Source organism: Capra hircus, chromosome 12 (genome assembly GCF_001704415.2).
Source record: "Capra hircus breed San Clemente chromosome 12, ASM170441v1, whole genome shotgun sequence".
Classification (NCBI taxonomy): Eukaryota; Metazoa; Chordata; class Mammalia; order Artiodactyla; family Bovidae; genus Capra; species Capra hircus.
The window spans coordinates 69,665,294-69,809,472 of record NC_030819.1 but is presented as its reverse complement, the minus strand read 5'-3'; the positions used below and the strand labels follow the sequence as shown (position 1 = coordinate 69,809,472).

The following is a 144,179-nucleotide window of genomic DNA, read 5'->3' as shown; positions in this document are numbered from 1 at the left end:
AGTTAAGAAATGAGCCCCCCTGAAATATCTGGCTTTGAAAACCACGAGACCCAGAAGGCTGTGCGAGCTGAGAAGCAACCTCCAAAGGGCTGGCATGTTTGGGCTAACCCGCTCTGGGGCTCAGGGCAGAAGCACCCGGTGGTTGAAAAGTTCTCAAGACTTTATGTGAAAGAGATTAATTTGCTAATCTTAAAATATTGCAGGTTGGTTTGCGAGGAGTGGGGAGGGCAGGGCCTGTCGAGATGCCCTCCTGGGCAGGGGTGCTGGCAGGGGCCATTTTCACGCTGTCCCTCTGTCTTGCTAAAGCTGGTGGGTACCATTTTTATTTTATTTTTAAACTTTGGACTTCTTTGTTTTCTGGAGGGTGTGGAGGCCACTATCTTCCAGCTCTTCCTGACACACTCCACAGTGGCAATATCTCCCAGAAGGGAGCTTCTACACACATCTAGAACCCTAGGTTTTGCAGCTGCAGCCCAGGGCATGCCCACTGGCCACTTGTCTCTGGAGGTCAGAGCAGCAGACGCCACCCCAGGGCCCTGCTCACACAGACTGAAGCATAGCCCCAGTCTTTCTCAGAAAGAGGCCGATTTGCGTGTCTTGGAGCTTTGCCTTAAGGGGCAGGCTATATTTCTGTTTTCCTCTCTTCCTAACTATCTCAACATCCCCAAATTGATACCACGTTCATTTTACTTGTCTTTCACTGATTTCAAAGGTTTCATAAAGTAAAAAGTACATATTTCCACTTTCATGATTTCATTTCTTTTCATCCCAATGTTTAATACATTTTAATTACATTAATATATACAGTATTAATTATGTTAATAATACAAGAATATATTTGAAAAGAGCACTTACAAATATAAAAATAAATAAAAATAAAATCACCAATAATCCTACTGTTTAAGAGAGAATTTCATTCAATTTTTCTGCTAGGTCATCTGGTCATTTAGAGTTTGAAAACACTTGCCTGCAAAGCTTTTGTGCCTGATGAATTTTTGGAAGCAATAGTGAAACCTTTTTCACTTTCTAACATGATTGTTTAGATTTTAAAATTCCTTTCAGGTAAATTTTGATAATTTATGTTTTCCAAGAAGTTAATCTCTTTTATCCAGATTTTATATTTTTTATAGTATTTTCTTTTTAAAAATAAAAATCTCCACACCTGTGTTTATCATACTTTCCCCCTTGTTAGCACTGTTTGTGTTCATTCTCATTTAGCTTTGTTTTTTCATTCAGAGATGATTCTTTTTAGGTGGTCTATGCAAAGAACAATACTTAGATCTGTGTATGAATTTTTAAATGGAAATTTAAAATCTATTCCTACAAGAGGGATTATTGAGTCAACTAAATAAATATTAAGTCAATTAAATAAATCTTAAGATTTTTAGTATTCTTGAGATACACTACAAAATTGGTTTCTAGAAAGCTCATAAGATTTATGTGCAGTGTTTATTTCTCCCTTTCACAGATTGGTCATAGTAACCAATTATACCTCAATAAAATTGGAAAAAAATAAATAAAAAACAGATTAGGTCATATCATATGATTGTTCTAGAATTACTTCATTTTTTCTTTTTAACAGCAGTATAGTGCTTCATGGGAGAAGGAAATGGCAACCCACTTCAGTATTCTTGCCTGGAGAATCCCGTGGACAGAGGAGCCTGGTGGGCTGGTGCCCATGGGGTCTCACAGAGTCTGACATGACCTAAGCGACTTAGCAGCAGCAGCAGCAGCATAGTGCTTCATTCTGTGGATATACCATACTTTATTCAACTGGTGCCTTTTTGCTCTGGTTATCAATACTGCATAAACATGACTCTAACACTTAGTCATGTGAAATACCATTTTTCTGCAATCTCTCTGTGGGTTAGGAATTCAGACAGAACACAGTGGGGATGTCTTGTCTCTGATGCATGATGTCTGGGACCTCAGCTGGGGAGAACCAAGAATTGAGGTGACTCAGTAACTGGGGAGTAAAATCATCAGTAGACATTTTTACTTACACGCCTGTTGGTGGATGCTGGCTCTATACAAAGCACCTACCTCTGCATGTGGTCTGACTTCCTTACAGTATGACAACGAGAGTGTAGTTGGACTTTTCACATGGTATCTGAGGGCTCTAACGCTGAGAGTCCCAAGAGAATCAGGCAGAAGCTGCACAGCCTTTTCTGTTGAATAGTAGTCACAAGCCTTCCTTGATTTCAGGGGAGGGGAATCTAGACCCACCTCTTGATGGGAGAAGAGTCAAAGGATTTGTGTGTGTGTTTTAAAACCACCACACCTGTTACGAACATGTAGACTGTCTATGGTTTTGTTCATCACAACAACACAACAATGAAGATGTGCATACGTGTATCTGTGTGCACACAGCAAGGATTCCTGCAGAGTGTTTCCCACAAATAGGGCATGCACACTTAGAATTTTGATAAATGTACTTCATAACACTCCTCTAAGAGTTTACCAAACGTGTGCAGCCTTCAGCGCAGGAAAGAAACTATTTCCTTATCCCTTTTCTAACACTAACTTATATTTGAACATATTTCCAAGAAAAAAATATTTTTCTATGAAGGAGTTTTTAATGGATGACTAATTTTCCATATAATGCATTTTACCACTCTCATTGCATGTTTAGATTGTCCTTGATTTTTCATTACTATAAAGAACTTGATGATGTATATTTTGGAAGAAGTTTGCCTACTTTTAAAAAATGAAACTTATTTATTTGGCAGTGCTGGGTCTTAGCTGTGGCATGTGGAATCTAGTTCTCTCAAACCCGGGCCCCCTGAATTGGGAGCAGAGTTTTAGCCACGGCAGCACCAGAGGAGTCCCTGGGACTTTCTTGTTTCCTAAGGACAGAATCTTGGAAATGGAATCTCTAAGTCGAAATTTATTCTCCTTTTTAAGCCTCCTGATGTGAAGTGAAAGTGAAAGTGTTAGTTGCTCAGTCGTGTCTGACCCTTTGCAACCCCGAGGACTGTAGCCTGCCAGGCTGCTCTGTCCATAGGGATTCTCCAGGCAAGAATACTGGAGTGGGTTGCCATTTCCTACTCCAGGGGATCTTCACACCCAGGGATCAAACCTGGGTCTCCCACATTGCAGGCAGATTCTTTACCGTCTGAGCCACCAGGGAAGCCCTCAGCCTCCTGATATGTGTTGCCAAAATATCAAACATTTATGCCATTTTACATTCCCATCAATATGTTCCATCTCTTTATGCTCTTTTCGTTAGGCAATGTTCTTCACCAGAGGGGCACTTTGCATTTTACAGTGTGTAACCTGAAGCACATTTCATTACAAATTCCCAGTGTGAATTCAGAAATCGCATAGAATAACTGTCTAGTTGTAATTCTGTATGAATGAGATGTTTTGATGAACGCAGTATCTCTTTGATGAGTACCATGTGTTTAAAAAATTAGAAAACTCAATACCTAGACTACACTACTATAGTTACATTTCAGAATGATGTTTGGCATTATTTTCTTAGACAGATAGCTGAAATGAAAACATGTAACATTTGAGATGGCTTTATATAATATTTATAAAGCACAGTCTCTACACAGTCTCCTAAAAGTGTTTCTCTTAGCACTAGGGGTCTGAATAAACATTTGCTTTCCCCGGTAAACTACTCTACTTCTGTCCATCAGTAAGTGCTATGTATTATATTTCCTTCTTTGTCCTGTTTTTTAGGATGTTCATAACTATGTTTTACCAAACTACTATCGCATTCTTTAATCAATATTTTTATAAATACAAATTTTGTTTTCTTCTACTTAATTTTTATTTTTGTCTCTTTTTTGGAATGTTTGGCTCTAGCTACAACTAATATACCCTCAATAACTTTTAGATGATGGAGAGGGAAGTTCAAGTTTTAAATCAGTTGATAAGAATTACATCTTTAATCATATAGATGATTTGGAGGTGGGGCTCGTTTTGTATTAATTTTTGTATTAGTATGACCTCAGAGCAATTTACAAGTTAGAGTGTGAGTTATTTTGCTCTTCACCTTTCTGTGCCTAGCAAAAGAATATAGATATCTGGAAGTAATCAAAGTCTTTATTTTAGGCTTAATCTAATTTTGATTTCATAAACTGTATTTAATAAGACAGCCAATGGATTTTTTACAACACAGAACTAGTGTAGAAGAGTTTTAAAGACAATTTTATTGGAATATAATTGCTTTACAATGTTGTGTTAGTTTCTGCTTTACAATATAGTGGATCAACCATATGCATACATATGTCCCCTCCCTCTTGAATCTCCCTCCCACCCTACCCCCATCCCACCCCTCTAGGTCATCCCAGAGCACAGAGCTAAGCTTCCTGCACTATACAGAAGATTCCCACTAGCTCTGTCTTCTACACATGGTAGAGTATGCACGTCAATCACAACTGCACATTTTAATATTTTGCATTTATCACGGTGATAGATCTAGCATCCTTAAATTGACATTCTGAAATAATCTGTCTCCAATTCTGTATTTTTGAAACATTATTGTGTTTAGAATTTTATCTTTCTAGTACTATGTGTTAGCTTGAAGCAGACCAGGGTCTTCAAGAAAGGCAACATCAGTCCCACAGAATGAAATCCAGAGTTTAAATGACTGTTGCTTTCAGCCTAGACTAGCTCAGCTGGATTTAAGAAGACATAGCTAGTATCTCTTGATTCTTTTAAATTCTGATTTTTTCCAGTCTCCCTCAAACTAAATCAACCTAGAACATGGAAGTCAGAAATGTTATGCAAACATTATAGAAACTTTACCTTGTGAGTAGGGGGGTAATGTGCCGATTCTAAAAATGTTTTTGTTGGAATCAACAAGTGAAGCAGAGCATTGTTTTAAAAACTCTGAGAAAAGGAGTGAGTGGAGAATAAGAATAATAAAAGAATAAAATATGTGAATAGGAGAGATTTTTATAGAGTGAAACTTGATTCAAAATGAAAGAATTGAAGAAAAGCCAGGAGCATTTTGAACTTATTAGAAATGGTCATAAAACAGTGATAATTTTATTGTTATATTTGGATAACCTGATATACAAAAGACTGTTCTTGCAAAGCTGACAATGTTTTGGAATTTTCATCAACTAGTTATATAAAATCATAGGCTAGGATGTTTCAGGAATATACTTAGGTGAAATCAGAGCTTAACATAACAATTTTTATCTCACTTTAAATTTTATCATCACTTGACAAAGCTTGATTAATGAATAGACTTTCTTTATAAATCTGGTCCCACATTTCTCAAAATCACACTGGGAAATTCTAACTCCTTAGAATTTTATTTAGATTCATGTTTCTAGGATTAAATATGAGAATGCTAGGCTAAATGAAGGACTTCATTGAATCTTTAAGGTACTACAGATTTAAGGAATCTTTAAGGTATGAATTATGAAACTCCCCCTTGGTGATACAATACTGTTTTTGTCTTAGAGCATTCTGATAGATTTGTGTTGTCTGGAACGTAATTTGGGAAATATCGATCGTTTCCTATTGGTCATGTTCCTATTGAATTAGACCCCATTATAGTCTTTCCATACTTGTAATTCTCCTTTCCATCTTCTCTCTCTATTGTCATTGGTTTCCACTTTAATTCCCTTGTAGTCAGAGACCGTACTGTGAAAGACTTCAATCTTTTGAAATTTATTGAGATACTTTTATGATCCAGCATAGTGTCTATCTTCATAAATGTTCCATCTGCACTTGAAAATGATATGTATCATGTGGTTGTCGATTATACGGATTCTAAATATTCATGCAGTCAAGTTAGTGGATAAAGTTGCTCAGATATTACACATCTTTACTAATTTTTGTCTAGTCTTTAATGTGTCCTATTAATTATTCAGGAAAAAGTGTTAAAGTACATATCCATGATTGTGGAATTGTCTGTTTTTTCCTTTAATTCCATCAGTTTTAGCTTCATGTATTTTGAAACCCTGGTATTAATCATGGAAACCTTTATTATTATATCTTTTCAGTATTATTATTATAATTTATCATTATAAAGTAACTGGGATGTTTAGTCTATTTATATTTAATATATGTATTGATATTATTGGATTTTGGTCTTTAGCTATTCATTTTCTATTTGTCTTGTTTTTTTATTTTTCTAATTCTTCTTTATAGATTTTTTTGGATTTGTTAAATATTTTTCAGTATTCCATTTTCAGTGTTTGGTCAATGTTTCTCTATTGGCTCTTCAGTTTTACCCTTTTATTTTTTTAAGTGGCTTCTCTAGGAATCACAATATATATTCTCAATTTATCACAATCTACTTGATTTAATATTATGCCACTTCATGAAAAAAAAGTGAGAATTTTGTAACCAGGATTGTTCCATCTTCCCACTCCTCTTCCTTTTAACTCATTATTATTAATATTTTATCTACCGTACGTACACTAGAAACCCCATGATATGACTACAAATGTGTGAAATATTATATATCCATACTAGTTGCAGCATTGTTTATAACACCGAAACAAAAGAAACAACTGAAATCTCCATCAGTTAAGGACTGATTAAGTATACTTTGGTACAGCACAAAATGGGATACTATGCAGCCTGCTATCAGACAAAGTTCTTTTTGTACAAATGTAAAATGACCTCTAGTCCAAAGAAAAAACAAGCATAGATCAATGATCAATGAATGTAGTATGCTAGCTTTTGTATTAAAGTGAAAAATTACAAATAGGCATTTGTATGTGTATAAAGTAATACTAGGAGAATGCACAATCTACTAGAGTGTACTATGTAAATAAATTGTAGAGGATATGAGGGAACAGGAAGCAGTGAGATTCCTAATTATATTCATTTGATTTTTGAAATACCTGAATATGTTTACTGTAAAATTAATTTTAAAGCACAATGAAAACATTTAGATTCTGTGTTTAGCTATAAAGCACATACATCATTTGTTTAAAAGCTCTGCTCATTTGTAGTTGAATCAAGGACTGTGACTAAAGATGACTTTGTGCTGCTTAAAGTATGTGCCATGTAGCTCTCCACTTGCGTTTCTATTTTAGATGAAAATGAACATGTTCTCACATGCCCTCTCTTTTATCTTTGCTTTTAAATAACCCACCTATATATCCCAGATTTTTACTCTCTCTCAAAAGAAAATAAATGGTTGATCCAGGAAATGAATACTACCGATTATTGAAGAAGGACATAGGTTTACTTAGGGTTATGAAATTTTGTCAATTGCCATGTCTTTTACTCCCTTGACTCTTTAACTTGTTTTGAATAAATTGTTCTTTTGTATATTAGGTTAGCAAAAGAGTCAATAATTACTGAGAAAGATGTCTTTTCTTGTGAATAACTTAAATGGACTGTTGAGAAGAATGCTAGTTTGTACATAGTCTTTCCCTCTGATCTCAGCCCTGCACCTGGCACTATGAGCTCAGCTTATAATGGAGTCTTGGATAAGAGAAACATACAAGATGAGCCAAGTCTCCGTTAAAGAAGAAAAAAAAGATGAAAGATCTGGGCCACCAATTAGAAACATAAGATGGTGGTGGCTGGGGGAAAGATATTCACATCACATTAAAATACCTAAGAATATGTTTAATCATACATTGGCAAATTTCCACTTCCATGCAACTGGAAAATACAAAATGCTAAACACAAAACGTTACTGAGAGTATTTCCTGGAAAAGAAAACCAGATAATTAAACATGTAAATTCCTTTCAAATTTATTGACAAGTTTTGTGTAATGCCTATCAATATTCCAAGAGTATTCTTGTGGAACTTGGAAAATGATTCAAGATTCATCTGGAAGAATAAATCTATCACATCTTTTAAAATTCCCAAAATACAAGATGGATTAATAGGAATGATTAATGCAGGAATGATTAGATAGGGATAAAGCAAACATGCTGACATGTAAATTATAGAATCCACACGATGCATGGAGGGTGTTTAGCATATAGCTCTTTGAACTGGTTTTGATGTTTGAAAATTTTCCAGATAAAATGAGAAAAAATCTGGCACTGCTCCCTATTCTTATCACGTCAAGCCCAAATGCCTGTGTCTAGCTTTTCCAACTTCATTTTCTCCTGCTTTGTATTAAGCCCTGTTCTGTAGCCAAACTGACTGTTTCACTGTCCCTCATTTCTGTTGTGATCATTTTCTTTTTCACACTTCTGTTTCTCCTGCCTACGATGTCCTATTATCCCCTCTTCACGAACCCCAATCTTGCCAGACCTTCCACCCAGGTCCTGCTGAATTCAGCCTACCACTGGTCCACAGACCTTTATCTCTCGTTATCCTTATGATTTAATGCAAACTCTTCAATGCCTCACGTTGTTCGCTCATTAAGTTCTGGTCTATTAGTCTGGTCTATTAGCACTACAAGAGTGTGCTAACTGTGAACAAATTATAGGGAGTGGATATGTGCTTAGCTGTGAAACAGATATATCATTTATTTAAAAGATCTGTTCATTCATAGTTGAATCCAGGGCTATGACTACAGGGAAAGATGTCCTTGTACTGCTGAGAGTATGTACCATATAACTCTCCACTTGTTTTCTATTTTAGGTGAAAATGACATTTTCTCACATTCCCTCATCTCAAACTCATCTGGATGTTTCTTTGTGTTACTTAGCATCTAGCATAATACTGAGATGATCGATCAAGAATTGCTAGCTGACTGATGAGTGGTCAAGCATCACAGCCATGAATTCAGTCATTAATGAATCAGTTTCCTTCATACCTTTGCACCTTTTCCTCCTTTTCCTTGTCTTTGTACCTTTCCTTTTATTAAATATATAATAAAAGGAAAGTTATATATGAAAAACAACTGAATTCTGCCTTTGAACTACTTGAGCATAGGAAAGGGTGGGGAGGGTGAGATGACTTACCAAACTATTAATATTATCAATGGCAAGAAGTAGGAGAGCCTCATTTGGAAAGGAACCTTTCCATTTGGCTGTGTGTGTGGCTATGAATTTGAATGTTTTACAACAACAATATAGCCTTAAGTTACTTGCTTAAGGGTTTTAAAGGTTATGGGTAAGACAACATGGCTTCCCAGGTGGCTCAGCAGTAAAGAATCCATCTACTAATGCGGGTTTGATCCCTGGATCGGAAAAAGAAATACCCACTCCAGTATTGTTGCCTGGAGAATTTCACGGACAGAGGAGCCTGGCAATCTACAGTCCAAATGGAGTTGCAAAGGGTCAGACAGGACTCAGTCACTAAAAAACAACCAACAATGTCATTTTAACAAGAGCTTTGCAGAGATGCCCGTTAATCAAGAGAAATAGTTGGCATCTACAGTTAGCAAGGGCACTGCACAGTGCCATGGAACCATTTGATAAATAAAGCATTAGAAAGGGCAATGTAATCAGGAATGGAACAGTTAAATTTGTTATTGCCTCAAGACGTTGATTGGGCTTCCCTGGTGACTCAGACAGTAAAGAATCTGCCTGCAATGCAGGAGACCCGGGTTCAATCCCCTGGAGAAGGGAATGGCTACCCAATCCAGTATTCTTGCCTGAAGAATTCCATGGACAGAGGAGCTTAGTAGGCTACAGTCCAGGGGGTTGCAAAGAGTCATACACGACTGAGCAACTAACACTTTTCGCTTTCACTCAGGAGACTGAAATGTAAGTACAATTGGGGGTAACAGATATATGATTATAGATTGTGGTGCATTATTTTTAGAAGGGAGAAAAGTTTATTGATTGAAAAGAAAATAGTGGTCAAAGCATACTGTTCAAATGCTTGAAGGGAGAGGACTGTAGGCTGCCCCCTACCTTCTTTTAACAGCAGTCCCATAGTGCTGTATTATTTGATTAATTCGGTATAGATTTCCACATTTTTCACATTGATACGGAAGTACAACTAATTAGAATGCATATGGCTCTGTGGACTCTTTTCCCTAGAATATTAAGCTTTTCTCTGCACAGAGGCTTTTCTGGTATTGAGTATATTTTTTGAAGCATAACATATGTAAAAATAAACGGAAAGATTTTTTTTGAAATTAAGGTTTGGCTAAATGTGAGCACATGCATACAAAAATGCATTGCGGTTCAGAGGATGCAGTGCGATAATTATAGGAAATTGCTTGATAAGCTCTAAAGCACTACAGTGATTTGAAGGCATGGCGTTTGTTCTCGCTTAACTGCTTTGGAAGAGGTTTTAGATATTCCAGACACGTAGATTTCTAGATATGTATAATGGTGCCTTTAAACACTGTTATAAAAAATGAATAATTTGAATTGGAAAATTCTTAAACTCCTATAGAACATTCCTTAACTTGGGGGGCTCCTTCTTTGTCATTCTGGATAGTGATAATCTTTATTGTCCTAAACCCAAACCCAAAATGAGTTTTTTCTTTTTCTCTCTCCACTATATTCATAGATACCTCTTTGGGTGTCTTCTCTCTGCTGCTAGTATTCATGAATTTAGACTGTTTTGGTTTTGGAAAGGTGATCCGAACCCAATACATTCCATAACATACATCTCCAACAGGTTCTAGATGAGCTCTCAGGAATCACATACTTTAAATTTCTGCAATGAAACATATGAATAGTCACACCAAGCAGATAACTAAAAATTATGCCGCCTCATTTCAACTCAGGGTAGATTTTGCCACAAAAGACTTTAGGTCAGGTCAGGTATTGCTACCAAATCTGTTATTAAGAATTATTTTTTAATGTCCAGAACTTTAGGGCGTTAGAATTGAGGATAAAGAATTTTGGAATTCAGGTTAAAAGGTGGTGAGCCTGTTATATAATGGTTTCCTGAGGGCTTGGAGCTACAGTTCTCCCATATCTGCTTCATCCCTTATATTAGCAAACAAGTTCCACATTTTGTCCTTCTTCACCTCTGCTACCACTGCTTTCAATAAAGCCCTGGGCTGTATAGTTGCAACCATCAGAGCCTCCACCTTCAACACTACTGGGTCTCCCACTGGCGCCTGAGCGATCAGAGTTGCAAATTTGATTACCTTTTATCTCACTAATTCATCAATAGCTCCCCACTGCCCACTGGAGAGATTCCCAAAGTACAAGTTTCCAGTTCAGGGTGTCCCTGATAGCTCAGCTGGTAAAGAATCTGCCTGCAATGCAGGAGAACCTGGTTTGATTCCTAGGTCAGGAAGATCCCCCCGGAGAAGGGATAGGCTACCCACTCCAGTATTCTTGGGCTTCCCTTGTGGCTCAGCTGGTAAGGAATCCACCTGCAATGTGGGAGACCTGGGTTCAGTCCCTGGGTTGGGATGATCCCCTGGAGAAGGGAAAGGCTACCCACTCCAGTATTCCTGAATTTCATAGACTGTAGAGTCCAGGGGGTCACAAAGAGTCGGACACGACTGAACCACTCTCACTTCCCTTCACTTCACTTGGGTGTCTTTGGCCCAGCCCCCATCTGTACATTTGCACTCAGCCCCCATCTGTACAGTTGCACTCAGCCTCTGTTGCTTCTCTCTCCCCTTCACTCTCAGTGTGAGACTTACAGGTCACTGAACTTCTTACTTTCCCACCTTTGGGCTCATCTAATATTTAAGTGCCCCTCCTTGAGGTCAGCTTGGTGAATTCATCCGTACTGTTTACGATGCAGATGCAACAGGTCATCAGTGAAAGTTTCTCAGCCCTGCTGAGTTACAGTCCATCACTCCTTTCTTCACATCACTAGCGTGGCCGATGCTATGCTAGATAGATGCTTGCGTAGCTCTGATGAAACTCGTGCGGATTTTATCTGTCTGTGTTTGTAAGCGGGCTCTGGTCTTCCTGAGGGCAGGGACCGTGCCTCCATCATCTCTGTATTCTCAGCATCCAACTCAGTACGTCAGTGTGCTTTTAACAGTTATAACTGTCGTGCAGTCATACTTTCATGTATTTTCTGGAAAGTATCTCAAGGACTAATTGTTGAAGAAACAAGTTCTTGTACAAACTTTAAATTCCTGGGTCCAATCCTGCATGCATGCTAAATTGCTTCAGTAGTGTCTGACTCTTTGCGACCCAATGATCTATAGCCCGCCAGGCTCCTCTGTCCATGGGATTCTCCAGGCGAGAATACTGGAGTGGGTTGCCATGCCCTCCTCCAGGGGATCCTCCCGACTCAGGGATGGAACCTGTGTCTCTTAGGTCTCCTGCATTGGCAGGCAGGTTCTTTACCACTAGCGCCACCTGGGAAGGCCCTATACAATTGAAGAAAAAAAAAAATCACCTATTTTTCAGAATAAAAAGAAGTCTGTGCCCGATTTCCCCTGTCAGAGGCTGGTGAAAGTCCAGTTTTGCCACTGATGCCAGGGAACAAGAATCCTCTTACTTTAGAAGAATCCAGAGGTCATAATTCAGAAACCGCAAGATGCTCGTGTCTGCGCTGTGCAGTGAGGCCGGCTGGGAGGTTCTCTCTCTCCATGTCAGCATCAGGCCTGCTGTTCTTTCATCAAGGTGCCTGGTTTTCTGTTCTCTGCCCTTCGGCAGCAGCCTGACAGAGGCCTTCCTTACTTCTTCTTGCTTGTATGAGCGCTCATCCCTTTAATTCCCCGAGTCTCAGGGAAACCTTGGCACAGGCTGTCACTCCCAACTGCAGTTTAAAGTGTTGGCTCCCAGCCTCTCTGCATCTGATGTGACATGCCTCAGTGGATTAAACAGCCCTGTGGACCAGACCCCTCTGGAAAGGAGCCTCAGACCTTTAGAGACAGATGCAGGTAAGAAAAGGAGATGCCTTCTTTTTAAGTCCACATTGTTGAAAGAACCCCAAATTACAGTAGGTTAGTTTTCTTTTCCTTGATAACTCACCCTATTACATGAACATCAAGGGAAAACCAACAAGGGGATAGATTTGTTTGACAGGCTGTCAGACATCACGTGGAAATTTTGCCTATGGTTTTTAAACATATTTTTATTTGGCTGCACCGGATCTTAGCTGCAGCACGTGGGATCTAAATCCCTGAGCAGGGGGGAATCAAACCCGGGCCCCCTGCATTGGGAGCATGGAGTCTTAGCCCCTGGACCTCCAGGGAAGTCCCATAGTTTGTTAGCTCTAGAGGTACCTTCAGCTTCATTTCTGCTCCTCTTTCTGTGGGATATAGTCAGGTAGGTCTTCCTAACAAGCAGTTACCTCTTTGCTCTTTAGCTAGTAACGTTCATGTCATCGCATGTTCTGTAATAGGCAAAATCCTGTTCATGGCTCTGCCTCTAATTCTTACAGTGCCACAAGACATTATCATCTCCATTGAACAGATGAGGCTTACAGAGGTTAAGTGATTCTTTTTTTCTTTTTCATTTTTCCAGTGTATTCACTGCAGAGGCAGACTTGGATGCAATATCTATGTAACTCTCAAGCCTATGAAATTCAAGCACTCTCCTAAATCATTTGGCATTCAGTTTAAAATATAACCTTCCCTTCTTCAGTCCCTGGTGGCTCAGATGGTAAAGCGTCTGCCTGCAGTGCGGGAGACCCTGGTTTGATCCCTGGGTCAGAAAGATCCCCTGGAGATCTGAATACTGAACCCACTCCAGTATTCTTGCCTAGAAAATTCCATGGATGGAGGAGCCTGGTAGGCTACAGTCCATGGGGTTGCAAAGAGTCAGACATGACTGAGGGACTTCACTTTCACTTTTCCCTTAATAGCCTTCCCATGCACTTTAAATCATTGCAAAATTCACTAACACAAGATTCCCAAGCTCTGTTATGTAAATTCTTGTTTTTGTGACCCTAAGGAGTTCTTAATTCTCAGCCTCAAACAATTCTTGCATGGCAGGGGGAAATATTTTATTAGCTTGTTTTCACTAACGTCCTATAGTTAATTCATTTTTTTCTCAGAGTTTTGGTTTTTAGATAATCACATCCATGCTCTTCTCTACTCACAGGTATAAATTTGGCATCTGGCTGAGGGCTGCAGTTCTGTGTATCATTTTGTGCCTTTCCTCTCCTAGGTAATTCTTCAAAACATCAGGAGACTAGATGGTTGAAGGACTATGTCAGCCCAATGACATGAATGTTTCTAATTCAGATACTAAATGACTTTCTCCTTCCTGAGGCTTGGCAGATTTTTCCTCCTGAATTGCCTAATTTTCTTCAGATTGTAACATGGCTATTTTAATCACAATGCACTATGATTGCTTGTTGAGGTCATCAAATCATGATTCCCAGGGCAAGTGTTGGAGATGCATCATTGAGCTTAGTTTATCTCCTGTCCATTGCATTTCCTGAACTTCACATTTCAGCTTCTGTATATTTTTAGCAATACCTCTTTTGCAGATTGTGCCATTAAAGAAAACTTGGCTGGCTCACTTTTTGGTGACTTTCTTTAAAGTGTGAATGTTCTGTTGTTATAGATTAGGTGACAGAGGATGAGATGGTTGGATGGCATCACTGACTCAATGTACATGAGTTTGAGTAAACTCCGGGAGTTGGTGAAGGACAGGGAAGCCTGGCGTGCTGCAATCCATGGGGCTGAAAAGAGTTGGACATGACTGGGTGACTAAACAATGACAACAGATTGGAAATTGAAAATAGTTGTCCTGGAAGGTAACAAAAAGTGAAGTAAGAAATGGGAGTGCTGTTTGAAAGAGACAACAACCCTTAGCAGACTCAATAGGTTCTCTTTTTTTTTGGAGAAGGTTTTGACCCGACACAGTACTGACATTTCTTAGATCCTTGTGTGAAAACTTTTCTTCTGTCCAGGGATCCAGCAGGGAAACACTCTACTCCACCAACCACAGCTGGTTGGATTGGGGCATCTGGCCAAACTCTGGTGAGAAGGCTATAAGAGAGGCTCAGAACAAAATCTCTGCCCCGACAGGGAGACCCTCAACCAACCCGGCCACCCTCTCTTAGAAATCTGAACACAGGAGTATGGAAAAGACCAAGTGATGAGTGGCAGGTGTGGAAGACAAATGCAGTCACAGTAGATCATGAGTGAGGCTGCGAAAAGGAAGGAGGAAATGGAGGGAGTCAGCGCAGGAGCTGGAGAAGCAAGAGGGGCACAGAGAGGAGCGGCCTGGGAGAGAGCAGCTGACTCCCATGGAGGTGCCCTGTGCAACCTCAGGCTGCCCTGGGTTTCGTACAGAGCTGGCTGTACTTTTCTTTCTGGGCTTCCGCGGGGCCTCTTAGACGTCAGTGATTCCTGCTTGCTCGTTTCTGTGTGCAGCCTGACCATTAACTCCTTTACTGATGGAGGAACCTGATGGAGATTTTGCAACAAATTAGCAGGTCTAACCTTCATTTTAAATAGGATCTTCCCCCTTCAGGTTTTATTTGTTAATGCAAGAAATAGAATGGATATACAAGAAAGTTATTTTGGGGCTTAATTTTACTGAATGAAAGGCATAGGGTTTATTTGTTTTCCCCTTTAAGAGGAACTGAATGTTATATTCTGTGGGCATGAAGGTGAACCAAGAGAACAAACAACAATCCACCTATCACAATGGTATCGTGTAAGACCAAGAACCATCATTTATAGAGAGAACTAATCTTGTTGATGGTCAACTGTCCTTATGGGTTAAAATTATGTTTATTCAGCAAAGTCTAATTTAACCTGTATTGTAAGTTAGGTACTTGGGGAAAAACTGTGCCTTCACAAGGTTCAGTTCAGTTTAGTTCAGTTACTCAGTCATGTCTGACTCTTTGCAACTCCATGGATTGCAGCATGCCAGGCTTCCCTGTCCATCGCCAACTCCCGGAGCTTGCTTAAAGTCTCAAGATTAGAGTTCTGTTAAGCTTCATTTTTCAGTTTAACTTAAGCCAGGCAGACTCAGGCCTCATGGTGCTGTGCTCCTGCATTTTTTTTTAAAAGTTTTTATGTTACTTTATTTTTCTGGCTGCGCTGTGTGGCATGTGAGATCTTAGTTCCTCAACCAGGGACTGAACCCATGCTCCCTGCAGTGAAAGCACAGAGCCCTAACCACTGGACAACCAGGGAATTCCCACTCTTGCATTCTTGAATTAGGGAAGAAATAGAACAAATAACTGAGAATATGAATATTGATTCAAAATCTGACTCTGTTAGTTACTATGTATGAGCTGGGGCATGTCACTTAATCTCCAGTTTCCTTACACACAAAATGCAGATGATGGTGGTATTAAGCACATAGCTTTGATCTTATGAGAATTAAATAAAATGATATATTAAAGACCTGACGCAATACTTGGCTTTCAATTAGGGCTCAAATACACAGTTATGAAGTTTGTAGTCTGTATTGCTGTTGTCGTTAATTTGCTAAGTCATGTCGAACTCTTGCAACCCCGTGAACTATAGCCAGGCTTCTCTGTCCACAGGATTTCCCAGGCAAGAATCTGGAGTGAATTGCCATTTTCTTCTCCAGGGGATCTTCCTGACTCAGGGATTGACCCCACGTCTCCTGCCTAGGCAGGTGGATTCTTTATCATTGAGCCAGCATGAAAGCCCATAGTATTAGATGTAATCGCTTTTATTGTTCTTGAATGGTGTAATTCAGAGATTGGCTAACCATGGCCAGTGGGATTTGTCTGGACCACGCCCTGTTTCTGTAAATACAGTCTTTCTGGAAGACGGCCTCATCCTCTCATTTGCTTATTGTCTGTGGCTGCTTTCACATTACAACAGCAGAGTTGAACGGCCAGGACAGTTTATAGGGCATACACAACCTAAAATATATGCTATTTGAAAAGAAGAAAGGGAAAACCAAAGGAGAAAAGGAAAGATATAAGCATCTGAATGCAGAGTTCCAAAGAATGGCAAGGAGAGATAAGAAAGCCTTCCTCAGTGATCAATGCAAAGAAATAGAGGAAAACAACAGAATGGGAAAGACTAGAGATCTCTTCAAGAAAATTAGAGATACCAAGGGAACATTTCATGCAAAGATGGGCTTGATAAAGGACAGAAATGGTATGGACCTAACAGAAGCAGAAGATATTAAGAAGAGGTGGCAAGAATACACAGAAGAACTGTACAAAAAAGATCTTTATGACCTGGATAATCACAATGGTGTGCTCACTCACCTAGAGCCAGACATCTTGGAATGTGAAGTCAAGTGGCCCTTAGAAAGTATCACTACGAACAAAGCTAGTGGAGGTGATGGAATTCCAGCTGAGCTATTTCAAATCCTGGAAGATGATGCTGTGAAAATACTGCACTCAATATGCCAGCAAATTTGGAAAACTCAGCAGTGGCCACAGGACTGGGAAAGGCCAGTTTTCATTCCAGTTCCAAAGAAAGGCAATGCCAAAGAATGCTCCAACTACCGCACAATCGCACTCATCTCACACGCTAGTAAAGTAATGCTCAAAATTCTCCAAGCCAGACTTCAACAATATGTGAACTGTGAACTTCCAGATGTTCAAGCTGGTTTTAGAAAAGGCAGAGGAACCAGAGATCAAATTGCTGACATCCACTGGATCACAGAAAAAGCAAGAGAGTTCCAGAAAAACATCTATTTCTGCTTTGACTATGCCAAAGCCTTTGACTGTGTGGATCACAATAAACTGCGGAAAATTCTGAGAGAGATGGGAATACCAGACCACCTAACCTGCCTCTTGAGAAATCTGTACGCAGGTCAGGAAGCAACAGCTGGAACTGGACATGGAACAACAGACTGGTTCCAAATAGGAAAAGGAGTACGTCAAGGCTGTATATTGTCACCCTGCTTATTGAACTTCTATGCAGAGTACATTATGAGAAATGCTGGGCTGGAAGAAACACAAGCTGGAATCAAGATTGCTGGGAGAAATACCAATAACCTCAGATATGCAGATGACACCATCCTTATGGCAGAAAGTGAAGAGGAACTAAAAAGCCTCTTGATGAAAGTGAAAGAGGAGAGTGAAAACGTTGGCTTAAAGCTCAACATTCAGAAAACAAAGTGGAAACAGTGTCAGACTTTATTTTTGGGGGCTCCAAAATCACTGCAGATGGTGACTGCAGCCATGAAATTAAAAGATGCTTACTCCTTGGAAGGAAAGTTATGAGCAACCTAGATAGCATATTCAAAAGCAGAGATATTACTTTGCCAACAAAGGTCCGTCTAGCCAAGGCTATGGTTTTTCCAGTAGTCACGTATGGATATGAAAGTTGGATTGTGAAGAAAGCCAAGTGGCGAAGAATTGATGCTCTTGAACTGTGGTGTTGGAGAAGACTCTTGCGAGTCCCTTGGGCTGCAAGGAGATCCAACCAGTCCATTCTAAAGGAGATCAGCCCTGGGTGTTCTTTGGAAGGACTGATGCTGAGGCTGAAACTCCAATACTTTGGCCACCTCATGTGAAGAGTTGACTCATTGGAAAAGACTCTGATGCTGGGAGGGATTGGGGGCAGGAGAAGGGGATGACAGAGAATGAGATGGCTGGATGGTATCACCGACTTGATGGACATGAGTTTGAATGAACTTCAGGAGTTGGTGGTGGACAGGGAGGCCTGACGTGCTGCAGTTCATGGGGTTGCAAAGAGTCGGACACAAGTGAGCGGCTGAACTGAACTGACTGACTCTTTACTGAAAATGTTTTCTGATCTTCGGCATAGTAGAAATAGGAAACAGTACAAACTTAAGTCATACAGATCTGCTCTTGAATTCTGCTCCTTAGTTTGGTGAAATTGAGCTAATTTCCCTCTCAGATTCAGTTTCCTCATTGGTTATGATGAGATAAATAGTTGTTGGAATGTAAATAAGTATTTACATCTGTATCTTCTTTCTGCTTTTCTCTCCTATAGTAAGGAAGGTTGGCTGAAGGTTCTGGGTTTAATTTCATTGTTTTTCCCCCAAATGTCAAAACATTGCTAATTTATCATTTATAGACACACCTACCTATCTACCTATAAGTGGGTAGTTGTACTTTATTTGAATTCTTAGAACCAAGTATGACTGCTCAAAGCCATGAGCAATAGAAGCTGTTACTAAATTTAAATAAAAAGTATTCTTCTCCAAGGGGAAAATAGTTTGTCTCTCAAAGTCATTAAAACAAATTCTTAAAGAAAATTAGATAAGTACACCCATAGCTTCAATATTTTATTTATATACTTAATATAAATCGAAGTAACTTGCTATTTGCATCATGATTACGATTTGAACTCCTTTTGAGTGGTCTTAATGGATTTCTGGACTCGGTCTGATGTATCTGGTGAATGGGTAGAGGACCAACTGTGAGTAATAGCTTCCACTTTCTACTTCAGACAATTGCAGGGATGAATTAACCATAGTTGAGTCCTCTGGTGATTATATTTGAAGGCTAAGTATAACATACAGTTTCATGCAAATCACTCTTCTTTCCCTTCAGTCTTGAAAATGTCGTTTTCCTAAATGTGTCATACTCAAATAATTCATGAATAACTATTTTCTGTTTTCCTGCTAATTTAGAAAAAAACCGTCATCTCATTTTTAGAGATTATACACTTGTAGATACGTCTCATTTTAGAGGTCAAAGAGGCAAATTCAAAGTATTACATGTGTGCATGCTGAGCAAATTAGTTTTAATTTTTATCATTGTTTTAAATTTTTTTCCTTTTATTTAAAAAGAAATTCTTCTTCATTTGCTTTTCTATGTTGACTCGATTCCCATCTTTGGGATAGTCTTTTTTTATATACTCTACTGTGAACCATGAATCTTCTAATATAGATTTTAGTAGTGGAAACTGAAGATGGTGATATTGAACATTTTATCTAATTTTAATTTTTTCCCCTTTAAAACTAATTTCCAAATGCTGTTCTTAACACTTTTGCCAATGGTGGTGGCATTGCTTCAGGGGACCTCTGTCAAACGCAGTCTCACGAGAGGCATCCCTGGGTAGCTGTGTGAAGTTATCCACAAGTTATTTAGGCCAATTTTTGACAAAGTAAGTTCCACAAAATCAACATAAATTTTATAAAGAAGACAGGATAATTCCTCTTGAAACATCTTATTTCTATTATTTTTTTTAAAAAAGAATTCCATTCCTACTCTTATGCTTAGTGATGCCTTAGTTATACTTGGGTATAACATGCACATAGTAGACCTCACTAATAAACCTGTTGAGAGAGTAAGTGAGGTTGCAACACTGGTATCTGAACTTGATTTAAGTATATATTTAGTGGTATCACCAAATAAGGCACATAGTCCATAAATCAATGGACCCTTCTTAGATCTATTGTTCATATAAGGAGAAAAGTAGAGATTGGGAGGCCTGAATCCCATAGCTGACTTGCATGCTACTAGGTCAGGTGACCTTGGATAATTTATTTAAATTTTCTGACTCTTCATCACCACTTCTGCTAATAAATAGCCTAAACTGCATGGTGTCTAGGCTCCTCTAGCTCTTAAATATATTGACTATGTTACTTTCTGTTCTTTCCATTTCAATACTTTAGATTGATCACTTAGGCTAAATAAATAGAACTCATACAAAAAAATTGGGCTAAACAAATGGAACTTATACAAAGAATTTCTCTTTTGCATATCCAGACTGTAGAGTACTTTTTTTTTTTTAGGTCTTCTACAGCTCCTGTAGGAATGATAATGACTGTCCATAACTGTCTTGGCAGAGTTGAAAAGAATTATCTGCAGCGTGGTTCTGAGACCGATTCTGTATGAAACATGCATGCTGGTTGGAGGGTCTCAGGAATAAATTTAGATGTGATCATGTAGTATGAAGATATCTTTCTTTAAAAATTGTTATTGACTATAATGATACCATTTTCTATTGAGGAAGCATAATGAATTTTGAAAGTGAAAGTTGCTCAGTCGTATCTGACCCTTTGCGACCCCATGGACTATATAGTCCAAGGAATACTCCAGGCCAGAACACTAGAGTGGGTAGCCTTTCCCTTATCCAGGGGATCTTCCCAACCCAGGGCTCGAACCCAGGTCTCCTGCATTATAGGCGGATTCTTTACCAGCTGAGCCACCAAGAAAGCTGACCATGATTAATTACCAACTGAATGAAACACTTAAGTAAGATCTTGACCAGGTGTCTTTGGCTCGCCTTTGATCTCAGTTGCCTGCATTGCAGAGTTCGAAGTTGTCTCCTACTGCTGGCGGAACTGGGTCCTAATTGTCTATAGTTTCCTTGATACCAAACCCTTCATTAGACTTTTACATCTTCCTTATTTCTTTCTGCTTCCTGGCATCATTTCCCACATACACAACTTGCATCCCAGTCCTCGTCTCAGCTCTGCACTTTGGGTCACCTCAACTAAGACAAGATCATCTGAATAATAGCATATTATTACCTTTCAATATCTGAAATCAATGTAAGATAGGAAGTACAAATCGTACTCTTCTCTAGAAGCCAGAATAAGCACATTTTTAAGACCTCATAATCTTAATTATAAATAAAAACTTAAATGACCTTGGATCATTTTCAACAAAAATCTAGCTTTTAAAAAAGAGAGCTTTCTCTGCATTGTGCATTCTACACCTGTTTGGGCTTTGAAATTTTAACCCTTCAAGGACTCGAATAGTGGGAACATTTGTTCTTCAGGGAGCCTGGGAGCTGTTTAAAAGAGCAACTTGATGGGGGCTGACTTTGAGAAAAATGCCACAGCAGAAATCCTTCCTATTGATATCAGACTCTTGGTCTCATTTCTTAGAAACTCCTGAAATCATTGACAACTTGATTTTTCTCAGAAGATCCCCAAATAAAAGTTAAAGCTGTCTTTTATTTGAAATTAATCTAAAGAATTTAAGAAAATGTGTGAATTGTGGGTTCCAGAATATTCCTTGCACAGGAAGTTATGCCTTGGTTCATCAAAGCCTTGACTGGACTCCCTAGCACTCAGAGAAGCGTAGCCTTAGACTCTGCAAAGATCATTGATTCCAAGTATTCATTATACACTTGAGGGAAAAGAGGCTTCAGCTAAGACCAAGGTCAGACGTTAGCAGCAGATGGAGGTTTTCTGTCTCAGTCTTCTGCTCCAGTGGAATCACAGCAAATCCTGAGGCTCCAACTGGATGTGAAAACTCCCAGTAACATTGTTGGCTCAGGTGGGCATCTGGTGTTAAATATCAAACACAAAAGACAGAACCAAGACTGATGGGAATGCCACTAAGGGAAAATGGGGAAGCTATTTGTTTTTGCAAACTGCCTGCAAAATGATAAAACTTACCATTTAAAAAATGATAAAAATTGACAAAGAAGTTCTGTTCTACTGCATATTTGCTGTGAGAAAAGGAGTCTTTCCTGCCATGTCAATAAACAAGGGTGTCATCCTCATCTGTGATTGCAGCCTTCCACCGTGCACTGGTGAGCCCTGAGGAAACTCAGGAAGGAAAGAATACAAGCCATCTAGCAGCCATCAGGCTGCAGCCACTCCCTATGTTGAGCCCTGAGCAAATTTCAGCCGTGAAAACACAGGATACTGGCCCCAGAGAGCTGAGGTGTGTACCAAAGGAAGGATTTCAGTAAGCCCAGACTCTTGCATCTTCCAGTACATAGAAAAGCGCTAAATTCCTTAACTTGACATATCTGCTTTCTTTATTTAACGTAATTTTTTGATGTTCCTGGTTACCTGCCCTTTGTTGCAAAACGCCTCTTCATCCTAACTCTTCCGCTCACCTCCTTGGAGCAGTTTCTCACGTCTGTCTGAAATGCAATACCCTGGGCTGCAGTCCTCATTTTGCCTCAAGTAAAACTTAACAGACTACTCTCACATTGTGCCAATTGTTTTCAACAACTGGGGAAAAGAGCCATTAAGAGAAAGCTTAGTAATATTACACTGTCCTCAGTTTAGAATGACATCGTTAAAGTCACAGATGTTTCTTTCAAAATCATCGTTGTTACTGTGGATTAAAGCTCAGCATTAAGTTATAAAACTTTATATGTTATGAAGTGTCTGAAGGCACCTATTTTTCTGTGGATCATTTGAGTGATACCGGGAGGATATTTCTTGCCCTCAGATTTCTTCCTGCCTCATCTCTCTGGTGTTTAGAAATTGTTGCCTTTGGTTTCTCCTCGTGGTGGGCAGCTGGAGGGATCTGTGAGAGACAGTGAGTTATCAGCTTGAGTTGCTTATTTGTTGTTTGCAACCCCATGGACTGTAGCCCACCAGGCTCCTCTGTCTAAGGGATTTCCCAGGCAAGAAAACTGGAGTGGGTTGCCATTTTCTCCTCCAGGGGATCTTCCTGACCCAGGGATCAAACCCGCATCTCCTGCATTGGCAGGTGGATTCCTTAACCACCAAGCCACCTGCGAAGCCTGAATTACTTGTTAGAATTATTTACTAGCGCTCCAGAAAAGGGAAGAAACTAGAGGGAATGGTGCATAACATAAATAAGTTTTGATGTAAATAGAAGAAAACCAGTGAAGGGAATTCTACACTGTGGTAAGAACAAAATAGAAACAAATAGTTGTCAAAAAATGAGAAGCATTCAGAGAAAGGCTAGTAGAAGCTGTTGAATAATAATGTTGCTTAGCCCCTAGTTTTGTCTAGAATTTGCTCTGTTGGCTAATAATGTATAGAGGCTTTTTTTTCTTTTTAATAACAACACATCTGCAACATTTATATAGCGTTTCATAGGTTATCAAGCACAGCCATAGCCATGACCTCATTTAAGCAATGTGGTTAGTTAGCCAAGACAAGTACTAGTAGTTCCATTTTAGAGACAGTGAAATCAAGGCACAGGGAATGACCCGTCCAGGTTCAAATAATCAGTGCACAGGGAGCTAAGATGGGAACTCGCATCTTTTGGTTCTAAGTCCAGTGTTCTTTCTCCTACACCAAATTGAGCAGGGACAGAGTTTCTGCTTCAGAGTCAGATGACCCAGGCTTGCACTCATCACTTTTGTTGCCAACTGTGTGACCTCAAGGCATGTTACTAACCTCTCTGAAGCTCAGTTTCTCCATCTGTGAAAAAGACGGAATAACAATGCATACCTGTAGGCTTGTGATGATTCCATCAGGTGAAGCAGGCAAAGCAACAACTTACTGCCTGACACAAGACAGGTTCTCAATACATGGAGCTGGAAATACCTGGAAAAGATCCTTGTTATCCCTACTCCCCTTTCCCCTACATTCAGAGGTGAAATGATGAATCAGAGCAACTTTCCTGTTTATTCAATGATATTGCATCTTGACTTTAAATAATTCTTGAAACTAGCTTGTGTGAAAATGTGTGTGTGTGTATGTGTGTAAGTACCAATGAATGTCTTTGGGTACACCTGTATATGTGTACTCACAGGCAGGTGTACCCACAGGTGGGACCAGATATGGTGATGAAACATGGAGCATTTGTCTGCTACAGATAACTAGAAACTGGACCGTCACCATAAATCTAAATCAACCGGGAGGGTCCTAGCTCTTGTGACTAAGCTCCAGAAGCACAGGCTTTGTACTCTCAAAATACCTGGATGGTACCTGGAGCTCCCAGCCTGATCACTTGGGAGGTTTCAGGCAACTCTCTTTAGCAGACACAGCGATAGACTCACAAAACTGCCTTTATTTTTGAGTATACTTTATTTACAATTATTTATTCTTTCTCAAAATCAGTTTAGCCTTGATTAAAATCATAACATAAAATAATCTTCACTCTATGTGTTCCATATGGCACAGAATAATTTAGCACTTTATAAATATGTTTCATTGATGCACAAGTGGAGAAAGCACCCTTTGCAAAAGCAGTTACAATAACTTAGTTCAATTTTTCTATGGTAGCACTTTAAAAAATGACCATGAGATGGTGCTGTGCCCAAGTAGATTAAGCATGTTTTAAACAGATTTCTCTAACTATGACACTTAATTCTTTTCTTTAAATGTGGAACAATTTACCTTTCAACTTACAGTAAAATAAGATTGGTCACTCTACTTTAATATTGACTAGGAATGAGTCTTTTAATCACAGATCCATAAATAAGTCAAGGACTGTTTCACTGGAGTAAGAGGTATGTTAAAAAGCCTTAGTGGGAATTGTCTGGTGGTCCAATGGTTAGGATTCCTGTGCTTTTGCTGCCAAGGGCGTGGGTCCAATTCCTGTTCTGGGAGCTAAGATCCTGCAAGCTGTGTGATGCCCCCCACCCCCAAAATTAAAAAAAACCCAAACACCCACAAAACTTAGTAATCTGAAAGTCCCCAGACTTAACAAAGAACCCAAAATTACCATTTTATTTAGGCTCAATCAAGTATGTAAAAGGAACATTGCTTTCATCACTCTCATAGAATTGTGTTAGTCTTCCCACAAAATTAGGTCAACTTCCAGTTTATTTAAAGAGCTGACACCTCTGTGACATTTTAATCTGCTTTGACAGCAATGGAAGATCATAGAAACATTAGAACATGAAATTCACATTTAAATTGACATCACACAAACATGCACACATGTGTATATCCTAAATGTTTTCAGTAATGACTCTTGCTTTCCTCCATATAAATATATAAATATTGATTAAAGTGCATGGGAACATGTCTGTACAAGTATACAGATACATGTTTGTCTATATACACGTGAAGAGATAATTATGGAGAGAAAAACAGACACATTTGTAATATATATGTAGTCAAAAGACATATCAGGCAGTATTTATGTTCATTCTGACCAAGATTGAGTATATGGGTGTAGAATCTGTAGTCTTTACTATATAATGAGATGGGCAGAGTTATAAACTAAGGCAAAATACATTAGAGCAGAGACTTTTTAACCTTTGTATCAGTTAGTATGGTATAATCATTAAAATAGTTCAGTTCAAATGGAGCCTAGATATTAGCAGCTTACCATAAGTTCTAGCTTTGAAAAAGATACCTTTCAATGTCCTTAAAAGGACATGATTATTAATAGGACAGCCCTAAATACATTTCCAAATTACACAATGATATTTCCCACATTCTTTAGGTTTCAAACAGTTTTTTTTTCAAATGTCATAGAGCAGGAAACTAGTTTTAACTCATACAGAGGCTTCAGTATGGTAATAACATATCTAACATCTATTCCAATAAGAAAGTACAGTTTAACTTAGAGTAATGTAACAGCAAGGTGAATTAACTGCTGTTCATCTCTGTCTCTTTAGCAAACTTTCCTACAAAATATTACATTACCATTTTTTTAGGGGTAGAGAGTCCAGCGTCAGTGAGTAATAAATGAGCTTGTTTTTAGGAAAGTGGAACAAAAATTTCTCTCAGTATTTGGTAGTCAGAGTTGGGGTCAAGGTTGAAGTGCGTATTCCTGAATTAATTTGCAGATTTTGACCTTCAGTGGTATTTTCTCCCTCCTTATTTGGTGGGTATTCATGGGCAAATGGTCAGGAAACTGACAAGATGACCCTCAGAGTGGAAACAAACCTCATCTGAGCCAGATGAGAAGGAAATAAATTGAACTGGTTCTCTAAATGTCTGTTAATTACTATTTTTGATAAGAACCATTGTAATTAGGTTATTTTTCTTTAAAGGCAAAGATCTTGTTTTAATTATTTTTTAACTTTATACCTAGGGCATTTTTTCACACGTAGTGTACACTCAATCACCCACTGTGAATCCAAAACTGAGCAGTGTTAGTAAATAACATACATTGATCTGAAAGCATTGGATGCCAACAGGAGGGTCACTGCATTTTACAGAGTTGTCCCAAGGCTCCATGGACTGGCATGCTGCAGTCCATGGAGTCACAGAGTAGGACATGACTGGGCAACTGAACAAGACCCTACTGCAGTCAGTAGCCAAACAACCTGAGTTTGTTCCTCAATCCTGACAGTTACATCAATACTGCTTTACTGCTCAGAGGAGCGCATGCGCAATGCAATCATTAAAGGGCAAGATACCAAACACTTCTACTGTGCTGTTTAAGAGAAGCAATTTCTAGAAATGTATCTGGTAATGTTTGATTATCCTTTTGATAGGTTTACCTAGTAGAGCAACCACTAAACAAGACCACATTGGAAATTCAGAATAAAGCCCAAGTAGTAGAAGAGAAAGCAGCAATAGTTATTAAATAACATTTAAAATCTTGTTCACTTCTGAGAAGAATTAACTTGAATGCAGCAAATGCCAGCAGCTCTGTGAATATTTCAAAATGGCATCTATGATAAAGCAGGAATGAAAAAGTTGTCAAGTGTTTCTTTTAAGTATCATAGCAATACAGATTTCATAACACTGTCCTTAGTGTCTTTTTGTCATTGTCATCAAAATAGGTATCATGGCAAGTTTTATAGAGAATTTTTCTTTATGTAAGAGGCCATTATATGTAACCAATATTTCACTGTTTAGAGCTATTTTTATTTACAGCAAAAGGTACCCAACTCATGCCATCAACTGACATCATAGCAGCGAGGTTTCCACTTGAAAATAGAAGATAATTTAGATTTATTTATGGCCTCATTGTAATTATACAATAAAAGCTAATTACTTTAAAGACACATCATTTACAATGTTAAAAATAATATCGTAAAGCTCACAGCTGAAATGCTGTCAGAATATTTTTGAAGTGCACGTTTTGTGGCATTGAACCCTGCTTTTCATTGACAGAATAAAATGAGGCGTATAGATATTACTGTTGGTTCCACGAGACTGGCCTAATTTTCTCCAGTCTCCCAGTGTTTTTCCCCTCCCAGAGAGGGAAAACGGACTCCGGGTTGCCCTCCACGGTTGCTAAGGCAACCAGCCCATCAGACACAGCTAACCTTTTCATTCACTGTGTTGCTACTGTCTGCAGGAGCATCTTCAGAATGCCCTTTTCCTAGAGCAACCATAGTGCAGTCATTATCTGTCGTCTTGCCATCTTTCTTTGAATTCGTTTTCGGTCCCATTTGGAGTTGACTGGACTTGTAGGCCAAGGCCGGGATAGTGTTCACTAAAATTAACTGCAATGGTTTTTTATTTTCCTTGTATTGACACTGAATATACCTGGAAAAGGCCGACCTATAGGTCTTATTGAACAGTGTATACACCAGCGGGTTGACTGCTGAGGAGAGGTAACCGATCCAAACGAACACGTTGAGCAGGGCTTCGATGACATCCCTGTTGCAGGACTCTTTGCAGATGACAGCCATTATGTTGGTGATGAAGAAGGGGCACCACATCACCACAAACAGGAAGAAGACAATGCCCAGCACCTTGCAAGCCTTCTGCTCGTTGCTGATGGACTGCATAGTTCTCCGGCCGTGGGAGCATGGCTCCCTGTGGATGGACCTCTGGAAGAGCTTTTCCGAAGACAGGGAGCTCTGAGGCAGGAAGCTGAAAGAAGCTAATTTGGTCCGTGTTCCAGGATCACTCACACACAAAGTGGCTTCTTTCTGGAGTGACTTGATGGTGAGAAAGTAGGTGATCACCATGATGGTTAAGGGAATGAAAAAGGCCACGAAAGAGCCAATCAGGACAAAGTTCTCATCCGCCAGTAAGCAACTCCCTTTCTTAAAGACTTTGGAATCGTCCTGGAGCCCAAAGACTGGTATTGGCATGGATATACCTGGAGATGGACGGAAAATGAGCCACGATTATTAAGGAAGTGAGTATATGAAACAAGAGCATTACCACATAACGGTGGCTGTTAGAACAATTTTATATCAGCGTTGTTTAAAAGCTTAACATATACTTTCAAGAGAATTGAAATTCCCTTGGACTTAATTATCTGTTCATTAAGTATACATTATATAGTTCCTTATATTGTCCTACATAGACAATCCTTTACTTATAAAGAAATAGCAATAAATTAATTTTTCTTATGCTATGTTTTTCTGATTATAACATTATACTTATTGACTGAGACAAAGATATTTACTGAAGAAGAAACAGACCAAGAAAAAAAAAAAGACCAGTGATGCCACCACTCAGAGATAATCATCGTTAACAAATTGATGATGTTTATTTTAGATACACATACACAACACTGTGCACACACATTTAAAAACAAACTCAGATTCTACTTCATGTGCAATTCTATAACTCTGTTTTTCACTTTATGCATCATGAGCATGAGTTATACAAATAACTTCATAAAATTAAAAACAATGTATTTCTTTCTAGAAAATTAGGAAAATGAAAAAAAAAAGCAACAAGGTATGAATAATAACATGTATTCTCGCCAGTCAGGGGCACCCATAATTTGCTTTTTCCATAGTTTTAGTCTTCCATTTACACGCGTATGTAAATATATATATGCAGGCAATATTTTATGTATAGCTTTAAATCTCATTTAATGTTAAATCATAAAACTGCATCTATTTTTAATCATTTTTGAAAAATATGATTTTATAATGTGAATTTAAAGTAACTTTAACCTGTTTTGATTCTTTTTTTCAAAAAAAGATTTTTATTATGGAGAACTTCTGACATATACAAACACCACAACACAAAATCCAGCCTATCACCCGGTTTCAACAATGATCAGTTGGAGGCCAATCTTGTTTCACTCATATCCCCACCTGCTGCAACCCTCCCATGTTATTTTGAAACAAATCCAAGACATCCTATCATTCAATCTGTAAATATTTTAGTGTGTGTTTATAAAAGCCATGCACTCTTAAAAATCCTGATATTATCATGATACCATTCCCATTCCTACATAGAAATGTAAATATTTCTCTCTAATATTATTAAATACAGAGTTGGTATCCACATTCCTAATGTCCCATGAAAGTTATTATATATTTTTTATAATAATTTTGTAAGTAAAGCATTCAGAAGGGTGGATTACAAACAAATTAGCAGCCACAGGCTTTTCTTATTGACACATATAAGTTTTGGGGACAGGATGAGCCAAGTATATGGGAATTTGAGTCCACGGTCAAGTTGCCTTTTCACTCAAATTTGGGGAGCTTTTAGAGTTGTTAGGCTCAGGCAGAGGAAGGCGCAGAGGGAATAAAGGCAACAGCTGGCCTCTAATCCAACTAGGTCCGTCTAGCCAAGGCTACGGTTTTCCCAGTGGTCATGTATGGATGTGAGAGTTAGACTGTAAAGAAAGCTGAGCGCCGAAGAACTGATGCTTTTGAACTGTGGTGTTGGAGAAGACTCTTGAGAGTCCCTTGGACTGCAAGGAGATCCAACCAGTCCATCCGAAAGGAGATCAGTCCTGAATATTCATTGGTAGGACTGATTTTGAAGCTGAAACTCCAATACTTTGGCCACCTGATGTGAAGTGTTGACTCATTTGAAAAGACCTGGATGCTGGGAAAGATTGAGGGCAGGGGGAGAAGGGGATGACAGAGGATGAGCTGGTTGGATGGCATCACCGACTCAATGGAACTGGGTTTGGGTGGACTCTGGGAGTTGATGATGGACAGGGAGGGCTGGCGTGCTGCAGTTCATGGGGTCAGTAAGAGTCGGACACGACTGAGTGACTGAACTGAACTGAAAGTGGTCACAAACCAGCCAACAACAGTTTCATTCCCATGCCAGGAGCTACTGCTTGCTTGACTCTTGCTATCCGCGGAAAACTTCCGTTGAGCTCATCTCCATCCAACCAGGGATCGGACTGTCCTAACCTCATGTCACCTCACACTGGCCATCCTTGCAAGGAGGGTACATCAGCTTGAGTTATTGTAATGCTGGACGCAAATCTTCCTTGGTGACATTGGCCATTATGGTCACAGGCTGAACGGGCAGTATCTGTCACTTGTCTGTGCAAGGCCATCCCAGGATTCTTGGAAGGTGGAGATAAATGACATCAGAACTACTCTTAAGGACACTCGGTGTGCTTGATGACTCTTCATTTCCTTCATTCCTCTCTGTCCCTGGCCTGTTTCTGGGAACATGCTGTGGGCCAAGAAGAGATGAAAGAAATGTGGTTCCAACAGGAACATCCTCTGAGATTTTGGATACATACCAGTTTTAATTATCCTTCAACAGACTTTTTTAGAAAAAAATACTTATTTTTAATTGGAGGATAACTGCTTTACAATATTGTCTTGGTCTCTGCCATATATCAGCGTATATCAGCCATAGGTATACATATGTCCCCTCCCTCCTGAACCTCCGTCCCCCCTCCCACCCCATCGTACCCCTCCAGATCGCTACAGCACCGGCTTGAGCTCTCTGTGTCATACAGCAAATCCCCACTGGCAGCCTATTTTACGCGTGGCAATGTATGTGTTTCCACGCTACTCTCTCGGTTCGTGCCACCCTCTTTCCCTCACTGTGCCCACAAGTCTGTTCTCTAGGTCTGTGTCTCCATTGCTCCCCTGCAAGTTGAGATGTGGTTTCTAAGAAGAGTGTTTTGTTTTTCTAGGTGTTCGCACTAACTGTAGAAGGTGTTTCCTGTGTTAATCTACATGACCTTTGTTAGTGTGGTTGTTCACTACTTAGAATGGAGGCAACCAACATGCTTCCATGGATGTGGTGAGGATAAAATGAACCAAAGATGTAGAGTACCTAGGGCAGTGTTCAGTGCAGAGCAGATGTTCTGCCAATGGGATGTAAACACAACAGCAGCCTTTTCCCAGGATTATTCAGATTAAATACATTCACTTGATTTTTCCCTACTTTTGTCATATTTTGCTTTGCTTGTATATTCTGGACATTAATGTATGAAAAAGTGAAAGCTGCTCAGTAGTGTCCGACTCTTTGTGACCTGTTGGACTATACAGTCCATGGAGTTCTCCAGGCTAGAATACTGGAGTGGGTAGCCTTTCCCTTCTCCAGGGGATCTCCCCAACCCAGGGGTTGAACCCAGGTCTCCAGCGTTGCAGGCAGATTCTTTCCCAGCTGAGCCACCAGGGAAGCCCAAGACTATTGGAGAGGGTAACCTATCCATTTTCCAGCAGATCTTCCCGACCCAGGAATCGAACCAGGGTCTTCTGCATTGTAGGTGGATTCTTTAGCAACTGAGCTACCAGGGAAGCCCACTTTAATGTATAATAGATCTTAAATCAAAAGAAATTAAAAAGACTTTTGGCTATTGGCTCTATAGTTAATAAATAATGATGTAATTATTATCTTCTGCCAGGGTGACGAAGGGGCTCAATCAATTTTAATTTTGTCCAGCTAGAACTGTTGATTGCTTCTCTAATGTGATGAATTACAGCCATTACGATTTGTCGTGATACACAGAAACAAAATACCAACCATCCAAAAAACGTGTATGATTTTGTTATTCAACTCTTGGCTGTGCATTTTCCTGATTAATACAGAGGAAGTTACCACCTTGAGAGCCTCTTGCCCTATTTGTTTGTGACCTGGTAATTTATATAAGTGGCAGTTCTCAATTAACCAGAATATAGGATTGCTTAAGAGACCAAATTCATCAATCATTTTCAATCATTTGGAATTCAAATGTGTGTCCTTGTTTGGGGAGAAGACATTTTCTCTCTCTCTTCTCTCTCATACACACACCCTTCCAGAATGGCCCAACTTTTGTGGTCAGGGAGGGAGAGGAATGATCATGGAAGCCGAGAGTCCTCCATTAGGTCTGGGGTGAAGAGTTTCTGTAAAGTGGGTGGGGCAAGAGGCACAAGAAGGTCCTCGACTTGGGGGACGTTGGTTAGGAGGGACAGAATGGAGTGCTTGGGTCTTTAATGGCCGTTCCTCTTTGAATGCAACAAAACCACCTTGAATGCTCTCATATACCGTTCTTTTCAGTGCCTCACTCAGAGTAGATGGTAAACAGGGGTTTAGGAAGAGGCTAACTATACAGTGAAAGTAATAGTCTGTAAAAGAGGGGGAGGAATTTTACGTCAAAGAAGCAGAACACTCAGAGGGACTTTGTGGACACAATAAGCAATTCAAAAATGGTCCTACCAGGAGAGACAGAGATGCTGGCAGACAGCCGAGACTGTGGTCGGAGCCATCTACAGCGCTTTAATTTTCTGGTTGCTTTGTTTGATAATAGCTGCTTTTGAAGACCTGAGATCTCCTCTCACTCGAAATTTCTGCACATAAAGCATTTTCCTTTATGAACAGACAGACAGTAGTGCGAGCTACTCTGCATCTTAATATATTTTTCTGAGGAGTGGAAAACAGCAAACGAAATTCAGTATCAGTATCAGATCCTCCTTGCACATTGCGTCTTTCTTTTTATTAAGACTAAGACAATGAAGTGAGTAAGAACCTTAGACACCCAGGAACATGAAGGCTTCGGTTGGTGATCTTTCTTTTAGGGTAGCCCTGTTTAGAATTTGCCTATAAAGTTTGCCCCTCTGGTTAACATCTTACCACAGTCAGGGTGAATGGCCTTAACTCTGCAGCACTGACTGTGAAAAGCAAACTTTATTCTCACTCCTAGATTTTTACACTTTAATATCTTGGGACTGAAGGTATTTCTGAGACAGTGTTTCTTTGTGAAAGAAGAAGCAGAGATTCTCTGATAGGGAGCCAGTGGGAATCCCCAGGACCTCAAAGACCAAATTTTGCTTCATAGGTTTCTTCCTCCTAAAACTACTACTCTTCCTTTGCATTTTAATACATGAGTGTTTTTTTCTTTTTTAAGTAATAGGAATGGATTTATTAGCAGTTTGACAGAAAGCACCATGCATGGTAACTGCAGGCTACTCATCATACTGTAGGGAGAGATAGGTTGAATATATAGGCCAACTGGGGCTGGGACTTACCATCCTTCTAGTACAGAGCTTCTAATATAGCTGAGTCTGCCCAAGAGTTGCTGAATTCCTTATAAATCGGTGGTCTGCTAACAAGGCAGATGTACATAACAGGGAAAGCCAGATATGCATGTCAGTTACCCAGGAAATTGTATGTTTCTTCTTAGATAAATTCTGAATTTCTCTGTTTTTCCCTAAATAATCTTATTTATTTAATTATTTTTGGCTGTGCTTGGTCTTAACTGCTGCTTGGGCTTTCTCTAGTTGCAATGTGCAGGGGCTGCTCTCTAGTCGCAGTACGAGAGTGCATTGCGGTCGCTTCTCTTGCCATCGGTGGAGCGCAGGCTCTGAGGCTCCCGGGCTTCCGTAGTTGCAGCACGTGGACTTAGTAACTGTGGCTCCTGGGCTCTAGAGCACAGGTTCAATGGTTGGGGCACGTGGGCTTAGTTGCTCCACAGCACATAGGATCCTCACAGGTCAGGGATCGAACCCATGTCTCCTGCGCTGGCAGGCAGATTCCTTGCCATTGAGCCACCAGAGAAAGTGAAAGTGAAGTCACTCAGTCGTCTCCGACTATGCGACCCCATGGACTGTAGCCTACCAGGCTCCTCTGTCCATGGGGTTTTCTAGGCAATAGTACTGGAATGGGTTGCCATTTCCTTCGCCAGGGGATCTTCCCGACCCAGGGATCGAACCCCGGCCTCCTGCATTGTAGACAGACGCTTTACTGTCTGAGCCACCAGGGAAGTCCTGAGCCAGCAGGGAAGCCCCCTGCATATCTCTATTAATAAACTGTAGCTTTTCAAAGTAGTTTTACAGTTATTCATTTACTCTGAATTGATTTTATTTTTACAAAATTGTAAAAATGTTATCCACACTGCCCTATAGGCAGATAAACATTTCACTTTATAGAGAAACTGAGGTTTAGCAAGCTTAGGTCATTTGTTTAGAATCACACAGCAATTTAGGGGCAAAATCAAGACCCGTCTTAGGTTTTTCAGTTCTTATGGTTGATTTTTTTTTACCTGCTTATTTGTTCCTTTTATGGTAGTTATAACAGTCTATGACTTTATCAGAGGTCCTTAACATTGGTTGTAGGAACACGGTGATATCCCTAAAATTTGCAAAATTTATGTATATGTACATTGTTTTAGAGAAGATAGAGCCTTCATCAGATTATCAGAAACGTTCTTGCTCCCAAGGCTGTTAATAACCCCTGAATTATATCAGTGCCCTACCTACAGAATACACACACACACGATCCCCAATGATCCTCTGTACCTTGATGCTTTCTTTTTCATTCTTTACTCTCAAAGTCGAAACTTTCTCTAGTGAGACATTATCTTTGAGGCCAGACATTTTAAAACTGACATCCTTGTAATCAACACCTAGTTTCTTTTTTATATTGCAGTTATTCTCAACCTTGCGTGCATATTAATATTACCCAGGGAGCTTTTGAAAATTTCATCGCCTGGGCTCCATTCCCAGAAGTTCTGACGTTAGCACTTTGAACAATACTAATGCTCAGGTCCTGCCGGGATATTATTATTAAAACAAAAGAACACCTAGCTGATCTTAATCTACAACCGGTGTCAAGAACCCATGATGTATAGGATTAAAAGTGCAGTAAAAAGTGTGGATTGTGAAATAAAACCAAATCAAGTACAATTGAACAATTCTGCCCTTTGCCTTCATTAAATAAATCTATTAATTTTCCAACCGACTCAGGCCAACTTCCTGCTGCAAACAGCAAGGCAACGTAGAGAATTGATGGAGAGTAGTAGTTAATTGGGGGAGAAAAGTGTTGAGTGAGGTTATTATGTGAAGCCCCAAATCTTTGTTGCAATTCTTTAACTATTATGACTAAATGTCCGAAAAGCCTTTCAAGCTTGTATTCTGCCCCAGTCCATATACGATTCTTGGAAGGAATGCTCCAAGTCTGTCTGCGGTCCATGCAGCTGTGCACTCACCGCCCAAGCTGGTGCCCTTGGTTCCCTGTCTTTGCTTCCTAGAAAGGTGACCTCCTGCTCTTCTGACCCTCATTCCTTTTCCGTTGTGTTTGTAGCCCAGAAGTTGTGCTTTTTTAAATTTAATTTTTATTTTATGTTGGTGTACAGTTGATTCAGGGCTTCCCAGGTGGTTCAGTGGTCAAGTATCTTCCTGCCAATGCAAGAGACGCGGGTTTGATCCCTGGGTTGAGAAGATCCCCTGGAGCTGGAAATGGCAACCCACTGCAGTATTCTTACCTGGGAAGAAATCCCATGGACAGAGGAGCCTGGTGGGCTACAGTTCATCTGGTTGCAAAGAGTCAGACACAACTGGGCAACTAAACAGCCCCAACATAGTAACTAAGTACACAGCTAAAGGGCTTTGGTTCTGCATATTCATATATCCATTCATTTTCAGATTCTCTTCCTGTATAGGTTACTGCAGAGTATGGAGTAGGGTCCCTGTGCTGTACAGTGGGTCCTTACTGATTATCTGTTCTATATAATAGTGTATATATAGTAGTGTATATATGTTAATCCCAAACTCTTGATTTACCCCCCACCCTCATCAGTTGTGCTTTTAATGTGACCATCTTGCACTGAAAGGTCGAGAGACTGCATTCTGACTTGTTGAAAGGTGTGTTTTCAGCCATGGACAGGACACCTGGAAGTCCATCCAGGTGCCTCATTCCAGGCGGATCAGTGTCTATCCACCACTTTCATCACCTGACCATATGTCATGAAGCCCAGATAGAATCTGAATGATATGATGGAATTAAAAAAAAATGATCAGAGTCTCATTTTCTTGTTGGAATACAACAGAGAAGCTTTTCAAATTCTTTCATTCAACTTGTCATCTGTATTGATAATAAGTGGACAACACACTATCCATCAATGGAAAAATGTCCTTTTCTAGACCATATATTTAGCCATGTGCTCAAGAGCAAAGGTTTATTTACAAAATTTCATCTCTGCCCAACATACATTTTCGAAGAACTATATCTTTTCTTCCATGTGTTTAAAAAGGGATAGAGTTTTGGGGTGATTCCTTCTGAAAGCCTGAAGAATGAATTTCACATGTGACAACTCATTTCAGGGCCTCTGGGCTTAGAAGGCGTGTGCAGAAACAGTGTCCCTAATGCTTGAGTCCACGCTATAAGATCTCTGTGATCTGGTCTTAATGTCATTATTCACCTTTCTCGATTCTGACACAGCCATGTGGTGTTCTCTGTCTTCTTTATGTCATATCTTGAACTATTCAGCAAGAGAGTTCCAGAAGAACATCTATTTCTACTTTATTGACTATGCCAAAGCTTTTGACTGTGTGGATCACAATAAACTGTGGAAAATTCTGAAAGACATGGGAATACCAGACCGCCTGACCAGCCTCCTGAGAAACCTGTATGCAGGTCAGGAAGCAACAATTAGAACTGGGCGTGGGACAACAGACTGGTTCCAAATAGGAAAAGGAGTACGTCAAGGCTGTATATTGTCACCCTGCTTATTTAACTTATATGCAGAGAACATCATGAGAAACGCTGGGCTGGAAGAAACACAAGCTGGAATCAAGATTGCTGGGGGAAATATCAATAACCTCACATATGCAGATGACACAACCCTTATGGCAGAAACTGAAGAGGAACTAAACAGTCTCTTGATGGAAGTGAAAGAGGAGAGTGAAAAAGTTGGCTTAAAGCTCAACATTCAAAAAACTAAGATCATGGCATCTGGTCCCATCACTTGATGGGAAATAGATGGGGAAACAATGGAAACAGTGTCAGACTTTATATTTTGGGGCTCCAAAATCACTGCAGATGGTGACTGCAGCCATGAAATTAAAAGATGCTTACTCCTCGGAAGAAAAGTTATGACCAACCTAGATAGCATATTAAAAAGCAGAGATATTACTTTGCCAACGAAGGTCCGTCTAGTCAAGGCTATGGTTTTTCCAGTAGTCATGTATGGATGTGAGGGTTGGACTGTGAAGAAAGCTGAGCACTGAAGAATTAATGCTTTTGAACTCTGGTGCTGGAGAAGACTCTTGCGAGTCCTTGGACTGCAAAGAGATCCAACCAGTCCATTCTAAAGGAGACCAGTCCTGGGTATTCATTGGAAGGAATGATGCTGAAGCTGAAACTCCAATACTGTGGCTGCCTCATGCAAAGAGTTGACTCATTGGAAAAGACCCTGATGCTGGGAGGGATTGGGGGCAGGAGGAGAAGGGGACGACAGAGGATGAGATGGCTGGATGGCATCACCCACTCAATGCACATGAGTTTGGGTGAACTCTGGGAGTTGGTGATGGACAGGGAGGCCTGGCGTGCTGCGATTCGTGGGGTTGCAAAGAGTCAGACACGACTGAGCGACTGAACTGAACTGACTCTTCAGCTGGTGGACCTGCCTGCTCCCAGCTGTGTCTTCTTCCAGTGGTGTACTTGGGGCATGGAAGTGTCCTGCTGCTGGAGCAAGGGTCCCATTCTGTGTACCTGCAGCACCTCGGAGGGTTACCTATTAATCCAAGCTCAACTTGTGGAAACACAGAAGTGCATAGCAGGAGAGACTCCTGAGGGCACAGGCCTTGGAAAGAAGCACATTGTAGGAGAGAAATACTGAGAATATCTGGGGATGCAGGGCAGAGAGGAATGTGGTATCTAATGCACGTTGGTTTGTTCGTCAAAGCCTTGAGCACCTCAGGGGAAGGAAGATGCTCTGTACGCAGAATCTGGAAGGTACAGTCTCTCTTCTCCATTTTGCCCCAGATCAGTTCCAATGCCACTCTCTCCCCTGAAATGCTCTGCCAGCTCCTGGGGGGCTGCAGAATTTCTCTGTAGCAAGGACCTGGGGTGGCAGCTGGCTGGGTGTGTGGAGCAAGGCAACTTGTCTTGTGGCTACATTTGTTTTCACTTTGACTGTATGATGATTTGGGGGTGATCTGGGGGCTATAGACGGAGATCATGTTCCCAGACCATAGTCTACATTTCTTTTAAGACATATCTCATGACATCACTTAAGACACCCCTGGTATGAAGCCTTCCCCTAATTGTTTTTCTCTAAAATAAGAGCCTTTTTCCTTTATAGACCTTTATGTGAGTGTGCATGCTCAGTTGCTTCAGCTGCGTCTGAATCTTTGCTATTCCATGGACTGTAGCCCACCAGGCTACTCTGTCCATGGGATTCTCCAGGCAAGAACACTGGAGTGGGCTGCTGTGCCCTCCTCCAGGGGATCTTCCCATCCCAGGGATCGGACCCAGGTCTCTGCATCTCCTGCATTGCTATAGACCTTCATCACCTCCATAAATCATTTATATTGAGCTCACCCACCCTTCTAATGCCTTAGAATTTTTCTCTAGAATTGCCATTTCAACCATGAGATGATAATCTCATTATGATAATCGGTTATGTGACATCGATTATTTCACTCATTGCAGGTTCCTCCAGCAGCTAATGCAGCGCTCCTCATCCTTGCGTCTGGGCAAATGCTTGTGGGGCTGATTGAATGAATGAGTGGAAAGAGGAGAAAAGATGAGGAATTACAAAGGTAAATTATAATAATAATTCTTATAGACATAACTTGAATTTACTGGATTATTTCATAATGTTATCCTTCATTTTTGCCAGAAAAACACAATAAATGAGCTTACCAGTTAGCCACCTAGGGCAGAGAGAGGGAAATCAGATAATTATGGGGTCGTTAACTTGTATACCTGCTGAGAAAACTATGTAGAGGATTAACCAGCACATGAGCTGACCATCTGAACAGCTATGATCACAGGGAAAAGACACTGTGAAACGCAGTGTCCGAGGGAGAATCAGGAGACCTGGGTTTCTTCCTGTCTGTTCTGATTCATTACCTAGATCTAGGGCTATTGTTTTTATCAAAGTTCTCCTTCAGGTAAATTACACAGGTACATATGAGGAAACCAGAGCACAAGACGGTGCGGAAAACACAGAACAAGGCGTCACAAGACACAGGTTTGCATCCCGACTGTCAGTCACTAGCTGGGTGACCTCAGACTGCTTAATTGTGACGCCCCTCTCTGTAAGGTGGAGATAAGAAAAAGAGGCCTTCCCTAACTTACCTATAGGGCCTTGGTGAGAAAACAAGGTCCTGTGTCTGAATTATCTTGTAAACTTTTAAGATAGCAGTTATTATAATGTCCTTGACATTATGCTTGAGTATGCCAAGCTTGACTCATTATACTCTGAGTGTACCACAGAACACTTTTGAGAACCTTTGTGAAGCCTAAGATCTTGCGGGGAAAACAAAATAGACACAGGTGATTTAGAAAGACAGCAGTGCAATATTTAAAATGGATAACCCACAAAGTCCTACTGTATAGCACACGGAACTCTACTCAGTGTTATGTGGCAGCCTGGATGGGAGAAACCTTTCCCTTCTCCAGGGGATCTTCCCAACCCAGGGATCAAACCCAGGTCTCCCTCATTGCAGGTGGATTCTTTACCAACTGAGCCACAGGGGAAGCCCAAGAATACTGGGGTGGGTGACCAATCCTTTCTCCAGCGGATCTTCCTGACTCAGGAATTGAACTGGGGTCTCCTGCATTGCAAGCGGATTCTTTGCCAACTGAGCTATCCGGGAAGCCTTTAGAAAGACAGCAGTGCAATATTTAAAACGGATAACCCACAAAGTCCTACAGTATAGCACACTGAACTCTACTCAATGGTATGTGGCAGCCTGGATGGGAGGGGCGTTCGGGTGAGAATGGATACATGTATCTGTATGACTGAGTTCCTTTGCTATCCACTTGAAACTATCATAATATTGTTATTTGGCTATGTGTATGCACTCAGCCGTGTCCAACTCTACAACTCCACGAACCGTAGCCTGCCAGGCTCCTCTGTCCATGGAATTTTCCAGGCAAGAATACTTGAGGTTATTTGGGTATAATCCAATTAAAATAAAAAGTTTTAAAAAAAATTAAATAAATAAATAAGAAGATAGCAGTGTAGGATGGAATGAGACCAAGAGGAGAAGCAGGTGATGTGGAGAAACACTCCTCCGCAATGTCAGAATGTGAGGGTCATTGTAGATTAGTGTCTCTGGGAAAGAGTTGTGTAGGAGACTATGTGGTTAAGCTGGGTTTTGTGGGTGAACAGACTCTGCACAGGGGTCAAGTCCAAAGGTAGAGGGGCAGGTATCCTATTGCTGAACACATAGGGCTGTAGTACACCTGCCAGGGAGCACTGGCCAGGGCTGAGTTCAGTTGTGTTTGGCATGCAACTGTGAACTCAGGAGCAAGGGCACGTGCCTGTCAGCGACAAGAAGCAGCTCCTCTCTCTGTGATAGCAACCTATTTTAGTCATTCATCCAGTGATCAAATATTAATTGAACATACAGAGAATTAGGTACTTTAGGAACTGACAGGAAGAAGGTGCTTACGTCTATAATCACTACAATTCAAGACTTTTGCCTGTCATTCACGAACTCATCCATCCAAATCAAGACTAGGGAGGAAGAGCATACAGAGGATAAGCAGAAAATCTAGGTTTAGCCCTGGCATCAAATTGTTAAAATGCAGTTAAGGTAAATCTTGATATTTTTTTAAGGCAGGTATAATGCAGGATGGAGGGCTTCCCAGGTAGATCAGTGGTAAAGAATCCGCCTGCCAACACAGGAAATGCAGGTTTGATCCCTGGGTCGGGAAGATTCCCTGGAGAAGGAAATGGCAACCCCCTCCAATATTATTGCCTGGAAAATCCCATGGACAGAGGAGTCTGGTGGGCTATAGCCCATGGGGTCACAAAAGAGTCAGACACCACTTTGCTACTTAACAACAACAATGCAGGATGGCAGTTCGCAAGTATTTCGGTCTCAAGACTCTTTCACGCATTGAAAAATTATCAGGGACTCCAAAGAGTTTTTGTTTCTGTGGGTTATATCTATAAATACTTGTTGTGTTAGAAAAGAAAGCTGAGAACACTTACAATAATAATTTACCAATCCATTTAAAAACAAAACTAATAACCCATTACGTATTAACATAAATAACATTTTTATGAAAAATAATTATGTTTTCCAGAATGCAACAGTGAGAAGAATGGCTCTGTTTTGCAGTTTTGGAAATTTCTTTTATGCCTGACTTAATGGACGACAGCTGGATTCTCACACATGCTTCTTCTTCAGCCTGTTACATCACATGCCACGTATCCTCTGGAAAATTCCACTGCACCCTCATAAAACAATGAAATGGAAAAGAGAAAATGACACCTTATTTCCCCCAACTTTATCAAGATATATGACATATACCACTGTGTAAGTTTAAGGTATATAATATGATGGTTTGATACACATACACTTTGTAAAATGTTTGCCGCAATAAGGTTGGTTAACATATCCTTTATCTCATAAAATTACCATTCTGTTGTTGGTACAGTGAGAACACTAAAGCGCTGTGCTCTTAGTAACTTTCAAATATACAATATGGTATTGTTAGCTACAGTCACCATGCTGTACCTTAGATCCCCAGAACTCATTCATCTTATAACTGGAAGTTTGAATTCTCATTTCCCCCAACCCTCAATCCCTGGCAACCATCATTCTGATCTGTTTGTAAAAGTTCAATTTTTAAGATTCTACATACAAGTGGGATCATACAGTATTTGTCTTTCTCTGCCAGACATTCACTTAGCATAATGCCTTCAAGGTCCATCCATGTTGTCACAGAAGGCAGGATTTCATCCTTTTTAATGGCTGAGCGATATTCCCTCTATATCTATACACACCGCATTTTCTTATCCATTCATCAGTGGACCCTTAGGTGTTTCCATATCTTGGCTATTGTGAATAATGCTGCAGACAACGTTGGGGAGGTGGTATAGACATCTCTTCAGGACAGTGATCTCATTTCCTTTGGATATGATGATAACAATGTTGATGACGATGATGATGTTGGTGATGATAATAGTATTAGCTTGCTAGACTTCCTGAAAGTGTCCCAGACATCCCTGGAATCCACACTGAAAACCACTGATGGAGAAGAAAAAGCCACCAGCTTCGACTCAGAAAACTCAAGTTTGGATCCCCTGTGACCTTAAGCAAACCACTTAATCCATCTGAGCTTTTTCTCCCATAAAATGGGGGATTGTTTAATAGTATCCCCGTTAAAGAATTCTCATCAGGACTATAAATGAGAATTGCTCTACTGTTGGTATAGTAAATATTAGGTCTTAACTTGTTAAGTCTTATTCTGTCTAGCAGACAGAAATAACAGAGAAAAATGTTCAACAGCCTTTCTTAATGTGCAGAGTCCTTCATTCTATGTGAAAATCTCTGCTGTGGCTGAAACCACCAAAGTGTCATTTGCAGACCTGCCTGGTATGATGAGGAAACTTCTATTTTCCTTGTCCACTGAGTATCAGAGCTCCCTGCTTCATCAATGTCACATCTCTACCAGGGACTCAATTCTGCTGCCACTGGGAACCTGACGCCTCAGCTACCTCCATGCTGGCAAAGACACTCTGTGTTTTTTTTTACTTTGCTCTTTTCCATATCACAGTTTTGACAAATGCTGCTCTTTGGAGGAACCTCGGCCATGAGCCAATGTCTGACCAGCAAGGAAGGCTGGGAATTTGAGTTCTGCCTCTTGGGAATGTCTCCAAATACAGAAAGGTTTGTTGGAAGACATGGCCAGCTATGACTATGCCAGATACCCATCTCACCAGACCTAGCTATGCTACGATTTGCAGCTGTTATCACTGGGCTAGGGGCAGGGAAATGCCTTTTTCAAAGATGACAGTGCTGGAATTTTCGGCCTTTTGCTACTTTCCTCTTCCTTCCTGCGATTGTCCTCTTTCTTTGTCATCCCTGCAGTCAGCACATGCTCAAAAATTTAATGCATAGATCAGTCTGGAAATTACATACTAATAGGTGTGAACTTGAATGCGTAGGGCACTGGTGTAGTCATATAACTGTGAGTTCTGTGTTGGAGTATGAGAGGATGGCAGAGTAGTGCCTGGTAAGCTGAACAGTGTCTAAGGACAATCAGGTTCAATGAAGAAAAAAACACATTGTGCAAGCCAAACAAAACATCTGTACGCCAGACCAATTTTTCATTATTCAATTAGCTTGGCATTGGTTTGGAGCTTTAAAAAGTTTTTTTTTTGTTTTTTGCATTGTGTATTCGCCCTGCCCCCATAGCTGCTGGTGTAAATAAACTGCATCTCCTGTTGGTGGAAAAAAAAAAATTAAAGTGCTTTTAAGTGGATTCTTCTTTACTCACATCTCTTATAGGTTTCTCATCTTGCCATGTTCTTGGGGTCATTGTCCCTGTACTGATAAACTGACATTGTTTCTACCAGAAGGCTCAAACACATTTTAATTTGGTTCTTAAGTCCTGTGATCAAGCACGGTCTTTCTCAGCGTGGGTGGCAGACACACTCCCCTTGGACACAGATCAATGCAATAGCCACACAGATAGGCTAACTCTTGTTCTGACAGTGTCCCTGGAGGAGGGGGACACGGAAAGTCACCAACCAGTGACCCCCTTTTCTAACTTAAGCTACCCTTCTGTATCTCCCTCCTGTCTTAGCCACTCTCTCCTTGAACTGCTAGGTTTGTAGAGCTTTGTAGCTTCCCACTCTTTTATCAAAAACTCATCAGAGAAGATCCCCTGGACAAGGAAATGACAATCCACTTCAGTATTCTTGCCTGGGAAATCCCAAGGACAGAGTAGCCTGGTGGGCTATGGTCCACAGCGTCACAAAGAGTTAGACATGACTGAAGTGACTGAGCACGATCCGGTTTAAGGAAGCCTGAGATGAAGAACTTCGGGTTTTGATTTCTCCCAGATTGTATTTTCAGTGAGTGGTAATAAAATTGCTACTCAGTAAGATTTCATTTATTCTAACTTCTAACTTCTAACTTCAACAAAGTTATGTTGTTGTTCAATCACTAAGTCGTGTCCAACTCTTTGCAACCCCATGGACTACAACATGCCAGGCTTCTCTATCTTTCTGCTGCTGCTAAGTTGCTTCAGTCGTGTCCGACTCTGTGCAACCCCACAGATGGCAGCCCACCAGGCTCCCCCGTCCCTGGGATTCTCCAGGCAAGAACACTGGAGTGGCTTGCCACTTCCTTCTCCAATGCATGAAAGTGAGAAGTGAAAGTGAAGTCGCTCAGTCGTGTCTGACTCTTCACGACCCCATGGACTGCAGCCTACCAGGCTCCTCTGTCCATGGGATTTTCCAGGCAAGAGTACTGGAGTGGAGTGCCATTGCCTTCTCCGTTCCCTATCCTTCACTATCTCCCAAAGTTTGCTCAATCTCATGTCCATTGTGTTGAAGATGCCATCCAACCATCTCATCCTGTCGCCCCCTTCTCCTGCCTTCAATCGTTCGCAGCATCAGGGTCTTTTCCAGTGAATCGGCTCTTTGCATCAGGTAACCAAAGTATTGGAGCTTCACCTTCAGCATCAGTCCCTCTAGTGAATATTCGGGGGTTGATTTCCCTTACGATTGACTGGTTTGATCTCCTTGCTGTTCAAGGGATTCTCAAGAGTCCGCACCACAGTTTGAAAGCATCAGTTCTTTGGCATTAAGCTGTCCTTATGGTCCAAGAAGTTAATTTGCCAGTTACATGTTAAAATGGAAACTCTTCTTAGAATAAGTCAGACCAGAAGAACACTCTCATATAGATAACTTCCATACCTTGGAAACAGGGACTTCTGAAAAATTCCTCAGTTGTCCTCTTAGGTTTGGGCTTCCCTGATAGCTCAGTTGGTAAAGAATCTGCCTGTGATTCTCTGCAGGAGACCCCGGTTTGATTCCTGGGTCAGGAAGATCCCCTGGAGAACGGAAAGGCTACCCATTCTAGTATTCTGGCCTGGAGAATTCCATGGATAGTCCATGGGGCAGTAAAGAGTCGAACAAGACTGAGTGACTTTCATTTTCACGTTTCCACTTAGTTTTTAAGGGTAGGATGGTTTCAGACTAAGGGGGAGGGAGACCCTCCTTTTACAACCTTTTGGGCATGTTGAGTAGTGGTGGATACGGCCAAGTAAACTGTGAACTTCTTGATTATATGCTCACTGCTTTTCTAAACTTTGTGCAGTAGCAGAGACATGGTTTAACTAATTCCAGCCCACTAAAGTTTTGCACTGAAACATTTTGTGGGGGACAGAAGAATGATGCCCTGAAATACTCACATCTAACTTCTGGAACCTGAATACGTTGTTTCACAGCGAAAGGGAGTTAAGGTTGCAGGTGAGCATTAAGGATGCCAGTCAGCTGACCTTCAGCCAGGGCGAAAATCCCGGTTCATTCAGGTGGCCTCACTGTAATCACAGGAGACTTTAGAGTGGAAGAGAGAGGGGGAGGGTCAGATCAGAGCGACCAGGTCTTTGGAGAAGGCAGCCATTGGCCTCTAGAAGCTGGAAGGGGCGAGGTGATACTTTGTCCCTGAGCTCCCTGAAGGAATGTGGCCCTGCTGATGCCTTAACTCCGTCCAGTAAGGCCTATTTTAGACTTCTACCTGAAACTGGAAGTAATACATTCATGTGTTTCTTAAAAAATCTGACCAAACTGTTGCTCAGTTGTGACAATTGTTACTGCAGCCCCAGCAAAGGATACACATTGGGTTAGGGTTAGGGTTAGGGTTAGGATGCAGCGAACCGAACTTGCAGCGGTTCCTGCTCGGACACTTGGGTATTGCTGTACTCGGCACATTCGGGGAGACGGTCAGTGGGTAGGGGGGCGGAGCTCTCCAGGTCATGGACACAGCCGTGGCTTGCGCACAGCCCTCCCTGCCCTCACTGTTTCAATGGCATTGCTTTTGTGCGTTTGGAGTGGGATTCACCTGATGAATCCTTCAAAACTTCATGAGTTTTGATGCTCATCTAGGCTCCTGTGTTAATTTTTAAACTCTCCTGTGAGGAAGCAAACTATTCCAGAATATGAAAAGCGGCGTTGCTTTTCACCTTTATTTATGCTATGAAAGTGCCATTCACAGCTGCGGTCATGTGGGGGGTGGGGGGAAATAAATAGGCGGGAGGCTGGGCTTGGGAAGCAGTGCCTTCCGTCCTTGGTCCTTCCTCTTCCTCAGACAAGCCATGGATGTGATGGATTTTGTTCTCCCATAAACAGTGACAACAACTTTGTCAAGTTCCTCCAATCCTTTTGATCTTTGAATTGAAAGTGCGGGTTTAATTTAGGGGAAAACTAGTATCTCAAGTTGCGCTATTAACTATGTCAAATTATCCCAATATGAACATGTTACATATGTTTTTAACTAGTTGTCTTATTTTCTCATAACAGTGTAAGACTTTTTAATTTTTTTTATAAAGTTCTTGAGGATTCTTCTGTTACCGCATTTTTTTTTTTTTGGCCCATATCCATCTGCGTGGTTGCTGCTGTTCCTTTGTATGCTATGTTACCTCTGAATTATTGAGTAAAGGTTGGGGGATGCATTCCCTTTATCGAATTGCTTCTCATAGGCCAAAGTATCTTTTGTTTGAGTTTGTGCTGCAGCTTATGGAGACACCAGGAGAAGGGGTTACACAGCTCACGCCCTAGCCCATATGCCTCCTGGTGATTTTGGTTGGGAAGGAAGAAGGACTTTAGTGCAGACAATCTCTGCATTAAAATGTGCGTCCAAAGTTCCTGTTTGTCCATAACCTGCCTGGATGCCTCTGTGAGCACCTGCGTGGGCTGCTGATGTAGCCCTCCCCTGGCCCTCGGGCTGGAAGGAGCAGGAGGAGAGAGAGCTCAGGGACCAGCTCCCCTGCTTCCCCCATGCTCTTGTTCAATGTTCTCGACCTTGGGGCACATTAAAAACATCGCAGAGCTTTAAGATACTAACACCTGGGCTGAGCCCACCGTCTGACTTTGAGCCCTAGGTGAGGCCCGGGACAGAAGATTTTAAAACCCCACAGGTGATTCTCATGTGCTGTGGAGGCCAAGCTCTGCAGCCCCAGCCCTGGCTGGCCTGAACAAGCCCACTGGCTGGAGAAGGTGCCAGCGGAGGTTGCGGTTTCTTTGCTTTGCCTGGTCACCAGGGAAGCAGCCTTTGCCAAGGGTGGTGGGGAGACCCTTAAGGGGGCCCTCCACCCCATCTGTGGCTCTCACTGCTTTCCTCTCTAGATCACGTGTCTCCCACGCGTGGACCTGATAACCTGTTTTCCTAGAGGTTTGCTGTAGCTTTTATGCTAGTCCTCAGTCATTAATAACCTTCTTCTGCTAGGCTGGGCAGAGAGAGTCTCCAGTTCCATAGGGTCTGCCTTTGTAACAGCGCCCTGAGGCTCTTCTTTACTTTTACATCTGGAAGAATAAAGGGGAGCCAGCCTGAGAGACTAAGCTAGACGGGTTGTGGTCAACAGCACGACGTGCATTTTCCTATCAGATTAGGGGGTGGGTGGGTGGGTGGTGGTGGTGGTGGTGGTATCTCAGGACTCCGGACACAGTGCCAAGCCTTGGATTTGATTCTCTCTCTTTTTTTAAAATTTATTTTGGCTGTGCCGAGTCTTCACTGCTGCCTGGGCATTTCTCTAGTTGCAACAAAGGTGAGAGGGGGCTGCTCGCTAGTTGCAGCGTGTTGACTTCTCACTGCGTGGCTTCTCTTGTTGTGGAGCTCAGGTTCCAGGGCACATGGGCTTCAGTAGTTGGGGTGCACGGGGTTAGCTGCCCTGCAGTCTGTGGGATCTTCCTGGCCAGATGGAACCCATGTCTCCTGCACTGGCAGGTGGATTCTTTACCACTGAGCCCCTAGGGAAGCCCTGGGATTTGATTCTTACCTAACAAGTTTGTCCTTCAGAGTTGTTGTGAGGATTTAATGAGATGAAGTGGAAAGACCCTCCCTCCCCCGCAGTGTCATCTTTCAGGAGATGCCCACAGATGTTAGCTGAACTTGAACTCCTGTGGGGTGAAGAGGACAGAAACAGTAACATAATGTGTTACAGGGGGATCAATGCGTTGAGACTAAGAGAATCCTAGACGAGGTGGTGTTACAAATGGCTTAGGTGTTTCTTGGTGGCTGTGAGTCATACCCTTAGTGTTCCCTTTTGTTAGGATTGCTTATTAGATTTTGTTAGAATTTAGTTAATTAGACTTTTTTGTTAGCTTACAAGAAAGCACATAATAGAACTTGCGGAACTATTCAGAAGCAAAATAGAAATAAGCTACTTAGCTTATTTCAGGCTTGTACTGGCTCGAGGCAGACACTGCTAGAGTTGACTTTTATTGTTAGGACTTCCAGTAGTGGTGGTTTTTCTTTCTTTTTTTTTTTTTTTTGAACCTCTATTAGAATAAAATATCACTGTTCCAGGTCTGGCCCTACTTCAGCTCTATCTAGGATCTGTCCGGGGATTTTATGGTATACCTCACTAATAAGAGAAGTCAGCAGAGACTCCTAGGTTCAGGTATGTGATCATAAAATTAACACTAGATAACACTCAAGGGAAAAACAGATCAGGGCCTCTGGTCAAGTGATCATAGATTACCTTCTGCCTCCCTGTCCCCGTGGCCCCACCCCCCACCCCTGCTGCCCCCTGCCCCTGTTTTAAGGTGATGAGTTAAAGAGTGTTGCTGGGAAATGAGTTGAAGTCCTAATTCCCAGTATTTGTGAATATGACCTTATTTGAAAATAGACTGCCTTGATGATCAAGTTCAAAGAAGGTCATTAGAATAAGCCCTATGTCTAATCCTGTATATCTGACCTTATGGAGAGGGAAAGTTAGGATGCAGAGACAGACACAGGGACGACAGTATATGAAGATTAAGGTAAAGACTGGGTGGTGCATCTACCAAAACAAAGAATAAATGGGATTATCAGCAAACCACCAGAAGCTGGGGGAGAGGCATGGAACAGACTCTCCCCCACGGCCTTCAAAAGGAACCAGTCCTGCCCAGGCCTTCATTTTGGACTGCTAGCCTCCAGAACTGTGAAACAAATGTATTTAAGTCACCGGTTTGTGGCACGTTGGTATGGCAGCCTAAAAAGTAATACACCCCTTTACCCTCACTCTGCCTCCTGGGAGAAGTGATTGCTACGGATTGGTTAGGTTCAAGGACACTCATTGAATTGTTAGGGTGAAGCCTGAAAATGTTGCTATTTAGCCATCTTTGATCTTCGGAAAGGTCAGTGTCACGTGATCCAACACAGAACATTCATTCTGTGTGTGTGAGACCCCTAAATAAACCTCATTAGGGTGGTATGGAGGGTTGTCTCCCCTTGCCTGGACTGGGAAGGGGCTCCCTACTGGGGGTATCCTGGCCACCTTTTTCTTTGGCCTTTTCCTTGCGATATTGGTTGCTCTCTATTCCATATAGACAGACAAACTGTACCTGGGGACAGAAATGCAAAGCTTGCTTTCCCTAAAAAGGTCTGAAGTTGGAGACTTTTTAGTGTTCTGAAGGGCCTATGAAAATTGTAACACCTGGAAAAAAGGATCCAAAATTCAAATATGAAACCTTTTCAAAATGAACATCTAGTGCCTATGCAATGTAATCTCTAACTATCAGTGCTGAGCTGGCTACCTAGCTACATTAATATGCCACAAGGAACGAAACTTACATTTTAAGATTATGTGGATGGAGTCTCTAAAAATAAGTCACCAAAAGTCTTAAACAAACCTGGGCTCTGGGGAAAAATGGTCTTTGCTCTAGTCACCATCGTCTTATTCTTACAACTTATTCCTTGCTGGTATATTTCTTGACATTCAAGATAAGAGATTGGATTTTAGGGCAAAAGAGGGTAGAACAAAGCAATCTTTTGTCCTGCTTCATCTCTGGTTATAAATTTCCCTTGGAAAAATGATAGTGTTCTGAATAATGGGTTAAGAACAAAATTCAGGCATTTGTGTCCTACCAATATGATTCTTAACCTCCTTATAAAAGTACTCAATTTGAATTGTTCTTCTCTATAAAAATCTCTCACTAAAATAAAACAGTAATCCCTCATGGCTTTCTAATCAACCTAATATGTGATTTAGAAAGGACTTGAAATAAAGTTGTACCTAATGCTTGCATTTATCTTTCCAGTGAACTCTTAATAAACCTTATTACTTAACCTCTTTTTCCCAACAAAGACAGATAGAAAGTAAAGATGTAAGAATGTTACTTCATTCACTATGAACCTATGAAACTGAAGGTAAAAATTGCAGGGTTCTGAATAGAAATGAGTCTTCTAAATGGATGTGGGGCTTGGCTATCTTTCAACCTTATGGAATATTGATATTTCATGTGAATACAGGGGCTTCCCTGATAGAGCTCAGTTGGTAAAGAATCTGATTCCTGGGTTGGGAAGATCACTGGAGAAGGGATAAGCTACCCACCCCAATACTTCTGGGCTTCCCTTGTGGCTCGGGTTAGGTTTAGGGTGAATACAGTCTGCTGCTGCTGCTGCTAAGTTGCTTCAGTCGTGTCCGACTCTGTGCGACCCCATAGACGGCAGCCCACCAGGCTCCCCTGTCCCTGGGATTTCCAGGTAAGAACACTGGAGTGGGGTGCCATTGCCTTCTCCTACAGGTCTTATAAATGCCTTATAATTGGTAAAAAGGTAAGATCAGCTTGCCTTTCTCTAGTAGAACCTCTTCAACTCTTAGCACAAAGTATTAGAGTGAATGGGGCTTGTATGGTGGTTCTTATGGAAGCACTCACAAAGTAGTGGGTTGGTCAAAAAGTTGTTTGGGTTTTTCACAAGATGGCATGGAAAAACCCAAATGAACTTTTTGGTCAACCCAAAATTTACATCCTGGGATCAGGGTTTCTTATGAAAAGGCTTATAACTTAGGTTAAAGGGCTATCATTATTTAATGACTTATCACTTATGCAGAAAATACTTTTCAGATATCTCCTAAGTGTCAGGCATGATGCTGAGCCCCAGGGATACCCCCTTGGCCGAAGCAGTCCCTGCTATGAGTTTACAGTTCAGTGGGAAAAATTACTAACAATGGTAAGAAATTCTATGGTGGCAGCAGTTTGGGGGTACAACAGGGAGCACAGAGAGACACTTAGATTTGGGGATCAGATCAAGAAAGCTTTCTGCAGAAAGTGACCAAAAACTTGAGACCTCAAAAAGAAGACTCTATCTAGACAAACTGAATACATTTCCTAGAGATAGGAAAGCGCAGCTTGTAATAAGAAGTGAAAGTAATTCAATATGAGGTAAGGATCCTGCAGGGAAAGATGAGCCTGAAGAGGTACACAAGAGTCGCATCTTGAAGGACGTTGTGAGCCATTTGGAGAAGTTTTAACTTTATCCTGAGGGGGACACACAGCCATTAAATGACTTAAGGCAGAGAACGGAAATGATTGGATGAAAGGTCTGGCAGCGTGGAAAATGGATTAGAAGGGAACTAGCGCAGTATGGCATCACCGACTCAATGGACATGAGTTTGAGTCAACTCCGGGAGTTGGTGATGGACAGGGAGGCCTGGCGTGCTGCAGTCCATGGGGTTGCAAAGAGTCGGACACGACTGAGCGACTGAACTGAAGTCCAGTAAACAGGCTGGTGTCGAACACAAGATGAGAAGCGACAGCTGCGGAGCCAAAGAAAGTGGGGGATTAATAAAACATTAAAAGAATCGGTAGATCAAAGTGACTAGGTGTGGATGCGAGGACAGAAAGAAAAATGAAGACTGAGGGCTTTTAGCTCTGTGGGGTGGTCCTGCCCCTCATGGAATGTGAACTAGAAAAGAACAAGTTTTAGGGAGAAAGGAATGTCAATTTTGGATGCAATGACTTGGAGATAGAGCACAACCAAGAGGAACTGCTCAGTTAACAGGCAGGAGTCTGGACAAGGAAGGTGCTAAGGATTCCTCCAGGACCAGCACCTCAGTTGTCGGGGAGGATCTTAGGAAGAAGAGGGTGCTGAGTTGAGCCTTGAAGGATGAAGAGCAGCAATCATAATAAAGAGGCGGAAGATGCCCCAGACAGGGGGAGCATCTTAGGGAAAGAGATCAGAACACAATGAGGAGTTGCAGATAACACAGAGGGGTTGAGATGGAGTAGAAAGGCAGGAAATAATTTTTTTTAAAATATATTTTTGGATGTGGACCATTTTTAAAGTCTTTACTAAATTTGTTACAATGCTGCTTCTGTTTCATGTTTTCTTGGCCCTGAGAAATATGGGATCTTAGCTCCCCAATCCAGTATTGAACCCGCACCCCCTGCATTGGAAGGTGAAGTCTGAACTCTTGGACCAGGCAAGTCCCAGGAAATAATTCTTGATGGGCTTTCCATGTCACACCTGATGCACGATGAACCAGGAAGAAGCCAATCAGATTCTAGGCAGGGGAGAGACCCGGTTATACCTGTGCTTTACAAATTACATTGGGCACTAACACAAGCATGAACTGGAAATGGGAATAAGCTGGACCACTCTAGAGAATATAGCACTATTCCTGTCAAAGGTAAAGTCCTGAATGGATGCCCAGGCAGAGGGGATGGAGGAAAAAGGAATGAAATCAGGCGATACCAAAGGACTAAAGATCCAGCTATGGACTCTGGGAGGCAAGGACAATAGCAAGAATGATGTTCAGGGGTCTGACGTGGCCACTTCATAGGCTAGACAAGAGGGTGATGGGAAAAAGTAACTACTGAGAAAAGGAGGGCAGATGGACCTTAACCCTTGGGTTTTCATTCTACTGAACTCATGAATTATTAAAATGCTGGGAGTTTTGTTCACTACAAGAAACATTGATAACTTCTGTCTGCAGTAAAGAACTCGCAGTGATGTCATATTATCCTTTTCTATCAATATTAAGGATCAGGAATTATTTCACTCTGAAAAACTACTTTTCTCCAAGGAGACAGCAGTACTCAACATATGGGAAAAGAGAAAATATTACTATAACTTACCATTTGTAGGCATTTTTCTCTCCCAAATAATCACACACAAATCTCTGCAACAAAGTTTTTAATGATTTGTCCAAAGCCTCAAGATATTACTATGTGGCTACTTATTTTCCAAGTTTCAGTTGAAATAAAAATGCTCCAAGTCTTTTCTGAACATCTTCTCTAAATGGTTACCATTATTACTGTTGTGATATTGGTACTATGTCCCATTCACTCATAGCCCTTTTTATCTGCTTCAGATTATATTTTGTTTACATATTTGTCTCTCACTGTACTATAGGGTCCTTGGTTGGTATCCATGTCATGAAGAGTAGTGAGGATTTTGACTGTTCCCCTGTCTGGATTTCTAACTGGAGGCCTAAGTCTACTTTATGTTGTTCTGTTATACATGGAAACCTCCATACTAATTAAGAAGAGATCTGAAGACTTGCCTTGTGGTCCGGTGGTTAACACTCTGCACTTCCAATGCAGGGGTGAGGGTTTGACCCCTGGTTGGTGAACTAAGATCCCATATGCTACACAATGTAGCCCTCCCTACACGAAAGAGAGATCCTCAATGGTAACATGAACAAAGTAAAACCATGGTGTTAACTGGGCTTCCCAGGTGGCGTAGGTGGTAAAGAACCCATCTCTGCCAATGCAGGAGATGTAAGAGACTCGGGTTTGATCCCTGGGTCGGGAGGATCCCCTGGAGGAGGGCACGGCAACCCACTCCAGTATCCTCGCCTAGAGAGTCCTAGGGACAGAGAAGCCTGGTGGGCTGCGGCCCATAGGGTCACAACAAGTTGGATAGGACTGAAGCGAATTAGCACACAAGCACATGGGGCCAATGATGGAAAAGTGGCGGGAAGATCTGTGGGTGTGCATTTGTGTGCTGGGGCCTGAGATGGGGCAAAGAGGGATTGCCAAACAATCTCCTTTTATTTTTCTTTTGGATGAAGGAAAGCTCTTTGCTTCTAAAGAGGAAAAGACTTATTGAAAGAAGTCCCACTTAAAACTATATTGTTTCTGTGACCATACTCTTAAGTGGAGAGATCTGAGTGAGCCTTTCTCCAGCAGAAGCTGGCTTAATTGGATTCCAACTGGGGTGAATGAATTCTTAATCAGAACATATTTTATTTGCTTAAAATGAATATTGTTTTAGTTACCCCCTGTTTGTCAACAAAGTGGTCATTAACAGCTATCAGTGGCTGACCTTGACAGATTCCATTACTGAAATAATGAAGTCTGATGGGTTACTATTATTAACATTTGCTAATGGTTTCACATTTGCTGAGCAAGAGATGGGGGTGAAATAGAGCTGCTTACTCAGGCAGGTTGACCACGGGGGGATGGCAGGAAGTAGTGAAAACCACAGGGAGCTTGATGGAAAATGAATGGCTCCCAGGAAGCATTTCTACAAATGAATGCAAATTCAGATATATACCTTTTAATCACCATGTTGAAAAGGTTGATTACTTACAATTAGACTCACCAGATGTTTTTGTGGTAGGCAGAAATGGGAAACTAAGCAGGAGGAAAAAAGAATTTATCCTTTTAAAAGGTCCTAGTTATTTCCTAACAGCTGGTAGGAAACTGAACCAAGATGAGAAAATGAAGAAAGCAACCAGGTTCAGAGTGAAATGGAGGAGAAAGGCTTAGAAGCAAGAAAAAGAGAATAAGATGAAATCCGATTGAGTGTTCGCATTTTTTGAAACTTGGAGCTTGGGCTCTCAAAGGATAGGATTTTATTTTTTTCTTCTAAGCAGCTTCCTTCTCTCTTGACATACTTCTAGACTGTGATAAATGTCTTCCCTTGTCCCCAAAGCCATTATTAAATTTTCTTTACCTCCAGACACATGACCCAGCAACAAATATCCACACAGCGCCTTTCACTAATCCTTGGGGCTCCCCTGTCAGCTTTGGGCCAAGGAGTAAACTTGCTCTTGTAATACAGTTTAGGAGACATTGGGAAGGAAGGTCTCAAATTCTTTCCTACTTTCCCTAGATTTTCCCATCACAGATTCATTTCTTTGTATCTGTTGAGCATCTCGATCTTTCTGGCAATCTCTACTTAAAATGCACCCATTTCTGAAAGGACTGATAACTTAGAACCTATTAGCTCTTATCAACTAACACTTTATCCCAGATAGAAGTCCTATGGGTGCTGAAGCAGGTGGAATGAATTATTCTGGGGAAATTACTGTTTTTCCTTCTCCAAGTGCTACTTTTCAGCAGTGGAAAAGCCTGTTAGTGCCCTCCTACAATTCTGAATAGAAGGCTCCTTCTCTGGTTTAATCTGTGTTGCCAAAACTTCCTGGATCACTAATGACCTAATGGAAGTCAGTTTGTCATGTGCCTTTATATAGGGCCAAAGAGCCCAAGATAATGAATACTGGATATGTGCAGGGGCAACTTCCTTTAGAAGAAAACAATAGATTGTCTTGCAGTTGTTGCTGTTCAGTCGCTCAGTCACCCCTTATCTGACTCTGTGACCCCATGGACTGCAGCATGCCAAGCTTCCCTGTTGATCACTATCTCCTGGAGTTTGCTCAAGCTCATGTCCATTGAGTTGCTGATGCTATTCAACCATCTCATCCTCTGTCGCCCCCTTCTGATCTTGCCCTCAGTCTTAGCATGAGGGTCTTTTCCAATAAGTTGAGTTCAGTTGCTCAGTCGTGTCTAACTCTTTGCGACCCCATGGACTGCAGCATGCCAGGCCTCCCTGTCCATCACCAACTCCTGGAGCTTGCTCAAACTCATGCCCATTGAGTCAGTGATGTCATCCAGCCATCTCATCTTCTGTCACCCCTTTCTCCTTCTGCCTTAAATCTTTCCCAGCATCAGGGCCTTTTCCAATGAGTCAGTATTTTGCATCAGTTGGCCAAAGTATTGGAGTTTCAGCTTTAGCATCTGTCCTTTCAATGAATATTCAGAACTGATTTCCTTTAGGATGGATTGGTTGGATCTCCTTGCAGTCCAAGGACTCTCAAGAGTCTTCTCCAACACCACAGTTCAAAAGCATCAATTCTTCTGCACTCAGCTTTCCTTACGGTCCAACTCTCACATCCATACATGACCACTGGAAAAACCATAGCTTTGACTAGACAGACCTTTGTTGGCAAAGTAGTATCTCTGCTTTTTAATATGCTGTCTAGGTTGGTCATAATTTTTCTTCCAAGGAGCAAGTGTTAATTTCATGGCTTCAGTGACCATCTGCAGTGATTTTGGAGTCCCCCCAAAATAAAGTCTGTCACTGTAGTTAGTGACTTCTAGCAAACGAAGCCTTCCTAAAACAAAACATCTGTTGGGTCAGATAACTCTAAGAACTTCCTCTTATTGGTGAGAACTTCAGTGGTAGAGTACACTACTTTACAAAATTTGGAGCCAAGACTTGCAGAAAGAGTAGGAATTGAAGTGAAGGGTGGGTGGTATTTCAGCCCTGAAGTCAAAGAGCCTGTTAATTGGGGAAAGAGCAGGCAGACCCTAAGGGAGACACAGAACAAGTGGGGTGAAGTGAGGGTGGAGAAATGGGCAGGTCCCCGAGGGCCAAAGGACACGTCTAAGCATTTAAACCTAAAGAAAGTATTTCAAAGTCATCCAAGGGGTGATGGGAAGCCATTGAAAAGTTATTAAAGATCTTTATTTACACAACTCCTATCTCAGAATTTTGAATAAGGCATCAAACTTGCGGTGGTTTGAGCGTTCAAGTGTTTATCTACAAATTGACTGGATTAATAGGTGCACAGATTAATGACTACGTAAAAATTTTGACACTTTTCTGACCACTTGATTAACATGAAGGTACTTTATGAGAATAAACTACAGAGTACATGAATAACAGCTGGAATTTTCCTTCAAGTAAATGATGGTGTGACCCTTCCTTGAGGATGAATCTTATCAAGTATTGAAACCAGCTTTTTAATAAAGCAGTAAAGGGTGTTAATTTTCCTAAGTTATAACAGAAGTTGAGAGCATATGATTGTTACATGTAACATCTTCAATAGCACAAAAAGGAGGCAAAGACCTATAGTAAGGTAACACAGTCAAGGAAAATTAAGTTCTTTGCTTGGCTAATTATACTACTTTCTGTATTTGAAAGCCCTATTTTGGACTATGTAGAAAAATACTGATACTACTTATAAAATGACATTTGATTCACAAAGAAAACAAGCTACTGGTGGAAATATTAATGTTTAGAATGCTTCTAAGCACTTGGTCATCTCTGTGTAAATGACTTAAATCTCTAATTTATACAACTTCTCAATTTACTCCTCAAATAAAATATTAAGGACCTCTGAACTGATTCTCTTTGGTATAACCCTATTTTACCATGTGCATTTGAAAGTAAACATTTCTTTTAAAAACTCTGTAATTTAAGTTCTTTAATTATGACATTTTCCCGACAGTCAAGTAAGGTCACATTATGAATGGCTATACAACTTTGAGTCAGTATATTGCTTGTATAGACATTAAGGGCAAACACATATCAAAATCAAAAGGATAAATTCTCCTTATTAAAAATAAGGAGAAAGACATTCCCTTTCCTTCCCTTAAAGCATTTTCTTTTGTACAGTTGTAAATTCTTTCTCTGACTCTGAGCTTTAAATCTTTTACAAAACCTCTTGCAAGTCTTACAACTAGGAATGTCTTTAAGGACCAGGGAGCCAACCCTTTGAAATGCCATCAAGGGACATAGGGCCTTAAAATGGCAATAGATTAGCCTAGTGGCTATTTTATAGATAACTCAGAATTACTGGATTCCAGGCAAAATTTTCTGGAGTTGGCCAAAAATTTAGTTCAGGTTTTACTGTAAAATGTAATGAAAAACTCGAATGAACTTTTTGGTGAACCCAGTAATTTGGGGTCATTTACTCAGAGTATATTTATATACACACACACATACCTGTACTGATGCAGGAGGGGGAGGGGATAAACCTGCAATATGGAATGCTGATCAGCATTTCTCACTGACTGGAGGAGGCACGGACCAGTTGAAGCACACCTGAAACATGTTAGCAGCAATGGGAACATGTGGATGCTCAGAAGGGGTAAGCTTTCCCAGGCTTCCTCTAGCCATCTCATGAGACCTTTATGCTGTCTACACTTCATTATTAAGTTCTGCTATCTGTATCTTGCCCACATGCTGGAACTCCTAAGAGGATTCATTTGTGAGAGTTTTATAAATTGCTTTGTAGATTAAAATTCTCTATAAAGTGTTGATTACCACAGGCAGTCCTGACTTGGAGAGATTAGACTTCTGACAGTTCCCATTTCCAGGGCTCAGCATCTGGGTTCTTAACCCAGGAGGCTGGCTCCTGTAGAGACAGTGGGATCAGGTGATCCACTCCCTGATCTGTTTACTGGTGAAGCTGACCCGTCTTTCAGCCTTAGCCTGGCCTCACAGTTCTCCTTCTCTGCCTCCCTCCTTTTTCTGAGGCCTCTCAGCTCTTAGAGCTATCCTGGACCTGCCTAGAGGTCTTAGCATAGGAGTGAGGCTGAGGAAAGAAAGTGTTGCATAGCAGCAATAGTAGTCATGAACGTCAGATCAGAAGACATGCATCTGACAAGTCCTGCCTTGTTAGTGAGTAGGGCATGGCAACCCACTCCAGTATTCTTGCCTGGAGAATTCCATGGACAGAGAAGTCCGGCAGGCTATAGTCCGTGGGGTTGCAAAGAGCTGGACAAAGAGTGACTAAGCACAGCACAGTACAGCCTTGTTATGAAACCCAGACTAGGTACTTCGTCTCTTTGAGCTGGAGAAGACTCTCGAGAATCCCTTGGACAGCAAGGAGATCAAACCAGTCAATCCTAAAGGAAATCAACTCTGAATATTCATTGGAAAGACTGATGCCAAAGCTCTAATACTTAGGCCATCTGATGCAAAGAGCTGGCTCATTGGAAAAAGACCCTGTTGCTGGGAAAGATTGAGGGCAGGAGGAGAAGGGGATGACAGAGGATGAGATGGTTGGATGGCATCACTGACTCAATGGACATGAGTCTGAGCAAACCCTGGGAGATAGTGAAGGGCAGGGAAGCTTGGGGTGCTGCTGTCCTTGGGGCCGCACAGAATCGGACATGACTGAGCGATCGAACAACTGAACACCAGCTATGGGCTAGGTACAGTGTGTGGGGTTGGAGATTCATCAGTGAACTAGACTACAACCCCTACCCTCATGGAGCATACATTCTGGGTGAAGATAAAACATAAGTAAATGCATTAAAAAGGCAATAAAATCAGGTGGTGGGGAGAGAAAGCTGGGTAAAATGGATAAGAAAGAATGGGATAACCTCTCTGGGGAGATCAGGGTAGGTCTTGCAAGAAACAAGCATTTGAGCAAAGGCTTAAGAGGCAATAGAACATGTACCTCTCTTGAGAAGAACTTTCCAAATGGAGTCTAAACACAGGAAAACAGGAAACTAAAAACTAGCTCTTGACCCTTGCCTGGAACTAATAACAATGACAACAACTACTCTTAAAATGCTTACTCTGTGCTAGGCATGTAGTAGACAAAGTTAGCTAGCAGATATCTTGCATCTAAACTAACTACAAGCTGGTTACAGGTGACCTTCATCCTGGAAAGTGAAGGCTACCCACCAAATCTTAACAAATGGCCAGTCTCAGGGAAGGGGCCATTTTCAATTTGAATGTGTCTTATTCTGCAATCTACCACTTATGAATTTACATCAACATTATGATGTAACATGATGTATACAAACGTGTATACAGTTTATTATAAAATTGTGCAGGCAATTCTCCGTAGAACTTTGAGCTGCTCTTCCTCCGGAATATCTTATCAAGGATGTTTGAATAGTGAACAGCCTTCGATGATAGAGATAGTGTATCCATCTGAAGCAAAGGGAAGGTTGCTTACTGCTTATCATAAAGGATTTGGGTTTGTTACACGCAGATTCCTTACTCACAGTGCAGTGTACTGTGTGTGGTTGTTATGTGGTTCCACCGCCCTGTGTGAAACAAGGCTCAGGCAACCAGCTCAAGAAAATGATGATACTCTCTGCCTATTATTGCCAGAAACCTCTGGTCCAAAACTCTCATGCCATCTGCCAGCATCTGTGCAACTCTGGCAGGTAAACCTGTGCCTGATACCTTGCAAGGAAAGTAGAATCTTAAGATGCACCCTTTAGGCATCACATGTAATTTCTCAATGAATTAGTGATTTTGGTAGAACAATGGAATAGTTAAGGGAACGTAAGAACTGATGATAAAGCTTATACACGAATTGAGTTTCCTAAAGTCTAAATTTTAACTTTGTCCTGCCTGAAGTAAAAAATATCCAGAAAAAGTAAGAAACAAAAAAAGATAGTTCATCAATTGTCTTGGCACTGCTGCAAAGAGATGGTCAGTTCTTAAACAGTTGGTTTCCTTAGGCAGCTGGGAATCTAGCCAGTCTGTTAAATTCACAAGTTTACAGAATCAGTGGACATTCTGTTTCTATATTCAAATATCTTTTCTTTCCATCTCTGTAAAGTTATGGGGATGCCTTTTCCCTAAGAAGTCAGACTTCAGGGAGTACATACTACTTGAATCATCTGAAAGCTCAGCATTCCTGAATGTGCAAAGCTGCCAGAGCTGGGTCAGAGAGGCATGCTGAATGGAATTACTGAAGGGTCTGCGCAGCTGGAAAAGGAGTCTGAAGATGAAATGGAAGCCAAAACTCAGACAGCTTGGGATTGAGATTCAGCGTTTGTACAAGGTCTTTGAGGGCGAAGGCATTGCTACGAACAGAGCTATTCAGAAGATGTATTTGGAGGAACTGACTAAAGACACGTAAAGTCAAGTGAAGACCCTTGACTGTTCTCAAGACTGAAAACACGCTTCTACTCGGATTGCAGACTAGCATTTCCCTAAAATACCATTGGACTTTTTTCCCCTTTAAATGAGGAAATCACATCTTTAAAGATGTGTAATTACTATACTTAGTTCTTTGAAAGAATCTGCTCACAGGGAGAATACCTTAAAGAGCCTATATTTTGCTGGGTTTCTATTTTATCCATTACACAGAATTTTCAATATTTATCTTCCAGCACTTCCCTAAGGAAGTCTAGGATGGCTATTCATCATTGAAGTATCCAAAAGGACTTATAAACCACATCTAGATTCACTAACAACTGGAAGGTTGCTATTTAAAAGGTGGAAAAATTATCAGCTATTTATATTGCTACACAGAAGTTTCAATACTTGTTTTAAAATGTCTTAAAAAAAGTTATTTTCCTGTAATTTCTTAAGTCTTTACTTTTTACCCTCAGATAACTATTAGTTTACTATTTGACAGTAATACTTGTGGTAATAAAGTCACTGAAAGGAATGTGAAGGAGTAAAAATGGAGACGAGACTAAGAGGATAGTGATGATACCAAAAGCACAGGCAACTGAAGAAAAAAACTGGACTTCATCAAAATCCCACGCATCAAAGAACACTATCAAGAAAGTAAAGAGACAACCCATAGAATGGGAAAAAATATTTGCAAACTGCATTTGACAAAGGTTTAATAACCAGGGTATATAAAACACTCCTAAAACTCAAACATTCTGATCAAAACGGACAAAAGACTCGAATAGACATTTCTTCAAAGATATGCAAAGGTCAGTATGTGAAATAACAGTTGTCATTAGGGAAATGCCAATCAAAGCCACAATGAGATAACACTTTACAACTATGAGGAAGGCTATTATAAACAAAAAATAAGCGTTGGTAATGATGCAGAGAAACTGGAACCCCGGTACATTACTGGCGGGAATGTAAAATGGCATAGTTACTATGGAAAACCATTTGGCAGTCCCTCAAAGAGCTAAACATAAAATTGTCATATGACCCAGCAATTACACTCCGCAGTAAATGGTACTCAAACAGATCTCTGTATGCCAATGTTCATTATAGCATTATTCACAAAACCTGAAAGATGGAAACAGCCCAACTCTCTAACACATAAATCAAACAAAATGTATATGTAGTGACTATTCAGCTATAAAAAAGAATCAAGTTCTGATACGTGCTATAATATAGATGAAACTTGAAAAGATGCTAAGTGAGATAAGCCAGACAAAAAAGGATAAATAAAATCTCACTTATATGAAATATCTAGAATGGATAAATCATAGACAAAATAGATTGAAGGGTACCAGGGGCTGGAGAAGGAGGGAATGGTGAATAATTACTCAACGCTCAGGGTCTCTGTTTGCGGGGATAAGTCTAGAAATAAATAATGGTAATGGTTGTATGAGATTATGAGTATAACACTCCTAAATTATATTTTTAAAATGGCAAATTTGTTAACCATAATTTGTTTAAATGTACATGCCTTTTATTTTCGACTTTTAAATTTAACTTCTAAATGGGTCAAAGGCTTGTTTCAACTGAAAAAGTAAATTTATTGGGACCAAAGGAAGTATATCTGAGGTGATTTATAGGCAAGTGAAAGTAAAAGGACAAACAGACTACTGTAAGGATGGGATACACTATATGCCAAACCACTGTTTTGAATGCACTACTTTATCAGTCAAAACTAGAAACAGAATTGGGAAAACGGCTGATAGATTTTAAAACAGCAACATGAGGGAATAAGTTGTAGCCATTAAAATCTTAATTTTGAAGCCTATATGGAAAAATAAAAATACATTAATACAACATTATGTGAAATGTCAGGATGTAGTATATAGTATGTGCAATATTATCTTTGCTAAAATACATTTTATGTGGGAGTCAAAACAAAAAGTTCTAGGAATAAAATATTTCTAATGCTTTTGCTTTGTTTTTTTTGATTAAAGGGAAAGTGAAATATATTGGTGGGCTCAATACTTTGCATCTCTAGTAATTAGATATCGTGCAAAGTAATGTTGGTTTGAACTAGATCCCCTTATCCTGGAGCTGTATCAATTATATTCAATTTTAATCTGAAGACTTAAATGTAAATTGGGCCAAAATTAATGACCAGAGTTAAACCAGTGGTTAAAAGGTAAGGTAACAATGGCACCCCACTCCAGTACTCTTGCCTGGAAAATCCCATGGCGGAGGAGACTGGTGCGCTGCAGTCCATGGGGTCACTAAGAGTCAGACACGACTGAGCGACTTCACTTTCACTTTCCACTTTCATGCATTGGAGAAGGAAATGGCAACCCACTCCAGTGTTCTTGCCTGGAGAATCCCAGATTCGGGGAGCCTGATGGGCTGCCGTCTATGGGGTAGCACAGAGTTGGACGTGACTGAAGTGACTTAGCAGCAGCAGCAGCAAGTTAAATTCCAATTAAACATTGCTTGGGATCTCACTGAATACTCTCATTTAATGCCAAGACTTCAGGGATCCTTTGACATGACTAAATAGTTAGGAATTCAGTAGTCAAAACTCATTTTACAAGTGAGGGAATATACACTGCCTGTATTCTGACAAAAGTCAAAGTTCGACAGTAGCCCAGGTTGCCTGAGTCTTCATACTCTTATATCTTGTGCTGAACTGTGCATGACACTGTATTATAACCAGAGGAGCTCAGTGCTGGAAGATGTATCTTCAAAACATTGTTTTGTCACTAAGTCATATCTGACTCTCTTGTGACCCTATGGACTGTAGCCCACCAGTTTGCTCTGTCCATGGGATTCTCCAGGCAAGAATACTGGAGTGGGCTCCCATTTCCTTCTCCAGGGGATCTTTCTGACCCAGGGATCGAACCCACATCTCCTGCATTTGCAGGTAGGTTCTTTACCACTGAGCCCCCAGGGAAGCCCATTAAAAAGTTGTTAGATTACTGCTATTAATATTATGCTAAGCAAACCCGTCATCCTTTCTCTCCTCTAACTTTCCGTGTATTTTACACTGTGAGAATTATTTCAATTTACCAGTAATTGGACTTTTCTGCATGCTAGAAGCTTAACGTAGAAAAAGCTTAATGTAGAAAAAGACCTATAAATGCAACCTGATTCATATTTCATATCTTGTGAGAAATTGGTTAAAATCCCATAAACTAGACAGGTCCATTTTGACCTGAAAAACAAAAAGGAAATCAATCACAAAATCCTATCTGCTTTCATGACTACTATTTACTCAGTTCTACTTGACGGTAGATGAAAAGAGAACCTCTTCTGGTCCATCAGTCCTCTCCTGGCCTTATTTAAGCTCCTGAATTGCTTCAGTTCAGTTCAGTCGGTCAGTCATGTCCGACTCTTTGTGACCCCATGAATCGCAGCACACCAGGCCTCCCTGTCCATCACCAACTCCCGGAGTTCACTCAGACTCACATCCATCGAGTTAGTGATGCCATCCAGCCATCTCATCCTCTGTCGTCCCCTTCTCCTCCTGCCCCCAATCCCTCCCAGCATCAGAGTCTTTTCCAATGAGTCAACTCTGCGCATAAGGTGGCAAAAGTACTGGAGTTTTAGCTTTAGCATCATTCCTTCCAAAGAAATCCCAGGGCTGATCTCCTTCAGAATGGACTGGTTGGTTACTGGGTTACTAAATAATCCATAGTCTACTCTGCATTCAATCATTATGGAAAAAGAAAAGCAAATTATTCTGAAAATAGAAATTTTAGCATTACTCTGTTGATATAGTCTGTGATTTAGTTTATTCACCAAAATCCAACTCTACTTCAAAACAGAGTGTTAATAGTCTCTCCAGTTAGGCAAATGCACAAGAGTTGCAGATAACACCACCTGTGTTGGTGAGGCCAGTCAGAGGCTTCAGTGTCTTTCTCTGAATCTTGACACCTAACTTGTTCTGAGCATAATTCTGAAGATTGCGTAGAATCCCTTGGAGCCAGAACAAAAGCCTCTTTGTTCAGTGGCTTGCTGACAATTTTAGGTATTGAGATCTAACAGTAGAAAATGGAATTATAGAGCCGGAAAGGATTATCAAAATGTAATTTAATTCTAGACAAATCCCAGATAAGTCTTATGATTTCAAAAGAACTCCAGGGAAATTACTTCAGTTGTATCTTCAATTGTTTCCTCGTCAGTTCCGGTAAAGTTCGTGATGTACAATGATAGCTTTAAAGTATCATGGTGCTTTTTGAGTTGTGAGATGGTTCCTGTGACTTTGACCAACTTGGAATGAAAACTACTCTTAAATTTAGATTTTAAATCCAAGATAATGTAAGAGATTATAAAGAAGCTGGCTTGAGGAAATCGGAATGGGCTCTTGAACGGTCAGCTTTGCCAGCATCTATCAAGTGCCTGCTATGCTAGTGATGAATGAATCAAAGACAGTATGGACCCTGTGTGTGCAAGGTTAAAAACCCAGCATGCCCTGCTGCATGGGTTGACAGCTCTGTGTACCACTATTGCACCATTGGTTCCTTGGAAACAAATGTACATAAAATGCATATGTCTTAAATCTTAACGTGCATGTGAGGCACCCCATGAGAATATCCATTAAAAAATCTATCCCAGTTCTAAACTGATAGTTCAGGCGGTTCCTCTTCAGTTCAGTTACTCAGTCACGTCTGACTCTCTGCGACCCCATGGACCGCAGCACACCAGGCCTCCCTGTCCATCACCAACTCCTGGAGTGTACTCAAACTCATGCCTATTGAGTCGGTGATGCCATCCAACCATCTCATCCTCTGTCATCCTCTTCTCCTCCTGCCTTCAATCTTTCCCAGCATCAGGGTCTTCTCAAATAAGTCAGCTCTTCGCATCAGGTGGCCAAAGTATTGGAGTTTCAGCTTCAACATCTGTCTTTCCAATGAATATTCAGGACTGATTTCCTTTAGGATGGACTGGTTGGATCTCCTTGCAGTCCAAGGGACTCTCCAGTGTCTTCTCCAAAACCACAATTCAAAAGCATCAGTTCTTCGGTGCTCAGCTTTCTTTATAGTCCAATTCTCACATCCATACATGACTACTGGAAGAACCATAGCCTTGATTAGACAGACCTTTGTTGGCAAAGTAATGTCTCTGCTTTTTAATATGCTGTCTAGGTTGGTCATAACTTTTCTTCCAAGGAGTAAGGCACTAAGGTGCCTATTAGTGGACACCAATTCTTGGGCTGCTTCTTATTATCTACTAAATCAGATTATCTGGGAGTGACCCTGAGAATATGCACTTTCCTATGACTCTAACTCAATTCCATTGTTGTCTTATAGAAAAGCCATCCTTCACAGAAATGGGTTCTCATCCAAGGATATAATGGTTCATTATTTTCCTGTTATGGGTCATTATTTTTGTGTCTTACATCTTGTTTCAGAAACATAACATGGTTATGATGGATGCTTAGAGAATCATTTCACTGTGTAGTCTCCATCTTTGAGTATTTCATTCAGTTTTTTTCTAACAGTCTTATAAATGGTTTAGCCAAATGGGAAGAAAACAGGCAGATGAGCAAGTTCTGGTTAAGACCATTAATTGAAAAAAGGGTGGTCGGTGGGATGTTCATTCTGAATGCCATACCTGGAATCCAGAGTTCTCCACTCCCTGGAGGACATCCCCTAGGAACACTGGTCCCATAGTGGCTTTCACTTTTATGAGATATATAAATAGTCAAAAATGAAAACATCATTAATGAAACTATTTCTCAAATTAATAAGGCTCTCTCCTGAGTTTAAAGCACCAAGTTAGACAAGCGTGTGACTTTCAGCTTTTGCTTGAAGTTAGAACATGAAAGTCTCCTGGTATATGTGTTTCATTCTTAGCTTCTGTGACTAGCCTTGCCAAATCCGTTTCTATGGAAACGGACATTAAGCGAAAATACTAGAGAGGCTACTATGGAGATGTTCTTGTAAATTTTCATGTGTTATCCTTTGCCAGGTGAGGCCCCATATGCAAAACAGGCTTAGGTGAACATGTTAAAGATGACTTGCTATCAGGAAAACAACAAAGGCTTCTAGGAAACCCTGTTTCTCTTCCTCCATTTATTTTCCTATCCTTTCCTTTTCCCCTCTTTCTCTCCTTTTTTTCTCAATCATTCATTTTATTTATTCAATCAACAAGTATAGATGAGCTCCTATATGAGGTTAAATCCACAAACTTTTTTTTTCCCCCATCTTATATGGGTCCAATAGATGGCTTTAGGAGACAAAACCAACAGGAATACAACCTTGCCTTTAGTACCTGGGGAGACTACCTGTTAAACACACTGACAGAAGGGCAGGGTTGGGGTTTTTGCATACCAACCATCCAAAACTTGATGGCTCAATTCGCATCAAAAACAATGATGCCTGAATAGCATGGAGCCACAACAGAATGCTGGCAGATTCCTATATAAGAAGGTGTTGCAGAGTTGGTAGCTGGGAAACATAATAAGCATCTCTTTTTTGTCTTTAAGTAGACACAACAGAGGTACGTGGTTTATGGTACACCACGGGCATCTATCTACCAGGGGCTCAGAAGCCAGTCCCTAAAACAGGCATAGACACAATAAACAGTGTGCCAAACAGAGACAATCAACGGAGATCAGATTTCCTCCAGATAGGTTTGAATGTCTTTCAAGGAATGAAGCAAAAGTTTAATAAGCAACAGCCCTTACCCAACAGGTAGGCTAATTGCTGTATTAGAGGAAAAAAAAAAGAACACCCCTGAATAGACAGATTTTGGTTTCTGCATCAACTGGGTGGTTGCCAAATTTCTATGTCAAATGTAGAAACTGGATAGTTTCTTTGAATATAACACACAGTGGGCATTAACTTGGTCATGTTTTAACCATTCGAGGACAGCCTGTAAACACAGTCACCCATCAAAACTTTACAACGGTTCATCTGGGAGTTAAAAAGGAATAGGAATATGAGAAAGAAGCCATTCCATAGAAAACAGGGAGATGTGGGAGAGAAAGTAATTCGTTTTGGAAAATGTTTTAAAAAGCTAAGACACAACTTATCATAAAGGTTCTTAAGGGCACACTCTAATAGAAATTGAGCAAGAAGTTTCTCTCCACCTCTCCACCCCACCATAGCAAGCAGTCCTAACTCTTGAAATCAGCCTTCATTAAAAAATGAGAAATATGAGGATAGATTAGAAACTAAGTTTAGGGGGACATTTTAGAGTGCCAGCATTCTTCATGCTTCCTGATTCTGTGGCCAAAACAAAAGCCATTCCCCCTCATTAAGCAAGAGAGCAAAATGCAGGGGACTATCAGAAAGTGCCACCTTCTAGAATGAAATCCAAGAAGGATTATAATAAAATGATGAAACCCTTCACCTGCAGAAGTCTTCCCAGAAGCAACTCTCTAGAAGAAAGGCTTGTAAATGTTTCCGATAAAAACATATATCCCTGTTTATCCGAGGGTCCAAGGTACCTCTCTTAGCCAGCACCTGTAACATGACTAAGGCCAGCAAGTGCTAATCTTAGAGCTCAACATTAATGTATAATGAAGTATTTGGATGACTGAGATGAAATATTGAAAGAGGCTGAGAGCTAAGAAACCTTCAGCCTTCTTTCAGTGCTGTCCAGGGGAAAGCTGCTCTGATTCAAGACGACGGGTCTGGCTTATTTAAAGACAGACAACCCTGGAGGCGGGGGGCTTCTCTAGTGGTCAGTGGTAGAGAATCCGCCTGCCAGTGCAGGAGACATGGGTTTGATCCCCAGATCTGGAAGATCCCTGGAGAAGGAAGTGGCAACCCACTCCAGTATTCTTGCCTGGAGAATTTCATGGACAGAGGAGCCTGGCAAGCTACAGTCCCCAGGGTCACAAAAGAGTCGGACATGACTTAGAGACGAAAGAAAAACAACAATCCCTAGAGTGGGAAAGGGCAATTCATCAGTGTTCTTTGTAAAAATATCCTTTAAAGGTTGTCTACACTCATAGATCTCAATCCTTTTGTTTGTCAAGCAATATCATGTCTTTCTTCTGCGTTATTCTCTTTCTGGAGAGTTCTGTCTCATTCTCCATTTTCCCAACATTCCTCCCTTCTTCAAAGTTCAACTCAAATTTCTATTTTTATACAACATTCTCTTGTCCTCAAATGCTGCTGAGTTCTTTGCATTTTTATTATAATGGCAGTTCTGTTTTCTGTTACAGTCCTTGCTCCATTAGATTATAAGCCCTTTATGTGCTTATATTTTGATTCACAACAAACAAACAAAAAGACTTGAAATTGTATGCGTCAGGCCCTTTGCTAGGTGCTTGTAGGTTTGTTCAGGCTTCACTATGTCACTTACATGCTTATCCTGCCTCTGGCCCACTGTGGACCCTCCCTTACTTCACATTGCTATTTTGTATAGCCATTTGAGAGGCTTGCCCAGCCAGGAAGGAGAATCCCAAGCAGGTGAATGGGTCCAGGAAGATGGGTGTATATTACCGATGTATCAAATAAGTCAGTGTATTTGAACTGGACTCATGTTAGTCAGCTTCCCCAGAGTGGCATAATTCTGGGGTAAAGGAAGGAAAAATATGAACTTGGAGAGGTGGTGTTTGGACTGCAGAATGTGGAGACCCCAGGGATGTTCAGCTGCAATGATGAGATTCTGCCTGAGACATCCTTGAGGCCCCCGAGAGATATATTACTTACCTTCTTGTTACTATTTTAAAAAAGCAGCCAATGAAAAACTATACTGAGATGCTATGTTGATTCTGACAGGAGAGAACCTGGCTTCAAAGGAGGAGAATTGTCCCACACTTTCCAAACAGGCCACAAAATCTTAAACCAAAGTCCATCAACTGGTGGGGGAAAAGATTCAACAACTTTCTTACAGACCCTATTAATTAGGCCTTTATAATAACCACGGCATGGGAGGTATTAAGTAGAAAAATAAAAGTAGCAGTTTATTTGGATATAAGCGTTAGGCTTTCATAAAGTATGGGGAAAGCAATCTAAAATCAGGTTGAAAATAGGTTTTTGAAATCAAGCATACACTAAATTTCTTCAAGGTACCTTCAGTCTGACTCTAGAAATTAATTTTTGCGTGCAAGCATGGAAAGGCATTATCTATTCTGTAACTTGGGCTGAAGATTAAGTATATATATTTTCATTTCTTGTTTTCTTTGGTAACTCATCATCTAGCAAGGGAATAAACAGATGATTAAAATTTGTGCAAAGATACTACATTAAAAGTTGTGGAAGAATCAAAGCAAGGCAAATACCTAATCCTTGGAGAGAAGGGAGAAATGAAAAAGTCTTCCCAGAGGAGGCGGTACCAACAGCGGAGTAGAAATTAGCCAAGTGAGCAGGTGAGAAGGCGTTTGCAGCAGGAGAGGCAAAGATGGAGGTGAAATGACACGGGAATTCTGGGCAATTTATTGTAGCTGGAGAATAAAATGTGGGGCAAAGTATGGTAGGAGGTGAAACAGAGGTGTGGGAAGGACCAGACTTGCGGGGCTTTGTGTCTCTCATGTAAGGATCTATAATCTACAGGCAGCAAAGCCAGTCCTTTGGGAACAAGCAAACCGAAGGGTTTCCAACAGGAGAGTGATTGAGTGAAACCATTATTTCACAGGGTGACTTTGGTGACAAGGTGGAGAATGACAGCCTCCCCAAAAACCACACCAAACAAACTCAAAACCCCGTGAGCAGGACAGATGGCAGGGCTGAATGAAAGGAGAAGCAGCGGATATATGAAACGACTAGCAAGTCTAGGCCAAGGGAGTAGCCAACTGCTTAGATATGGAGGACTTCTGGGTATGTAGTATCGAGTAGATGTTAGCCATGTTCTGAACTAGAGGTTTCAGGAGGAGGAACAGCAGACAGTGAGCACAGCTTTTGATCTGGTAACACTGAGGCTCTTGTGGGATTTCTGGCTAGAAGTCCTCATCACCTAGTTGGATGCCCGAGTCTGAAGTTCTGGGGAGCACTTTGGTCTAGAATATAGATTTGTTAGTTCCTCAGTGTCCTGCTAATAGGTGAATCTACGGAAAAGGAAGGGACCCAGCAAAGCAAGGAGAATAAAAAAATGAGAAGGTGGAGAATAGATCTAGAGAGAACACTACTATATACGGAATAAGAGAAAAAGGAGCCTGTACAAGCAACACATCAGAGAGGGAGGGGAAGATTCTGAAGAAAGAGACAGTTTTGAAGAGATGTCAATACACACTTAAACCATTCTTTATCTACAATCCTTTCATGCATTTATCTATATGTAAATAAAACTTGGATCAAGATATTATCTAAGCTCACATGTCCATGTGTCTATATTCCCTCCAAAAATTCCATTTAATGATTAAAAAAAGATAAAGCACATCGATCAGAATAAACTATAACGACCCACGAAAATATCATCTTATTAGTATTTCACAAATGATGGAGGCATCTCTGGAAGACAGACAGCCGATGGGACTTGGTTTAGAGAGGAGAAGAAGCTGAAGAAAGGGCTGAAACAAAGAAATTGCAGCAGACGTCAACAGGGTCTGGAGGGTACAGCCGGAAATGCAAGCAGAGTCGGGATATACCAGTGGGAGGGGACTCGAGTTCTGCCTGGTGTTACTCCCTCCTCTCCTGCTTATGCTCTGCACTGAGCAATCACAGTGAGGTTCAAGGTCAGCACAGTGCCTGTGGGTGCTGGTCTGGAGAGGCAGGAGGGGTGAAGGACAACTTCATTCTATAGTCAGAGCTGTTTGACTTTCTCACATTGAGGATGCATTCATGTGTTACTTGAGTATGTTATTAAAATAGAAACAGACTTTCGGATTGGATTGCGAATTAGGTGACCTTGAAGAACAGTACAAAGGAGAGAGGTCAAAGCCGGATGGTGCGTGAGGGTGTGGACGAGAGGTGACGAAGTGGAGCAAGTGAGCAGAACCTTTAGACGAAATTGATTCAGAGAGAGGCAGATGGGGAGAAGTCAGAGCTTCTGGTGGGAGGGATAGGATGCAGAGACAAAGTGTGGAAGAACTTGGCTATTCTGGGGATGCCCATTTGGAAACTGAAAACTGAAAGTGGAATGAGAAAGTGGGAGTAAAGGAATTGTACTTGATGGCCCCTTCTTAGGTTGAAAGGGAATAAGATCGTCTGCTCAGAGCATGGTATCCAGGGTTTATAAGACTTTAATAGGAAAAAGATTTGAATACATCCACTAAAGATAAACCAAAAGATTGAAAACAATGAGAGTCCAAGCAGGCATGGAGACCACGGGTGGGTGGTGCCCGATTCACAGTGTGTGATTTTCTCCAGCAACAGTAAAGGTTGGGTGTCCAGGGCTGGGGTTTTGTCAGGCCACCGAGGGAAGAAGTACCAGGGCACAAAGGGTGAGAGCGATAACAAATTGATCAGATGATCTGTTACCCTTCCTGACTTAGTGAAGATTTCCTACCTGCTGGCCCAAAAGGAAATGATAGATTTGGAGGAAGCAGATGCTTCCATAGCTTGCAAATTCCTGATGCAGCCCAAGGGCAGGAGGGGGCAATCTATGGATGCTAGTTCTCTGCTGTAATTGCCCAGAAGCTATAAAAGTCCCAATCCTGTGTCCCCTCCTGTAACTCTTCCACCTTAGAACAATGATGAGCAAAAAGCCAAGAAATTCAGTCTACAGTGAAGGCCCAGTCCATAAAGGATGAAAGCGTTTTTCATTGGATCATTTCTGAATTTTCCCCACCAGTTTCCAGTGGTTGTGGAGAAGGCGTGCTACTGAATGCTGTTGTATTCAGCACACAGTCCCATGGCTACGGCTAGAATCTGCCATGCGTAGAGAAGTCAGCTGTCACTCTGGCAGGCTCTAAACTACTTGGGCCATTACATCTCCTCTTATCCATGGAGGGCAGTGTGCTAAAGGACAACCAAGGACATGTCTTCTAAGAGCCCAGTCTTTTTGCGATGTGACGTTCCAACAAATTGATCGGGTGATCTGCTATTGATCTTGACTTAGTGAAGATTCCTACCTGCTGACCCCAAAGGGAAGGATCAATTTGGACAAAGTAAATGAGAAGTACGAGATGAGGTGGTCTGCTGGGGGAGATGTCATTGAATTCTCGCACCTGTGTCTGGAAAGGGAAAGGGTGCTTCACTCGGGGGTCAAGAGAAGGGGGTGGACAGTGAGGTGGCCCTGCAGAGGCTTTGTTTCAGGGCAGGGACAGTGTGGCGGGCTCCCTGGCGGCTCTCTGGTGCTGCAGCACCCTAAGGAAGGATGGCAGCTCCTCTGGACTGTGAGCATCGCTGTTCCTGGACACCAACCCACTCACCTGCAGGCTGGGGCAGCGCCCAGAGCTTCTTTGTGGCTCTCTGATGTGCTAATGCATTGTGGCAGAGGTGAAAAGAGGGGAGGCGATCTTACTGCACCCAGGAGAGAAATCAGAAGATAGAGAAAACTGAGGGAAAGGCAAGTTAGATGAATTCTTCAGCAGTTTGTTTATATTGGGTTGGCCAAAAAGCTCATTCGGGTCAACATCGTATGGAACCTGTCGAATGAACTCCTTGGCCAGCCTAGTGTCTCGGGAGATGCTCACCTACAACGTGATCTCTACGCAGTGGGAGAGACAGCAGGTAACCCAGGTCCTTCCTGTCCTTGTTGTGTGATGAGTCTCTGAAACCCAGTTCCTAGGCTGACTCCTGGCAGCAAGGGGCTTGGGCATAAACCTATAAGGTCTGAGGAGAGAACCCCAAGTGGGGTCCCCAGGTACATCTGTTTCTCACCGTAGAGCTAGGGGTGTACCCCACTAAGAAGGGCAACAGAACACCATCTGGTTTTGAGCCTATTTTATTCTGTTGGTTTATTTTGTATTTTTCCAAGCCTTTTCCCACCCCCAGAAGATATGGTATGATAGGAAAACTCGACATACATATTTCACTATTATTCCTCTTGGACCTAAATACACACGTCATTTTTTAAAACCTAAGTGCTAAAATTTTTGGTAGTTACCTGTATGTACTTTCACTTAATTCCAAATGGAATTTGAGGCTGTTTACAAACACACACTAAATAAGACCAGAAGTATACAGATATGCCAGCAAAAAGGTCCAGAAAATTGATTTACAAAATTGTATGCAGCTCTAATAAAATTTTCTTTTTTGGAACTAGATAGAAGTTGACTTCTAATAAAAACTCAGACTCAAAAAAGCAAGTAAAAATTTTAGCTAGGAAAACTCTGAAAAAGAGCAATGAGGGAATATTAGTTTTAAGAGATAATAAAGGCCATATTTCATCTCAACAAAAGTATGCTGTAAGTGAATGAACAGACTGGTCAACAGAACATAAAGTTCAGAAATAAACCCAAATATACATATTTGAGAACTCAGTATATGATAAAGGCGGCATATCAAAGGGCAAATAAGTGGTACAGTAAGTAGCTGGTATAAAAAGCAGTGTAGAAATAATAAAATTAAGCCACAGGTTAAATTCTAAATGGATCAAAGACTTAAGTGTATAAAACAAAGCCACAGAAATAATGGAAGACAATAGGGAATAATTCCTCTTATAACTTTGTAGTGGGAAAAGCAATTTTAGTAACACTTCAAAATTCAGAAGCCATAAAGGAGAAAAGAACATCTATAAATAAAATCATATATATAAGTATGTGAGGGAAAAAGACCACCATAAGTAATGGCAAGTGACAACCTATTGGGAATATATAGATAAACTGTGAAAACATGAACAAACAGCTAATTCTCTTATTTTGTGTTAGGAAAAGTCCAAGAACCTTACAGAAAGGAGTTCAAAGGATGTTATAAGCTTTTAACATGAGGCAAATGCTGTATTTATTAATTGTTAGAGCAACCTCACAATGTAGGTACTGTTATTGTCATTTACTCACGAGGAACCAAAGGTGCAGAGAGGCTGAGTAACTTGCCCAAGGTTACACGGCTTACAGGGGACCCATTCAGATAGTTGGCTCCAGACTTTTCGCTCATAACCACCAAGTTCTACAGCCAAAACTACAGGCAGCCAACTACAGCAAACTTAATATAAATTTGCTCAAAACATAAAAAGATGCTCAAATACTATCTAATCAGATAAATACAAATTAAAGCTGTAATGAGATGTAGCATTTTCATTGTCCCTCAAAGCTGCTTCATTCATCTACGTTGTCTAGGAAGGGAAGTTTGGCCTGCCTGAAGGCATGAGGTTGGATTCAATGACCTAAACATTTAGTCTAGGATCCTGTGTGTGGTGTCCCAGTTTGTGAAGGCAAAGGACTGAATAAATTGACACAGCTTGTCTCTTCTATTACAAAAGTAATAGTGCATAAAATACAAGGTCATGCTTAGCCTTGAGGGAGGAAAAAAAATCTTATTTACACTCACGATACTTCAAAATTACTCATGAGCTGCAAATACAATTCTAAAATGAAATAAGCACAAGGGAAAAAATTAAGTTGGTGTCTTGGCTTGCTTGGCAGGATATGACAATGTGAAAAAAGTCATTTTCACATTTTCTATCTGACATATACTTTTACCTGCTAAAGACAGTCAGGGAATAAACAGCATCTATTTTCTTTTCTCATACAGCATTAGCAAGGCAATCATGATGAGGAAGAGGTTTGCTCATTTTATATATTGTAGTTGAAGTCATGGTTCCCTCTGATCAAGGGAATTGTGTTTATAAAGGCAAAATGAAATTCAGAGAAGCTCAGGATCATTCTTAATCTAATGCTTCAATCTTGACTGTCATCACTTCTTTACTCAGAGAAACTCACACATAGAAAATGGAATCAATTTGTAATTATGTTCATTGTTCCTCAGAGTTAGATAGAGGCCTTGGCAAAAGTAAACTGACCAAGCTGGTCACTGTAAGGAGCTGGGGAGAAGCAGCCAATCTCAGAGATACCTAGAGCAAGAGAACCTGAGTCATCTCTGATGTGGTTACCAAGCTTGCCATCTGTTAGATCCTTGCAAAACTTTGAGGGTCAGCATAGGAAATGGCAACCTATTCCAGTATTCTTGCCTGAGAAAGGAAAGGGATGGCAACCTATTCTGGCATTCTTGCCTAGGAAATCCCATGGACAGAGGAGCCTGGCAGGCTACAGTCCATGGGGTTGCAAAGGGTCGGACACGACTTAGCAACTAAACACCACCGCCACCTCTCACAGAGCCCTCTCTCCTATGAGGCAGGTGTAACGGTTTCATTCGTGGACCTATAGATCAGTGGTCCCCAACCCTTTTGGCACCAGGGGTCAGTTTTGTGAAAGCCAGTTTTTCCATGGATTTGGGGAGGGACGGTTTGGGGATGATCAAGCACATCACATTTACTGTGCATTTTATTTCTATTATTATTACATCAGCTCCACCTCAGAATATCAGGCATTAGATCCTGGAGGTTGGGGACCCCTGATCTAAAACACTTTATTATCATATTTGTGCGAAAAATTGTACAGAAATATGTGAGGGAAAATATGATAATCCTGTCATTCTTCCTAATTTTACCTTCTTGACAAGTGTGAAGTCCTTTAATAGTTTCTCAGTGCTATTAATGATATGTAAACATCTCCATGTACTGTTCCTATTAGTAACAGTTACTGTTACTTACCAGAATGGGTCCAGACCATGCATGTAACCTGCTTTCTGCACTTAACTTCACAGACATTCCTCTAGTTGAATCTCCATAACCCCAACTCAAGATTTTTAAGAGCTGCAGAATATTCCATAATTTAAAATAATATATTCAACCATGACCTAGCTTTTCTGCTATTCCCTCAAATTATCATAGATTCCTACATGTACTTTTGTTTTCCTGTAGTACAGATCCCCTCGAGTGAGGCTGGTAGGCCAAATTTTAATAGCTTTTGCTAGACTGTTCAAGAACATACAACTCATATTCACACAAACTGCATATGGGTACACAGGGCACCGTATCCAGAACTGCAGTGCGTGTTTTCACTCATTTTAATTTTGCCAGTCAAATGGGTAAAAAGCGATATTGCATTATTGTTTTAAACTATATTTCCATAACTGTTAAAAAGGCTGAGTGTTTTTCATGAGCTTTGTCCATTTTAACTTAGGTTTCTGTGAATTGCCTGTTCGTATAGTTTATTTTTACCCTGTTCAATTGCTTGTCTTTTCATTTTTTTTTTTTATCAAAATGTGGGTGCTCTTTGGTCTGTTATCCAGACATTGAAAGTTTGCTTTTGACTTTGTTGATGGTGATTTTAGCCATATACAATGTACTATTTCTCATGTATTGAGCTATGTCTCTATTGATCTTTATGGTTTCTTCATTTTTGACTTGCTTAAAAAGGATCTATTGTGCCATTAGCTTCATGTCATTGTATGGCAAAAACCACCACAATATTGTAAAGTAATTAGCCTCCAATTAAAATAAATAAGTAAAATAACAGAAGACTCTATGATTGGGACTCAGGATGTATGAGGAAATGAAACAATTTAGTGGGGTTACTATTTATTTTACATATATTAATAGTAATAGAAATGTCAGTATAATGATTGTTTGGGATAAGACTACAGGTGGTACTAGTGGTAAAGAATCTGCCTGCCCATGCAAGAGACAGATGCAAGAAATGCAGGTTCGATCCCTGGGTTGGGAAGATCCCCTGGAAGAGGAAATGGCAACCCACTCCAGCATTCTTGCCTGGAAAATTCCACAGGCAGAGGAGCCTGGTGGGCTACTATCTGTGGGGCTGCAAAGAGTTGGACACGACTCAGCTTTTATAATCAAAAAAGGAATGGAAAAGCCAAGAAGAAATTCAAACTAACTGGGATGGGGTGAAAGAAACGAAACATTGTGCAAGTCAGCAAACATATGAAATGAGGAAGAAAAGTAACTATTACAAAGAAAGGCACATGATGAATGTAAAATCAGAGGAATAAAACCAACTATGTCAGTTGTCACAGTACATGTAGGCAGACTGAATTTCATTATCAAAAGGCAGAGTATCAGATTTTATTTTAAAAAGTCCATCTGTAAGTAATCGGTGAAAATAAGTATATTAAACAAAAGAACAAAGATATTAAAAATGAAGGGGTGAGAAAAGATATATTGGAAAGACTCGAACAAGAAGGAGGTACAGCATATTAGTGTCAAATAAAGCAAAATTCAAGGCCTCAATCTTTGTCTTGGGTGGGGTTGGGCGGTCAAAAATTGGGAGTTAAGGCTGTCAAAGTAGCCAGGATTTCAGGGGTTATGATCTGGAGTGAAAGGAAGAGAAAAAAAGTGAATGTAATGGTATGAGCCTCCTTTCCCTTTAAGGCATTTACCAACTTGTTAGAAGGACAGATTGAGAGGTAAAGACATATACACACTACTCGATATAAAACAGACAACCAATAAGGACCTATTGCTATAGTACAGGGAACTCTATTCATACCCTGTAACGGCCTATATGGGAAAAGAATCTCCAAGAGTGGATATATGTATAACCATTTCACTTTGCTGTACAGCAGAAACTAACACAATATTGTAAGTCACTTATACTCCAGTAAAAAACGAAAGGGCTAGCAGCAGCCTTATGGTGCCAAGGAGACAAAAACTAGAGTTGAGAGCTCTTGAAAATGGAGACTGAAGTCATGTTCATCTGAGGTCGAGAAGGAATATGTCCTAGGTATAAGGGTAAAATGAAAATAGACCAGTGCTCACAAAAACTCACCCTAAACCTGGCTGGATTTAGGAGACCTAACTGCTAAAGCTGGAGAAGGCAATGGCACCCCACTCCAGTGCTCTCGCCTGGAAAATCCCATGGACGGAGGAGCCTGGTGGGCTGCAGTCCACGGGGTCGCTAAGAGTCAGACACGACTGAGTGACTTCACTTTCATGCACTGGAGAAGGAATGGCAAGCCTCTCCAGTGTTCTTGCTTGGAGAATCCCAGGGACGGGGGAGCCTGGTGGGCTGCCGTCTATGGGGTCGCACAGAGTCGGACACGACTGAAGCGACTTAGCAGCAGCAGCAGCAGCAACTGCTAAAGTTAATTGACCCCTCTCTGAAGAATGACATCAACACAATATCCACATATTTTTTTTTCCAGTGTCTATATTTAATAAAATTACCAGGCTTAGCAGCTGACAGAACCTAACAGAAAAAGACTCTAGAAAATAGAAATTCCCAGGTTACTCAGATACCTGTGATTAATACTTAAGAAAACAGATGAAAACACAGTTATTCCAGAGTGCGTGCGTGCATGTGCGTGCTGTCATGTCCGACTCTTTGCGACCGCATGGGCTGTAGCCCACCAGGCGCCTCTGTCCATGGGGTTCTCCAGGCAAGAATATTGGAGTGGGTTGCCATTTCCTTCTCCAGGGGATCTTCCTGATCCAGGGATTGAGTCTCCTGCATTGGCGGGCAGGTGGGGTTTTTTTGTTTTTTGTTTAACCGCTAGCGCCACCTACATACTCGAATCTACAAAAAGGAATCAAGTGGGAATTCTAAAAACACATGCTAGTACCGAATTAAGAATACAACATAGGCTTAACAGCCAATTAGAAATAGCTGGTGAGGGGATTAACAACCCAGGAGAAGACAAGTCAGTAAAATGATCCACACTTAAGTAAGAATTGAAAAGTGAAAAATGTAGAAAAGCGTTTAAGAGTCATGTGTGCGTGCTCAGTTATGTCCAACTCTTTGCGGCCCCATGGATTGTAGCCCGCCAGGCTCTTCTGCCCAGGGAATTTTCCAGGTAAGAATACTGGAGTGGGTTGCCATTTCCTCCTCTGGGGGATCTTCCCAACTCAGAGATCTAACCCACGTGTCTTGTGTCTCCTGTATTGCAGGACTCTTTACCACTGAGCCACCTGGAAAGCCCCTTAAGAATCATAAACATGAGTAAAAGTTCTATCATACGAGAAATTGGACTAAGAAATTAGTGGAGGACAGGAGAGAGAATGGAGCAGAAGCAATATTTGAAAAGATAATGACCAAGATTTCTCCCAAACTGACAAGAGGCATTGAGCTACAAATTTAAGAATCAGTATAAACACCACATAGGATAAGGGCTTCCCTGGTGGCCCAGAGGCTAAAGCATCTGCCTGGAATGCAGGAGAACGGGGTTCGATCCCTGGATCGGGAAGATCCCCTGGAGAAGGAAATGGCAACCCACTCCAGTACTCTTGCTTGGAGAATCCCATGCAGGGAGGAGCCTGGTAGGCTACAGTCCATGGGGTCGCAAAAAGTCGGACACAACTGAGCGACTTCACTCACTCACTCAGGATAAGAGCAAAACTAACCCACACTGAAGTACATCATAGTAAAATTGTTAAAATAGGGATGGTGTGTTGCGGGGTGGGAGGGGGTTCGGGATTGGGAACAGGGGTACACGCGTGGTGGATTCATGTTGATGTAATCAAAGAAATAAAAAAAAGAAAAAAAAAGGTAAAAAATCCTATAGCTGGAAAGGGTGGTAAGAGGTGGTAGATTATAAACAAGTCTGACAGCAAAGTTCTTGCTAAGAAACAGTATAAACTAGAACTTTAGAACATCATCCATAACTTGCTTTAAAAATTTAACTCCCAAATTTGAATTCTATACTGAACAAAAATATGCTTAAAATGAAGGTGAAAAAAAAGTTTGTTATAAAAACAATAAAGCTGAAATAAACCTATGTGATATTCTGATAGAAATTCTTCGGGAATTAGGACTATAAACCCAGGCAGAATCACAGAAGTGACATAAGCGATAAATAGCAATAGAAAGGGTCAATATGTGAAAAACAAATACTAAGTGAACAGAACATTTATGATGACTTACAGGTTTTAAAAAGATAAATAGAAATTAGCAAAAACAATACAAAGGATGGGGTAAACTGACTTAAATATGCTAAGGTTTTTGAATCATTTAGGAAGTGATAAAGTAATTGTATTAGCCTCTTTTAGGGGAAAAAATGAATGTTATAATCACTAAAAGGATTTAGAAGACTGAGATAACAGTTCTATAAAGGGGTATAATGAATTGACAATTCTTGATTAGTGCAAAAGAAGGCAAAAATGGAAAGCATCTGGAACATAGGAAAAATGGGAAATAAAAAGAAAAGGTGGTAAATTTAAATCCAAATACATGTGGGTTACATTAAATACAAATAGTACAATTAAAAGACAGACTGAATAAAAGCAAAACTTCATATGCTTCTTACAAGCAATGTACTTAATATTTACATGAAGTCAAAAAGGAGTTTGGCAGTAACAGGATGGAATAGAATATATCTAGAAAATAAGACCCTAGAATAAAACTTGGCATAGTTATACTAGTTTCAGATGAAGCAGCCTTTAAAACAAAATCATTGCATTTAATGATACTGAATCAATACAAAAGAAAAACTTTGCATTCAGCTAGTAACCCAAAACAAGGTAGAAAATGTAGATAAAAATGTTAAAGAGGTTTGTGATATAGTTAAAGATACCATTTTAAAAGCCACCAGGATGAGAAAGATTTAGAATTAAATTCTATATAACCTTTAAAGCACATTCCTACTTAAATATTTCAAGATCTTAAGGGAAAAAAATCTCCCAAATTTAATAAAGCCACCAAAAGAAACCTTATAAGAATAACAAACCAACTAATCAAATTATACAAATCCAACTTCATTTATGAACATATTCTAGGCAAGCAAGAGCAGTTTGATATTCAAATCTGAAAGAAAACTAAATACATCAATAAATTGAATGAAGGGGAAAAACTGATATCAGTAGATGCTGAAAAGGCTTTAATAATTGGTAGAAGAAAGCACATTAGACCATACACAAAATTTCCAGCCTAAGGATTTAAATGTGCAACAACAAAAATCAATGGAAATGGAAACAGTAAAAAATAATTCAGGAGAATATTTATGCTACATTAAAATTCCACGCACAGAGGAGCCCAGTGGGCTATAGTCCATGGGGTCGCAAAGAGACAGACACAATTTAGTATGTGCAACCTTCACTAGAACTGACTCTTTTTTTAAACCTTTACCAACTCCTCAGCCATCCTCTCACAGAATTCTGGTACAGAGCCTAGGTAACCTCAGGGTTTCTTGTATCTGCCTTCTCTGACCACATGGTCAGGGACCACAAAACACGCATCCAAGGACATAGTAGCTATGCAATAAAAGTTTGGCCAAATGGATGGATGATGGCTCCTGACCGTCTCCTTGACAACTCATTCCAGCCTGCCTGACTCCTGGGGTGATGGCTGGAAGGAGCAGGAAGCAGATTGTGTTTCTAAGAGTGGGCAGTACTAAGAGTGTTGGCTTTCAAACAGAATTGCCCTGGGGTGACTCCTGGTTATGAGCTCTGTCATCCCGTGCAGCTTCTTTCTCTGCAGTTTATCCCCCGTGAGGTGCTTTGAACACTACTGTGTCTCTGGTTGCTGTGCTAAAGAAACAGCCGTTATACTACCAGGGCTTCCCAGGTGGCCCATGGCAAAGAATCCACCTGCCAGTGCAGGAGATGCAAGAGACACAGCTTTGATTCTTGGTCAAGGAAGAGCCCCTGGAGTAGGAAATGGCAACCCGCTCCGTATTCTTGCCTGGGAAATCCCACAGGCGGGGGAGCCTGGTGGGCCATAAGCCCATAGGGTCGCAAAGAGTTGGACATGATTGAGTGACTGAGTACACACACACCCACACACACACCCACCCACACACACACCAGTGAAATCAGTAGCTCCCCAGAGCTTTTACATGCAGCTGGGATTGAGTACGAGCAATCCTGCATTCTCTTGATCCTAGTAGGATGAGTTCAAGGTTGCACAGGCCCAGAAACTGCAAGCATATTTTGGGAGCAGCGTCTGTTTTCTCAGGAAAGAATTTACCAAGTTCAGCAGGGACAGCAGGGACAGCAGGCTTTGGTGCTGGAAGCTTAGAGCCCTAGCCCTGACCCAGTTGGAGAGGTGACCCAGTAAGCCACACCCTTTCTCCGCCCTGTTTCCTCAGTCCTTCAGATAAATACAAAATAAGGTCTCCCACTCTGTCTGCTTCAGACTGTATTGTGAAGTTTAAAATGGAAAACAGCTAGGACTTCTAAAAATGCTGAGATCACACGGGTGCAGTTTGTTAGTGTTCCCATCATGTGTGTTGCTCAGGCATGTCCGACTTGTTGTGACTCCATGGACTGTAGCCCGCCAGGCTCCTCTGTCCATGGGATTTCCCAGGCAAGAAGACTGGAATCGGCTGCCAGGCCCTCCTCCAGGGGATCTGCCCAACCCAGGGATCAAACCCGGGTCTCCTGAGTCTCCTTCACTGCAGGCAGATTCCTTACTGTCTGAACCACCAGGGGTGATCCCTTAAGTTAATTAAATAAGTTCCTATCACAATTGAGCACAATCTTTGCTATTCACTAGCTTTGGCCAGTTTACTTTTTGAACCCATTTCCTTATCCATAGAACGGAGTTACCTACTCTGCAGATGATGTATTTAACAGCAAGGCAAAACCATAGGGCCTGAAAAACACAAGCTATCCTGTTATTGTGCTTGCTATCTCTGTGGTAAAGAATCCGCCTGCCAATGTAGGAGACACAGGAGACTCGGATTTGATCCCTGGATTGGGACGATCGCCTGGAGAAGGAAATGACAACCACTCCAGTATTCTTGTCTGGGAAATGTCTTGAGCCTGGCGGGCTATAGTCATGGGACCACAAAGAGTTGGACATGACTGAGTGACTCAACAATAATTCATTTGTATTTTTTATCACTACAAAACTGTGAGTAGACTCCCACGAGTCCTTGATGGCAAGCCTGCCAACAAATCCCATAGTTTCTCCTGTGAGCAGACACCGGCAGCCACGTGGCCCTGGTGGGATTGTGGTTTCCACTTGGCAACTTTAAAACTTAAAAAAAAGACTCCCAGGGAATCTTTGGTTATGAACCGAGCCGGCTGAGGTGACGGGTGCAATTCACTTAGCTGCCTGGGAGCCGTCTCTGGCTTCCACTACCTGGGATTTTCTGACTATTAGGCGTCTGACAGAAAATCAGTACTGGTGACAGGTGAAGGTGTGTAATCAGCCTAAGTGAAGCGGGTTGAAATCCTCTGGCATGTTGTATCATAACAGGATGAGGAAGCTTACAGAGGTGCTGGGTTCTCTTTGACTAAGTCCCGCCACCATCCGTCGTCCTTACCTCTCTCTCTGAGTTATGGTGCCTGGCACCTTTCTCTACCCCCAGACACTGTCCATTCTCCAGTATTGGGCTCTGTTTTCTTACACTGACCACAAAGTCCAGTGATTATAAACATTGAGGTCTCTGGGAAACTCAAGATTTAGAAATTCAGGCACTTGAATTTCGTGAATTTGAAAGTGTAAGATGGGAAAAGTGTTTGAAGACGGCTATAGCACAGTTGTTTCCCTGGTGACTCAGTGGTAAAGAATCCGCCTGTGATGCGGGAGATGTAGGTTCAATACCTGGGCTGGGAAGATCTCCTTGGAGAAGAAAACAGCAAATCACTCCATTATCCTTGCCTGGGAAATCACATGGACAGAAGGTCCTGACAGGCTACAGTCCATGGGGTTGCAAAAGAGCTGGACACGACTTAGTGCTGAACACACACATAGCACAGTTATTCTGTTTTGAGTCTGTTGGTGTACATGTATATTCTTGTGCAAAAGTAAGAATACAAATTTATGTTGTCTGCCTGTGACATTAACAGATTTTTCTTTCCTAAAGCAAAGCTGAGAATTACTATGCTATAACATATCTTGCAACAAACAGAACAATTAATTGAGGATGTCAGGGTTCAGCGCAAAAACAAACAAAAACCCACAACAGAAGTCTACTTAGAAGGCATGAACTGTCATTTAAAGTGACAGTCTGAAATACTGTTCCACTTACCCACTGATATCGTCCAAACAGCAATTATTTTCAGAAACGCCTTAGTTCTGGAGTTGAACCGGCTGTGATGGATGGGGTTCTGAATGGCAACATAGCGGTCCAGGGAAATGGCGCAGAGATGCATGATGGAGGCCGTGGAGAAGAGCACATCCAGGTAAATCCAAACAGCACACAGCTTGCTGGGCAGAGGCCACCGGTACCCTGGGATGCAGAAGGTTAGCATTAGCGAGTGACCTTGAGCTTCTCTGGCGCATGAAATTTACCCTGCTTGAATAGTTTTCATCCTGGGAGAAGGCATGGTTAACAGCAAAGGGCAACATGAGATATTTTCAGTACTTCAGAGCAGCCTGATGTCAATCAACTGTACTGAAGTAGAGTAAGACTGCCCTGGTTGAACGCAAGATTTGAAAACTTATAGCTGGAATCACGCTGGTGTGTTGTAAACTCAGGCTGTGTCTCTTCAGGGTTTCTCTTGTTCTGTCTCCTCTACCTAACAATATCTACTTCTCTTTTTGTTTTTAACGATTTAGGTTGGGAATTGTGATATACTTTGGGTTCCTCTATCAAAGAACCCTGGGGAATTCCATGGACAGGGGAGCCTGGTCAAAGAATCCTATTAGCTACTTACTTATTGACTTACTTTTTTTCAGACTCTACGTTTCCTGAGGTTAGACCATCTCTTAGCCATTATTACAATTGCTCAGTCTTGCGCAGTGACGGCATTTAGCAGTCTGCCAAAAATGCTATTGGTGTGAATGAAGAAATGTTTAAAAATCCAGACTGGGCATGTGTGCATGCTAAGTTTCTTCAGTCATGTCCGGCTCTGTGAGACCCCATGGACTATAGCCCACCAGGCCCCTCTCTCCCTGGGATTCTCCAGGCAAGAATACTGGAATGGGTTGCCATGCCCTTCTCCACAGACTGGGTATATGCCTTCATGAAAATGAAGCTTCCCTAATAATTTGGGGATTAAATTCAAACTGGAGGGACAGGAGGTGGGGCAGGAGGGATGAAGATAGTGGTGAAGAAAAGGATGGTATTCTTCTGAGAACTGTTTCAGGGAAATGATGCTTAAACTTGAAGGAGCCTCAGAATCTCCGAGGTGGTTTCTTAAAATGAGCCACTGGAGCCCGCCTCCAGGTGTTCTGATTCTATGCATGTGCACTGGAGCAGGAAGAATAGCATTTCTAACAATTTCCCAGCTGGTACAGATGCTACCCGTGCAGGAACCACACTTGGGCAACCACTGCCTGGGGCAGTGGTTCTCACCCAGGGGTGCACATTAGAATCAGTTGAACAGCTTTTCTGGGTGTCCTGATATCCAGGAGGGTGGGTGGAAGTTGGACCTCAACATTAAATTGACTTAAAGCTACCACAAGGATCCACTGTGAGATGCAGGGCAGGAAGTCACCTGCTATATTAAAAAGATAGGGTATGTCTGAGGGACACACAGTCTCCTGTATCTGTTTTAGAGGGAGATCAAACGGTTATAGGAACCTTCATTAGTTTTGATGACAATCTAAGCCGTGGTGTTAGATCTGTACACATGTTAAGAAGGAAAATTATGAAAACCATCTTTCCCCACGCTCTGGACCCACAAAGCTGAACAAAGTCTCTATTCACAAACCGTCTCTACCAAGACGCCACAACTGATGTTTAGAAAAGTTAAAGTGCAGGAGACAAGTCTGACTTGGCGCCTTTTATGCTATATGCAGAGAGCTTGAGCTCCAAGGAGAGCCCAGTGCCTGGGAGGAAGCCACCCGCTGCCTGGTCGGAACTGATGCTGACCGTGGGAGGAGTTTTCTCTGCAAGGAGGCAGCGGCGGACCGTAGTCTGGGTTTCCGTGGTGGGGATAAGGAGGGGGCATTTCTGTGGAGTCCTGGGGACCAGCCAAAGGAGAGGCGCGTCTCTCTCGGGAATCAACTGCGCACAGAGCCTCGGCCACCAGGGGGCACCATTGCACCCCGAGCCGGCGGTGCCCAGCTGGACTCGACTTGCTAACCTGGCTGACATCTGCCAGCCCCATTCGCCGCTCTGGGGTACCTACCGCTCCCCGCCTCCCACTGCGGCTTGGGTTCCCAGATGGGCCCTCTGGGAGCCATCTCCCACTCCTGGAGTTTGCCTTCCACGTGGCAGGGTTTTAGGAAGCGGGGACCTCTCCCGGATGTCTGGGAAATGACAAGCGAATTTAATCAGATCATCCTGGTGTGACATTTTGAGTCGTCAAGCGGGGGCTGGCCTTGCAAGGAGCGCTGTGGACCCTGTGCAAACCTGACGCCCACGCTCCCTTGCTCACCTCCTTCCTCCTCCATACTCCTTGGGGATGGATTGATACACATATTTTAGCTCTTAAGACATAGCCAGAAAAATCCCTTCTAAAAATGCCCATAAACTGTTTCTAGCTCTGGGTGACCGGCTGGTGTGCCTGTGTCAGCGGTCTCAATATTCTCCCCTCCTCTTCCACTTTTAAACGGAGAAATATGGCTTTATTACTCATAATTTGGAAAGAATATCACATTCTGCTTCCCGCTGAAGTCGTCCCAGTGTTTGCTGACTTGCTGAGAGGTTTGACTCTTTCAAACTCCACTGAGAAGAAGGAAGATAAATCTCTTCCCATGTGTTTCCCACCCTCCTCCAAACAATTCGGGAGGAGTTTATGCATATGCATTTTTAAAGAGCTGAGGGGTAGAATTCAAAGGCACACCTCCAAATTAATGCTGCTTCAGGCGGGGAACAATTAAAACTGGTATAAGTCATTTATTCTAATGGAGACGCTGCATATTTTAACATTAAACCCACTGCACCACTAGTGTTCTCTCTGTAAATATTCCAAGGGAACTGGGAAGGTTTTACCACTCCATTAGAAGTGCTGAAAGCAGTGTGACCAAGATCAAACTGGCCTGTCTCGAAGGCTGGGATATTTGGTTGGGAATATAAAGGCTTGAAAACCAAGTGGATTCAGATATGACAGATGCTTTTGCTTTAGGACTGTCTTGGGACCTTTATAATTCTACATAAAATGTACGTGCTTTTAAGCACAATGCTTTCTCTCCCTGTGTAAACTGTATATGTTTCAAAGCACAAAACTCTCCAATGATCACAGCATACAGTTTGTCTGATCTTTTACAATGTGATCTCATTTTAAAATTTAAGTAGTATAACATGGTAGCCCCTCCTCCATAAACAAAGCCTTAGGCTTAGTTGGTCCCCTGAGCCCGGACTCATCTGCTAATGACATGCACGCGTTTTGTTACCCATGTGGGTACAGCTAGGAAGCTAATGCCACTCACCATAGAGGATGGTTAACATGGACACGGGCATGACCAGGAAACCCAGCAGCATATCAGCTATGGCAAGTGACATCAGGAAATAGTTGGTGGCATTCTGCAGCTTTTTCTCTAGGGACACTGCCATGATGACGAGTATGTTTCCGGCAATGGTTAGTATAATCACTACCGCTGTTAACAGAGCAGACCAGTTCTTTTCCTGGAGATGAAGTAAGGAGAAGCAGGGTGGTGAGAGACAGCCCTCACAGGAAAGGTTGGTTCGATTTTCTGAGTCCACGGTCCAGTTAAATGCATCCGAAGTGTTACCTTCTCCGGAGTTAAAGTCAGTATTGTAGAGCCTTGTGTCAGCATGTAATTGCATTAAGGAGTTCGTAGTTGAGCTCAAAGAAGTGTTTTCTTCACAGAGAATATCCATTTCTAAGCCGGAACTTGTAGCAGATGAAGTGTAAGAAAAACCTTACCGGTTACAGGCTCTGGTCACCATTCAGCTTTATGTCCCCAAGCTCTGCCACAGTGAGGCTGGCGTATGTGCTGGGCTCCGTCGGTTGGCTTTTCTTCTTCCATTATTACAATAGAAGATAAAGAACTGCGGTGGCTTCTTTATAGTGCTTTCCTTCACAATTTCAGTAGAATCCTCTGTCTAGCTTCTTTTCTTTTTTTTCTCTCCAAAGCAAGATCAAAAAAGCAGCATAAACTTTTAAGAGAGAGGTTGCTGAGTTTTGAGGAGTCAGGGAGAAAAATATGATCCTGGCCAAAAAAAAGAGAAAAGTTTTGTTAACTACCAGGACTGTCATTTAGCTCTGTCTCATTCCATTGGTTACACTGATCATACTAGTTTAGCCACAGCAGCATTAAAATAGCATTCGATCCCAAACAGTGGGGCTGCAGGCAGCCTACAGTACGGCAGGCTGTTAAAAACACATCCAGGGTAAATCCCATAGTAAGTATAGTGGTACTTTGGGTTATAGTTGTCAGTCTTGGGATGCATTGCCCCGGCTGCCTTCAGGAATTTCAGCTTGTATTCTGTGGCTTAGTTAATCAAAGGGAAAAAAAAAATCTTAAGGATCAGCAGACAACTTTCCACACTGGGAATTCTCATCGAAACAATTCCATGGCGGCCAAGCAGCCTTTCAAGCCAGAAAGAAAATGACACAAGCGTAAAACACAGCAAGCCGGAGAGCGCGGCAACTTACACGGGTCCTCAGGGTCCGCCCGGGAGACACGCTCGGCTCATCTGTGACTCGCTGCATCTCTCCTGGTGATCAAGCCGGCAGAGAGAGCCCCTTCTCCCCGAGCGGCCACTGCCAGCATCGTAGTAATTCGATTTCTGTTTTGCTGACTTCAAAACTGTCTGGGAGAGTCGAGCCAGTGCCAGCGTTGCCAGGTCCGCGGCGGCTCCCTCTGCCCCCGCCCGGCTGGGTGCTCCCTCCCTCCCGCGGGGCTCGCCGGGCCGGGCGCGCGGAGACATGGTCCCCGGCCGCGCGGACCGCGTCGCGGGCTTCCAGTGGGCACAGCCGCCCACTCCAGGGACTGCCGCGTCCCCGGCAAGGGACTTGCTCCCCACCGCCGCCTGGTTCACTCCGGCAGCCCTCCCTCTGTCTGTGTCATAAACTGCAAGGTAGCAACAGTCAGGGAGGGCGGACCAGAAGGGCTGTTTTTTTTTTTTTTTTTTTTCATTTGCTACATATTAACAGTGGGAAGTTTTCCTTTTTTTTTTTTTTTAAATTTTAAAGAGAGTAACGGGAGAAATCGCCTTTGGTACAGATTCCTAAGGCAGGTAAGCCCCACTGTGATATTGTTTAGGGTGAAGGGTGAAGAGAGAATGTAAATAAAGGCGGAGAATGGTATTTCCTCGGAGCGCTGGTGCTTCCAGGCAGAGAGCTTATTCCCAAAGTGGAATTCCTGACTTCCGCGATTTGGGCTCAGAATGCCTAGCAGATTTTTGGTAATAACGCTGAGAAGCTATTAGTACTATTTTTTTTTTCCTTCAAATTTTTAAACATACCCATTAAGCTAGCTTATTTTCTGCAGCAGAAATATACCCCCTAGAAACAATCCAATAATTCACACGGGGAAGAGAATAAGTTTTTCCAGAGATAACATTAAGAACAGTCACCTTTACTTGTAAGAAAGCCCCTTCTCAGATTTTTAAATAAGGCAGATATGTCAGGAATCTCTGTGTATGTATGTGGGAAAATGGATTCATTCCTGAATAGTTGAGGTTTTCTAGGTTTCTGCTCATCTTTTTATTCTTTACGTTTTCCTTAGCCAAATACACCTCCTTTCTCATTCCTTTAACATGTTTTTGGCCAATCTGTGCCTTCACGGTGGATTTGCCTCAGATATTTAGTTGCCCAGCAGGCCCTTTTATCTCTAGCCTGGGAGATGTTGGCCTGAGCATCTTCATTTCCCCCCCCTCCCATGCTGTCCCCACCTCTTCCTGCTTATTCCCATCCTTCCACTCGGTTAAAGAATCACCCTCTCTCAGACAGCTGGCTATTTTCCACATGTCTTCCCTCCTTTTCACTGCCTGATCTTAAGTCTCCAGGGCCACCTCTGTGTACACATTTCTCGAATCTCTTCTCCAGCCTACAACCCTCACTTGTTTGATTAAAGGCTGTATCATATTCTCCTGGGCTTCCCTGGTGGCTGAGACAGTAAAGAGTCTGCCTGCAATGTGGGAGACTGGGGTTCAATACTTGGGTGAGGAAGAGTCCCTGGAGAAGGAAATGGCAACCCACTCCAGTATTCTTGCCTGCAGAATCCCATGGACAGAGGAGCCTGGCGGGCCACAGTCCATGGGGTCTCAGACCAGTCAGACAGGACTGAGCGATGAACACTTTCACTTCCTCATTGTCTCCTGGGCTGGAGCAGGAATCCACCCCTCTCTGCCCTTCCTGTCTTCCCCTGACTCCTCTGCTTCCCTTGGGATGGGGGGTGATTGCCACGTATTACAGAGCCAGCTGCGGAGAGAGCACAGGCTTTTGAATCAGAGTTCCCCAGGTTTGAGCCACAGTTCTGTTACCCACAAGGAGTAGAATCCCAGACAGTCAAGTTGCTTCATTTGATTGTAGTAAAACTAAAATGTGATAAGGAGTAGAAATATTTAGCCTATGTCTGGCTGCTCTGGAAGAATGTTAGCCGCTTTAATTCTTATTAATATTCTTACTGATATTACTAAATGTGGCACTTTGTGCCAACATTCCTTCAGTCTCCCTAGGGCACGCGGCTCCTGTCTGTGCCCATGCCCCCCTGCTCCCACTTTTCAGGCTGGGACTTTTGTGCACCTCCCACCAGCGGCCTACGTGCAGATGAATTTGTCAATTTCTGATGATTTTAAAGCATTTTTACTCTAGTTCACTGTGTCTGGAATACTCCCCCCACCACTTTTGTGTCCATTTCGCAGATTGCTACTCAGCTTTCAAGGCTCAGTTCCAATGTTATGTCCTCTGAATCCCAGGCCAACCGTTACCACCTGTGTGATGTGGGTGAAACTACTAACCTCTCTGTGCTGTGACTTCCTCATCTGTAAATAGGATGTAATAATAATATCTACCTCCGAAGATTGATTTGAGAGTTAAGATTCATGTATTTGCCTGGAACATTTTACACCCTCAGTAAAAGTTAGTTGCTGTTGTTACTACTGTTGTTTGGCTTACTGTTACAAAGCTTTCCATGGCATTCTTTCTGCATGGAGGCAGACTATAGCGCCTTCTATTTGAACGCGTCCCACATTGCATGCAAGCGCTAGAAGGGCAAAGACTATGTTTTTATTATTCATGGTATATATAGTTGGTGCTTAGATGTGTTTGTGGAATGAATGAATGATTTATAGTCACTTGTTTACATGTCTGTCGTCCTTATTAGACAGTGAACTTCTTATTCATCTCTGTACCTTCAGTACCAAACATAACGTCCCCTAATGGGATGTCCTTGGTAGATGCCTTATTATTAAGGAATAAATGAACTGATTCAGGGAGAAAATTCTAACTCCTTTTTCAATGTTTTATCCAACGGGATACTAAATTAATTTTATTTATAAAAGGCAAAGGAAGCAACAAGGTCCTACTGTGTAGCATAAGGAACTGTATTTAATATCATAATAAACCACGATGGAAAATAATATGAAAAAGAATATATATTTACATACATATATACATATATATTATATATGTATATATGTATATGTTACTCTTGCCTCGAAGATCCCATGGATGGAGGAGCCTGGAAGACTGCAGTCCATGGGGTCGCTGAGGGTCGGACATGACTGAGCGACTCCACTTTCACTCTTCACTTTCATGTATTGGAGAAGGAAATGGCAACCCACTCCAGTGTTCTTGCCTGGAGAATCCCAGGGACCGGGGAGCTTGGTGGGCTGCCGTCTGTGGGGTCGCACAGAGTCGGACACGACTGAAGTGACTCAGCAGCAGCATGTGTATATGTATGCATATGTGTATATATATAACTGAATCACTTTGCTGTACACCAGAAACTAACACAACATTGAAAATCAATTAAAAAATTAAAGTATAAAATTGAATCACTTTGAAAATCACAAATGAAAAGAAAGGCAAAGGAGAATATGATATATTAAAAAAGAAACACTTTAGTGTTGGAAAGTGACTCTAAAGCTTTTTGATGCTAAATCTTGTTATACTGAATGGTGTGTTATCAGTCTTAAAGAAGGCTCATGTTCTCAGACCATTATTCTACCTGAAAAAAGTTAGGCTTCTGGTCATGGTAAAGGTAGTCGAGTGAGTTTCTTGATATATAGTTTATATTATGAGGGAATTCTATTAGTAACCATCTGAGATAATGTGTAGTTTCTATTGCAGTTTCATGAATTCTTTTAAGAACAAAACAATATGGGCAAAATCTCAACCCTTGGCTCCTGGTACTTAAACAGAGCTTGTTTATTAACAGCGTGAGAATTAGACTTGGTCAGGATGGTTTCTTGCAGATCAGACACCCCTCTGGGCCTGGTGAAAAGGGTGTGCCCCGGCTGTTGTAGTGGACACTGTGGTGTGTGACTCATTTCCCCCTTCAGGGCTAAGGCTCTCCCTCTATCTGCTGCTGGAAGTGTTGGCAGCTGTCAGCTCTCAGCTGATCCCTCCCCTGTTCCAGAGTGCCCCACCTTTGTGGTGGCTGCATCACAGTTAAAGTCCTCCCCCTGTCTGGCCCTGCTTCCCTACAGCTGTTGGTCTGAAGTTTTCCCTAGTAAATCTACACACAAGGGTTCCTGAGGCGCCCAACCTAAGACTTCCAATTTTAAACTTGCGTTTCAGTGCCTTTATGCCACGTAAGGAAGACTTGCATGGTTTACAGAGACAGAAAGATAGTTATTGTTTATATTGATGAGTGCTTTCTTGCTACTCACTTGGAGTTCTTCAATAGATACTATCTTTAGGTAGCAAAGATAGGGTTTACTCTCTAATTATTGCCAGAAGGAATTGGAGGTCACTAATATAAAAATAAAATTTATTATTTTAGGCAGAGGTACTCCAGTACTTAATTGGACTTTCTCTAAGTGTGCATTTTGCAACTAGTTTATTGTGGGGGATTCACTAAAAATTGTTGATTTTTATGTTTTCAGTGACTGACATTGTATACACAGCTCTTGTTTGAATTTTTCCAGGCTAAAGTTACTGGGTTCTGAAATATTAATGCCTTATACATGTTAATATATGTAAGACAAAATAAAGTTCTTTGAGCAATTGAGTCTGGAACATACAGTATCCTGTAGCCTCATCTTAGGAATTTACAGTGCACGTGCTAAGTCACTTCAGTTGGGTCTGACTCTTTGCAAGTCCATGGACTATAGCCTACAAGGCTGCTCTGTCCATGGGATTCTCCAGGCAGGAATACTGGAGTGGGTTGCCATTTTTTCCTCCGGGGAATCTTCCTGACCCAGGGATTGAACCTGGGTCTCCCACATTGCAGGCAGATTCTTTACCACTGAGCAGTGCACAGAAGTGTGTTAAGGGCTCTGAGAGATCCTGCTGTGAAGGCATTTGTTTTCTATTTTTTCCCACTCCCCTTCCAGCCCCCAGAGTACTCATTGCAGGAAACTTCTATGTGTTTAAATCACATTATATTTTGCATTCATTAAATTGTTAAGATCTTAAATGGTTTAATGCATTTTGATAAATATATACATTCATGTAACCGTTACTCAAATCAAGATCTCTACCATTTCCACCATGGTGTAAGTTCCCTTATGCCCTTTTCAGACCTTCATTTAAATGGAAGCATGTAGTATGTGCTCATTTGGTGTCTGTCTTACTTTGCTTAATAGTATGACTGTAAGAGTCATTCATACTGCTGTGCAAGTATACTGATTTTTTTTTTTAGTAGATTGCAATCTGGGGAACTTAAATGGCCTGGATGTCTGGGGTAGTCACTTGATTTCAAAGAAGCATAGACTAACTAGCTCCTTCTTTTGTCTGCCCTTTTATGCTTTAGTTTTAAAGACAGTGGCCACTTTAACCTCCACTTAGTTGTATCTGATTTTGTTCTGAATTGGCAGCATAGAATTTATTTATTCCATGTTCTTTCACGTCACAATATGCCCCTGAGATTTCTATTACTCAAGTCTTACTAATGGTCTAAGAATGAGAAGAAAAAAAAAAATTCACAGATTTCCCGAGTGGTGTGTAATCAATTCATCATTTCCTTTGGATGTTCCAGTTTTGAGGTTTGGAACAAGCCAGGCCCCCTGACCACTGCATGCTTGGAAAGCAGTGTCCTGCATTGCCTTCTGTTAATGCCATTGGCATGTGTGAAAAGAAACCGCTGCTTGAAATGAGCTAATGACCCTGTCGTCTGTCTTTTCAGTTTGCCAACACGGGTGTCTAGTTTTAATAATATTCATTAATTTCACAGATAAAAACTAAGTGCTGTGTCAGACAGTTTGAGGAGCTAATACTGTGAAGATGGACAGTATTTCTGCCTTCATTCATTCACTTAAGGAGTTTTTGGTGGTGGTAAGCATAAGTACAGAGTTGAGGTATAAGCTTGGCTGTCCATGGTATGTTGATGGTACTTGAAGTCTGAAGCTCAGTGAGATCGGCCAGAGAGTGAATGGGATTATGAAAGCAGAGAGGTTTGAGGGATGAGCCCTGGATTACTCCAGTCAGGGAGGTGTAGAGGGGCAGTCAAGAGGGCTGCATTTTTGTTGGAGGGTCTAGGGGAGCTTAGATCTAATCTTATTTTCCAGTTTCTAGAGGACATCTGTGCTCCTTGGCTTCTGTAGCCCCTTCTTCCATCTTTAAAGCTAGAGGCTAGAAGGGGATTTCTTCTCATGCTGATGCCTCCCTGGTTCTCTGAAGCTGAGAAAGAGTCTCCACTTTTAAGGATTTGTATGATTAGATTGGGCTCACCTAGAAAAATGCAGACTACTCTCCCCGTCTCAAGGCCCTCAGCCTTAAACACACCTGTGAAGTTGTACTTAAATCATTTTAAGGTACCGTAGTTACAGGTTTGGAGGACTGAGACATGGGCATCTTTGAGGGTCATTACTTAATCCACATCACAGTGCTTTAAAGAGCAAAGGTTATGACAGAGAAGAACAGAAGCCTTGGACCAAGCATGCCAACATTTATACTCTAAATCTTAAGGGTTTGAAGGATTCAGCAAATTAAAAAATCCCTTTGAGAAGTGGTAAGACAAGCAGGAGAGTCCCACGTCATAGAATCCAACGGAGGAAAGTGTCTTAAGAAAAAGAAAAAGGCCAACTCTTAACTATACTCTGATATAAAATAAAAATGAAAAAAAAAAAACGAGGCTGAAAGAATTGTACCATCTTGAGATGGCTGTTTAGATGAAAGCATTGAAGAATCCATTGAATTTGGCAACACAGGTTAGTTGTTGACCTTAATAAGAAATAAGAACAGTTTCACTGAAAATGTTCAAGTATACAAGAGCGATGTGGTGAGTGGATTTTGTCCGGAGAGTGTGAGGTGGAAGGATATAAATAGTAAGTTACATAATGTCTACAAGTGATAGGTGTTAGAAGAAAATGAAGCCTGGGGTAGGGACTGGAGTAGATTTGTAATAGCAGGTGGTCAGGGAAGGCTTTATGGAAAGCTTGTGTTTGATCAATAACTTGAAATAGAATGGTTCGGGCAGATATATGGGGAGTGGGTGAAGATTGTTTAGCAAGTTTTTCTCCAAGCGAAGACCTTAAGGTAGTGGGGCAAGCCTGCGATGGGTGAGAAAAAAACAAGGAGGCCGGTGTGGCTAGAATAGCATGAGTGGGCTGGGAGTTCTGTGGAGAACCTTACAGAGGCCGGAGAAAGGATTTGGCTCATCCTTTAGTGACATGGGAAGAAGCCATTTGATGTGGGTGGGAGTATGCCACGCTCTGAGATACATTTAAATTGATCACTCTGGCTGCTTTGGGAACAGAACGAGATGAGGGCTAGGTAGTGGGTAGGAGGGAAGCAGGATGTCCGTTTCACGTGAGAGGATGGCGGCTTGGACTAGGGTAGTGGTGATGGGTTTGTGTGAAATGGTCAGATTCTGTGTATATTTTGATGACAGTGTCAAGAGTACTTGCTGATGGATAGACAGGATGTGGCATATGAGAAAGCGAGGTGACTAGGTTTTTCAATCTGGACAGCTGGAAGGATGGAATTGCCCTTCATTGAAGTGCTTCAAGGGCGAGCAAGTTTTGGGTGAATATCAGATCAGTTCTGGACGTGTTAAACTTAAGATGTCTTGTGACCAACAAGTGACTATGCTGTATACAAGGGTCCAGATAGACAAGGATACAATGTAAATTAGGAAATTGTCAGTGTATGGATGATGTTGAAAGACATGAGATAGGGTGAGATTTTCCAAACATCTGCGCAGACAAAGAAGCAGTTGGACAGCTGAATCCAGGGATACCTCAATGTTTAGAGGTGAGATCACTGCAGATGGTGACTGCAGCCATGAAATTAAAAGATGCTTACTCCTTGCAAGAAAAGTTATGACCAACCTAGACAGCATATTGAAGAGCAGAGACATTACTTTGCCAACAATGGTCCATCTAGTCAAGAATATGGTTTTTCCAGTAGTCGTGTATGGATGTGAGAGTTGGACTGTGAAGAAGGCTGAGCGCTGAAGAATTGATGCTTTTGAAGTGTGGTGTTGGAGAAGACTCTTGAGAGTCCCTTGGATTGCAAGGAGATCCAACCAGCCCATTCTGAAGGAGATCAGCCCTGGGATTTCTTTGGAAGGAATGATGCTAAAGCTGAAACTCCAGTACTTTGGCCACCTCATGCGAAGAGTTGACTCATTGGAAAAGACTCTGATGCTGGGAGGGATTGGGGGCAGGAGGAGAAGGGGACGACAGAGGATGAGATGGCTGGATGGCATCACTGACTCGATGGACGCGAGTCTGAGTGAACTCCGGGAGTTGGTGATGGACAGGGAGGCCTGGCGTGCTGTGATTCATGGGGTCGCAAAGAGTCGGACACGACTGAGTGACTGAACTGAACTGAGAACCATTCAGGGAGGCTAGGGTGTAGGCATGGTGAGGAAGGAGGAAAAACAGAAATATTCTCTTCCCTTAGTCTTAGAAGCCAAGGGAAGGAGATATTTCAGGGAGGAGAGAAGGCAAAGGAAAGAGCATTTAGCTTTAAGAGTCATATAGTTGAAGAACATTTCATTACGTGGGAAGTTATTCATGTATCAAATAAGAGCAGGATAAAAATTCCATAGAGTGTGATCTCAGCTTAAAAACACACGTATGCGTGGTCCTAGACTGAAAGGAAATGCATGAAAGCATTCACAGTAATCATCCAGGTCAGGAGTTAGAGTCATTTTTTCTTGTTTATGTTTACTTTGGATTTTATAAATTCTCTGAAGCATGTATGTGTTAGGTTTATAAACAAAATTACTTTACAATATTTAAACAAATTAAAGGTCATAAGAGAACCAGGAATGATCTTATGTTCTGAAGATGACTGAGATACACTGGCTTCAAGGTGAGATGTTAAAAAAAATAGCTCCTCTTTTAAGCATGGCAGTTGTATTATTCAAGATTATTATTGGTAAATGGAAGAAACCTAAGACAAAGAAGCATCAAAGGAGATTCTTATGTAATTGAAAAGTCCAGGAATGGAACTGATACTTCAGACATGGCTAGATCCAGCAGCCAAAAAGATGCAGACTCTTTCTGTCTCTGAAATATGTTTTCCTCTCAGTTGATCTGATTCTCTTCGGCTACAACTGACTTCCTTCCTGTGACTGGGAAAGATGGTTGTTGGCAGTTCTGAATTTACATAATTTGTGATTTAACTTTGTGACATTCCTATATTACCTGCAGGACAGACCCTGATTGGACCTCCATGGGTCACATGCCCATCTCTGAACCAGTCATGGTGGCTAGGGGAATGAAAAGTGAAAGTCACTCAGTCATGTCCAGCTCTTTGCAACCCCGTGGACTATACAGTCCATGGAATTCTCCAGGCCAGAATACTGGAGTGGGTAGCTGTTCCCTTCTCTAGGGGCTCTTCCCAACCAAGGGATCGGACCCAGGTCTTCTGGATCGCAGGCAGATTCTTTTGGTTGGGGGAATAGAGCCCTTGAATTGGTGGCCAGTCTGGGACCTGTACCTGCCCATACCTGTTGGGAGAGATGAGTGCAAAGTGATTGTTTCATGGGGACTGTATGGAATGGACCCTTTTGTCAAACAAAGATTTCTTGCCCAGACTAGTAAAACAGTGACTATTCACTGTTAGTAGAAGGTAATACTTGGTAATACTTATCCTTTTTTTTTTTTCAATGTGTTTTTATTCCATCAGATTGGCTCTGGTGCCCAAGTCATACTTAGGTACTTTAAGAGACATTGCACACATTTCAGGTCACAAGGAGGCCGCTTGGTACATTCTCACTGGAGAGGCAAATAGTACTCCAGTTGGTCAGTGTCCAAAAAGTGTAAGTTTGTTTCCTGATATATCTACTTCACTACCAGGCATATCCTAGAGTTGGGGAAAATGAATATATTATTACTTAGGTGCTTACTATAGAGCAAAAGGATAACCTCTTTCTTTAAAAAAAAAAAAATGACAAGAGGAACAAAATAGAAAGTCCAGAGATAAATCCACGCACCTATGGTCACCTTATCAAAGGAGGCAAGAATATACAATGGAGAAAAGACAATCTCTTTAACAAGTGGTGCTGGGAAAACTGTTCAACCACTTGTAAAAGAATGAAACTAGAACACTTTCTAACACCATACACAAAAATAAACTCAAAATGGATTAAAGATCTAAACGTAAGGCCAGAAGCTATAAAACTCCTAGAGGAGAACATAGGCAAAACACTCTCCGGTATACATCACAGCAGGATCCTCTATGACCCACCTCCCAGAATATTGGAAATAAACAAATGGGACCTAATTAAAATTAAAAGCTTCTGCACAACAAAGGAAACTATAAGCAAGGTGAAAAGACAGCCTTCAGAATGGGAGAAAATAATAGCAAATGAAGCAACTGACAAAGAATTACCTCAAAAATATACAAGCAACTCCGGCAGCTCAATTCCAGAAAAATAAACAACCCCATCAAAAAATGGGCCAAAGAACTAAACAGACATTTATCCAAAGAAGACATACAGATGGCTAACAAACACATGAAAAGATGCTCAACATCACTCATTATCAGAGAAATGCAAGTCAAAACCACAATGAGGTACCATTTCACGCCAGTCAGAATGGCTGCGATCCAAAAGTCTATAAGCAATAAATGCTGGAGAGGGTGTGGAGAAAAGGGAACCCTCTTACACTGTTGGTGGGAATGCAAACTAGTACAGCCGCTATGGAGAACAGTGTGGAGATTTCCTTGAAAAACTGGAAATAGAACTGCCATCAGTTCAGTCAGAACTGCCATAGGACCCAGCAATCCCAGTGCTGGGCATACACATCAAGGAAACCAGAACTGAAAGAGACACGTGCACCCCAATGTTCATCGCAGCACTGTTTATAACAACCAGGACATGGAAGCAACCCAGATGTCCATCAACAGATGAATGGATAAGAAAGCTGTGGTACATATACACAATGGAGTATTACTCAGCTGTTAACAAGAATACATTTGAATCAGTTCTAATGAGGTGGATGAAACTGGAGCCTATTATACAGAGTGAAGTAAGCCAGAAAAAAAACACCAATACAGTATACTAATGCATATATATGGAATTTAGAAAGATGGTAAGGATAACCCTGTATGTGAGACAGCAAAAGAGACACAGATGTATAGAACAGTCTTACAGACTCTGTGGAAGAGGGCGAGGGTGGGATGATTTGGGAGAATGGCATTGAAACATGTATAATATCATATGTGAAACGAATCACCATTCCAGGTTCGATGCATGGAACAGGATGCTCGGGGCTGGTGCACTGAGATGACCCAGAGGGATGGTACAGGGAGGGAGGTGGGAGCGGGGGTTCAAGATGGGGAACACGTCATATACCCGTGGCGGATTCATGTTGATGTATGGCAAAACCAATACAATATTGTAAAGTAATTAGCCTCCGATTAAAATAAATAAATTTATATTAAAAACATAAACAAAAACAAAGAAGACACATTTAATTCAAAAACAAACAAGACAAGAAAGCTATTGTGAGGCAGTGCTTTTGCTAGTCCCAAAGAATTGCCCTCATAAAATTTCACATATGTCTGTTGGTTGAATCTCAAAGATACTTGAGCAGGATTCTAAATTTTGTCTCAACTGTGGGCATAGACACCCAGTTAGATGTCTGTGGTATATGCTAAAGGAATATTCCAGGCAAATTTACTTCTTATTCATAACTAGGGAACACAGTGAGCCAGACTAAACCACAGGGGTTGTGAGGGTTAAATTGTTAGGTCAGAGTCATGCCTAACAGCCTCTTGGATAGTTCTTCTGTGTTCCACTCAAGTTCTAGATAGGGCAGTGGGGGTGGGGAGATGGACGGTTGAGGTACTTTCCAAGAAACAGAAACCCTTTGGGTCAATTTTCCCAAACTAGTGCTATGAGAAAAACAGCCTGTGAGAGAAAATACACTGATCTAAAAAGCAAATAATCAGAGCTCACTGCTTGGAATAGATTGTTTAACCTCTTTGTTCCTCTCAATGAAGGCTTGTCTTTTATTAAATAGCACTTATGGCCTAATTGTGACCTTGGTCTTGACCCAGATTGGAGCTCTCCCTTCTTTGTGGTAAGTGTCCATGTGGTAGAAAGGGAGTCTTGAATTTTTATGGGATTAAATGAGTGAATTGTACACTGGGTTCATCAGTTCCAGTGGGTTCAATAGCCCTAGATAAGTCAATATGAAGTATTGACTTCCTCAGAAGTATAACAGTATAGCAGAAAAGGCAAGTTTTCACCTTCATGAGGTCACTTTTTAAAGCCAAATTATTGTTCCCTCTCTTCTCCTGATATTGATAATTCAGGCAGTTAAACTCCTCAGGGCCTTTTTTAAAGTATCTGAAAGGGCCCATAACTACTGAAATGGAAAAGAACGTTACCGCAATGTAGCTTCTCCTAGGGCCACGCTATCCACTGAGATACAATTACTCTTTCTGTTCTATTTTCTGTCCCAAGTTACTCTGGACTGTGTTTTCCAGGATAAGGCATGCTATAAGTCACTTCAGTCATTTCTGACTCTTTGTGACCCTGTGGACCATAGCCCACCAGGTTCCCCTATCCATGGAATTTCCCAGGCAAGAATAACGGAGTGAGTTGTCATTTCCTCCTCCAGGAGATCTTCCTCATCCAGGGACCAAACCCACGTCTCCTGTGTCTCCTGCATTGGCAGGTGGATTCTCTTCCACTGAGCCCTTGGGAAGCCTAGATGATATATATGTATATATATTAAAGCTTTAATTATGTGTATAACTTTAAAAAGTTTAGGCAATGGAATTCTAGTGAAGGATACACTATGATTCATTTGACTGCTCTCATCTTGTTAAACAGGCTAAATCATGTCTTAGTATTGAAAATGTTAAATTTCAAAGATACCACCAAATACCTAAAATAATATACTTATGTTTCTACAAACAATTTATTAGTATTTTCCCCACATCTAACACAGGGTTCTTTAAATTGGCAGCTCTAACATTTTCACATTTTATGAACCACTATTGGGCTCTAATAAAATGACTATAAAACAGAATTATTCTAATGAAGGTATCTGTGAATATAATGTCTGTGAAGTATTGCTACTTATGAAAAATTTCGTTTCATTTGTGTGTTAACTTTCAAGGCCTAAGAAATATAACAGTTTTTGGAAGCCACAATCGTATCCACTTAAAACCCTGACTTCTCCTTGGAGTATCTTTATCCCTCAGTTGGAGATTCTCTGCTTTTACCATTTCCATCAATGTTCATTTTAACTGCATTTTAGAAACTTGGTTCCACATAATTTCTCTACAAAGATCAAGTGCTTTCCTCTAGATAATTTGCCATAAAGAAAAGTCAAAGGCTGTAATGTATTTGGAGAAAATGACTTCACGTACGAATGCACCGTGAAAATGTAACACACAGGACTTGTGCAGAGCTGTGCCTGTGAACAAGGTCTTCATAGCTCTTCTTACTCTAAGTGTATGTGTACCTGGGAGATGTAAGAGACGCAGGCTCAATCCTTGTGTTGGGAAGACCCCCTGAAGGGAGGGCATGGCAACCCCCTCCAGTATTCTTGCTTGGAGAATCCCATGGGCAGAGGAGCCTGGCGGGCTGCAGTCCATGGGGTTGCTCTGAGTCAGACAGGACTGAAGTGACTTAGCACGCACACACATGTGCCTTTACTTATCAGCTTTACATAATATCTGTGAGGGAAGAGAAAATCAGCATGCTTATGCTTCTTTCACATTCTTACCTTCTTTCTGACTTTTCCAATTGTGTTAATTATCTCATTTCTAAATGATTCTGGGGCCCAATAACAAAATCCATTTTGTGATCACAGTCCTCACACCTGCTCCAGGCTTAGTCCTACAGTTTGCTGGGGTGAATGCTTGTCCACATCTATTTTTGCCATTGCTGTCTAGTTATCTCTTGGTTGATTGAAGATTGTTCTCTAGTGGGTTCTTAAAAAACAAGTCATGGAACTGTATTCCCTGAGTGTTTAATAGTTCAAAAACATTACTCTATCTTTACACTTTAGTCTAAAATTCCTGTCACATTTTCTTTCCTTGAGAACATTATGTGTGTATTTATATGTGTGCATTAAGTCTCGTCAGTCATGTCTGACTCTTTTGCGATCCCCCATGGACTGTAGCCCGCCAGACGCCTCTGTCCACGGGATCCTCCAGGCAAGAATGCTGGAGTGGATTTCCTTGCCCTCCTCCAGGGGATCTTCCTGATCCAGGGATCGAACCCATGTCTCTTAAGTGTCCTGCATTAGCAGGCAGGTTCTTTATCACTTAGCACCACACATGGAAGCCCATGTGTGTGAGTGTATGTATGTATTTGTGTCAGTGAGATACATAACCTTTTTCAGATATGATTGACATGTAAAAAGCCATGCATATTTAATATATACAACTTGATAAGTTTGGTGATCAGTACCCATCTGTGAAACCATATCTATGTTTATGATATAGATACAGTGATAAACATACACATGAACATATCTACCACATTCAAAATTTCCCCCTGCCCTCTTATCTTTTTTTTTTTTTTTTTGGTGATAAGGATGCTTAAGATCTACCCTCTTTACAAATTTTTAAGTATGCAACACAGAGCTGTTAACTCTAGGCACTGTGGAGTACAGTAGGACCTATCTCTAGGACCTATTCACGTTGTATAACTGAATTTTGTACCCCTCAACTAATAGCTCCCCATTACTGTCTACTCCTGAGTTCCTGCCAAATACCATTCTGCCTTCTTCTGTGTTTGGCTATTTTAGATTCCTTATGTAAGTGGTATCATCTAGCATTTGTCCTTCTAGATCCGGCTCATTTCATTTAACACAATGTCCTCTGGTCCACTGCATGTGTGCCTGCTCAGTCGCTTCAGTCACATCCGACTCCTTGTGACCCCCGTGGACTGTAGCCCGCTAGGCTCCGCTGTCCATGGGATTCCTCAGGCAAGAATACTGGAGTGGGTTGCCATGCCCTCCTCCAGGGGATCTTCCCGACCCAGGGACTGAACAAGAGGCTTCCTGCACCTTCTGCATTGCAGGCGGATTCTTTACCACTGAGCCACTGTGGGAGCCTCAGTGGCCATTCATGCTGTCACAAATGGCAGTATTTCCTTCTTTTTAAAAGTTGAATAATATTCCATTGTATGTGAACATCACATTTTCTTTATTCATTCATCAGTGAATATTTATTTCCATTGCTTCCATGTTTTCGGCTACTGTAGGAGGGCATTGTACATACTTTCTTCCTGTCTTCTGGGGTTGAGTATGACTGTGTAGAAATATGAGGTTAATGAGGCTGTTTCCTCTTTCTGTCTTATGCTTTGGGGCTTGATCTTTTCACCTTGCTAGCATGTAAAATGCGGAGAAGGCAATGGCACTCCACTCCAGTACTCTTGCCTGGAAAATCCCATGGATGGAGGAGCCTGGTATTCTGCAGTCCATGGGGTCACTAGAGCTGGACACGACTGAGCGACTTCACTTTGACTTTTCACTTTGATGCATTGGAGAAGGAAATGGCAACTCACTCCAGTGTTCTTGGCTGGAGAATCCCAGGGACGGGGGAGCCTGGTGGGCTGCCATCTATGGGGTCACACAGAGTTGGACCCGACTGAAGCGACTTAGCAGCGGCAGCAGCAGTTTGTAAAATGAATGCAGTTGTCCAGTTGAGCATTCTTTGGCTTTGCCCTTCTTTGGGATTGGAATGAAAACTGGCCTTTTCCAGTCCTCTGGCCACTGCTGAGTTTCCCCAATTTGCTGGCATATTGAGTGCAGCACTTTAATGACATCATCTTTTAGGATTTCAAATAGCTCACCTGGAATTCCATCATCCCCACTAGCTTTGTTCATAGTAATGCTTCCTGAGGCCAGTCAATGCACCAAGCCTAGCAATACACTAGCTCTTGTCAAATTTGATACTGACTTGCCTTATTTAAATGGAAACATGCTAGTGCCAATTGCCATGCAGTGCAAAATCTTTTAATATACAGGTCTTCTTTTTTCCCTTGCTGCGTTGGAATTTGGCTCCTGGAGTTTGATCATCACTTCTTCCTTCAATGTTCAATGACATTTATTACAGTGACACTCAACTGAATCAGGATCATAGCTCCTGGTTGTTAAAAACTCTGTCACAGCTGATATTCTTTCAGGCAGCACAATATATATACATATCTGTCTGTCTGGTAGCTTAGTCACCACCTACCATTTGTTTTCCCACCCTAGAAAGGCGTGTAATGTTGGAATGTTAAAAAAATCCCCTGAAATTGTCTAAGTCTATCTTGGCATGGACATTCTTTGTAGTACACTTGTCCACACTGATGTTGAGTTAGACTACTGGTTATGTACTCCCATTGCAGCACTGTTTATAATAGCCAGGACATGGAAACAACCTAGATGTCCATCAGCAGATGAATGGATAAGAAAGCTGTGGTACATATACACAATGGAGTATTACTCAGCCATTAAAAAGAATACATTTGACTCAGTTCTAATGAGATGGATGAAACTCGAGCCGATTATACAGAGTGAAGTAAGCCAGAAAGAAAAACACCAATACAGTATACTGACACATATATATGGAATTTAGAAAGATGGTAATGATGACCCTGTATGCGAGACAGCAAAAGAGACACAGATGTATAGAACGGACTTTTGGACTCTGAGGGAGAGGGAGAGGGTGGGATGATGTGGGAGAATGGCATTGAAACATGTATACTGTCATGTAAGAAACGAAGTGCCAGTCTATGTTTGATACAGGATACAGAATGCTTGGGGCTGGTGCACGGGGATGATCCAGAGAGATGATATGGGGTGGGAGGTGGGAGGGGGATTCAGGATTGGGAGCTCATATACACCCATGGTGGATTCATGTCAATGTATGGCAAAACCAATACAGTATTGTAAAGTAAAGTAAAAATAAAAAAAAATTATTTTTAATTGAAGGATAATTGCTTTACAATATTGGTTTTATTTCTGCCATACATCAACATGAATCAGCCATAGGCATACATATGTTCCCTCCCTCTTGAATCTTCAACCTCCCACCCTTTTCCCCCCCTCTAGGTTGTTACAGAGCCCCAGTTTGGGTTCTCCGAGTCACACAGCAAATTCCCATTGGCTATCTATTTTATGTATGGTAGTGTATACGCTTCCATGCTGCTCTCTCCATTGATTTCACCCTCTCCTTCCTCCCACTGGCCCTTGTATGAAAGTCTTTCTCTATGTCTGCGTCTCCATTGAGAGAGTCACTCAGTCGTGTCCGACTGTTTGTGACCCCATGGACTACAGAGTCCATGGAATTCTCCAGGCCAGAATACTGGAGTGGGTAGCCTTTCCCTTCTCCAGGGGATCTTCCCAACCCAGGAATCGAACCCAGGTCTCCCGCATTGCGGGCAGATTCTTTACCAGCTGAGCCACAAGGGAAGCCCACTGCAACCCTGCAAATAGGTTTATCAGTACGATCTTTCTAGATTCCATATGTATGCGTTAATACGTGGTCCTTGTTTTTCTCTTTCTGACTTACTTCACTCTGTATAATAGGCTCTAGGTTCATCCACTGCATCAGAACTGACTCAAGTGCGTTCCCTTTTATGGATGAGTAGTGTATTCCATTGTGTATATATATGTACCACAGCTTCTTTGTCCATTCATCCAGCAGCTGTCTTTGAAACTTACAGTCATATCTTATTCTAAAACCAAGGAAGAGAAATAAATGCTTATAGAACCATGTGACAAGTACTATGCTTTACGTATATGTCATATAGTCCTGGGAGCAACTCTGCAAGAGAGGTGAAGTAAGTCTATGACACAGATGCCCCTCAGAAGTCAAGAAGTATGTCCAAGTTTAATCTCACACGCCCATGCTGGTGTTGGAATCTTAACCCGTGTCTCCATTTTTCTTAACCTATTGTATCATATTTTCTTTGAATTATATACTTTGGATTTTATTATATCTTGGCTTTTAAATTTTAAACTGCCTCATGGCTGCTGTTTCTTTTGCCATGGACATTTTAGTTTTATTTTGCCTTAATGATATTGCTATATAATGTATTACAGCAAAGTTCACATATTGTAAGTGTACAGCTGGATGCATTTTTCCTTAAATGAACATACCCAGGTGTCCAGCACTCAGGCTGAGAAACAGAAAAGTTCCAGCATATAAGAAATCCCCTTTATTTTCCCTTTCAGTCACTCTGTCCACTTCTAACAGCAAAATGAGTTTTATCAATTATTAAATTTTATGTTAGTAGAATTATTGCAGTATGTACTATTTTGCTGGCAACTTTTATTCAACATCTTTTTTGTGAGATTCATCCTTGTTGCCTGTAGCTGTTGATTGATTTATGCCTTTCCCACCTTTGTGTGACTTACTCATCCGATTGTTACTAGTACAACTTACTCATTCTGTTGTTACTAGTGTTTTGGTTAGTATCTAGTTTGGGGTACTATGAATTGTTATTATTCAGCTAGTCAATGCCTTTTTTGGTAAATAAGTGTTTTCTGTTGAACATATGTTTAGGAGCAGAATTGCTGAGAATTTTTGGTATATAAATGCTCACTAAACATTTACTAAAATGTTTTGGAAAGTGTACAAAAAATTAATAGTCTATCAACTGAGATATTTGGTATAAAAAAGATTTTCATACCCATACATGAAAAAAAATTCACATGGTCTTGCCTTCACTTTAAATGAACAACAAACACATTATTTTCTTAAGCAAAAGTCATCAGAACAAAAATTTTCATCAAAATACACAGAGCAAAAAAAGATTTGAGTTCTAATTTTCAGTTTGTTTCTTTGCAGTTCAAATACCAATAAAATCAGCAGTACTATAGGGTGTAGGTGGGGAGGACCCTGAGTTATTTTTTTAAAGGAACAATTTTAGTTGGGATTCTCAGTCACTGGTCTGTTCAACAAATATCTATGGAGATTTTTCAAAATACTTCTACCTGCATTCTACCTTAGGAATTTAGATTCAGGGCATCTGGAATGGGGCCAAATTTTCTTCATTAAAACAGAAACAAAAACTCCATGGAAATACTTGTGCAGCAGAAGCTGAGACTTATTGACATTTTCTAATGTTAGAACAATGGTAAATCCTCCCTAGGATTTTATTTTCTATGTTTTATACAGGGTATCTGTGCATTCATTGTACTCTAATGGTACTTTATACATATTCTACAATCACATTACTTATACTTTGCTAATTCTCTGGTTTTAGCTTTCACTGTTTTGAAAGAAGAATAAATTACTTTAACCCTCTTCAGTTCTATCTAGTATTTACTTCGAGCGGGCTGTGTGTTTGCTTTTAAGGGATTTGCAGTTTCCATATGTTGGTAGGTAAACAGGGAAAAGGAGTCCAAAATGGCGGTGGCTACAAGACAAGGAAGGGAAAAGCCCGTGAAAATGAAACAAAAGAAGGCCTGAGGACTGGAGTGAGGACCTCAGGTAAAACAAACAACACTCCTGGCTGGCCCAATTTACACAGGACAGGCCCAGGGAGAGAGAAACATATAAATACAGGAGCCAAAGCCAGCTCTCTCTCTCTCCCGAGCGCTGGGGCGCTCTTCTCCTCGTGTCTTTGGATTGACGTGCCCTCACGCCTCGAAGATGGATTTTCCTGCTATCTTCTAAAGAAAATAGAGCTGTAACACTGATTTGTCTAAGAGCTATAACATGGTCCATTCGCGACCTGAGAGCTATAACACGGGCTATCCAAGGCTTGAGAGCTGCGACACGCCGAGGGGGCTTTAACGTCCGTCACTCCAAATCTTTGTCGTGACGAGACAAAGAATCAAGGAACATACACTCTCGTGACGCATACAAGTGTCTTATCAGATCAAGGAATTCAGTAGTTTCTGTTTAATTATAAAAGTAACCCTATTTTCCCAGTTAAAAAAAGTAGATATAGAAAGTAAGAATAAAAGTCCCACTTGTTCACCCACCACCTCTCCTGCTCACCCACCACCTCAACCACCATCTTTCTCCTCCCTTTTCCTAAGCATTCAGGAGGTGTGTGACTTTTCTTGGCAGCAGTATTGTATCCTGGTTTGTGACCTTAGGCTGGTTTATCATTCTGAGCCTCCATTTCCTCTTCTACCTCATAGGATTTTTGTGCGGATTATATATGATGACAGCTGCAGAGTACCAAGCAGAGTAACGGGTGTGTGGTGGGCCTTCAATTAACGAGACCGAGAGGATTGGAATTATGCTGTTAATCTGCTTCCATAACAAAGCACTTTTATGAGGTAAGAAAGGAAGACGCTGTGTATGATACACTCAGATAGCATTGCTCGTCTTATTAAAACGTCTGTTCATTTGGATCCTTACTTGCACAGGAGCAGAGGCAAGTTGGAAACTTGTCCCACTCACAGAAAATGTCAGGCATAATGGTTTTATAATTTGCTGAGTTAAAATGTCAAACGGCCTGAAGGTAACATTTCTGGGGGCCAGACTTCTCTTAAGATTAGAGTATACGATGAAGTTCCATCCTGGTATTCACAGCGTGTGCGACCATAATGCAATTTTGGTTCATATCTCCCTATTTAAAAAGCACTTTTAGTGACATGGGGCTTCCCAGGTGGCTCAGGCGATAAAGAGTCTGCCTGCAGCGTGGAAGATCTGGGTTTAACCCTTGTGTTGGGAAGATCCCTGGAGAAGGAGATGGCAACCCCCTCCAGTATTCTTGCCTGGAAAATCCCATGGACAGAGGAGCCTGGCAGGCTACAGTCCACGGGATCGCAGAGTCGGACATGACTGAGCAACTTCACTTTCTCTTTCTTTTAGTGTCATAGCACAAGGTGTCTAATTTCTAAAATATTGCATTGCTTTTTGGTTTGAATTTTTTTTTCTCAATAGGACTAGTTCATGACAGGCTCCAGGCTCCAGCTTACCTTTCGCTGTCATAAAACAAGCTATGAGATAGGTCAATGTGATTAGATTTACACACAAAGTCATCAATACAACCTCACCAGTCTCACTTTGAATGGAGTACTTTTTGCTGCTTACCTTTGCATATCCCAGAATCCTTACTCATGGGCAATCAGTTCACTGACCCACGGCGGATGTGGTCCCCTTATGGTCTGTGAGAGTGTTAAAAACTGGTTATATTTAGTAGATCAAGCTTAATGATAACAGTGTGAGTGCCCCTTGCTGTGTATAGCAAACATGTTCTGAAACAGTTAGGGCGACTAGTTTTTGTCAATCTGGATTTCATGAGAGAGAGGGATAATTGCTATTTTAAATAAACCTGAGAAAAATGCTTCTGAGAGGATTATGTCTTAGACTGAATCATTTCTCTCTCTCTCTCTTTTATTTTTAAGACAGGATTAGGATCACCTTTTGCATTTATTTGTGGGCAGATTGAGAACATAAGAATGATCATAAGCCTAAGTGCATAACAATGAGGCTTAGGCTAATTGGACAATTCCACATAGCCCAGTAATAGAAATTGTTGTCCACTCATGCTATTCAGCCTGGAGAAGGGCATGGCAACCCACTCCAGTACTCTTGCCTGGAGAATCCCATGGACAGAGGAGCCTGGCAGGCTACAGTCCACAGGGTCGCAAAGAGTCGGACACAACTGAGCGACTTACACTTCATGCTATCCAGCTTGAAAAAATATGTCCTATAAACAATTACGTTTCCCTTAAATATTCTCTCATTTTTATAATTATTGAAGATGAGCTAATGATAGTGAGGTAGAATCAAAACAACTTGATTCAACTACTGGAAAAACAATAGATTTTCCCATTGAAATTGAACATCTCAGTGCCATTATATACTTATATCATAGGTTAATTGTTCAGTGGCTAAGTTGTCGCCGACTCTTTGTGACCCCATGGACTTCTGCACACCAGACTTCCCAGTCCTTCACCATCTCCCAGAATTTGCTCAAACTCATGTCCATTGAGTTGGTGATGCCATCCAACCATCTCATCCTATGAAAGTGAAAGTGAAGTCGCTCAGTCGTGTCTGACTCTGTGACCCCGTGGACTGTAGCCCACCAGGCTCCTCCATCCATGGGATTCTCCAGGCAAGAACACTGGAGTGGATTGCCATTTCCTTCTCTAGGGGATCTTCCCAACCCAGGGATTGAACCTGGGTCTCCTGCATTGTAGGTAGACGCTTGACTGTTTGAGCCACCAGGGAAGTCTCATCCTATATCATAGGTTAATTACTCTGGGCAAGTGCATGTTTACAGTTATAATCAATAATGCTGAGTAGCTAATTGTGTTAGTTGGGTACCAAGGCTAACTTGTTTGGACTTAGGAAAATGTTCTAGGAGCAGAACTTGTTTGTATGTAGGGGATTTAAGTGTACTAAGAGTATTTCCCATGTCCTAGATCAAGTTCCTTTGGTGATGTGTGCGTGCTCAAGTTGTGTTTGACTCTTTGTGACTCTGTAGACTGCCAGGCTCCTCTGTCCATGGGATTCTCCAGGCAAGAATACTGGAGTAGGTTGCCAGTTCCTACTTCAAGGGATATATCTGACCCATGGATGGAACCTGAATCTATCTCCTATATCTCCTGCGTTGGCAGGCAGATTCTTTACCACTGCAACCCCTATTTCTAAAGACGACCGCTATGTTTACAAAATGGGGACCACAGTTTACTTTTTTGGTGTGCAAAGTAGAGTGGTTATTATCTAAAGCTTTTCTGTCTTCCTAAGCTATTGCTTTCCTGATCCTTTGGCTTGAGAGAGGCTCTGGTTGAGGCATTTTTTTGGTTTGTTTGTTTATTGCTGTTGGTGTTTCCAGGTTGCTTGCTGTTCTCTCCAGCGCTGGTTTGGGTTACATGAGACCAAAAGAAAACCCAGAAGCTCACCACCTGTGTGTTGCAGTGTTAGGTCTTGTGGGCCCTTGGCATTCTGACACCCATTTTCTACCTTTCAGAGTGTTATGTTCATTTTATATATGACATCTAGGGGTTTTACCTATGCTTAGTGGAAGGAATAGGAAAAAAAATATGTCTACTCTTTATTCTTGGAAGTGAAAATTCTCTTGCTGGAGTTTTTGAAGACCATCTCAGGATTATAGGCAGAGACCATCTGAATGGTCCATTTGGGGATCAGTTGTCCACATCTGTTCTGCTTATCTTTAGGGAGGTCAGCAGTCCTGGGGCTCATTACCTACTCAGTTGGGATAGTGAAAGCAGGCTGCTATTCTGGGAGATGATTTCTCTCTCTCTATCTATATATATGTGTGTATATATCTATACTCTTAAAGTTTTTAAGAACTATTACCTTATTCCTTATGTGTTCCCTTCTTGAGAAGAGATGCCAATTATTTAGTTCTGCAATACTTGGGAGGTCTGAGAACTGTGTATAAATGAACAAATTCAATATGGAGAGGCATGAGGTATTGAATAGTTCTTTTTGATTATAAGAGAGAAACTTTAAATTAGAAATAAATCATGAATATCAATAATCTTTAATAATACATGAGGAAGAAATACCATATAACCATCTTTCTACATCTTTGAAACCATCAAATTCCATATGCATCACTTCAACCTATTAGTTCTAAAATACAATCTATTAATCATCGCCTCCTCCGGCAGAAGACGTTCATTACATATTCCTGACAAATTTCAACTGTCATTTTCCTGTCAGGAGTTTGACATTCTCTACAGTGTTTGCTGTGCCTTTTGAACAGTATTTAAAAATCAGTTAGATTCCTGCAAATGTAATTAGATTTTATCTGTCTGATAAAAATGCTCTAATTGAAAAGAAGGATGTTTTCTGTAACCTCTTTCCAGTTCCAGTTACCCTGACAGCTCTTCATTCTCTCCTCCCCTCCCACCACCCAGTTTCTCTTAAACAGCCTCCGGCATTTTCCTCATTTGTTAGCTATTTATTAATGGCCTCCCACTATCCAGGCAGTGCTCTTGGTGCTGGGTATACTTATGTGAATTGTTGTTGTTTAGTCACTAATTCGTGTCCGCCTCTCCTGTGACCCTCTGGACTGTAGCCTGCTAAGGCTCCTCTGTCTGTGGGATTTCACAGGCAAGAATACTGGAGTGGGTTGCCATTTCCTTCTCCAGGGGATCTTCCTGACTCAGAGATGGAACCTGTTTCTCCTGCATTGGCAGGTGGATTCTTTACTGCTGAGCCATACGTATATGAACAGGATGGAATTATGGTTCTCCCTTATAGAGCTTCCATTCTATCTGGGAAGATAGATCACCATAGACACACTAGTATGTAAAGGTTGGGCCAGGTGATGATGACTGACCAGGAAAACAATGGAATAGTGTTAGAGGATAGAGAGCAGTGGGGAGTATTTTAGATGGTATTCTTTGGAAAGATCTTTCTGAGGAGGTTATATTAGAGCTAAGAGCTGAATAACCAGGAGAATCCTGGGAAGCTGGGAAAAGAGCTTTCCAGGGAGAAAGTATTAATGGCTCAGTGGTGTCTGACTCTTTGTGACCCCCATGGACTGGATCCCTCCAGGATTCTCTGTCCATGGAATTCTCCAGGCAAGAATTCTGGAGTGGGTTGCCACTTCCTGCTCCAGGGGATCTTCTCAATCTAGGGACTGAACCTGGGCCTCCTGCATTGCAAGCAGTCTTTACCATCTGAGCTAACAGGGGAGAGGGATGAGCAAATGTTAATATCCGAGGTGTATGATTGACTTGGGATACTTGGGGAGCAATAGACAGTCCGTGGAGCTAGAGTGAAGGGACTGAGGGGAAAACTGGTGGGATATGAAGTTGAAGAAACAGGCAACTATCAGATTATGTAGGGCTTTGCAGGTCCTGGTAAGAAGTGTGGAGCCTAAGAACACAAGAATGCTTTGAGCTGGATAGAAAATTGACTGAAGGAAGCAAGAGTAGAAGCAGAAAGTCTAGGTGGAGATTGCTGCAATATTGAGCCAGCTGGTGTTGGTGAATGTGATAAGGTGTCACTGGATTTGGGATATATTATGAAGGTAGACCCAGGACTTGCTGATGGTGTAAAAGTGAGGTGTGAGAGAAAAATAGGAGTCAAGGATAACGCTGAAGTTTTTGACCCAGGTAACTAAGATGGAGTTGCCATCTGTTGATATGTGAAAAATTATGGGAGAAGCATATATCGAGATGGAGAGCAAATATTAAATTTGTTACATCAAGGTTCTTCTTAGACACTCAAATAGAGATATTAAGTAGTTGCACATATGAGCCTGGAATTGGGATTAGGACTGGAGTATAAATTTGAGATTCCTCACCATTTATGTGATCTTTGAAGTCATAGGATTGGGAGAAAATTGCCTAAGGAGTAAATCAAGATGAAGAAAAGAAAATGCCTGAGCTCCAAGGTGCTCCAGAGAGAAGTCAGTAAGAGAGCTGGGGAGCAGGGGGCTAGCTGGTGCAGGAAAGGGGGGAGGAGCAGCCACAGAGATGGAAGGATACCCAGGACAGAAATGTGTTGGGAAGTCCAAGAGAGGCAGGTCTTCCGAGATGACCAGGGAGCACCACGGTGCTTGGTGAGGCATGACCAAAGAGAGACTGGGAATTGAGAATCAATACTGTTTTATGACCTTGTTGATGAGAGGTCTGTTTGGGATGTGAGTGGGAAGAAAGTCTGATTACAAGGATTGAGAAGAGAGTAAGAGGTGAGGGGAAGAAATGTGAGGTTGGAGAAACGGGCAGCAGTCAGATTGCATGGGGCTCTGCAGGTCCTGGTGAGGAGCTTGGGACTATAAAGAGGAGCTGAGAAACTGCAGTAGTTGGCAGAGCAGGAGGGGATTGGCAGGGGCTGAGGGGAAGGCTGTTTCTCTCTCTCACTTTTTTTTTTTTTTTTGAGGTTGTTAAGAAATATTTTTATTTAAAAAGTAAATCAAGATGACTGAAGGAAGAAGAAGCAAAAGTCCTCATCACAAGAGTATCTCGGCAAGTCATCCAGGGTCAGGCAGCCCTGGAGTCTGGTCGGCAGAATAACAACCCCTAGACATGTCCATGTCCCAAACCCTAGAACCTGGATTACATTGAATGGTGAAGGGGAAGTAAACTGCAGATGAAACTAAGGTCTTTAACCTGGGGACCTTGAGACAGGGAGGTTATCTGGGTGATCTGGGTGGATCCAGGTAGTTTCAGGGTACTTAAATTGTAGGTGGGCCCACTTCTGATGGAAACGTGGCAGTGTGCTTGTAGGATAGGAATGATTCCATAGCAAGGGCACTGAAAGTGTTATGAGAGAGATAGTTGTAGCTACATTAAACTCATTCTATGTAAAGTAGAATAACATGGGGATTAAGATAAGATAGAATAGAATGGAAGTACAACAGAATAAAAGCAGATTAGAGTGGCATAGAAAAGAATAAATGAATAAAATCTTTTATTTGCATTGTAAACTGTTAGATTTTTTTTTTTTAACTTCTTCCCCTCCACCCCATCTCTTAACACATGCTTTCTAGTTTAACCAAACGCAGGATTGATCAGGTGACGGGGACATGTGTTTTTGACTGCCCAGTGCGCATCTTTCAGTGAGGAAGCTGTTCTCTCTTAAGCCCAGGATTCTGATGGACCTTGTATACTGCCTGCTGACCTTGGGGTGGTCACAGGACCCAGGCGGGCTGATCATGGGACCCCTGTGTCTCTCACTACTGGATGAGAGGATATAGGATGGAAGGGGACTAAAGTGGAATGAATCTTATGAGGTTTTAAATATTGATCCTAGGAGACAGAATGTCTTTTGCTTTTGAGGAATAATCTGTAAGCCTCTGGTAGGAAAGAATGAGATAAATATATAAAAAGAAGCGGAGACAAGCAGAGCCCAGAGGTGAAGAAAAAGAGTGTGAACAACATCACTCAAGCCTCCAGATATATCTGGGTTTGAGAGTATCCTCCCTTAACGTTGTTGGTTTCCTGAGCCAATAATTCCCTCTTTAGGCTTAAGGTCATGTGATTTTGAGTTTCTGTCAGTTGCATCTGCCAGAGTCCTAACATTGCTTCATTTTATATCACACGGTTAACAAATGACGTATTTTAAAAAATGCCAAGGGTGTCAGATGATCAGAATGGTAATCAAAAACAATGTTCTGGTTGTCATATAGGATTTCCATTTCTGTTTGGAATAGGGGTGGATATACTAAGAGAGGAAACTAGCTGAGAAATATGTCCGTTATATATTTTTTCTTTTAGTTTCTTCCCTCAGATTATTATTTTCACTCACCTCTAAAAGAAATGATACTGTCAATGCTGGCTGCCATGTGCATGGATTTTGGTATGGTGCTGAGATGCCTGTAAAGTAATTGAGTCTGTAGGACTATGAGAGCAGACTGTGTCTGCTTTGTGAATGAACCCACTTTCATCCTGGGAACCCATCGTGTTACATTCTCATGAATATAAAGGAAAATCTCCCAATTGAAACAAGAAACTACCTCTACATCTGCAAGAACATTTTACTGCAGTATTTGAATAGACAGACTGGCAATAATGTCGAAATGAGGAAGAAATCCATTGTTTGTTGATCAGTCACTAAATATTATTGATCAGTCACTAGGTCGTGCTTGCTGCTTTGACCCCATGAGGCACAGCACACTGGGCATCCCTGTCCTTCACTATCTCCAGGAGTTTTTCTCAAATTCATGTCCATTGAGTTGGTGATGCTATTTAACCATCTCATCCTCTGCCACCCTTGTCTGCTTTTCTCCATTATTCACTGGGAATTGCTTATTTCCATTCATACAGTGTGTACTTCCTTGTTTCCCTGGTAGCTCAGTTGTTAAAGAGTCTGCCTGCAATTCAGGAGACCCAAGTTTGATTCCTGGGTCAGGAAGATCCCCTGAAGGAGAGGGCATGGCCACCCACTCCATATTCTTGCCTGGAGAAGTCCATGGACAGAGAAACCTTGTGGGCTATAGTCCATGGGTATATAGTCAGACATATATCATTTGCTTTCACAATGTGTACAAGCCCACTTGGGGGGCAAGCTTTGCTTCTGTGTTCTCAGTAGAAGTTCAAGGTAACTGGCTTTTAAGCAATGGCCCTATGTTTCCTTAAAAGAAAAGGGAGATCATAAGAGTATAAACAGAAGTGCATTCTCTGACTCATTCTACACCCACAAAATCAGCCCCTTCTCCCTGAGGTCTGGGGTTGTGGACACCTTACCTGTGTGAGGTAATGGGGTGGCCATGTGGGGTGACTGTACCCTGCCTACCTTAGGCTGTGGTGCAGAAGGGAGGTTTAGGGTGCTAGTGGCTCCTGGTCTCTTCCATGTCTGACATTGACAAGACACTCTACCTCAACCTGGGCTATGTTTTCTCTTGAAGTAGAGCTGTTAGTCTCCTCAATTTTCTACAAACACCCTGAGGACTTTCTTTCATACTCATTCTGTTCTGCAGCTCCCCTCCATAAAAATCAGTGTATATGGCTGGGTGATCGGGCAGTCTGCATAGCGCACTCTATAAACGTGCAAAGTATCTTCTCCTTGGAAAACACCTACTTGTCCTTGGACCAAACTTGTTTTCTTTGGTAGCAGATGAAAGATGGCTCCATTGAGAGGTGGGCCTACTTTCCTTGAATCTGGGCTGGCCTGTGATGTCTCAACCAATAGAGTTTGGGGAAGTGACCCCATACCAGCTCCGGGCCTGGCCATTGTTTCTATTTGTCTCTTAAAATGCTCATTTTTAGGCCCCTGGGCCACATGTATTGGGTTGGCCAAACGTTCGTTCAAGCTTATTCAATCATATGGAAAAACCCAAACGAACTTTTTGGCCAATCCAACACATAGTCAGACTGCCCTGCCGAAGGGCCCTCAGAGAGGCTCTGAGGATGCATGAAGAAGGTGAGGAGACCTCACCTTAAGGTGCCAGGCGTGTGAACACGGACATATTGGACCTTTTTTCCCTACCCACTGCTAGCTGACTACCAATGAATGATCCACAGTGATGCTATCAGAGTGCAGAAGAGTTGCCCAGACAGGCTTTCTCCAAATTCCTGACCCACAAAACTATGAGGTCGATCCAAAGAGTTTGTTTAAGGCCCCTGAGTTTGGGTTATAGTGTTAGGCAGTGCTAGATAGAAAAGCAGAATGGCTTCTTTCTTATTTTGGTGTTTAAAAAATTTTATTAGAGTATAGTTGCTTTACAATGTTATGTTAGTTTTTACTGGACAGCAAACTGAATCATATAGCCCCTCTTTTTGAATTTCCTTCCCATTTAGTTAGCCTCAGGGCACTCAGTTCCATGTGCTATACGGTAGGTCCTTATTATTTATCTGGTTTATGCATAGCATCAATAGTGTATATATGTCCATCCCAGTCTCCCAATTTGTCCCTCCTCTCCCCACTCCTTTCCTTGGTATTCATACATTTTTCCTCTACATCTGTGTGTCTGTTTCTGCTTTGCAAATAAGTTAATTTGTACCGTATTTCTAGATTCCACATATAAGCAATATTATTCAATACTTGTTTTTCTCTCACTGACTTACTTCACTCTGTACCAAAGTCTCTTGTTGATCTTTGTCTTTTTTGTGTGTTTTTTAGCACTATATCCAAAAACATCATTGCCAAGACCAATATCAAGGAGATTTTCCTCCTGTGTTTTCTTGTAGGAATTTTATAGTTTTAAGTCTTTAAATTTTTAATCTATCCAGTTAATTTTTGTGGGTGATGTAAGATGGGGATCCAAGTCTTTTTATCTGCATGATGCTTCTCTCATGTTATTTTAAATAATACTTTTGGCATTTTTGCCACCTAATCCTTTAAATGCCATTTACTATCTTGCCAGAGAAATGGAGGCTTTTGTGGCTTTGAGAGCACATGCGGCTTCTAATGTCCTGTGTGTGCTGCGTGCTCAGATGCTTCAGTCGTGTCTGACTGTTTGCAACCCCGTGGCCTGTAGCCTGCCAGACTCCTCTGTCTATGGGGTTTTCCAGGCAAGAATACTGGAGTGGGTTGCCATGCCCTCCTCCAGGGGATCTTCCTGACCCAGGGATCAAATCCATGTCTCCTGTGTCGCCTGCATTGCAAGCAAATTCTTTACCACTGAGCCACCAGGAAGCCCCTTCTAATGCCCTGTTCTACAAAACATTATGTGATTTCCAAAAATTCATGCTACCTTTAAGATTAAATACTCCAGTAACTATTCAGTGGCACACACATAACTCAGGTCTTATTTATTCCTGCCTATGTTCTTCCTGAGAAAGTTTTTTAATGGTATGTGGTCTTGCCAATGGTTCCTTTGTCTGCTTGCTAATTAGCCCCAGCAATAGTTGTCTTCAAGCAATCCTGTTTCAGCAGGTGGAAGAGGGTGGGGATCTTGAATTTGCCAAGACATATCTGCCTTGTCTCCCCTCTCTCCTTCCTTAAATTCAGCATTTCTTAGGGATCTGTGCTCCTGTAGAGGTTGGGTTACACACAATTTCCTACCTGTAAATTGATCCAAGACTTAGCTGGTATGGTAACTTGTATTCTGATGCATGAGTCTGACTGACCATCTGGAATACTCAATAACTAATAGCACATTTCCCCAGCTGTTGTGATGATGGTGCTACAATAGCTCAGCAATTTCTATTCAACTTGTAAGTGGTGCCTAAGGGTCATCATGACTTGATTCAAGCTAATTTCTGGGTATTCTGCATTTATCTGCTTGAGAGTCATAGTGGGGATGTATTTTTGGTTCATGGACTTCTAAATCCAGCTAAGTTCATGGACTTCTAAGTCCAAACCAGCTAAGAAAGAGGCATAGCTTAGGAATTATATCTTAGCCACCTACCCTCAGATCCCTGATAGACACAATTTTTAGGAATGGGGCCTGACAACTCAACAGCGAGATTCTCAAAGCCAGTCTGGTACCCTTTCAGTGGAAAAATCTTACAGGCAATTTATGATAAAGAAGAACAATAACCTTGAAGCAGCAAACTACAATTCCAGCAACAGGAAAGACTGGGAATAGGAAATGTTAAAATGCTATTATGTCCATAACCAAGAACACAGACAGGCTGAGAAGACTGAAAAAAAAAAGCCAACTAAAAATTAGTGCTTTGAATATGAATGTAAGGTGGAAATTGAACTCTGTGGCTTAGATTAACCTTTCTAAGCTTCAAATTACTCATCTGTGAAATAGAGTAATGGTATTGGCTACCTTACAGAGGTGCTGAGAGAATTAAAAGATGATGCCTGTAAAGTGTTTTGATTGGTGCTTGGCATATAATAAATATAAATGTTAAGATTTATTCTTGTTATAATTATATCAAAGCTGATTTGCTAGACATAATCTAATTATATGGGGGCTTAGTTGTAGTGGAGCATTGGCATCTGAACATAAAGACAGATTCAGGCTTTGGAGTGTTTAGCAGACATTGGTAATCATTTACTAAAACTGATGGGTTTAAGTATGACAAGGGTCTTTCGGTCTACAGCTGCAATGAAAGGTGAAAGGTCATGAAATTTGGAAACATGTTTGAGGGGTTTGTGCCATTTACTAGTTATGCACATGGGCATGTTACTTAGCCTCTGAGCTGTAATTTATTTCTTTATAAAGTAGAAATTTTAATTATAGCCATATACAGAAAATCAAATTAATTAAGCATTGATAAATACAACTTTATAAGTTAAAAGATAATATTATGGACAGGTACAAAATTAATTCACAAATAAATTTAGAAAGGCTATCCTCAAACAAAGAATCTGTTTTCTATGTTAAAACTTAGCTTCCCTTTGAAACTGTTATAGAGAGGAAGCCAGTGGAATATATGAGCAGTTATTATATGGAAGTTAAAAGGAAGACCTTGAGCTAGATGGCCAAATGAATGCTTCCATACTTAACTGAAATACTGTATATAACTTGATGTAAACTTCTGACTTATTTGCAGTACATGTAGACTTTATTCTGTCAACACTTATAGTGTTTCTACTATATGCGCTCACTAATGGTAGGAAAAATTTCATAGGAAAAAATAACACTTAAAGGCAAGATGATTTTCACCAGATTAAGACTTAGTACTTGCTATATGCCAGATATTATGCTGTTTGACCAGCATTTAATTGTCCCAACATTATATGTTAAGTACTAAGGAAACAGAACACAGAGGTTGAAGTAATGTGCCCAAGGTCACACAACGAGTGGAGTGCAGAGTCGGAAGTGACTCCACAGTCCATGCTTTTAACCTTGTCACTCTTTGATGACACCTCAGACTAGAAGCCCCGCCTTGGCCCACTTGAATTTTATCCTATGTATTTTCTTCATAGCATTTGTCAATTTGGGTTGTCTTTACATGAAGAATTAAATTATCCTCAGTGCCTAGTAAGATCCAGCACATAGTAAATATTAAAAAAATAGGTATTAGTTGAATGAACCAGGTTAACAAAAGGGAAAGGCATTCCAGGCAGAGGAAATAGTGTGGCAAAATCCTGGAGGCATGAAATGACATGGGTATTCTAGAAACAATAATAAATATTCATCGTTGATCGCAAATCATATGGTAAGCAAATTGTTAGTGTATCACATATATGGATTCTCCTAAAAGCCCTTCAAGATAGGTATTGTTGTTATTCCCATCTTATACATGAAATCAAAGTTCAAACAGAGGACATACCTCATTCAGGATCACTAATTCAGTATATCTAGTAAGTGGTGGATTTGGGTTCAATGAAGGTCTGTGTAAATCTCAAGTACAGTTCATTATATGGTGGTATCGCCCTGGTGGTAGTTCAGAATGGCATCAGTAAGAGACAGATTTATTCTTTAGACTCTAAAGCTCTCAGAAAACTTGAAAATTTAAAGCATTTAATTCCCATAGGCTCTATTATCAGTTAAAGTATAAACCACAGAGCAGCTTACACATATGTATAGTATACGTATATCTTTAATTACTTCTCTCTTTCTGGACACTGAAATATTTATTTGCATTATTTTTGGTATATATAGGTAACATGAACTGTTTTATCCACTATTTTAAGTTAGTGTCTCATGTTCAAATGTTGAAGTTACTGTGTTGAGGCAGATTCTGATACAATTTCTATTGAAGTCTTTTGGATAAGTTCTCCCTGTGAGTAAGAAGTGGGGCCTCTCGAAATCAGGTTGATACTCCTGACATCATACATCTGTGGAAGGCAAATCATCAGAACTTGAAAGGCACATACAAAAAGGGAGAAGAGAGAATGACCATCTTCACTGTTATTTCCTTGGACTTTTCAGCATCAAGGTGTGCTTGTGGGGATTCCTGACATGGAGGGGAAAAAATGACTCCTGATGTGTGAAAGCAGATAGTGAGATGACTTAGAATACCCCTTGTTGAAACTGATGTACCTTGAATTTAAACTATATCACTCATTGGTTCTCAACTCAGGCTGCACTTAGCATCATCTTGGAGCTCTATAAAGATACTGATGTCTGGATCATGCCATATTCTAGACCAATGGTTCTCAGGTTGGGCTGTGCATTGGAATTCTTTGGAGAGTTTTAAAAGCTACTGATGTCTGGAATATAACCCAGGGTTCTGATTTAATTGGTTTGTTGTAAGTCCTGGGTGTAAGGAATTCTAAAAGCTCCCCAGGTAATTCTAATATGCTGCCAAGTTTGAGGATGATTATCATAAACCAACTGAATCAGAATCTCTAGAGGTTATCAAGTTCAGTGATTCTTGAACCTGTACTTATAAAAGAATTATACGAACACTTCTCAAAGCAAGGATTCCTGGGCCTTATCCCCAGATATTCTGACTCAATATGCCTGGGGTGGGAGTTCGTGAATTTAGATTCATAACAGACTCCCAAGTGATACTGATGCTGCTGGTTCAACGGCCACTCTGTGAGCAGCCCTGATCTAGTTTTATGCTACTCCTGGTGTAAGTTTATTCCCAATTTTTAACTTAAATCTTGTGTAAATGTTTCAGCATTGAGTCAGTTTTACTTGAGGGTGTAAGAAAAGGGTCATACGTTAGGACATGGTTGTTTTCCTGTAGTCGCTGAGTCGTGTCCGACTCTCTTGCCATCCCGTGGACTGTAGCCCACCAGGTTTCTCTTTCTGTGGGGTTTTTCAGGCAAGAATCCTGGTGTGGGTTGCCATTTCCTCCTCCAGGGGATCTTCCTGACCCAGGAATCGAACCTACCTCTCCTGCATTGGCAGGTGTGTTCTTTACCACTGAACCACCAGGGAAGCCCCTGTGGTGACCTAGGTCAGAATATTAAACAGGAGTGGCAGGCCCCCTTGGAGCAGCTATAAGTAATAAGAAGGTAAATCTCTGGGTGAGCGGGATGGTCATGCGGTTCAGATAGTCAGTGTTCTCTCTTCCACTCCATATTCTTTCCCATTATCAATGGAGGATCTGGGCTTTGATGTTTTTAAAAAGGTGTGATGATTTTACCTATGGTGAATAATAAGACATGTTAAGATTACAGATAAAAGTGCCTGCAGTTTAAAGAAAATACATTAGAACTTAGAGCTCAGAGTTTCGCTCCTTTTGCTCCTTCAAAATATGCACCTTGGGAGAACAACCACATATTTGAATGAGGGTGCAAATGCACCCAAATCTTTTGTTATTTCAGAGATGCTTTTAGAACTTAGCTGACAGATTTTGGAGTATCTTTAAGATTTAATCAGTAGCAATTTTTAGTGAAAATATTTTTAAGAAAAAAATTTAAACATCAGAAAAGTAGAGTAACTAGTATGCTGCTGCTGCTGCTAAGTCGCTTCATTTCTGTATATTCAACATCAAGGTATGTTATCAGAATTTTTTCCATATTGCTTTATCTAAAGCTTTTTCTTTTTTTCTATTTCTGAAGTGGTAGAAGTCAAATATAAGACATCAGTCATTTTATACCTTCATGCTTCAGTGTACATCTCTAAAAAGGATATATTTAAATATAACTACAGTGCCATTGTCTTAATAAAATGTTAATTCCTTAATATTATGCAGTACCATCATTTCAAAGGTGCAAAGAAGCCTCTTTGCAATTTTCCTTCAAGTCAGAATCCAAGAAAGATCTATTCATTGGATGTTATGTATCCTAAGACTCTTTTCATTTATACTGACCCCATCCTTATTTTTCACTTTCATGACATTTTGACTAGTTGTAACACCTGGTCAATGGCTTGTCAACAGAAACGTCTAGAATTTCCCAATTTTAGAATAGTTTTGTTTGCTTCATTGTGGTGTCATGTAGTTTGTTTGTCTAGCTCCTGTTTTTTGTGTTTGCTTTTTAAATTTTCTATTTTTAATGAGAGAATAATTGCCTTACAGTGTTGTGTACATACATAAAATTGTGTTGTGTGTGGCTGTGTTCTGCCACACAACAACATGAGTCGGCCATAAGCATGCACTTCTCTTCCCTCTTGAGACTCCCTCCCACTACACCTCTATCCCATCCCTCTAGGTCATCACAGAGCGCTGAGCTGAGCTCCCTGTGCTACACAGCAGCTTCCTACTTGCTTTCTTTTTTATGCATGGTAATATGTGTATTTCATGCTACTCTCTGAATTCGTGGTTTTTTTTTTTTTTTTTTTGGTTTGTTTTGTTTTGCTTGGATAAATTAGCATTAGCTTTTGACACTTGATTTGGTTCTGGCTCCACATTTTTGGCAAGAATACTTTACAGGAAGGATGCTACATGCTCCTGTTGCGTCGCATAAGATAGTGATGTCCGGTTGTTTTAATCCTGAAATCCTGATCCCTCCATTGTTCAGCTCCCCATCAACTCTCCATTTAATGGTTTCTTTCCATTGATTGTGTTGCTTGGCTCAATTATTTTACTTAAGGACTACAAAATTGTAATTTTCTAAATCTGTTTTTCCTCCCTACGTGATTTAGCTAGAGTATTTTGATTAAAGAAACAGCTTTCCATCATCAGTCAAGACTATTTAGTTATCCTGAGATACAGTTTATGTAAGTTAAGGTAGAATGACTAATTCTTTCCTCTTAATTTCTAATTGTTAACTTTCAAAATAAGGGATTATTGACCCAGTTACTTCCAAAGATGTTAAATGAGGTTTTTTGTTCTTTCCCTTTACCTATTTTAACATTAATATTATCAATTCATGGGTTTTTAAAAGTCCACTGTTTTCCAATCAATTGCACTCATTCTTTTTGATAGAAACTCTTTCCCATTAGCTCTTTACCTTCTTGATACAACCCAGTTGTCTTTGATACATTATAACTGGCACAAAATGTCCCAGTAAATATGGCAAATATCTGACATGTATTTGCCAGAAACTTTGTTGCCTATAATGAAAAACAGAGCTTGGTGATACCAGTTTTATTTAAAGCAAACAAGTAAATCTAATATATAACCATAAAGTAAAAATAACAGCTTTTTTTTTGTATGTGTGGTTAGTAAACTTATTTAAGGGACTAGATCTGATAGACAGAGTGCCTGATGAACTATGGATGGAGGTTCATGATATTGTATAGGAGACAGGGAGCAAGACCATCCCACAAGAAAAATAAATGCAAAAAAGCAAAATGGCTGTCTGAGGAGGCCTTACAAATAGCTGTGAAAAGAAGAGAAGTGAAAAGCAAAGGAGAAAAGGAAAGATATACCCATTTGAATGCAAGGTTCCAAAGAATAGCAAGGAGAGATAAGAAAGCCTTCCTCAGTGATCAGTGCAAAGAAATAGAAAACAATAGAATGGGAAAAGACTAGAGATCTCTAGTGCTCTTGCCTGGAAAATCCCATGGATGGAGGAGCCTGGTGGGCTGCAGCCCATGGGTCGCTAAGAGTCAGACATGACTGAAGTGACTTAGCAGCAGCAGCAGAGATCTCTTCAAGAAAATTCGAAATACCAAGGGAACATTTCATGCAAAGATGGGCTCAATAAAGGACAGAAATGGTATGAACCTAGAAGCAGAAGATATTAAGAAGAGGTGGCAAGAATACACAGAAGAACTGTACAAAAAAGATCTTCACGACCCAGTTAATCATGATGGTGTGATCACTCATGTAGAGCCAGACGTCCTGGAATGTGAAGTCAAATGGGCCTTAGAAAGCATCACTATGAACAAAGCTAGTGGAGGTGATGGAATTCCAGTTGAGCTATTTCAAATCCTCAAAGATGATGCTGTGAAAATGCTGCACTTAATATGCCAGCAAATTTGGAAAACTCAGCAGTGGCCACAGGACCAGAAAAGGTCAGTTTCCATTCCAGTCCCAAAGAAAGGCAATGCCAAAGAATGCTCAAACTACTGCACAATGCACTCATCTCACACGCTAGTAAAGTAATGCTCAAAATTCTCCAAGCCAAAGTTCAACAGTACGGGAACCAGGAACTTCCAGATGTTCGAGGTGGATTACAAAAGGCAGAGGAACCAGAGATCAAATTGCCAACATCCGCTGGATCATGGAAAAAGCAAGAGAGTTCCAGAAAAACATCTATTTCTGCTTTATTGACTATGCCAAAACCTTTGACTGTGTGGATCACAATAAACTGTGGAAATTTCTTTAAGAGATGGGAATCCCAGCCCACCTGACCTACCTCTTGAAAAACCTATATGCAGATCAGGAAGCAACAGTTAGAACTGGACATGGAACAACAGCCTGGTTCCAAATAGTAGTTCCAAAAATAGTATGTCAAGGCTGTATATTGTCACCCTGCTTATTTAACTTCTATGCAGAGTACATCATGAGAAACATTGGACTGGGTGAAGCACAAGCTGGAATCAAGCTTGCTGGGAGAAATATCAATAACCTCACGTAGGCAGATGATGCCAACCTTATGGCAGAAAGTGAAGAGGAACTAAAGAGTCTCTTGATGAAAGTGGAAGAGGAGGGTGAAAGAGTTGGCTTAAAGCTCAACATTCAGAAAACTAAGGTCATGGCATCTGGTCCCATCACTTCATGGCAAATAGATGGGGAAACAGTGTCAGACTTTATTTTTGGGGGCTCCAAAATCAGTGCAGATGGTGACTGCAGCCATGAAATTAAAAGCTGTTTACTCTTTGGAAGGAAAGTTATGACCAACCTAGACAGCATATTAAAAAGCAAAGACATTACTTTTCCAACAAAGGTCCGTCTAGTCAAGGCTATGTGTATGGATGTGAGAGTTGGACTGTAAAGAAAGCTGAACGCCCTTGGGATTGATGCTTTTGAATTGCGGTATTGGAGAAGACTCGAGAGTCCCTTGAACTGCAAAGAGATCCAACCAGTCCATCCTAAAGGAAATCAGTCCTGAATATTCATTGGAAGGACTGATGCTGAAGCTGAAACTCCAATACTTTGGCTATATGATGCAAAGAACTGACTCATTTGAAAAGACCCTTATGCTGGGAAGGATTGAAGGCGGGAGGAGAAGGGGACGACAGAGGATGAGATGGTTGGATGGCATCACTGACTCGATGGACATGAGTTTAAGCTCTAGGAGTTGGTGATGGACAAGGAAGCTTGGCACACTGCAGTCCATGAGGTCTCAAAGAGTTGGACAAGACTGAGTAACTGAACTGAACTGAAGCTTATTTTAAAGGTAGTTCAAAAGAACAACAATGGATCTTTAGAAAAATTTTATAGAATTTGAGACCCAGAGCTTTTATTTATACTGTTTTGGTGAAGGGATGTCTGTATGGGTTGTAAGGAAAAAAAAAATGTATCCTAGTGACTCTGGTAGGAGAATTTTAACTCTTAGTCCTTTCCATTAAATTTCTTTTATTGTATTTTTAAGTTCTGGAATTTCAGATTTTCTTTATCTGTTGATTTGCAGCCTTTCAATTTTTTTTCATTTGTTTCAGGAGTGTTTAGACTTGCTTGCTGGAGCATTTGTATAACAGCTGCCTCAAAGTCTGTCAGATACATCTAATATCCATCTCATCTTGGGTTGATGTCTGTAGGTTTTCTTTCCCATGTGAGGTGGAGATGGGTTTTTTTTGGTCTTTCATATGCTCAGTAGTTCTGGATTAAATCTGACACATTTTGAATATTAGGTTGTGAGATTATGCATCTTGTTAAATCCTACAGTGAATGTTGAAAAAAAAATTTTTTTTTGGATGCCTAATCAGGTTTCATTTGGAAGTTTAAAATTGCCTTCATTGCACTGTAGTTCTAATGTCAACTCAGCTTTCAAAGCCTTTGCAGGATTTGAATGTATGCCATGCGTGCATCAAGTGACAAGCCTGGGACCAGTTCTCAAAATATTTTATTTTCTGATTAAGATCTTGTCCATATGTACACAGGTCGGGGTGTTCCTAGGATTAATAAACTTTGTGAAGTCACTTTATGCTTGTTTACCACTACAATCTCTTCAGTACTTTTTAGCTTTCTGGGGGATCTCCTTTTCAGACTTTTGGCCAGAAATCTGGGGCTTTAGTTATCCTGGTCAGAATGGATGTCCCCTGCTGCATCCACACAGGGGAACAAATGATGGGGTTTCCAAATACAGTGGAGACAATGGCAAACCCACCACTGGTTTGGTACTACTCTGAATTGTAGTCTTTTTCACCAACCCACTTGCCACTACTTTGCAGTCACCTGATCGTTTCCTTGTATATTCTGTCCAGGTTTTAAAACTGAATTCAGTGGAAGAGACAGCGAGGAGTTTGTTCACTCCATCTTACCCAGAGCCAGAGACTTTTGCTTAGAATTTAGATTGACCATTTCTTTCCTTACAGGGCCAGATAGTAAATGTTTTAGGCTTGTTGGTCACACAATTTCTGTTGCCCTATCAACTCTTCTGTTACAAAAGCAACCGTAAACAATACACAAATGAGTGGTATGACTGTGTTCTGGGAAGATTCTATTTTAAAATAGGTGTCTGGCACGCGGACCATGGCTTGCCAGTCTCTGTTTTAGATGATGAATTCAAGGCTTACTGAGTGGAGGATGTTTATCTGGTAGGAATGTGGAACAGCCATAGGAAATATGTTTTCTTTTATCATTTCGATGTTGAAATCTAGCGTGGATGATACGTCTCAAGAGTTACTAGCTATTTTATTTTGATTCACTTAAAAACTGATGTTCCCATCTATTGTATATCATACTCCACTAGGCATTTAAGTGCTTAAGAATTACTACTTGAGTTATAGGCTAAGTTGCAGTCTTACACTCTTCTTGCCAATGTCTGTGTCTTTGTTCAATGTCGATTTCATAGTACAAGACTGACATTTCTACTAACTCATATAGACATAGCAGCACAGTATTTTTGCTGTTTACCATGGCAAAGCTTGTTGATCTCAGTCCTGGTTAATCAGAAACATTCTCTTTCACAATTGTCCCCAGGCCAACACAACTCAATTAGAAGTACATTTGGACCAGAGAAACTCAACTAATGCTCAAGTGTGGAAGCAAATGTGTATGAGGGTCTACTTGGGTTGCCTCTCAGGCCTGAATATTATCCCACTTACTGTCATCAAGAGAACAGAAACAGTTTTCTGAGATCCCAAGAACCAAGGAGAATTGGCAGAGATGTATTATCTTGATTTCAAGAGATCTGTCAGGATAAATGCAGTTTTTGGTTTTATATTTCAGACCAAAGTCTGGTCAGTCTTGTGCAAGGCAGGCATCTGCAGAGATTCTGAGACTTCCACTTGAAATTCTACTAAGAGTTTCACATCTAGTGGAAGCTGATAGGAGACTGTGGTCTGGGGTTCTCATTGATTTGTAAAATAGGCCTCTCTGCTAACCCTACTTTCAGCAACTCTTATTTGAGGAGCTTTGCCATACTCTCCTCTTTGAGGAGCTGATAATAAGAACAGAAAGGATAGAAAGAAGAAATGAAGGAAGGAAAGACGAATAGGTGAAACCAGCATTTCTTGTGAAAAGAATAGTTTAATAATTTCATATGAAAGCTTATCATTTAATCTCCACAACCACTCGGTAGAAGGTGTGGGCTGAGATTACTCATGAAGGGACTTGGGTGATGCTCTTCAGAGCTCTTGACCCTGGAGAGGGCTCCAGAAGTTCCTTGATCTCCTGGCAGAAGCTGTAGGGTTAGTAAATGGATTTTTCTTTCCCCATAGTCTCAGTTTAGTTGCTCAGTGGTGTCTGACTCTTTGCGACCCCATGAACCGCAGCACACCAGGCCTCCCTGTCCATCACCAACTCCCGGAGTTCACTCAAACTCATGTCCATCGAGTCAGTGATGCCATCCAGCCATCTCATCCTCTGTCGTCCCCTTCTCCTCCTGCCCCCAATCCCTCCCAGCATCAGAGTCTTTTCGAATGAGTCAACTCTTCGTGTGGGGTGGCCAAAGTATTGGAGTTTCAGCTTTAGCATCATTCCTTCCAGAGAACACCCAGGACTGATCTCCTTCAGAATGGACTGGCTGGATCTCCTTGCAGTACAAGGGACTCTCAAGAGTTTTCTCCAACACCACACTTCAAAAGCATCAATTCTTTGGCGCTCAGCCTTCTTCACAGTCCAACTCTCACATCCATACATGACCACTGGAAAAACCATAGCCTTGACTAGATGGACCTTTGTTGGCAAAGCAATGTCTCTGCTTTTGAATATGCTATCTAGGTTGGTCATAACTTTCCTTCGAGATACCTAATACTCTGAGAGAAGTCATAATCCAACAACCCGTAGCAGTACATTGTGGAAGAGAAGCCCCTACTGCAGGTGTTCCAGTGTTACTGTTAGAAAGCTCTTCCTCCTCAATAGAATGTGATGAACAGTATTACTATGTGATGGTCCCAAGCACATGAAGGTTAGCTACCCACCTGAAAAGTATCTTAGGAGAGGTAATTAAGACAAAGAAGCAAGAACATACGGGTCTTTTGAAGATGGTATAAAGAGGCAGAACTTGTATAAGAACTTGAAGATGGTATAAAGAGGCAGAACTTGTATAAGAACTTGAATTTGAGACTTGAAATTTTGGTTAGGATGAATTCTGGGTACTTTTATTTTTAAGGTCATATTTTTAAGATCACATTCCAAGATGGTACCTCCCCCCCAAAAAAGGACTTTAACTACGCTAATTTAGGTGTCATTCCTACAAAGATTCATATTTTCAGGGACTCAAATGGCCTGCCTTGACTTTTAAGACTGAATTTTCTTAAGATTCTAAGGCCCTTCTTGACTGGTACTGAGGCGCAGCAGAGAGAGACAGTAGCTAGCGGTAACATCAACTTTGGGGCATTTTCATTGGGTCTAATTCTTACTTCCTCATGCTAGGATACTACTACTGTAAGACTCACTTTGACTTTAGTAATAACTTTAAAAAATAAAAATGAAACATTAAATATGTGGACAGATTTTTAGAATTAAAACAGTTACAAAAATGGTTTTAAAAAGTGAAATATGATATTTGATGACACTTCATGGCTGTGTGGCTCAGTTACATACAGATGAAAGGATGTTCAGAGATATTCAGTGTCTTTCTCAAGATTGTCTAACTAGTTAGGCAATATTTGCTTGAACCTATCTACGTTTACTCTCTCCACTGACTCATCCCAAATGGTAGTACATCTCAGAATCATTTGGGTGAGTTTTAAAAATATGTATATTCCTGATTCTAGTAAATCTCCAGTAATTCTGAGTGCCTGGGTGTGTGTTTCAGCACATGTACTTTTTAAAATTTATTTTTCATTGCAGGATAATTGCTTTACAATGTTGTGTTGGTTTCTGCTGTACAACAATGTGAATCAGCCATAAGTATATATATATCCCCTCCCTCTTGAGCCTCCCTCCCACCCCTTCATCCCACCCCTCTATGTCATCACAGAACAACAAGCTGGTCTCTCTATGTTATAGCTTCTCACTAGCTAGCTATTTCACACATGGTAGTGTCTTTATGTCATTCTACTTTCTCAGTTTGCCCCACCCTCCCCTTCCATCCGTGTGCACAAGTCTGTTCTCTACGTCTGCATCTCTATTCCTGCCCTGCAAATAGGTTCATTGGTACCATTTTTCTAGATTCCATATATATGCTTTAATATACAATATTTATTTTTCTCTTTTTGACTTCTTTCACTCCGTATAACAGTCTATAGGTTCATCCACCTCACTACAGCTGACTCAACTTCATTCCTTTTTATGGTTGGGTTATATTCCATTGTTTATGTACTGCAACTTCTTTATCCATTCATCTGTCAGTTGACATCTTGTTTGTTTCCCTGTCCTGGCTATGTGAAGCTGCAACGAACGTCAGGGTACATCACCTTTTTTTTTTTTTTTTTTTTAATGAAATCTTACCAGATGATTCTGAGTAAGAACTCTGGTAAGAACTATGCTAATCCAAGCTGAATGTTAGGTGGAGAGTCTTAAATGCATGACTTGTTTATAGTTACTCGAAGGATAGATTTCAAGAACAAATGCATTTTGCTTTTAACAAGCCAACTTCTATGTATTTTGTGAACTTGCTAGTTACAGTTGGATGTTTATATAGAAGAATTCTGTTTGAAACACACTTGGAAATCTACTTAAAAATTTATTAGGATGTTTGTTTTGATCTGAAAAAAAGGCTTTTCTGAAAAAGCATTGTCTGTTTGAGAATGATACCCTATGGTGAATGGTGTTGGATTCGTGATCTCCGAAGAAGAAGATTTAGCTTCGGGACCAAGGACCAGGCTTGAACACTCAAGAGCTTTTGTATAGCAGAGTTTTATTGAAGTATAAAAAGGGACAGAGAAAGTTTCTGACATGGACATCAGGAGGGGGCCAGAGAGTGCCCCCCCTGCTAGTCTTTAGCAAAGGAGTTATAGACTTTTTAAGTTATTACAATAAATCCAAAGAATGTCTCAAGGTTGTAGGAATTTTACTGGACCCACTCCCATAATATGCATTTTAAGATAACTGGATTAGCCAGAAGGTTTTTAGGAAGGAGAAACTGTCCTCAGGCAGGATATATTGTTGTTATATAATCCTTAGGACAGAGTTTAAACTGAGTTGTTTGTTGGTTAATCATCAGTTCCGGGCTTAAAGAAAAAAAGCATTCTATGTGACTAAGACTAAGGAATGTAGAGAGAAAAAAAAAATGTCTTTTCCTCCTCCTTGAAAATTCTAGACCCCTATCTCTGCTTCAAGAGCCCCAGACCCCTTTCTCCTCCTTGGGGACCCTGGACTTCTTACCAACCTGCCTAGGAACTGACTCTTTCAAGAAGCTGGCCCTTTTTCAGGATCTACCCCCAGATTTCAACCATTTCTAAATTTCATTCAAGGATTATTTACTTTTACTTACTTTATTTTCATAATTCCTACAAATTAATGTTTTCAACAAGCAAATATTTACTCCATTATTATCCTTCAAATTTGATTAACAATGAAAATAAAAAAAATCACACAGCAGAATCCAGAAGGTAGGTATGGACTATTGACTATAATGACCTTGGACTTCTGCTGTATTTTAAATATCTACCATCTGTCTCCCTTGGAGAAGATGACTCCTGATTAGAAAAGAGTGGCTCATTAATCATGCAGGCAGATTTGATAGTAAATCTTGAAATCTTTACAGTAACAACAAAAACCTTGTTATACACATTGTGGAGACATTTCTAAGGAATGAAACCCCTGTTTGAACGTATGCTTTTGTGAACCTCATAGGGTCAGGACTGATGCCGACCTCGGTTTGGCATTGAATATGAATAGGTCAGGCTCTTATATGAGAACCTATTGAAGGATCTCCGTAGTGAAAATGGTCCCTCTTCTCCTTGAGTGCAGTTTTCAAACTGCTAAATTCGATACCTGTAGCAATTTCTGGCTGATTTTCAAGAAAGATCCAGGGAATCACAAATTATAAAGTAACCAGTCTTGTACAAGAGTTTAACAACTTGACCTCGTGTAGTCTTTGTATTAAATATATCAGAAATTAAAGAAAATAAAGATAAATTAGGCAGCAGATATTAAAATTTCATTGCTCTCAGCATGCATGGAGATAGAGGTTGTAGAGGCATTTGCTTAATGTTTTCACAGAGTAGATTAAGCCGGCTTTTTCAGTTACTTCATACAGCTTTTTAAAATCCTAATATTAAGCGTCAGGAATAAAGAGGTTCTAGTTTTTTAAAGAAAATTATGTTTATCCCTATTAAATCTAATAATGAAATCTTTGCAAATAATTTGGACAACAGGGCTGTCAATCATCAGAGCTTCTAATAGGAAAGATACTTGTCCTGTGCAGTGGTGTGGTGAGCTTGTGGGGGAAGTGGGACATTTACATAATCTTGAGCCTAATGTCTCATGTCTGCCTAGACAAACTGGCTTCTAAGCTCTCTGAAGACCTGTACTCTCAAGTCACAGTAGTTTTTTTTATTTCTATTGATCATTAGTAAGTGAATGCATTGTTGTTGTGGTTTAGTTGCGAAGTCATGTCCAGCTCTTTTGCGACCCCATGATCTGTTGCCCACCAGACTCCTCTGTCTATGAGATTTTCCAGGCAAGAATACCAGAGTGGGTGGCCATTTCCTTCGCTAGGGGATCTTCCCCAACCCCGGGATTGAACCCACATCTCCTGCATTGGCAGGCAGGCTCTTTACCACTGAGCCATCAGGGAAGCCCAAATAAATGCATAAAGAATAAAGTTAGAAAATCACTGGCTTGGTACTTCCAGCAGAATTATATCAATAGTCGTTTAAGCTAATGGTCAATGGTTGTTGGGAACAGGAAATTCACGTGGTCTTGAAATATCATCCCTTAGATAACTTTTTTTTTTTTGACCTTTAAAAATATTGAGATGTAACTGACATACAGCATTGTGTAATTTTAAGGTATATAATGTGTCTGTTTGATGTATTTATGGGGGCTTCCCCAGTGGCTCAATGGTATAGAATCTGCCTGCAATGCAGGAGATGCAGGTCGATCCCTGGGTCGGGAGGGCATGGCAACCCACTCCAGGATTCTTGTCGGGGAAATCCCACGGACAGAGGAGCCTGGCAGGCTACAGTCCGTGCAGTCTCGTAAGAGCTGGACACAACTGAAGCAACTGAGCACAAGCACCCACAATATATTTATATATTTATAAATATAAAGTTTGCATTCCTGGATCTAAAGTTTGTATTATGGCTCTAAAGTTTGTCATACTGGATTGTTACTACCTGTATTGTGATATCGTGTATTAGATCTTCAGAACTTACTTACTGGTTTCAAATGTGTACCTTTAAGCATTTCCTACATTTCCCCAGACCTCCAGTCCCTGATAACCACAATTCTGCTGTGTATGAGTTCACCTTTTCTAGATTCCTTACATAAGTGAGATCGTGCAGTGCTTGTCTTTCCTTGCCTGACTTTTGTCACTTAGCCTTCAAAGTCCATTCTCAAGGTCACACTGTCAGGATTTCCTTCTTTCTCAGGGCTGCATAATATTCCATTATATACGTAAATATACACTACATCTTAATCCATTCATCTGTGGATGGACACTTAGGCTATTGTTTTTGTACCTTGGCTATTGAGAATAACATGGCAATGAATATGGGAGCGCTGGTATCGCTTTCAGCTACTGGTTTCGATTCTTTTGAATGTATGTTTCAGGCATGGGATCACCAGATCATATGATAGCTGAATTTTTAATTTTTTGAGGAAACCTGATACTGTCTTCCACTATGGCTTGCAATCTCCATTCTCATCAACAGTATACAAGGGCTCTCTTTTTTCCACATTCTTACCAGGAATTTTTACCTCTTCTAAATAAAAGCCATCTTACCAGGTATGAGGAGATAACTCATTGGTTTTGATGTGCATTTCCCTGATGGCTAGTGATGCTGAGCATCTTAGCATATACCTATTGGACATTTATATGTAATCTTTGGGAAAATGTCTTCAGGTTTTTTGCCTTATTTTTGTAATCGGATTATTCGCTTTATGTGTTATTGAGTTATGAGTTATTAGTATTTATTTTAATTTTAAGCCCTTATCACCTGTATGGTTTGTAAATATTTTCTGCCATTCTGTAGGTTGCCTTTTCAATTCATTGTTTTCTTTGCTACACAGAAGCTCTTCAATTTAGTTCCGCTTATTGCAGTCTTTGTTGCTTGTGATTTTGGTGTCTTATCCAAGAAATCCTTGCTAAAGCCAATGTCAAGAATCTTTTTCCCTATGTTTTCTAGCAGTTATACTGTTTTATGTTTAGATGATCTGTTTTGAATTTTTGTTAGTGGTATAAGATAGAGGTCCAGTTTTATTCTTTTGTATGCAGATATCCAGTTTTCCCAGGACTATTTATTAAAGGGACTGTCCTTTTCCTTCATTGCGTGGTCTTGGAACCCTTGTTAAAAATTAGTCATTTCAGTTCCTTCAGTTCAGTTTAGTTGCTCAGTCGTGTCCGACTCTTTGCGACCCCATGAATCGCAGCACGCCAGGCCTCCCTGTCCATCACCAACTCCCGGAGTTCACTCAGACTCACGTCCATCGAGTCAGTGATGCCATCCAGCCATCTCATCCTCAGTCGTCCCCTTCTCCTCCTGCCCTCAATCCCTCCCAGCATCAGAGTCTTTTCCAATGAGTCAACTCTTCGCATGAGGTGGCCAAAGTACTGGAGTTCAATTCAGAACCTTATTCTGTTCAGCTTAGTTCAGTCACTCAGTTGTATCTGACTCTTTGCGACCCCATGGACTGCAGCATGCCAGGCCTCCCTGTCCATCACCAGGTCCCAGAGTTTACTCAGACTCATGTCCATTGAGTCAGTGATGCCATCCAATCATCTCATCCTCTGTTGTCCCCTTCTCCTCCTGCCTTCAATCTTTCCCAGCATCAGGGTCTTTTCAAATGAGTCAGTTCTTGCATCAGATGGCCAAAATATTGGAGCTTCAGCTTCAGCATCAGTCCTTCCAATGAATATTCAGGACTGATTTCCTTTAGGATGGACTGGTTAGATCTCCTTGCATCCTGGAATGCCAAGTCAAGTGGTCCTTAGGAAACATCACTTCTAACAAAATTAGTAGAGGTGATGGAATTCTAGTTGAGCTATTTCAAGTCCTAAAAGATGAAGCTGTGAAAGTGCTATACTCAATATGCCGGCAAATTTGGAAAACTCAGCAGTGGCCACAGGACTGGAAAAGGCCAGTTTTCATTCCAATCCCAAAGAAAGGCAATGCCAAAGAATGCTCAGACTACTGTATAATTGTACTCATCTCACATGCTAGTAAAGTAATGCTCAAAATTCTCCAAGCCAGGCCTCAGCAGTATGTGATGTTCAAGCTGGTTTTAGAAAAGGCAGAGGAGCCAGAGATCAAATTGCCAAAATCCATTGGATCATAGAAAAAGCAAGAGAGTTCTAGAAAAACATCTATTTCTGCTTTATTGACTATGCCAAAGTCTTTGATTGGATCACAGCAAACTGTGGAAAATTCTGAAAGAGATGGGAATACCAGACCACCTGACTGCCTCCTGAGAAGTCTGTGTGAAGCTGTAGTTAGAACTGGACATGGAACAACAGACTGGTTCCAAATAGGAAAAGGAGTATGTCAAGGCTGTATATTGTCACCCTGCTTATTTAACTTATATGCAGAGTACATCACGAGAAATGCTGGGCTGGAAGAAGCACAAGCTGGAATCAAGATTGCTGGGAGTTCACCTTATATGTATTGTTTATGTCTAGGCTCTCTATTCTATTCCCCCGCCTTGTGTGCCTACTTATATACCAGTACCATACTGTTTTGATCACTTTGTAATAAGGCTTAAAATCTGGCAATGTGATGGGTTCAGCTTTGTGCTTTCTCAGGATTGCTTTGAGTATATTAATACAAGGTCTTCTGTGATTTCAAATTTTAGAGTAATCTCTTTCTATTTCTGTAAAGACTGCTATTGAGATTTTGGTTAAGATTTCATTAAATATGTAGTTTACTTTGGGTAGTATACGTGTTTGCAATATCAGTTCTTCCAATCCAAGAACATGGGATCTATTTCCATTTATTTGTATCTTCTTCAATCTTTTCATCAATGTGTTACAGTTTTTGTTGTACGCATGTTTCACCTCCTTGGTTAAACATATTTCCAAGTGTTTTATTGATTTTTAATGCTGTTATAACTGGGATTGTTTCCTTAATTTCTCATTCAGGTAGTTCACTCTTACTGTATAGAAATGCAACAGATTTTTGTATGTTGATTTTGTACCCTGCAACTTTACTGAATTGATTTATTCTAATAGTTTATTTTTTTAATGAAGTCTTTAGAGTTTTCTCTATATTAAATCAATCAGCTATAAACAGGCAATTTTACTTCTTCCTTTCTGATGTGAATGCCTTTTATTTCTCTTGTCTAATTACTCTGGGTAGGATTTCCAATACTCTATTGAATAGAAATGGCAAAAAGTGGGATTCTATGCCTTGTACCTGATCTTAGAGGAAAGGATTTTTTTTCACCACTGAGCACAGTGTTAACCGTGGCATTGTTGTATATGGCCTTGATTATGCTCCAGTACTTTGGCCACCTCATGTGAAGAGTTGACTCATTGGAAAAGACTCTGATGCTGGGAGGGATTGGGGGCAGGAGGAGAAAGGGATGACAGAGGATGAGATGGCTGGATGGCATCACTGACTCGATGGACGTGAGTCTGAGTGAACTCCGGGAGTTGGTGATGGACAGGGAGGCCTGGCGTGCTGCGATTCATGGGGTCGCAAAGAGTCGGACACGACTGAACTACTGAACTGATGCTAAGTAATATTCCTTCTATACTGAACTTCCTTCTTACCCAACTTATTGTTTTTTGTCATGAAAGGATGTTCAATTTTGCCAAATGTTTTTTCTGTATCAGTTGAGATGATCATGTGATTCTTACCTTTGTTCTGTTAATGTGGTGTGTATTACATGTATTGATTTGTGTATGTTGAGCTATCTTGAGATAAATCATGCTTGATAATAATGAATGATTCTTTTTAATGTGTTGTTGCATTCAATTTGCTAATACCTTGTTGAGAATTAGATAACATGATTTACAGAGGCAGAAGTGAATATTTCTTTGCATTGGAGAATATAAGCTGTGATTCACTTAACCAAGTGATCAAATTAATGTTCCTTATTGTGAGACAATGATTATTATATGTCCTGATTTAGTGAAATAAGTATACAATAGCACCCCTGTAACATTTTTTGCAAAAAAAAAAAAAATTTTACCTGAATCTTTTAGTCAGTGGATTCATCAATCAGACAAGTTAATTACATGACATGTTCTATTACAAGACCATTGGCCTGGCCTCTGGCAAAAACTCAATGCCATAAGAAAAAGGGTACACTTCTGTATTAAAAGAGACTGAAAGAAAAGCAACCAAATTCATTTTCTGAATCTTATTTAGATCCCGGGTCAGAGGAAAAACCCCAACATTTAAAATCTTTTTTAGGAATTGTTAAAATTTAAATTCAGTGTCTCTCTTCCCCTTCCTTCCCCATCTCTTTCTCCTCTTCAGTGGGCATGAGAGTCATATTGTGGTTGTGTAGAATTGATATCTCCTTAATTTTAATCTTAGGAGACATTAAAGTATTTAAAGGTGAAGAGGTGAAGTCTAAAATTCACTTACAAATATATCAGGAAAATGGAAAAAAAAAAGTCATCGATGAGCACCCGAGAGAGAGAATGGAACTATATTGTCAGTAATGTTACAAATGGGTGAATCTACGTGAAGGACAGACGGCTGTTTATGTGCTGTGCTTCCAATCGCTCTGTAGCTTTGAAATTGTTCAACATAAAAAGTAGGGGAAAATCTACTCATTTATTTGAACATACATGAACATCTCTTAAATATTAGAGAAAGCTGACTTCAGTAATTTTTAAAATACTCAGAATTTTATTAAATATAAAATCAACTACTTCTTTTTGAACAGTCAGAACATTTTATGTGGATGACATCTTTCAGCCTATAAGCATTTGCTTACTAACATGTAAGATACACAGATCTCTTAAAATAACTAAACTTGATGAAGTTCAACTCTCATAGATACCTGTCTCCTTGGAAAGAAATCTGTTAGAGATTTCTCTAAGGGAATCTCTACAGAGGTCGCTCAGTTGTGTCCAGCTCTTTGCGACCCCATGGACTGTAGGCCGCCAGGCTCCTCTGTCCATTGGATTTTCCAGGCAAGAATACTGGAATGGGTTGCCATTTCTTTCTCCAGGAGATCTTTCTGACCCAGGCATCAAACCTGCGTCTCCTGCATTGGCAGGTGGATTCTTTACCACAGAGCCACCTGGGAAGCCCATCGATAGAAGTTAGCTTCCTTGTAATCAAAGTTAATCTGATCTCTGTGCCAAGCATAAAGCTAACTTCATTTCAGAAATAAAAATTATGCCATGTGCAGCTGCTTTGAAAGATTCTGTTCATTCTTGGGCTGATTGAGGGATATTGTTCATTCTTGGGCTGATTGTATCTGCATTGCTTGGAATGGCTGCTCTGCTTCTGATGTCTGTCCTGTGGACTTTTTCAATTCTCTGGAGAAAAACACCACAAACCCTTTAGATCTGTGTAAAATCAAAGTTGGTTTGATATATTTATCTTTCCATAGATATCCTGTTTGCTTTCCAACATCTGTATCTCTTACTGTAACAGGGGCACATTTTACTTTTTTTTTTTCTCATATTAACTTAATACGTGCATTAATTAACTTGCTATGAGATTGATCTCTCCTTTTCTGTTGCTTATTTTTATATAAAATCAGCTTTGTTAAACTTATTCATTCAAGATAACGTCTCTAACTTTCTGCTCCACAGTTAACCCTTCTAACTCTTTTATGTAGGGTTACAAAGTCCCAGGTGGCACTAGTGGCAGAGAATCCACCTGCCAGTGAAGAGATGTGGGTTCGATCCCTGGGTCAGAAACATCCTCTGGAGAATGAAATGGCAACCCACTCCAGCAGTCTTTTCTGGAGAACACCATGGACAAAGGAGCATGGTGGGCTACAGTCCATGGGGTTACAAAAAGTTGGACACGACTGACTGCACCCACACAAAGTATCGTGGGTCTTCTCGATCTCCTGGTTCTGTTCTCATGTCCAGCTTCTACGTGAGCACCTCCTTCGTTCTTCTCCATTGACCTTGCGTCTTTCATTTGGATTTTCTTCCTAGCATTTCATGCTCAGTGTTGGACTTTGTCCTGTAAGGGAGTTTAGGCAGTTGACTTTGAGTCCATGGGACAAAGACTGCTCCAGTCTCTTCAAAACTCACCACAAGGGCCCACACCTTCACCCACCACTGGACTATGCAACATTCACTCAATGCCGACTGCTGTTCTCACATTGGCCTTCTGGAGTTTCCAGTGAGTTTCTGTTGGCTATTTTAGAATGGTAGTCTTAGACTGTGGAGGATACCCAGTTCTTTCTTATGCTTTCTATGATGCAGATGCTCTGTGTATCTTACAGTTACTAAAAGTTTGTTTATACCAGCCCTTACTATGGGGTGTATGAAAATACGTTGCCACCTAAGTTTGTTGGAGATGTTGATCATGTCTTTGTTTTCTGGCTACTTTCCTACTTTAAATAGTAGAATTTAGTTAGTTAGTTCAGTCGCTCAGTTGTGTCCAGCTCTTTGCAACCCCGTGGACTGCAGCACACTAGGCTTCCCTGTCCATCACTAACTCCTGGAGCTTACTCAAACTCATGTCCATCGAGTTGGTGATACCATCCAACCATTGCATCCTCTGTCATCCCCTTCTCCTGCCCTCAATCTTCCCCAGCAGCAGGGTCTTTTCCAATTAGTCAATTCTGTGCATCAGGTGGCCAAAGCATTGGAGTATCAGCTTCAGCATCAGTCCCTCCAGTGAATATTCAGGACTGATTTCCTTTTGGATTGACTCTCCTTTAGGTTTGATCTCCTTGTAGTCCAAGGGACCTTCAAGAGTCCTCTCCAATGCCACAGTTCAAAAGCATCAACTCTTTGGCACTCAGCCCTCTCCATAGTCCAACTCTCACATCTGTACATGACCACTGGAAAAACCACAGCCTTGACTAGACAGACCCTTGTTGGCAAAGCAATGTCTCTGCTCTTTAATATGCTCTCTAGATTGGTCATAGCCTTTCTTCCAAGGATCAAGCCTCTTTTAAGTTCATGGCTACAGTCACCATCTGCAGTGATTTTGGAGCCCCCCCAAAATAAAGTCTCTCACTGTTTCCATTGTTTCCCCATATATCCACCATGAAGTTATGGGACTGTATTCCATGATCTCAGTCTTCTGAATGGTAGGATTATTCTTCTTAAGAAGAATTTAAGAAAAACTAAATTGCCACTGCCACCATCTTCCCTGAATCAAATTTTATTACATTCATGAATACAAAATGAAGTAGTACATCATCATCCATGGCATTATTTTCAACAAATAGATGATTTTGAAATAAATATTTTTGTGACAAAAATAAGTAAAATTTTCCTTTGAGTAAGAATGATTTATCTACCATCATTATCCATGGACTCATGAAATTGAATTATTTTGTGAACATGTTTCATATTTTTCTCTTCAGTTAGTCCTCCAGCCTCTACTGCTCTATATTTTTCCAAAGAAGAAAGATGAAGAATGATAATTCTTTGTCTAGAACCACAGACATGGATTTCCCACTCTTATATTATAATCCTGCTTTCCAAAATCATGAACCATACTCTATTTCCTAATTCTCTTTACTTCTGAGTTATACTTTGCTTAAAAAATTACTCATATGACTCTACTTTCAGTTTGTTACATGCAAATATCCTCTGGATATATAAGCAATGCAGAATCTTAAACTTTTATCCTTTCCGAGGTTTATTTTTTTGTTTGTTTGAACTATTGAGATCTTAAGTCAATGTAGAAACAAATCCTAGTGGTTGATGAAATAGCATATTATAAGGAAAGGTGGGAATGAAAATACAATACATTAAATTGCAAAAATTAACTTGAAGTCATACTTTTAAGATAAATACATATTCCTGCTCAGACATTTAAAAAAAAAGTCCAATAGTGTTTCTTTTGCCCATCATCATTTCTATACTGTACCCCTAGTGTCCAGATTTTGTTTGATATCCAATTTTGTCCTCTGCATGGAAGGGACCAGATCTCGTGGAGGTGTTTGATTTCCTCCTCAAGCCAGGAAAATAATCAATCTATGTGTGGAATAGTCTCTTGTCAGAAAGTAAAAATGCTTTCGGAGATGTAAGGGGCAGTGAAAGAGTGAGGAGATCTACTTAAGAGGACTCAGCAACAGTAACCCTTAGAAATTTGCATCAAATAATAATAATAGTTATAAATTTATGGCTTTTTACAGATGCTAATTTCTAACACCCAGAGTAAAAAAGGTTAATGTTAAGTGTGCAAAGAATCGTTATTGTATAAAAGGAGCACAGATATATTTGGATAGTTTTAAAGTTTTTATTTTTTACAATGTGGTATTTTTAATTAAATATGTGTGTGCGTGCACGCGCGCACACACACACACACACACACATATGTTTCTGTGTAAGGAGGAAAGGAATCCAGTGTAAAGTAGGAGCTCCACAGGGGCGGCCACCTTGCTCTCGAGGCCAGGGGCGGTGACCCTGAGGAGCCACCCCGAGCCCGAGGCTAGGGACAGCAGCTGGAAGGAGCCACCCACGCCCGAGGCCAGGGCTGCAGCCAGGAGGAGCAACCCGAGGAGCAGTGGCTGCGCAAGCGCAGGAAGGCCTAGAGGAGCTATCCCACATTGAAGGTCAGGAACAGTGGCGGTAAGGAGATACCCCTCATCCAAGGTAAGGAGCAGCGGCTGTGCTTTGCTGGAGCAGCCGTGAAGAGATACCCCCACGTCCAAGGTAAGAGAAACCCAAGTAAGATGGTAGGTGTTGCAAGAGGGCATCAGAGGGCAGACACACTGAAACGATACTCACAGAAAACTAGTCAATCTAATCACACTAGGACCACAGCCTTGTCTAACTCAATGAAACCAAACCATGCCTGTGGGGCAACCCAAGACGGCTGGGTCATGGTGGAGAGGTCTGACAGAACGTGGTCCACTGGAGAAGGGAATGGCAAGCCACTTCAGTATTCTTGCCTTGACAACCCCATGAACAGTATGAAAAGGCAAAATGATAGGATACTGAACGAGGAACTCCCCAGGTCAGTAGGTACCCAATATGCTACTGGAGATCAGAGGAGAAATAACTACAGAAAGAATGAAGGGATGGAGCCAAAGCAAAAACAATACCCAGTTGTGGATGTGACTGGTGATAGAAACAAGACCCGATGCTGTAAAGAGCAATATTGCATAGGAACCTGAAATGTCAGGTCCATGAATCAAGGCAAATTGGAAGTGGTCAAACAAGAGATGGCAAGGGTGAACGCCGACATTCTAGGAATCAGCAAACTAAAATGGACTGGAATGGGTGTATTTAACTCAGATGACCATTATATCTACTACTGTGGGCAGG

General features: G+C 41.1%; 1 protein-coding gene across 1 annotated transcript; it reads right to left on the bottom strand.

Annotated features, from left to right (window-relative positions):
* HTR2A (5-hydroxytryptamine receptor 2A) lies at positions 24,386-89,543 on the bottom strand. The gene is made up of 4 exons (XM_005687443.3): positions 89,139-89,543; positions 87,949-88,692; positions 84,659-84,859; positions 24,386-28,276 (listed from the first exon to the last, which is right to left on the bottom strand). Exons 2-4 carry the CDS (start codon positions 88,358-88,360, stop codon positions 27,477-27,479), a joined length of 1,413 nt encoding a protein of 470 aa, XP_005687500.1. The 5' UTR covers positions 88,361-88,692; positions 89,139-89,543; the 3' UTR covers positions 24,386-27,476.

Coding starts and splice junctions, on each gene's coding strand:
- HTR2A (XM_005687443.3), bottom strand. CDS start 88,360: ATGGATATTCTCTGTGAAGAAAACACTTCTTTGAGCTCAACTACGAAC. Junction 84,860..87,948: donor CATGTTAACCATCCTCTATG/GTGAGTGGCATT, acceptor TCTGCATCCCAG/GGTACCGGTGGCCTCTGCCC. Junction 28,277..84,658: donor TGTTTGGACGATATCAGTGG/GTAAGTGGAACA, acceptor GTCCATCTCCAG/GTATATCCATGCCAATACCA.